The sequence below is a fragment of the Musa acuminata genome, chromosome BXJ1-9 (genome assembly GCF_036884655.1).
Source record: "Musa acuminata AAA Group cultivar baxijiao chromosome BXJ1-9, Cavendish_Baxijiao_AAA, whole genome shotgun sequence".
NCBI classification, from domain to species: domain Eukaryota; kingdom Viridiplantae; phylum Streptophyta; class Magnoliopsida; order Zingiberales; family Musaceae; genus Musa; species Musa acuminata.
This window is the reverse complement of record NC_088335.1, coordinates 812,004-915,766: the sequence shown is the minus strand read 5'-3', so window position 1 is coordinate 915,766 and position 103,763 is coordinate 812,004. Positions and strand designations below refer to the sequence as shown.

The window sequence follows — 103,763 nt, the reverse complement described above, 5'->3', positions numbered from 1 at the left end:
GTATTGTTCTGCCCACACAAATGCACTTACTAGATTGGGGCTCATCACCAATACAACCCTTGTTGCATCCCTTAAGGCCTAGCAACATGCTGAACTCGCTGCACACATCAACCTCCTACGGACATATCATTCTCATGCCGAAGAGAAAGTTTTAATGCTTCATGACATCGAGTTTCGATCGCCTTGGGATGGCCACAGACATTCCATCATCCGCATATAAGTCCTTACATGAGTATTGAATTCTTTGAGTAAATAATTCTCCTCACCTTATGAGCTTTGCACAACTCTTTCGGTCGCTGAACAACACATTCCACTTTGCACGGTTTCATCATTTACCAAGCGTCTCGCTTGCCTTGAGCACCATCAAGTATGGTTGCAAACGTCGAGCCGTAGCTCAAACTCAGCCATCCCAACCTTTGTGTGCAATACATTCTTCTCAAGTTGCTTGTTCTCGTAATGCCTTTTGCATGAAGGGTTGGTCATTCCTCTGAATATCAATCTCAGATGTTTACTCCTCTAAGCGACTCTTTTTCTTATACATCTCTATTCTTGTTTCCCTCAAACGATCGCGCGTGCTAGTTGCTCTCAACGCACCCTCACTAGATCCTCCACGTTTGCATGCAAAGTATTTATATATGTGTTTGTCCTGCTCTGATAACATATGTCACATACTTAGCTGGTTTTACTAAGTCATGCGGTACCCTTACGTGTTTATCCATAAAGATCAACCTTCTCAAAATCTCCTATAGTCTCTTAGGACTTACAAAATAGAAAATGGATTAAAGAAAACGTTTCACTCGGGATTCACAATCAATCATTTCAATAAATATTTCATATTCAATACAAATTAACTTCACAAGCTTTGAACGATCACATAATAAATGTTCCAAAATCGAAATCCTCACAAATGTCCACATGACAACCTATATTTGTAAATCTAGAACAACCACCAAAATCAAAGAAAACGAGACTTTTAAGCCTATTATCAATTTTTTACATACTATATAAATAAAGCAGGAACAAAAATCTAAAGATAACAACATACATAATCGTTATGTTAAAAAAAGGATAAATACAAAATCGTCGTCAAAGGGGACGCAATGGGACAGCTTAAAGTTACCTGGGTGGACGGCAAGATGAGAAGGTGAAGAGTCAATCCTTCGTTGTTTCCGAGACCTGCTCAAAGTTTTATCGATGGACGTAACGAGGTGGAGAAGAAGCTCCACAGTCTTCTTCGATGCAACAAAAATCCCTCTTTTCTCGTCCTTCACCCCCACCCACACATCGCTGCCACCTTAAGCTCGACTTCTCTTGCAATCCTATACTAATATATGCTGCAGCATTCTTCCACACAGAACACTGCCTGCCACACTCGGCATCAAATTGAATCATCTCTTGTCAATAAGTAAGAATAATAATAATTGCAACATCAGCAGCCCAAGTCATGGTGGTTGGCAAAAACTTACCTTTTGCATTTTGTTTATAAGCAAGGAAGTCAGTCATATCTATCATATAAATTCTGTTTCCTCAGTATTGTAGATTATGTCATGTTTGGACCCTCAAGTTGTTAGAGCCGCAATTGAGCCTTATGAAGATTCAATATGTAAGCCAATCGAGATAAGTAGAGTTGTGTCAGATGTTCACACAATTTAAGTCTAACCCATTAAGACCTCAACTCACTTACAATAAGTAAAAGGAGACAAAAACAATCGGCTAAACTATGACATATCCTATCAAGAATTAAAAAGTAAACCAGAAATACCTATTTAATTTAAACTTTATATCACATAATTCAATAATCTGTATTTCAAAAAGGAAACAAACGTATAGGAAACCAAGATCATACAAAATAGACAGTTGATATATCAAGCTTAGTTCATATACAAATGGTCTAACATGCATGGACATCATCATACTAACATGAACTAGAACATAGTGTTGATAAACAGAGAAAAAAGCATGCATCAAAGTTATCCAAAAAAGAACAAAACATGATAACTTTGACGTCGCAGAACAGTGGTCTACTTGTTGGTGACTCAGACCTTCGAGGAGGTTGATACGGATGATAGAAGCTCTTCGTCCTCAGCAAACAATTGGAGGTTTTTGGTCTTCAACAGAAACTCCACAGCATCTTCCTCAAAGTCTAACAAGCAGCCCAACCTAATCAGCTCAGAGAGTGCAGCAATCTGATCAGACATTTCAAACAACAGGCCCTGTGATATTACATCTGCAAAAAATGTGGCGAATTCGATGCTGCCTCTCTTTCTCTTTGAACCATCGATGCTCTGTACGAACAACTTAGCATTGTCCTTCTCCCAGAGAAACATTTTGCTAGCCTTCACAATCAAATTCTTGCCTGTGGCGAGTGACAACTTGTAGCTTACCGTAATGGGTTCATCCAGCTCCAAAACTTGTAAATTCCACAGGTTATTAACAATGCGATGCCTTTCAGCAGAACTTGTAGTTAAAGAAGCATCACAGAGAAATGCAAGAACGATCCTGAGCAACCCATCTTTCGACACCAGAGATCCTGGATCAACTTCCCTAACAATGGCGCCTTCTGCTGTGAAGGACTCATCTTTTTCTACAGCCTCCGAAATTGTTCTGACACCAATACTGATATAGATCTTGTTCAAATTTGCTCTAGACAGTGCAGGAGTGCTAGTTGAAGGATACCATATGAAAATTGCTTCATCAGAACACTTGTCGAACAGATCCTTCAGCAAGAGGTCATCGGGAATGAATACATCTTGCTTGTTGGACAGCATTATCTCATTATTCTTTTGCACTGGAAGCTTTGATATGCAGCCCAGTAGCAGCTTCTCTGTCTTAGCATTCCAGTGCTTTGCAATGAACTCCCAGAAAGCAGAACATTGCAAGACTGTCGGGTGGTGCAGTGAAGCTTCCCATGAGCACCAGAGTTTGCAGTAATCCTGAATATTTGGACCATGCCGAACCCCAAGAATCGTGGTAAAGAATCCAAGAAGTTTTGTCTCATAATACTTGTCCAAAACATAGAGTTGGGAGCCAAACATATGATTTTTATCGTAAAGTATGCAACTGCTAGAACTCACCCATTGGCCACCACCACTTCCACTTGGGATCCATATCCAATCTGCAGCTTCATTTTCTGGCTCCCATTTAAATTCACTCAAGTGCATGTAAACTCTGGAGACTGCCGTAATATCAGAATGAAATTTGATATGACGTGCAATTAACAAGCATCCGCCAGTGGCATCCACAATCACTCCAATTTCTTTAAGTTGATTCTTGTAGGATGTAATCTCTGAGCCATAAAATTCATTATCAATGAAGGGCCCATCTTCCCTTTGTAAACCCCACTTTGGATCAAAGAGGAGACACTCTCCTGGAGATTTGTAGCCCGTAGTGGTCTTTAGCCAACTCTTGCTTATTATGCTTTTCATGAACTCATTAGGAAGAACCTCCATTTTCCCTTTCAGATTGTGGATGCACTTCAGCAAGGAAAGAACATTTGCCCGGGTGATGACTGAAGGATTTTTGGGAATGCGAATACCCTTTATAACAAATTCTGCCCCCCTTTTGAAATCCACCACAACACCAAAATCCTTGAGCTCATTTTTGTAATTGTAAATTTCATTAGAGTGACCATAGAATGAAGAATTGCCATCAATGAGGGGAAGACTGGCTATCGATGAGATGGACTCCCACTCTGTATCTAGTAGGATCGAATCCTTGGGAGATCTGAAGCCCAGCCTGGTATGCAACCATTTCTCATGATGGGTAAAGGCCAAAAGATCAGTTGGAAATTTACTACCCATCTTTCTGTAACATGCTAGTAAAGCAAGAACATTTTTGCTTGTAACAGATGAAGAAGCTATGAGTTGTTTCAGTTGGGTAGCAATAACTTTGGATAGATCATCAATATCGACACCAACTCCTATTTTCTTCAGCTCTTCTTTATATGACCTGATTCTGCTGCCATAGAACCCCTCATCAATTATTGGCACACCATTGACCATGTTTAGAAGACACACTTCTGAAGTAACCAGAAAAGATTCACTTGGTGTTTTGTAGCCAAGATGGGTCTTCAACCATTTCATCTGCCTTGTCTTTTCTATGAGCTTATCAGGGGCACGAGCATGTTGAATACACTTGAGTATGAAAATAGTAGCATGAGAAGATGTAAGACTTGTAGGCATTTTAAAATTATCAACCACTAGCTGGTAATTTTTGTTAAACCCAACTAAAACTCCAAGTAAATCAAGTTCAGTCTTGTAATCAATAATTTCCTCACCATAAAAGTTAGTATCTATTAAGGGGAGACTACTAACTTGTGATGCAATTGTCCATTCTGAATCAAGCAGTATGGATTCTGATGGGGTCTTGTAACCATGGGAAGTCTGTAAACATCTACCGTCTTTGACGCTCTGAATCAAAGACTCAGGCGACAACTGCTTCTCTCTCAAGTATCTGATCAACCTCAGCAATGAATAAACATTTCCTCTGGTCAAGATGGAGTGAGCCGCTAAATCCGTGAGATGCTTGCCAATATATTTTGATGCCTGCTGAAATTCAAATCTGACACCGATTTCTTTAAGTTCTTCAGTGTAATCCCATATATTTTTTCCATAAAATTCTTGGTTGATTAATGGTATGTCAACGAGGACTGAGGAAATTTGTAGTAAATTTCCCCATTCTGAGCTCGGAAGGAATGACTCAGAAGGTGGCTTGTAACCAATAGATGTCTTCAACCAACTTCCAGTTCTAATGCAGTTCAGAAAGTTCTGCAGTTTGTTAATTCCTTTGGATCTTATATTTCGAATCCATTCAAGTAGCAAGAATGCATTTTCCTTTGTCAAAGGAGAGTAGACAGTAGTAAATGCAGCATCTGGAGGATAAACATAAGGGACATCTGAGGCCTTTACGTGACTTTGTAGGAAGTGCAAGATCTGTCCTTCAGATGTATAGGTGCCAGCAAACGCCCCTGGCGACAAGTACTCTGTGCACAATACAACGTAACGTTCTGCTCTCCATGGATTTGAACCCAATAATCCTGCCCACTTGCTCACTTTAGCTGGCATGAGCACCTGTGTCCTTTGAACAGTCACATGCCCATAGTCATCTACAATCGGCAGGGAAGAACACAACTGTCCGATGCACCAATCGGAAGCATAATCATTGATAAGAGAGTGATATAGGAAGTGAGTGAATGCAATTACAAGCCTTCTATCAGTCAGTGCTTTTACCACCTTTGATCCATAGTCTTCAACACTAACAAGCTGCAGATTCACAGACTCCTGAAGCCAATCAAGAACTCCTCTAGACACTCTTAGAGCTTTTTGTGTGCTTTGAGGCATAAAACATAGATTTGAGGCAGACATCAACTCTTGGTTCCACTTGATAAGCCAAGAGATGGAATCATCATCTTGTGCAATACATAATCTCTGGCAGCCATTTGTTGCCTTCCGTACGCTCAACAAAGAAACACAGCCACTGGCATCAAGAGATTTCAGGAGTGGCAAGTCAATAAAACAATTGTTCCAATTGTGAGCAATGAAATGCAGTAGGACCACATAAATATCATCAGGCACTTCCTTTGCAAGATTAGAACACTCAATAAACTTTCCATACCATGCTTTTTCAACGTACTCCACCCCCAGAAAGCCCAACACTTGATCATACTCTTCGTTATCAAAATAAGAGTTCACAATATACCTTCCATGCGAATGGAGGCTCCGTATATCTACCCCAAACTTCTGTGCTTTGATCAGCACATTCCAAAAGGCTGGAATCAGCCGGCTAACCTCACTGGGCTTACAAAATATCCTTTGAGAAGTGTAGGGTTCACATGGTATGATATGCTCAGCAGCCACCTTTTCTTTAATGGACAGCCTCACTGAATCCAGCTGTGGGATAGAGGAGCTCTTCACTGGAATGAAATTAAACAGGTAAGGAACAGAAAATGAGGGTGCATCATCTGCTCCTTTAACCAGTGTAACAAAAGCATTTATAAATGCAGATGGTACACAGCTAAGAATCCCTTGGTTCCATGGGCTATCTAAAAGTATGGACTCCCTTGATGAAACTAAAAGGAAATCAGCCTGAATTATGAATGAAAAACCAGTCACCATCTCGGTGGGAAGAAAGGAGAATATTCCAGACAATTTCATCCCTCGATTCAATCGTCTTCCAGAGGGAAAAGCCAGAGTAATTACACATTCCTCAACTTCCATCCTCTTCTTCACAATGCTTTCGGGCTTAACAGGGAACTTTTGCTTCCACATGTAGTAGGAGCATGCTTCTTCATCATTTTTGTCAACCTCATGAGCGGCAAGATGAAGGGTGTATGATTCGGCATTCAAGTTCTTTCTCATCTGGTAATTAGCTTCACTTGATATAGAGATTTGACTGACAGTGTTAAGCTTTGGATCATCATTGTCTTCCCTCACAGATAGTTGTCTAACTTTAGAAAGGAATAGTAGGACCTCTGGATGTAAACTTGACAATTGTTTTTTTACGGTCGACTCCTTCTCACTCTTCAAAGGCAAGATTATAGTAGTTGAAGGAAGGCTTTTTGAGGAACCATATATATTTTGTATGTCAGAGAGGTTTGGGTTCGACTCAACCCACTCAGGTACGATGTAACCTAGGTTGCAGTCGGGTGATGGTTCTTCATTGAACCTTATCTGATACCCATTGCTGAAGATGTGGGGTTTGCTGGAGATCAGAAACACACTTTTAAAGCCTATGCCTGTAAGTTCATTACAAAAACACTTTTAGAATCAATGTTTTCCTGAAAAAGATTATAGTCATCAAACTAATGTAGTTACAGTATCAAATTTAGTTTAGCACTAATTCTAATACACAGTGCCAAAACTGTCTAGCAGGAAAATAACCAGTATGAAGAATTGGTAAATGTACTTCATTAAGGCAATAAGGAGTACATTTATTTCATTTCACAGAAAGAAAATTTTATTCATTTCCAAATTAAACATGTTGAACGAAACAGGCTCCCATTAGCATGAAGAAAGACGATCTGATCTAAGTTAACTCACATTATAAACAACCAGATTCTTAAGTTTCAACACTGGATCTCATGCATGAATAAATTTCAGGCAGTTATCCAAATAAATGTGATGCAGAATCTAGCTTTAAGAGATCCTACAAATTCTTTACCCTTTGGTTTCAAAGTCACTTACCATCACCATAATTAATGGTATATCATAGGTTTAAATTGGTTAAGCTAATAATGAATGCCTTCCTAACATCTTGGTTCAAAAATTCTTGTTGTTCTGGAACTGAATTTTCCTAGGCATAATGGCTTTTATTTGTTATATCCTCAAATAAAAGGGTTTTGAGAACTATTTCTTTCACATACTTGCCCTTTGTCAGAAAGGAAACCCAGATAGATCAAATTAAATTTTGCCATATTACTATGTCAACTTTGTGTAGTGTATGCAAGATCAAAATTGACACTGAAGAACAATGACAAACATATCCAAGATTCTGTTTATTTCTGCAGATTAGCTTGAGAGGTGAATGTGGAACCAAGAAAAATAGCAAACTTTACTTCTAGTCTTCTACAGATGAGATGCTGAATAAAAATACTGGTTCAGCATTGTAATCAAGTGAGACATAGTTTTTTTCTGATTCCCCTTTCAATTTGATGCAATTCATAACTTTGCCTTCATGCAAATGATTAACCAAAATCACCTTTGAGGGGCACTTGGATGTGTATTATGGTTAACCATGAAATAACAGATACATAGTGCTGCCCAGATAACTGACCAGATCATGTCTTCTGCATATAGTTTTGTGAGCCCACCTTTCTACAACATAATAATCGATTGGCATGATAAAGTTGAAGATCATACCTTTCTCTCCTATGTAACCAAGGTGTCGCCTCCCTTTCTTTGTGGACTTACCAATCCTACAAATAGAATCTATGTTTGCTGGGGAGAATCCTATCTCATTGTTGAAGAGAAGAAGAGTTGAGCTGGCACCAGTCATTGTGATATCTTTGGATGTAATAACGAACTCCAGGGATGGAGTGACTCCCTCTTTGTACTTGTTATCCTCTGCATTCTGTTGAAACAAATTGATGCATAAAGTTAGATTGAACATGGTAAGTATGCATTTTTACAACAATAGAGAAGTAGTCATCTTGATGTTGATAATACCAGTCTTTAAGTATTCAGAACTTAAGAGAGAAAAAAAAAAGGTAAATATTCAAATTGTTATTGATAGAATGAAATAATTTTGATCTCTCAAACAATCACAGCAGACTGCTATATTTTCTGAAATGTCATCCAGGATTCGAATTCGATTACAAGATGCACCTTACAAGCTAATTTTGCAGCTTAAATATTTATAATAAAAAAGAATTTTAGCCAGCCTTTTTTCAACGATATTCTTTTACAAAAAGCTAGCAATGAGTGTTACAAATTGATAGTTAACTGTAGTTGCAATTTAATAAAATTAGTTTGTTTCATATGTTATACATGTGGTGATTCTTTAATTAGCATTTGTCTAAATCATCAAAGAAAAGTATGCATTTTAAATTAATTGAATTACGTTAAAAAGAAACTGTAGGTTTAAAAGAAGATTGACACAATTTTCTTAGCTATTCATGTATGAGAATGGCCAATTAGGTATCCATTATTTATTAGGTCATATGATGAAAAAATTTTATTTATTTTCTAAAACATCTATTTCAATAATTTTTGTTTTAACAGAAAAAAAATCCAGAATTGGTATTGACATTTAATATCTGAACTCTCTAAGTATTCCATAATAGTTCATTATTACCAATTTGAAATTTTCTTGGTTTACTTGGTTTTTGAAGATCATCCTTCTATTCTCTTTTTACTACGAACTCTTCTTAACAAATTTAAGCAACTTTGACCATAGAATAAATGAGATAAAAATGAGATATCAAAGCTTGACTACTTAAATAAATAGAAATTTCAAGAATTATTAAATTTGTAATTTATCCACAAATCATATGATATAAAATTATAAATAAGTTATGTACAAATTTTCTAAAAAGAGCCCAAGTTCTTAATTTTTCCCGTAGAGTGCCCTTTCTTGCTTTATAACTATATGTAGATAACCCCTTATTTTCTAAAAGATGATATTACCCCTACTATATGTCTCGTCGATCGTCACCTTCACCTACAAACCCTCTTCCTCGTCCCCCACAGTGTCACCATCGGGCAATGGCAAGGCCGAGGGTTCTAAGGAGGAGAGAAGGGACAACTGATGGAGAAGAAGCAAAGGTTCTTCTCAATGCCAAGGGAAGAAGTGGTCAGGAGGCCATCATCAACGAGGGCGATGTCAAAGAGCGCACAACAAGGCATGGCAATGCTATCACCAACTTGATGGGGAGTTGATGGTGCCACGATCCAATAAACTAGCTCTGCTAATAGAGGAGCTGAATCCCAGGATAGCATAGGGACAAGACGTATGAGGGTGGGGGCAGTGGGTGAAAGGCAAACTCTCATGAGCACGATCCGGCTCGACCCACTTCCTCATCCCCCACCTTGACAACGTCAGGCAATGAGGGGACTCATGGTGAAGTGGAGGCAGCCATGCAAAGGCGGTGGGCGACAACGAGGGTGGAGGCGACCACAACAAGGTGGCATGGCGACGAAGCAATGGGGTGGATAAGACCACAACATGTTGGAGGCCAAGGGTAATCTTATGTTTTAGCCAAAAAAAGAAGCAGTCTATGTGAAAAAGTAGAATCTTGGGACTTTTTTCAAGAATTTGCACATAAGTTATTTTATTTAATATCATTATTATTTAATTGATAAGCATATGCACTGTTTGCTTTATAGATAAAAACTTTAATGCGATTATAGATGCATATATTTTGACATCATAATTCCTATGATTGGAACAATACCAACATTACTTAGGGTGATACATTTGGATGAGTCAAGAAAATAATTAAAGAGCAAAAAAAATAATAATAGCAATTCATTAGAAATGAAATATTAGATTAAATTTTCAAAAAAAGTAAAGGTACTATATGTTAACCAACTCTTATCTTCATATTTCAATATATTATTACTTTAAAAATAAAATTAAAATATAAAAGGTCAATAAAATAATAGAGAATTATCCATCATAAGGGCACCACTCTCATACTAGGCCTTGGGGAGTATTTCTCGTTGCAACTCAATTGTAACTTATTCAAGCAGCAAGATTTGGCCTTAACCTTCTTTTTTCCCTTCGACTGAAAAGAAGTCATAAGGGCCTTAAGAACCTACCTCCACTATAAACACTCCATTTTCGGATGATGTCCATCATACAAAAGACATTTATTAGACTTCAAGATGTTCCTTCTAGATTTATATCCTACCTACCTGAGCCCCTTTCTTTATCGTGTCCTTCCACTCAAAAGATTTTGGAAAGCCCTTCTCTGCTTCGTACTTCTTCTCAAAAATCTCTATAAAGAAGTTTGTAAGCCATTCCATTGTTCTACCTCGATGATTGCACTTGCCAACTTGCAGACATTTCAACGGTGCAACTCTTGTCGAGCTCACACTTCAACTTGTCAAGGAAGCAAACAAGTTTGTCTAGAGAATGCTTCACACACTCCTGATCAATCAAGGTTTGGCGGAATTGCCTTAACTGTAGAGTAACGAATTCTCTATTCTATATCATGATCTAATTTTACAAAATCCTCATTACGAATTCCCAAGTATTAATGTGACTCATCAACCTTGTTGCAATTGTCTTAACTATAGCTTGAGAAAAGATTCGTTCAGTATCAAGCTAAGAGATACAAGTGGACAAGAATTATAGTTTATCATTGGAAATAGTAAAGATGCATAATTATATGCATGCATTAAAATATTACGAGCATCAACATCCATATAAAAAACCAAGGGTTGCCATTTCAGTTATCGGACCCATGTCCATCCATGGTTGGATCGTTACAATTCCCACCAATTTCAACGGTACCACCAGAACACATTGATACTGTGATACTATTGGATAGCGAGAGTGGCAAAGAAAGAAGGAAGAGGAAGAGGAAGAAGAAGGAAGAAGAGAAAAAAGAGGAGGAAACGGATATACCGAAGTGGGTGGCAAGCATGCGAGCTACACATGAGGGCACCAATAGGTGGTGGGTGTCTAGGAAGCGACGGGTGAAGATATCCCAAAATAAATTATATTACATTCGACCCAGGTTCATACTAGATTCAAAGAGAATAATGTGAATGACTAGACACCCTTATTCCGGCTCATATTCCCTAGGAGTGGCTTATCTTGGTGTAGAATCTGTAGATATCCCTATTTTGATTAAAGTTCTTACAAGGAGTGATCGTATTCTGTTTACATGAGCTGGTTGATAATTCAGTCCTCTTATTCTGAATTTTTTCCACCATGACTAAGATTGTTCTGCCCAACCCTTACAACAAGTAACATTGGGGCTGGACAGGAATGCAACTAAATTGCTTTATATTAACCCAAATTATGACATGATTGGACTGAAATTGAGCAATGCTGGACCAGACCGTATGCTAGCTGCCCAAGGTAATTTGGGTCTAGAACAGGATTGGGCTGGTTCAAATCTGACATAGTTTATTTTGCGATGATCTAAACATAACTAGTGATCATGCAGAAGCACTTGGCATGCTCACTGCTGATCTAAATTATATTGCACACTTGGAGCACATTGGAGTATGACAAGATGGTCTATTTTTATTTGACATGACTGACTGAACTAAATAAGCTGGTGGTTGAGCCTGACTCGAGTCCACTAAATTAAAGGAGAATATGAGTTGGTCAATATGAGAATAGTCTAGCCTAGCCAAGTTTAATTGAGTTTGGCATAGGTTTACCTGAACAAGATTGTTTGACCTTTGCTTTTGGTCTAAGCTGGAATTTGAATTTACTGGGTTTTATGATCAATCCAAGCTTGGTTAGATGGTTTTCCTGATCTAACTCAGTTAAGTTTGAGTTTAATCGGTCGAACCCACGGGACTAAAGATTTGGTTTAAGGACAGGCCCATCTGTAAATGTTTCTAGGTTAACTATTTATATTAGGATGATTAAGATTACTAAATGCTGACCATTGGTCACCTAATCAGAATGGAACTTATACCATTAGATTCCAATTCTGTTGGCTAAATATACATAATTGCTTATTAATCATGTAATTCAAATCATCAATATGAATCAATAAGAGTTCTCAAATCTTAACCAATGTGCTTGCATGTATTAGCTTCATATACTTATTACCGAAACTGCGTGATTCTACCACCTTTCTGGAGGAAGACTGGGGAATTGCCGATCAAATAATATCCATCTTAACTTTTGGCCTTCTGATACATGTTGGACTCTAACTAGAAAACATTTGACTTGCTTTTGGGGTTCCATCTTAATCTCCTACGTGACGTGATGAGTTAAATCTCAATCATCCTCTGGACATGACTGCAGTAAGTGGTTTAGAACTCGATCGATGCGATGAGACGGAGTCTTTGATTTGAGTTGAACAATCCACATGCAGTGGCCACAGCATGTGACCGAAGTCAGTGCAGCATATGCAATGGATCTCAACGTTTTATACCGAATTCATCCTATCCATTCTGAGCGCTGCTATGACAGCGAAAAGACTAAGCACCAAGAAAATGTTTAGCGCAACCTTAAAAAAGGAAAACAGAGGCAAAAAATTAAAGAACAGTCGAAATTTCTCTGAAAAAGGGGCAATATGTTGAAGCAAAGTTTGTTTCCATCAAGTAAAGCACACATATATGCAGCATCAAGAAGCAGTGGAGTATGAGAGAACAATTGTGCATAAGGACATCACAAGCATCACACACAGTGTGCATCGAGAGACAATACAAGGAAGGATATAAACACTGTAGGTATGAAGTCATATGTATATATGTGGATAGAGATATGTTCGAAGGATGAATACGACCTGAATAAGCTCCATGAGAAAGTGGACATCCTTGGAGTAGAGCTCCTCGGAGAGGTAGCTGACGGCCTGATGGATGTCTTCTGCCAAGGGGTTCTTCTCCTCTCTCCCGATGTAGTATCTCTCCCTCCTGATCCTCTCGATGTGGTCGCGGGGACCGGTCGACGCAGCAGCCATGGCGGAACTCGATGGCAGCTCCTTTCTCCGGCACAACCCACGACGGAAGAGTTAAGAAGAAGGAAAAAAGGCATGTACGGAAGCTTTGCTCAGATTCTTACTTACCGATCAAGAAAGGGAGGAGGAGAGGAAGAGACGGAGAGAGAGACAGAGGAAACAAAGGCGGGAGCCGAAAGGGCGAGCTTAAAGTTACCGTCGGTGGACGGAAAGATGCGAAAGCTCCTCTGCTGGACGTAAGGCGGAGGAGGGGTGCAACGAGTGCGCCATTTTCCATTATTCGCCCAAATTACATATATGTCCCTCCGAAGCTTAGTAATTTTCATATTTACCCCTCCATCCAAATAAAACATTTTTTTTCTAATTACAAAAGAGTAAAACGAAGATTTGTATATAAACATATATATATATATATATATATATATATATATATATATATATATATATTACCATTAATTTATTTACAAACCTTTGTTATGAGTATTAAATAACTCGTCGGCGATGATATGCTCAAACTTACCTCGATTAAGAACGTTCTCTTATTGATGGATGAAGCAAAAAAATGTTGAGTGCGAAAGAAGTCGATCGAAATATCACAATGCCAACGCTTAGAGGCGAAGTCATGCACTGTCTGTGAATCGCGGCAAGTACATCCGTGGAAATGCTTTATGAATGGAGAGGAGACAGAGAGGAATGGAAGATAAAGGATACCACAAAAGCTAATCGACAAACAGGAAGAAGAAAGAGCAAAGGAAGCTGCAATAGCAACGCACATTAGCGTGTTCTCATCTTTCTTCTTCTTCTTCTTCTTCTTTTCTTTTTTCTCCTTTTACATTACTTACAGATGATAAAAGCAAAGAGAAAGAAAAGTTAATTGTTTAACTTGGGGAGCATTTATTTTCTTTTAGCTTTGTTTTTGGAATTCCACACTATCTATCTTAATGGTCGATTACTTCTTTAAACGAATCATAAAAAGAATTACAAAAGTAAAAAACTAATATAGGAAATATAATCGAGACGACGAATAAGAGAGAAAAGATCGATCGACAAGTATGGACTTCATTGTTACATTTGTTACTAACTCATGCCTCCGATTAATATTGTTACCTTAAAGACTCTCATGCCTCGAAAATTCCTAGAAGAACAGAATTGATCATTAAGGAAGATATTTCTGCTTTTATTTAGTATTACTGATTTCCATATTCATTATTGTGAAGCTTATGATGATTATTAGTCACAATATTTTTTTCGTTAATATCTAGCTTCATTGTCAGTGATAGTTTTCGGGTAGTCATTGGTGATTTCACACCAACAATGAGTGTGATAACATCGGTGCAACACAAACACATTTCTTGTGATGTTGCAAAGATGTTCCGGCTGATGTCCATCAATTTTATGTGACAATTACATGCTCTAACTAATCGGTGAAAGAAAACTTGATCATTATGAATGAATGCGATGATAAGGTATATTTTCGGCTCAGGTCACGTCACGATCAATGTCACGCCGCGCTATAACCAAGTCACCAGGAGAAGCACCCCCACGCGTCGAGTCAGAATCCGTACAAAGGCATTGCTCGGTGCGTCCCATCCCGAAAAGCTCGGGGCGGCACCGTATGACATCGTTCTATGCATCTCGAGACGACGGTCTCATAAAGGTACTATCTCACCCCTCGAGGATCAGTCGCTATGCCAAACCCGCGTACGTTCGACCCTCGTATAGTAGTATAAAAGCCCCTGGCCGGCATCCGACCTAGGGGAGGTAAAAAAAAAAAATCAACCCACCACTGACCTGCTTGTTAGAGGGGTTAAAGTTGACAATCACCCGACGATGGCCATCCTTACAGGAAAGCGGCCACCCCCGAGCCACGAGCATTCCGACCAAGAGTCGTCAACCAGCATCCCGACGACGAGCCGCCAACCAATGTCGGGACTAAGAGACGCCAATCAACATTCCGATGCTAACACCCCGTTTCGAAGGCTTGACCGACCTCGGCAACCAGTTCAGTCAACCGATGACTCCCGACATCGACCCGTGAACCAGGTCGTGACTCATCAACCACGACGCATTAGTTCATCAACATGCGGCATAAGGATCCATGCTTTTCTAACGATAAAAATCAATGATTCATCCGAGATCTCTTAGCACACCTAATCAAGATCATCACATTTCAATTAGCTGATCCCTAAGTTGGTGGCCGATATGACAAGCAGCCCGAAGAGATCGGAATACAAGAAGCAACACTAACTAATGCTTTCGATCAGAGATGTAAAGAAACGATGGTATGGATTGCAGTCCAAGCAACACTAATGTTGTTATTTTACATGGACCGGTTCATGAGACAAGAAACGAACAAATCCAATTGTCTTTCGGAGTGGAAACATGAATGATTCAGCAAAATTTCACCATGAATTCATGATATATTATGCGTCAATTTAGAATTCATGATATATCACGCATTGAGTTCGTAACTGCGGACTCCATCTTTCTCTGCATGGAAATCATGTTTTCGTTTGATTCTGAAACATCCAGTAATGTACTTTCTTCATCGTGAGAAAATAGAGGAAGCTACTGCTCGAACGAATGCGAATAAATACAGGAAGGAATCATACATGCAGACGAGGGAGCATTCTGAAAGAAAGAGACTCCTCGGGCAGAGCTCGTCGTGGAGCACAATGCACGGTGCTAATCGTAGAAAGTATACTAAACGAGAGATAATCCACGAACGCCATTACCCCTTCCTCGTGTGAGGATGAGATGCATTCGATTCGAACGTAGAGTTAGGAAGAGTTGTATGTCTGACATGAGGGATAAGAGCCACTTAGATTAGCCAAGGAGACTGCCTGTAAACCACACAAAGACCTCCATCATGGTTGCTCAGAGTCGCATGCAAACCATCGAGAAGCTCTTCGAGAGGCCGTAGGCAAGTCATCCTTGGCTAACGAAGCACGATCTTATCCTCATGCAAGACATCTCATCCATCACTGCACTCTCTCATCTGTGCTTATGATGGTATGTTTCTTGCTCGGTTTGCCCTCTATTTATAACCCTAGATGGAGAAGAAGGTTGTTTCAGCCAGCCAATCTTTTTGCTTGCTTTCGACATTATTCTGCTCGTAGAACATATTCTTGTGGTCTCTTGGGACCTTTTTCTACAGTAACATGATTCCAGTTCATTTCTCGGTGTAATTCCACAATCCAGCAATATTCTTTCTCAACATTTCAGCCATAATGAGCCCTCTATTATCACACGAATCGCCCACCGGATACATGATCATGATATTGCTTGATCGAAACAAGGATACCAGCATGAGATCTGTGTGTCCTATATATGATGGAGCCCAGATTGAAGGTGTTCATGACCTCTAATTTCCTTCCCTGCTTTGTGGTCAGTAGTCCAATCCACATAGAAGTCAAATCCTCATACCACTGAGCAAAGCTCTTTTGTGGGTTTGGCTCCGTGTCTACTAGCAAACCAAGGTTGACAATTTCGACTGGTAGCAATTCAAGCCAAGAAATTACTCTTAGCTTCTCCAATCAAAAAGCACTTTTGGACACTATCATCTACTACTACTTGTTCTTAGATTGCTGGCCTAACAATGGAAGGGGAAGAGACGAGCATTAGATTCTTACAAAGGTGTGCCAAATTTGTTGTGAAGGCATATTCGAAAGGCGAGCTACCGACGTCTGGTTAAATATTGGCTGAATCTAACGCATGCATACTGGATTAGATCTCCTGTAATCTTGCGGTGATCTCCGTAAGTTCCATCCGGTTTGAAATGTCTCAACTTATCTATGCATTGAATTCTTGGTTCAGAGTACCGATACACATACATGTTCTTTTCATCCACAACCCGAAGGAAGAGTCCATGAACATTCATCCAAATTTACAGGTTGACGGATCCTAATCAGTCAGTCAGTCAGCAGCAGCAGTCTACCCACCGAGCTTTCAGCACTTATAGATTGTGCATCAGTTCACACCAAATATCTATATTCTATTGCATTCCTAGTCAAATTTCCCTCTCTTTTTTTTTTCTTTTTTTGTTTTGATAGATGCTAGCTAGTGAGTCGGCAGCAGTCTACTCAACAAAACTTTAAACTCTTTGTGCACTTACTACGATAACCCTCTTCACCACCCATTCCGTTGACAATTTTGGGGGTTGTGTTTTATGAGGCTGAGCATATCTACTTTTTGACTTGGCATTTATATTCCGGAGAATCTCATGTTGAAGAGCTAAAATGAGAATATATTCCTAGTGGGAAAAGGATGACTGTGATATCGATCTAATAAATTATCATTGCTTTTAATCATAGGAAAATGCCTTCGAGAATCAGTAGCAAACGTGACTGCTTTCAGCAATCACAGACTGTCGGAAGTGGGACAAAAACTTAAGCCACCACTCGGTCGGTCGAGCTTCATATGCATCGTATTAAGGCATTTAACCTCTATCATGTTGTGTCTGACGATCATGTTTGAGCAAGTATGGATGAACTATGACTTCCCTATTGGCTTCACGTAATCATGATGATGAGAGATCGCATTGTTCCTGCTGGTAATCGATCGTGTCATGAGTGATCAATTACTTCACATCTTAACTATTATAACTAGAGACATGCAAAAAGAAGTTATAGATTGAGCTGGATCAGACAGATGTGTTTGAACAAAGTAACCTGGATCGATCAAAATCCTTCTCACATCATTCAAATGGTAGCAGACAAGTGACTCAGTAACACATCTATAACGATTCACTTGGGACAGTTTGAAACTCTGTTTCCATGTAATAATTTACTTACAGACCCATTAATGAAGAACTACTTACTGTTCAAGGATGGTGAAGCAAGATGAACATCACACGACCAACTCATCATGCAGGGACAGCAAAGCTCTCCTCATGCCAACGTGGCATATCCACGACTAAACACGGGTCTGATTTCTTGAAGTCGGCCACCTGTGACATTGGAACTTCGTGAGCAGCAACACAAAGATAATAATAACAATAACAATAATAGTGACACATGCAAGAACAGTTTAATTAGAAAGATGTGAATTTAACCTTTTGTCCACAGCTAGGGCAGTAATGATATTTGTGCCATAGGCAGTCCATCGAGGGGCAAAGGAAGCAAACACCCAGCATAAAGGGCATCATGCAACCGACAACAGCTGCCAGACTCGGTTTTGATCTGTACCAGTGAAAGTTTTCACACAAGCATCAAAAGTGTCCTCAGTATGCGAAATGCCTTACAAATTATGCAAGTTTGTCAAAAAAACTCAACCGTTCTTAACTAAAACCAAATAGAGAATTGAGATTAGTCTTGATGAGATTTTTTCTTTTTTAGAAAATCAGATTTAATTATAAAAATACAACAAGTCCTTTGTTTTGTTCTCATATTTATTGCAGCCTAAATCTTCTAAAATTGTTCAAGCTTCTTGTTCCACATCAGTCTTGATGCTAGAGTCTCTAATTTAGTCAATATGTGCTATCATTGAGGATGATCCAAAGCCTACATTTCAATGAATATTCATTCTTGACATGTACTTTCTTTAGTGACAAGCAGGATTTGCATAAATCATATCAATATTAACTGCTCTGGATAGATACCTTAATTCATATCACATTAGTGACAACAAGAATCTGATTTATCAAGGCAAAGCTCCAAGGTGATGCAAGAAGATGAATGGAATGTATCAAAACTATTGAAAAAAATAACAGTGTGGCTTCTACAAAAGCATCAGAGAACAAGTTCCATGAATGGGTGCCCACACAAGTTTGCATAAATCATCTACAGCTTGTCTTGGCACCCAAACGAAGATCAAGAAATGAGTGCCCACACAAGTTTGTTGCTATTGAAGAAGCACCAGATCTAGATGCAAGTGATTACAAGTAAAATCTAACGGAAGAAAAGTGCTGTAAAGACATAACAGAAGTTCATAAAGACCTAAAGAGGATGATAGTGCCCGAGAGCCTTCAGGTGCGAAGATTTTTCACACCAGAGGGGTCCAAGTTGAAGAGAAAGATACAAAAACACTATTATACTTGCCAAATTTTCAGTTGAAGATGTTAAAATTGAGCAACAAAATCAAAGTTTCCACTATGTTCTAAAAATTTATTATTTTATGGCATACTCATAACCAATTGTTGGCAATCAAAGATCAAAGAATGAATTTTCAACTTCATCTACAAGAAATCGAGGCTACACATAGGAAGTGTTTGACATAGGCATCGACCAAACTAATCCCACTTTGGAGTTATAATTTAGATTAAAACTAGTGTAGTTTTGGGTCAAATCATATTTTATTTTTAATTTCTCTCTCTTTTATGGTTATTTTTCGTTCACAATAGTGTTTTCTATATCAGAAAGTGATGAGTCTTATTTTGACTTTTTTTCTACCTAGTTTTGAATCTTCATGTAGATAGGAATGAAAAAATTATTAAACTGATAGGAATTACTTTTCGACAATCTTAAACATCTAATTATGTTAACTTCATTTGAGTCTTCATTTAATCCTTGTATATCCATAAAAGACGTTTTCTTGATGTAATTGATAACATTGCCTATGTATTTAAGTTGTGAAGGAACTATTGAGGTCAATCTTGTTGTGTGAAGCATGAGATGGTGGTATGATGCTACCAAAATTCTGGGGGACTCCTAAGCAGCAAAGTGATTCCAAAATTATCTCCTAAGAAACAATTTTGATAAATTTTTTCAATGATTAAATCATGTTTTTTAGAAGAAGGATGTGTAGGTTAGTCACTAAACTTCACAGAAGTTTAAAAAAATATGATGTATCCTACAATACTATCTGTTTAGCATATTGATCATAGTTTCTGGACAAAATCATTACATTAACTATTGTTATTGCCATGTTCCTTGCCTTCATCTTAGAGAAGGTTCCTTACCACAACAAAGAGATACTGAAAAAGAGATCAATCGATTGAATAACTTCATGTTAAATGGCAGAGATCCAGGACAATACAAACTTTTGATGAATTATAGAGGTGCCGTCCTTTGTTGTTTCTAGCATCACCTGCCTCGAAATCACTAACTATTGCATAATAATGATGATGCCAGAGCATTGTGCATTTATCTTAACCATGTACGGTACTACTTCTCTAGATTATTCTTCACTTATAGAATGATACATTGTTCTTAAAAATTTTCTAATCTTTAGTGTACGACTATTCTAATATGTTTAAAAATTTATCATGCACAAGGGTGTATCATCTAATCTAATTAATCTGATACTCTTTTATAACTTCAAATCTACTAATCTGAAGCTAAATATTTTTATATACATTACATTGTGTCTATTGCTGTTTAAAACCTAAAAAATCAAAGTCAAAATCGCTTCGAAGGACAAATTTCAACTGTTAGAGGAAGAAGAGAAAATGTTTTTTGAGAGCAAACATCATAACAAGCGGTTTTTCTTATTATAGAATCACTATATAAGTTAAGCTACAGACTACGTAGAAGAGAATAATCAATGAATGCAATACCAAAAAGCGATAAGCATCAAAATGCAAGCTAGTCTATTCTTGTTGGGATCTGGTCCATCTTTTTCCTAAACAAAGAGAGTTCTCAAAGATGGCCCCAGTGGTGCTCGATCATATTGTTGGAACTAATCAAAGATTGAAGCAGGAAGTTCCTGAAATTCCACAAAGTTCTCCCCGTTCAGAGAGATATTAGCGTTGACCAACAAGAGACCTGGCCATTCAACATTGCTCAACACATCAAACACCAAATCTCAAGCATCGGCCGCAATCTTTAACCTCGTAGATGAGGATCCATGGACAATACACCATGAGAGAAAAAAACAACACAAATTAAAGCCAAGAAACCATCCCGATCGCCAAAAATAACCGACTAAATCGAGATTTTAAGAATTTGATCGTTCGTCTCAGCAATCGGAGTCAAGATCCAACACAAAACGATCCAAAACATACGGGGAGAGGAATTGGGGATGGAGAGAAAAGATCCAAACCTGACGGTGGTGATGCCGGAGGAGCCACAATAGACGCACTGGAAAGGGGCGGGCGTGTCTCGGAACATCGTCTGCTGCAACGGGATCCCCTTCGGATCGCCGAACACCGCGTTCGGCGGGATCATGCCCGCCTGGTACGGGTTCTGCCCCACGTAGTACATCTGCTGCTGCTGCGGCGGCGGAGGAGGCGGCGGCGCCGCCCCCTGACCGTAATAGCTCGCCGGTGCGTAGCCATAGGGCACCCCCAGCGCGGGCTCTTCTCCCATCCCTTTAGTCGCCATCGATATCCGGCTCTCTCTCTCTCTCTATCTCTCTCTTCGCGAGGGGGAGTCGTCAGAGGTATATAGCTATTTACTCTGTTATGTTGACAGGTTTGTCCCGACCAGAGTTCGAAATAACATATTTGTCCTTCAAGTATTTGATATTTAAATTGTTGTTCAATTATTACGCTATGAAGCAGATAGTATTTAATTTGATGTCTCAAAAAATAAAAACACTCGTAAGCGAGGTTTTGGTGCCATATGCTAAGCCTATTCTTGAAAGGGATATTTTGGTCTTTTGAAATGAAAGCTCCTTTTTAATGAATATTTGTTATTTTTCGATTTCTCAAAAAAAGTTATTTGTTATTTTTTAATGAATAATATTCGCTAAGGTCTAGCATGTCGGATCCGATGCAGAGGATGGGGGAAGTCGAACCTTATTCTGGGGGTTTGATGTGATCTCAAGAAACTTGGCACGCAATTCACAGATTGAGCTGGCGCGTGATGAGGACGAGAGGACTGGTTCGTTGTACTGCCTATGGACTATGGTGGGATTGGCGTTGTGGCTTTAGCGGGTCAAATTATACTTCATGAGAACGGTCTAGAAGCTTCCCGGACCTCGCACGATGCAACGGGATAACGAGCAGATATCTTCTTCGACAAGCAACGGCGATTCGATTATTTTATCGACACAAACGAGGGATCGTCTTCGACGAGCCTCGCCGGTCGTGCATTCAACTGCGACAGAGGAAACTTTCAACCCTCGCAGTCGAAAGTATGTGCTCGACTGCAAGGAAACTTCGCCCCTCGCCGCCGTCGTCATATACTTCGCTGAACTCGTCAAAAGTTCAACGCATGTGCAATACGCCCAGTCATTTCTATATGCCACATGCGAAACATTTCGAGTGTACCCAATAAAGAGGAAAACGATGCATGTATGAGGTCTTTTTATGGCGAGCTCGGTTGAACATCAAATTACAAGTGATGAATTAGTTAATCTGCGAGATAGTTACTTAAAATCATCGATTATTATTCGACCGTAGAGACATGCACATCTGAGAATGTTAGGATTGTAACACTATGGTTCATACTAATGTCGAGTGACCCGGATGATGTGTCCATCGATATGAATAGGCAATTCCTATTATGATTGACTTGCACCATACGGTAATATATCATCTAGTTGTCCATGTGTAGGCCGCCGATTGATGAGTCAATTTAGCTTAATTCAATGCCGAAGGTGCAGATTTTTGCCCGTGGCGGAGAGTTGATGTGTGGTGTCGGCATAGAGAGCTTCTCACACGTGGAGAGAGCAAACTGATATAGGATGATGGATAGAAGTCGTCTCATAACTCCTTTTCAATCACACCGGGGATCTTACGTGATAGATCGGGATATGAGGAGGTCTCGACATGAACCATCGATACTTATGTCATAGAGACGGGGAAGGAGTGAGTTAGATGTATTCAAAAAGTATAGTATTCACTCGCTTGTCCTTGCATGGCTTGGGATTTGATTTTTATACATGGGCGCCCGGTGACGAGGACATGAATCAATGAGGGTCTCTTCTACACTGTTCGTCATGTGTTATTAATGGAGATGGCTTATCGGCTTATCAATGCATTGTACTGAGGCTAGAGTCGACGATGGGGGCATTGGGATGGCATTCTCTCCTTTTGCCACTTTGAGCCAAGTAGGAAATAGTCTATTCTTCGATCATCCAAAAGGGGGTGCGGGGAAGGCAAACCATGCTGTCGACCATTAATGCATAGATGTGGCCCTTTCTTTAGTCGTGGTGTCAGGATTAATTTTTACAAGTTCTCTTTGGAAAGCCAGGATAGATATGGATCATAAGCTGATTCCCTATCGACGACGATCGTAGGGGGTTGGTGGGAGCTCTTCATATTTTTTCTTAGGTAGCCTGCTTGACTAGGTGATGTTAGTGTAAACAATCTTAAGCCGTGACTTCGGGGTCGATGCGGCTTGGTTCGGGTCCGGATGATGGGGGATCTCCTTGGGACGATCCTTGGGACCGTTGAGGTGGTCGGTCGTGATGGTCAGATCAGGATGGAATCGCCGCTTCCTCTGGGAGGGAACTCCTCGCCTAGACATGCAGAGGGAGGCACCTCGTCATTGTACCTGCACACAAGTCGGGTCGGGGGAGCTCGGCCCGACCCCTTCGACGATCAAGTTAGTGAAGAGTAGAAGGGGAGTTGTTTCTTCTCCCTTTTCTCATCTCTTTCTTCTCCTCTCTTTTCTTTTTTGTTCTCTCCCTCTTTTCTATTTTATTCTCTCCCCCTTTCTGTTTTGTTCTCTCCCTCCTTTCTGTTTTGTTCTCTCCCTCCCCATTTTTCTCAGAGCACAAGTGTTTTTATAGTGAGAATTAACATTGCCCGATGTAGCTGCACGCAGGGAGCAGGATCGTACTCCTGGTGGCGTCTGACATTGCCGTTGGCGTGGCGTGAGGGGTCGAGCCTGAGCGGGGTGTTAATGTGCCTTGGTAGGCGTTCCGGTCCGCGTTGACCAGGTGTCGTCAGCCCAACAGAGACGCGAGGCATCATCTAGGCCAGCTGGCGTCATCCCGAGTCTTATTGCATTTATTACCCTCATCATATCCCCCCCCCCCAAGGAAGCTATGTGTCGGTCGCCGTGAGGGGGGGTCCGAGGCATGGCTTTGGTTTTAAGGAACCATCTCTGTCGGGCGGTAGTTGGTACACTGCCATGGTGGTGGGAATCGTGGAGTTCAGCAATTGATGAGGGTTTGGATGTGCAGTGGTGGCCCTGGGTAGCGCGTGGTCGAGGAGCACGGCGCAGGCGAGCTGCGGCTGAGGGGCTGGACTCGGGCGGGCAAGCCGCGCAGGTGTGGTCTCGGGCAACACGCGGCCGAGGAGCACGGCGTAGGCAGGCTACGGTCGAGGAGCTGGGCTCAGGCGGGCAGGCCGCGCAGGCGTGGTCTCGGGCGACATGTGATCGAGGAGCACAACTCAGGTGGGTAAGCCGCGCAGGTGTGGTCTCGGGCAACATGTGGCCGAGGAGCACGGCGCAGGCGGTCTGCGGCCGAGGAGCTGGACTCAGGCGGGCAGGCCGCGTAGGCGTGGTCTCGGGCGACATGTGGCCAAGGAGCACGACTCAGGCGGACAAGCCGCGCATGTGTAGTCTCGGGCAACATGTGGCCGAGGAGAACAGCGCAGGCGATCTGCGGCCGAGGAGTTGGGCTCAGGCGGGCAGGCCGCGCAAGCGTAGTCTCGGGCAGCATGGGGCCGAGGAGCACGACTCAAGCGGGCAAGCCGCGCAGGCGTGGTCTCAGGCAACACGCGGTCGAGGAGCACGGCGCAGGCTGGCTGCGGTCGAGGAGCTGGACTCAGGCGGGCAACATGGGGCCGAGGAGCACGACTCAGGTGGGCAAGCTGCGCAGGCGTGGTCTCGGGCAACACGCGGCCGAGGAGCACGGCGCAGGCGGGATGCGGGTCGGGGGCGAGCTGGAGCGACCCGGGCAAGAGCTGACCCCGTGCGCCAAGTGGTTAAGCTCGGGCTCGGGCTCGGGCTTTGGTGTCGGCGGTTGCAAGTCGAGAGCGAGCTGGGCCGGCGCCTTGCCACGCTCCGAGGGTAGACCTCTTGCCCCAAGCGGTTGCTATAGTAGACCCCTTGATCGTTCCGCCCTTGGCCTTTTCCCATTCATGCGCTTTCCTACCACTAGAGCTTCAGTGACAATGTACCGATTGACGCGCTACAACATCTTGGGGATGGTCGCCGGCGGGTTCTTGACCAGCGACCAGAAGAATCTGGAAGGTCGCAGGCCTACCATAAACGCTTGGATCAACAGAGAGGGGTGAGCGTCCGATAACCCCCGGATTTGTGTTGCAAAGCGGTTCATAAAATGGGAGAGGGGCTCGTCCTCCCTCTGGTGTAGTCCGAGAAGCAGTGCAACGGACGGTTTTGGCCAGGCGTTGTCCAGGAAGTTGAGCTCAAAGTCTTTGACGAGCTGGTCGAATGAGGCGACTGTCCCGGTCTTCAGGCCGTTGTACCACGTGCGGGCTGGCCCTCTCAGAGTTGCGGGAAACGCCTTGCACATCAAAGCGTCAGAGGTTCCATACAGCACCATTTGGCGCGGAAGGTAGCTACATGGTCCGCTGGGTCGGTAGAGCCATCATATGCATCTAAAGAGGGGGGACGGAAGTTCGGGGGGACTGTCTGATCCTGTATTTCAGGGACGAATGGAGATCACTGGCGTGCGTCCTCCCCGAGCTCACCTTTTGACCTGCAGACCTCGTTCTGCACCTCGTCGAGCCGCTGACTGACGAGGTGCAACTGGGCTCGTAGGGAGTCCGTCGAATCCGAAGATAATGCCTCGGGTTCCGTGTGGCCTCTCCAGTTTGCCGCCACTCGATCCCTAAGTGGGGACGACTGGACCCGAGGTGAAGCGAGAAGCTCCTGGGGTGGCGTACGAGCCTGAACGGGAGGCTCCTGTTGCCACAGTGGTTGGGCGGCCGGCGGGTGCAGCGAACGAGAAACAAGTGGAATAATGGACTGCACCATATCGGTTAGAGCTCGGACTTAATGGGTGAGGTCGTGAAAGGCCTTAGGCGAAACGGGCGATGGGTTGACAGAAGGAGCGTCGGGCAGCGATAAGCCCAGGTCGTTGAATATCCGCGAATAGCGCTTTGAGGTCGTGGTGGGGTGTTCATTGCGAAGACCCCCATGCGGGGGATGTTCCTCCGGAGCTTCGATCGGGTGAGACCCTTCGGTTGCGGGTTCGACGGAGTCGATCTGGCAATCCCTCGACATTCGGACCCTCCTTTTAGCGCCAAAATGTTAGTATAAACAACTTTAAGCCGTGGCCTCGAGGCCGACGTGCCTTAGTTCGGGTCCGGATGATGGGGGATCTCCTTGGGACGTTCCTCGGGACCGTTGAGGTGGTCGACCGCGGTGGTCCAATCAAGACGGAATCGTCACTTCCTCCGGGAGGGAACTCCTCGCCTGGACGCACGGAGGGAGACGCCTCGTCCTTGTACCTGCACACAGGTCGGGTCGGGGGAGCTCGACCCGACCCCTCCGACGATCAAATTAGTGAAGAGTAGAGGGGGAGTTGTTTCTTCTCCCTTTTCTCGTCTCTTTCTTCTCCTCTCTTTTCTGTTTTGTTCTCTCCCTCTTTTCTGTTTTGTTCTGTCCCTCTTTTCTATTTTGTTCTCTCCCTCCTTTCTGTTTTGTTCTCTCCTCTCTTTTCTGTTTTGTTCTCTCCCTCCTTTTTGTTTTGTTCTCTCCCTCATTTCTGTTTTGATCTCTCCCTCTTTTCTGTTTTGATCTCTCCCTCCTTTCTGTTTTGTTCTCTCCCTCTTTTCCGTTTTGTTCTCTCCCTCTTTTCTGTTTTGTTCTCTCCCTCCATTCTGTTTTGATCTCTCCCTATTTTATGTTTTGTTCTCTCCCTCCTTTCTGTTTTGATCTCTCCCTCTTTTATGTTTTGTTCTCTCCCTCCTTTCTGTTTTGATCTCTCCCTCCTTTCTATTTTGTTCTGTCCCTCTTTTCTATTTTGTTCTCTCCTTTCTGTTTTGTTCTCTCCCCCCTTTCTGTTTTGTTCTCTTCCTCTTTTCTCTTTTATGTTTTGTTCTCTCTCTCTTTTTTGTTTTGTTCTCTCCCTCCTTTCTGTTTTGTTCTCTCCCTCTTTTCTGTTTTGTTCTGTCCCTCCTTTCTGTTTTGTTCTCTCCCTCTTTTCTGTTTTGTTCTCTCCCTCCTTTCTGTTTTGATCTCTCCCTCTTTTCTGTTTTGTTCTCTCCCTCCTTTCTGTTTTGATCTCTCCCTCTTTTCTGTTTTGTTCTCTCCCTCCTTTCTGTTTTGATCTCTCCCTCTTTTCTGTTTTGTTCTCTCCCTCCTTTCTGTTTTGATCTCTCTCTCTTGTTCTGTCCCTCTTTTCTGTTTTATTCTCTCCTCTCTTTTCTATTTTATTCTCTCCTTCTTTTCTCTTATGTTCTCTCCCTCTTTTCTATTTTGTTTTCTCCCTTCTTTCTGTTTTGTTCTCCCCCTCTTTTCTGTTTTGTTCTCTCCCTCTTTTTTGTTTTGTTCTCTCCTCTCTTTTCTGTTTTGTTCTCTCCCTCCTTTCTGTTTTGTTCTGTCCCTCTTTTCTATTTTGTTCTCTCCTCTCTTTTCTGTTTTGTTCTCTCCTTTTATGTTTTTATGTTTTGTTCTCTCCCTCTTTTCTGTTTTGTTCTCTCTCTCCTTTCTGTTTTGATCTCTCCCTCTTTTCTGTTTTGTTCTCTCCCTCCTTTCTGTTTTGATCTCTCCCTCTTTTCTGTTTTGTTCTCTCCCTCCTTTCTGTTTTGATCTCTCCCTCTTTTCTGTTTTGTTCTGTACCTCCTTTCTGTTTTGTTCTCTCCCTCCCCCTTTTTCTCAGAGCGCAAGGGTTTTTATAGTGTGAATTATCGTTGCCCGATGTGCTTGCATGCAGGGAGCAGGATCGTACTCCTGGTGGCATCTGATATCGCCGTTGGCGTGACGTGAGGGGTCGAGCCTGAGCGGGGTGTTAATGTGCCTTGGTAGGCGTTCCGGTCCGCGTTGACCAGGTGCCGTCAGCCCAACAGAGACGTGGGGCGTCATCTGGGCCAGTTGGCGTCACTCCGAGTCTTATCGCATTTATTACTCTCATCATATTCCCCCCCCCCCCCCAAAGGAAGCTATACGTCGATCGCCGTGAGGGGGGGTCCAAGGCATGGCTTTGGTTTTAAGGAACCATCTCTGTCGGGTGGTAGTCGATACGCAGCCATGGTGGTGGGAATCGTGGAGTTCAGTAATTGATGAGAGTTTGGATGTGCAGTGGTGGCCCTGGGTAGCGCGTGGCCGAGGAGCACGGCGCAGACGGGCTGTGGCCGAGGGGCTGGACTCTAGCGGGCAAGCCGCGCAGGCGTGGTCTCGGGCAACACGCGGCCGAGGAGCACGGCGCAGGCGAGCTACGGCCGAGGAGCTGGGCTCGGGCGGGCAGGCCGCGTGGGCGTGGTCTCGGCCGCGGTGGTCCGATCAGGACGAAATTGCTGATTCCTCCGGGAGGGAACTCCTTGCCTAGACGCGCGGAGGGAGGCGCCTCGTCCTTGTACCTGCACACAGGTCGGGTCGGGGGAGCTCGGCCCGACCCCTCCGACGATCAAGTTAGTGAAGAGTAAAAGGGGAGTTGTTTCTTCTCCCTTTTCTCGTCTCTTTCTTCTCCTCGCTTTTCTATTTTGTTCTCTCCCTCCTTTTTATTTTGTTCTCTCCCTCTTTTCTGTTTTGTTTACTCCCTCTTATCTGTTTTGTTCTATCCCTCCTTTCTGTTTTGTTCTCTCCCTCCCCCTTTTTCTCACAGCGCTAGGGTTTTTATAGTGAGAATTACCGTTGCCCGATGTGCTTGCACGCAGGGAACAAGATCGTACTCCTGGTGGCGTCTGATATCGCCGTTGGCATGGCATGATGGGTCGAGCCTGAGCGGGGTGTTAATGTGCCTTGGTAGGCGTTTCGATCTGCGTTGACCAGGTGTCGTCAGCCCAACAGAGACGCGGGGGTGTCATCTGGGCCAGTTGACGTCACCCCATGACTTTGGTTTTAAGGAACCATCTCTGTCGGGTGGTAGTCGGTACGTTGCCATGGTGATGGGAATCATAGAGTTCAGCAATTGATGAGGGTTTGGATGTGCAGTGGTGGCCCTGGGTAGCGCGTGGCCGAGGAGCACGGCACAGGCGGGCTGCGGCCGAGGGGCTGGACTCGGGCGAGCAAGCCGCGTAGGCGTGGTCTCGGGCAACACGCGGCCGAGGAGCACGGCGCAGGTGGGCTGCAGCCGAGGAGTTGGGCTTGGGCGGGCAGGCCGCGCGGGCGTGGTCTCGGCCGCGGTGGTCCGATCAGTACGGAATCGTCGCTTCCTCCAGGAGGGAACTCCTTGCCTGGACGCGCGGAGGGAGGCACCTCGTCCTTGTACCTGCACACAGGTCAGGTCTAGGGAGCTCAGCCCGACCCCTCCGACGATCAAGTTAGTGAAGAGTAGAAGGGGAGTTGTTTCTTCTCCCTTTTCTCGTCTCTTTCTTCTCCTCTCTTTTCTGTTTTGTTCTCTCCCTCTTTTCTGTTTTGTTCTCTCCCTCCCCCTTTTTCTTAGAGCGTAAGAGTTTTTATAGTGAGAATTATCATTGCCAGATGTGCCTGCACGCATGGAGTAGGATCGTACTCCTAGTGGCGTCTGACATCGTCGTTGGCGTGGCGTGTGGGATCGAGCCTGAGCGGGGTGTTAATGTGCCTTGGTAGGTGTTCCAGTCCGCGTTGACCAGGTGCCATCAGCCCAACAGAGACGCGGGGCGTCATCTGGGCCAGCTGGCATCACCCTGAGTCTTATCGCATTTATTACCCTCATCAGGTGATAGGATGAGTTGATGACACTAGTACTTTTCTTATTACCATGTGGTAGGACGGGTTGCGGGTTCTTTCTTTCTAATTAACGAGAGTCAAACATCATTACTAATTTTGCAACTAATATATTGAAAAAGAAATTATTATACTTATTTTATATGTTTGACTTATCAATTAAAAAAATTATAATTTTTTTAAAAAAAAAACATAATTAAAATTCATGGTCTATTAACAAATCAACAACACAACTATAACTATTAATAAATTAACTTATTTGGCTTCTTGTGGTCGAGTTACATTTTTTATTTCTTTTTTGAAGGATGGGATTTGATTCTTATATCTTGCTATCAAACAGTTAAGTATTTTGCCAATGTCTAATTAATCAAGAGAATTATGTACGTATCCTTTAAAAAAAAGAATAAAGAAGCGTTCAACCCCGGAAAGGAGAAAATAAAGGGATATCCCAAACCCATCATGTCTCCCTGTTTATGGACTCCGATCCAAAGTTAATGAGGAGTAAGTATGATTTGATTAGATTCTTCTAATTCAACGAGACGAGGCACGAGGCGTCACAATTCGACAGGAATGATTTGATACAACACCATTCCATTCACCTGCAACATCAGGAAGGCCCACTCGCTCGCGGTGCGGCCACACAGCTGACAAAGACTCCTCATTTGAACTTTCGAGACTACACGCCTCCTGCAAGAAGAAAAGAAGCACACACAAAAAAAAGAAAAAGAAAGAGCTGCCCAATTAGCATCGTGGTGTCGTCGTCCTTCTTCGGTACCACCTTCCTTTGCGCCTGTGGAGGATGATCGGGTGGCGCGATGTGGGCATGCATCGTTTCGTTTCGTTTCGGTGTGTGCGTGTGGGCGGATCGGAACGTCCACAAACGTTATCGTAGACGACTCCATCGATTGGAAGATCACTTTTTTGTTATTGTATATTTTGTTAATTCGAAGATAAAAAGTCTTCTCCTATTGCTTGGAGAGTTTGGGAAGCACGACATAATCCTTTCCGAGTGATCGCTCTCCCACAGACATCATTAGCCACAATCGATGCCTTTTGTCATCATCTTCTGATATTACATATAATATATAAATGTGTATTTGATAGAGAAAGTTTTGGAGGATATATTGGGAAGAAGATCGCGTTAAAACCGGCATTGCGGATTACTGCTTGCGTGGATAGATACTTCCTTCGTTCCCAAAACATCCCCCAAATGGCTTTTCCTTGATGCATCCTCGCCTTCCCAGCTCTCGCGCACCTCCGTTCGGACCGTGCTTCGGGCGATGACGGCGCCCAACATCGAGATGATCGCTGCTTTGCTCAGGAGCTGCAATCTGAGGAGAGGCGGAGACAGGGTGTCTCCGCCGTCGGCTGCGGCGCGTCGGGTCGAGGCGAGCGACGAGAGCGCGGGAGAGGTCACGGTGGAGCTCAACTCGGAGACGGCGCTCCCTTACCACTGGGAGCAGTGTCTTGACATGCGGGTATGCGGCTGCTCCTTAAATGCTTCTCTCCTTTCACCAATCATTGATCATAAATGCACCAAAAAATGCTGTTTTGGAATCATTTCCGGCCATCAAAATCCGCCCCACCCATTCGTGCCATTTCCTCATCGGAATCCTTCGTCGTTGTAGCTATCTGCCTTTGCTTCGCCAAATCTGCCTATATCCGAACGAGCGAGCGGAGAGTCATTCATCGCTTTTAGCTCTTCTCTTTTCGAACTAGTGCTATTTCTTTTGATCTGAGGAGCAGCAGAGAAGAAGAGGGAATCATTTCTGCAAAGCACTGGAAAAGCCAGGCAAAGAAGTTTCTGTTGATCCATGGACGACACATATCCCTTCTTCCTAAATCTCGAGAGGGCTACTCCTTTTTTTATTCTCTACGCCCATTTCCGTCCTGCTAAACTTCCCCTGTTTCCGTGGCAGACAGGGGAAGTCTACTACATCAACCGGGAGACGGGAACCAGGACGAGCAAGGACCCGAGAACCGCCGTCGCTGCCGCCACCTATTCATCGAGCTATCACTCCGAGGAAGACGTCTCCTCTGATGATGACAGCTGCTCCGGAGTCGGCGGCAGCGACGACCACGAGGACAGCGTCGACACCGCCAACTCGTGCCTCACCTCCCTCTCGTCCACCTCTACATCGGTTACTAGCGCGGAGCCCAGCGGTGGCCATATCCTCGTTTCCGCCGGATGCAGGTCCTGCTTCATGTACTTCATGGTTCCCAAGAGCATCGACGCCTGCCCCAAGTGCGGCGGCCGCCTCCTTAAGCTCGGCCGCGACGGCTGCGTCTGAACTCCCATGTATTTTGGATCAATCCAGCGAGAAAAGATCGAGCTTTTATGACCGAGTTCCAATTTTTTTTAGCTTCTCCTGCGTTATCTTCCTACTCTTAGTTAAGATTAGATGTGAATGACAAAGTGGCGATTGATTGAATTAGAAGCACACGCTCTCTGTCTCTCTCGCCGTGTTTAATTCTTCTTCTTCTTCTTCTTCTTCTTCTTCCTGTTCCGAGCAGCAGCAATCAATCTCTGTGCATGGTGGGATACGGCTTTTCCTCGCCACTCTTTATCCCAACATGGGCTTCAGAATAAAGGCTTTCGCTTCTGACACTCCTCCCATCACCTTTCCGTGACCGCGTCCGGTTTTAATGAATGCTAAACAACAACGACAACAGCTACTCCTTCTCATTTGCTTCCTACTTCGATACCATTAATCCTAAATCCAACTCTTAATCAAATAATATGACCTTGTCATCACGGTCGAAGGTGCTTCGGCTCGAACCATCATTGTGACCAATGTTTCTTTCGTTACTCTGCTTTGCAAGGACATGGAACCACGCACATACACATACCAAGTAGACATGTCGAGGTCTCGCCTTGGACTGAGAAGGGAATAAAGTGGGTGGGTGAGGGTTAACTGCTTCGGACAAGGAACCTTTCCTCGGGTTGGCAGAAAGGAATCTGTGACAGAGGAGGAAGACAGTGGGCGGGCACACACCACGCCCCTTTCTTTTACTCCCACCAGAGGAGAGGAACCAGAACCAGAAATCTTACACATTGTTCCCCAGCGACGAGCTAGTCTTGCCTCGTGAGAGCCCTACTAGCCTTTGCAGGCCACAACCAGAGAGCATTTATTGTGACGGACAGCCGTCGTCACAGTGCAACCGAACCGGGTTACCCACGCTTTGTGCTGTCATACCGTCTTCTCCTCGGGCCCAAACCTTATCGTTTCCCATCTCCTGGAATGGAGCTCTCCATCCATTTCGCTGACTCTACGTTGCAGCGAAGTTATCATGACCTGATGATGCAAATCCTACGCTTCTTTCGCATCTCATTTGAGGTCCAAAAGGAAATGCCAAATGTAAGCCATGACCACCCAATTCTGCAAATCAAATTAACAGGAAGAATCCATCTATCCATACCCCCACGCAGATTGTTTATTCGTATACGTAACATCAGACGCAAACACATGACGACACGAACGTAGGAAAGTCTGCACAAAAAAGAGGTAGTTCTCTGCATCTCGCTGGTTCTTCTAAGTGGTAACTCGACTAACCCCGTGCTCAGCTCCATGAGAGGCCGCTGCACAGTCCGACACGCCGTTCAGCAGATGCTCGGATGCCTTCTCGAAATGGACGAAGCCCATGAACCAGAAATCATGCCCATCCACCGTCGCAATCTGGATGTACTTGTGCGACGGATTCTCACCCAGTGTAACTGGATTCACGGTGGCTATCTTGATCAGAGGGATCATAACCTGCAAGATCATAATCCGGATTCAGAAGCTCTGGAGATGGACAAGTCTTGCGGTGCTGTGGTCTACCTTGTAGTAGCTCCAGGCTTGCTGACCGGAGGGTGCCGTGAAGGAGAGGGGCCGATCGCTGCAGAATGCGACGTTGGCGTTGGAGAGGTAGAGGGTTCCCGCGACCGGTCCGGTGGTGGTCGAGAGGTAGCAAGCAAACGTCTTCTTCAGCCTCTCGGTAGGATCGGTTTGGAAGGTCTGCTTGTAGAGAGACTCGAAGCCGCCCTCGGCGAAGGCTTTCGCTGTCAGGCTCAGCTTCCCCATTGCTGCCTCGGTTTTGGATGGTGCTGTCTTCACTGTCACAACATATCCATAGCATGCATCAGCCGACCACTACATCTACCGAGGGGAGAGGGAGAGAGAGAGAGGATGCTTACGGTTGTGCCAAATGTTGTGGGCGAGGTCCTCTGCTTTCTTAGCCCAGGAGTTGAAGAAGTCCAGTATGCTCTCCATGGGGCTGCCACCGGGGCCTCTGCTCACCGGCTCCCGCTCCAGTACGTAGGGCGGCCGTTCGTCGTCGCCTCGGGGGCTCCAAAGCGCCGCTCTCTGGTTCTCTGGGTGCGCCGATGGCGCAGCAGGTGGACCCATCAGCTTCGTTCCCCACTTGGCCTCCTCCGTGACATGAGCCGCTTCGTTCGCCTCCTTCTCCATGGCCTTTGCTTCCTTGAGGTGCTACGCGCACGGATCGTACCAAATCAACAAGATGGAGCAGTTGGAGGAAGAGAGAACGCCAGAAGATGAAAGACGAGTCGATGGACGATGGATTATATAGAGAGAGCAGAGCAGGTTTCGTGCCTTAGCGAGGAAGGTTTACGTCTGTCGGATGCCGCACGCGTGGGGACGAGTAGCTTCGCGACGGAGACGACGTGTCCACACAGAGAATAGTCATTGCTGCCGTGTCGAGTCGGTATTATCTAATACTGCTCATATTAATTATCTTTATTTATCCTGAAACCCTTTAAATTTTGGAAACGGGAATAATAATATATTATCATGAGATACAGAATAAATAAAAAATAGAGAAAATAAGAAAATGAAGGAAGGAGAGCAATCATGGTGAAGTAGAGTCAAATAATAATAATAATAATAATAATAATGAAACCAAATAATCATTATAGGCAATGTTTAGGATCCTCTTTTTAAGTCTTCCTTTATTTGATTTGGGATGGTTTTAATGGTCAACCAAATCCTATTTTAATCATTTCGTGCCTCCTTGCAAAAATAGAAATGCTTTCTATAATCTGAATAAAGTGCAATGAAACTGTATATAATTTCAAAAAATAATTAGCATCGATGTTAATTAATAATAATAATAATAATAATAATAATATTAATATTATTATTATTATTTGGATGCGCGACGACAACATATAATCTGCACAATCATCTCAGGAAACTTAATGTGTACTTAGGAAAAGAAGAATATTGGTTATCTATTACAGCTCGAAGTCCCAACCAAAATTTCAACTTGCTAACATTCATGCCAGACGAAAAGAAGAACCGAGCAGCCGGCATAGCCGACGTCGACCGGAGAGAGAAAAGCCGGTCGGCTCTGAGAAATAGTCACCGAGCAGAAAAGAAACGGCGGAGCAATCGTGACCAAGCAACGCAGAAATGAAAACAAAAAGAAAAAGGTGCGAGGGAAGAAATGATGATGAGTTTGGACACATCGCTCCCGCAGAGGACACAGACGTAGTCGCTACGTGATACGCAAAAGACGAGCTTATCCTGGCTGGCAGCACCGCTTGCATCTCCAACCCCCTTCCGACGATGCTACCGAGTGCTTGGACGACTGCATCACAGTCACAGGGGTCATCTGCAATGGCATGGTGAGTGTTTGTACATTGACTGTATGATGCCAACAAAATGATACGAACTGTCGCCGTTATTGTAATCCACCGACGGATAAAATCTGGTGGTAAAAACTGTTTAGAGCCTGCACTGAGAGAGCTTTTTCTACATGTTTGGCCATCTTGGTTCAGAACTCCATCAACACCCACAAGCAAAGCACATGAACACAAAAATCAATATGCTTTCCAATCTTGAATAGCTCGAAGTTCTTTCCATAAAAGAAAAAACATTAACCGATAATTATTCTAAACTTACCATTACAAACAAGAAGCCTCTTGTAGCAGAACCAAAATCTACAAACTGGGACTTTGTGTTCTGTCACCCTAACTTCAACCTACAAACATAACTAGGAAGGATCATGGTACCACTAAATGAAATGAAAAAAAAAATTACAATCTCAATTAAACTACCTTTTACGCATCTACCGACCATACAGCCATGCTAGCAGACTCTATAATGTCCAGACGAAATCCGGTGCTTCGTTCCTTGGTCCAGTCAGAGTTCGATACACGTACATTTTCTCCACCTTGTGTGTGTCGCTAGGATTTTCCTCCATCTCAACGCTTTCATCCCATTCATTTATGACCTCCACGTTTAATCTCGGCATCTTTGCTGCAAGTGCCTTACAACCCCCCAACGTAACATCACAGGATGACATCCAAAGGGATCGCATTGTTTCATACTTCCCGACATTCTCCAAAAGTGCGGCATCGCCAAACGGACTGTCCCTTATTTCTAGCTTCCGGAGATTCTTGCACCCGTTGAGTACGTAAATCATTCCCTTATCGCTATCACCGGCGAATGCAATCGAAAGCATCTCAAGACGTGCAGCATACTCGCCGATATACAAGAAAACCTTGTCGGTTAGAAGACCTGATAATGATAGTCTCCTAAGATCTTTACATGACTGCACAATAGCCCCAAAACCTTCATCCAGTGGCTGATTAGTGATGGGATCAGGCTTCCCTGGATCAAGGATGCACAGCCTGAACCGTATGAAACGGGGACAGTTCTTTGCGACGGTGATAAGTGCAGCATTTGTCATCTGGCGGCAGAAATACAGCAGAGAGTTCATCTTTGAGCAACCTGAAGATATAGCGACCAGGCCTTCTTCGGTCACGGCAGCAGTGCCAGTTCCATAGATATCAGAAGGAAATACCCTCAACTCCTGTAACTGTTTACAAGTGGATGCCACGACGGCTAGCCCTTTGTCTCCGATGCAATCTAGTACCTGCAAAATCACTCATGTTACAATGTAATTAAATCACAAGAAGAAAACAAGGCAATTACAAAGGGGAGCGGCGAGGCCTCACCCAAAGCTTCTGAAGTTTAAAACAGTGACGAATCAACTTTACTTGATCGGCACCCTGGATTGAGGGGGCATAGCTCAAGTTTAATACAGTAAGGTTTGGGCAGATTGGATATACAGACTGCAGGCAGAGTGGATCAACATCCCAGAAACCCGACAGATTCCTCAGCGACTTGCATTTATGGAAGGCATTTATCATCCTCCGGTAAGCTTCAGTGTGGCGGTCGACTGTTAACGAACCAGTTCCAAGTTCCACCAGATGCGGAGCTCGGTCAAGTATCCTGGTCAGCGATTCTACAGATACAGCACGGTTAAGCTTCAAGCCCCTGAGGCTCGGGCACCTAGCAACGAGTCTCTCGAGAGCACCAGCATTCACCTCTCCTTTGAGGCAAGAAAAATTCAGGGACACTAGGGAAGTACAGGAATCAGGGAAGCAACTAAGCCACTGCCGGCCATAATCCTCCACCTCATTTTCCTGTAAATCTAGCTCCCGAAGACTCCTAACGACGAGCAAGCAAAGCAAACAAACAAACACGAGAAATTTGCAATCAGTAATTTGGCACCTGAATCAAGTACAAAAAGTGAATGCTTCCCATATTGTGCAGCAAAATTGGCATGGTTAAGTATATTACATCAGCCGTGCATGACAATACCAGTTTGTTGTTCCTCCAACATAAGAAATAACTTCAGGAAATTTAATCTCTACCAAGAGAATATCACTATTCTCCATTAAGTAAGCATCATGCTCAATCCTTCTGCATCCCATGATTTTTATTCAATTGAAATCAGGCAAAACAGTCAACAGATATATCTACGTACAAAAATACAGTAACAACTTAAATTATAACACAATTCACCAGTCAGAATCTATAAAAGGAGCTACTCAAAGGCCAATATTTGTCACCAACAAAAAAACCCATGATTAAGAACTGCTTCCCTTAATAAAAAAAGATGCAACGGGGAACAAGAGATGCTCACCTGCAATGAGTGGCAATGGCAGCAAGTCCATCAGTGCTGAAGCCCTCGCAGCTGATAAGAACAAGGGCCTTGAAGTCGGGGAAGGAGCGTGCGAGGAGCTCAAGACTCTCATCAGACACCACCATCCTCTTCAGCCGAAGCTCCTCGAGACCAGGGCAACCGTGGGCAGCGGCCTCAATCCAAGGCAGCGCAAAGCCGCCCCAATCGTGGGGGACCAAGTTAAAATCGGCAAAATGGGGCTTCCCCTTGACGACGAGGCACTTCATTCCAGGGAACCTGGTCATTACTCGTTCCGGCAGCACCGCATAGCAGTTGCCGACAAATACGCTCCGGCGGCTGAGCCGCTCTACCTGATACCATGCCTTGCACACCGTCGACACGGCGTTACGGTCCCGGTGCGAGACGAGGAAGTCAAAGATGTGCTCCACCACTTCCTCCGGGAAGTAAGTCATGGCAAAATAAGACCTTCTTCTTCCCGAGCTTAGTGTCAGCAGCAAAAAGAGCACAACACCCACCCAGATCTGTAGCTAAGTTCCACTGAACACCACCAGAAATGCCATAAGAACCGAGCTAAAGATCCCACCTTTCATCTAGCTCTCGCCACCGACTCCACCAGAAATGCACCCGAACCCAGATCTACTCCCGACCTAGATAGAAAAGTAAAATCGCTGTTTTGGCGAATAAATCCAGGAAAGATCGGATATCGAAGCCGGTAAATCAAACCAAAACCCATCTTTTTGTACTCTGATCACATCGGGAAGACACCAGCGACTGATTTGGGGCAAAATGCACCCAAATCACACCAGGAAAAATCCAAGAAGATGAAAGGAAAGATTTTCCCCAAACTAGTTAGACCAATGCATCGAAAAAAACCCACTAAATCAAAGCAAACAACAGCAGGAGAGAAAAGAGTGAGCAAAAGGCGTGATCCAGAGAGCAAGAAGGGAAGGGGAGAGGAGGACCTCAGCTTCTGATGCCCTTCTCTCACCACTCCTTTTTGCTCGCTCCAACGCTCGTCCGTTCCTTGGACCAGAGCTAAGAGGGACCCGCGCGTGGTTCGTTTCCGGAACCCCCCGGTTCTATAATCCGACCGATCCGGCTCGGTTTGTCGGGTTCTCGTGAGCCAATCGGAACCGTCGATCTCCTTTCAGAGGTCCTCATCCGACGGTCGCCGGCGGAAGCCCAGCATGGGAAGAACCAAAGCCCTCGGGTTTGGCACTAAATGACGATTCTGACATCGCAAGCGGTCTGTATTATTAATCGTGAGATCACGGAGTCATCACCCCACAATGATTCGATGGAAAGTGTGACGTACAACCTGATGTCTTCTGATCCGCGAGTTAGTCCGTCGTTGTCATATATCGTATCGTAGTGGTTATTGTATTATCGTCCAACGCCATCAATCTTAATGATTAGTATATATTATTATTATTATTATTATTATTATTATTATTATTATTTTAGTGTCAAAATAAGAATGATTATTTTTATTGAGATATAATAGTGGTTAGTGGATTGTTATTCTATAATTAATGTGTCCCACGTTCCAATTTATATGAAAATATTTTATTTGGAGTTTAATATAATGAATACAAATTAATTTTAAAACAATAATAATAATTAAGTGACCTAATCTTATGGTTAGAACAAAATAGAAAATGACACTACAACAAATTATATTTGTAGCTATGGTTTTTATTTATATTTTCTATAAATTTTAACCGTAACAAAGGTCTATATAAGCTTAGTAATGGATTTTTTAATAAATATAAAAATATTAATTGTTCATATATCACCGTCAATCCATTATTAAGGTAATAGATAATTTTATCCTACGAATAAAAATCACAATATTAATTTAGTTATTGCTATGATTATTCAAGTGCAATAATATATACTTTTAACCTGAAAAAGACAACCATTTAATTGTTACTATAATTATTTAATTATAATAATTTCACATATTTTAGTATTATAATTATTATTTAATTATGTAAATAAGTATATTTATCCAATGAAGGACAACCCCACCCACAATAGTATACAAATTACTAATTTAAATAAGTATATTTAATCAAATCAATTTATGCAAAAATCATAGAACCAGTATTGAAGTTTATCCAATGTTATATACAGATGCAAACAAAGAACTTTTCTCTTGAAAGTTTTAAATAGCACAATATCAAAAAATAAAAATAACAAAAATCATAACATTGAATATATCTTGATTTCTCTGGTCCTAATATTTGAGAGATGATATCTATCTTCAGTTAATAGAATACTAACTGTTGCTAGTTTAGGATGTTGTGCCTTAATATTCTTCATTTATTCCTATAATAAAATCAAATACATTTTTAAATAAAAAAATTAAGGTTAAAAAATAATAAAAACACCATAATAATAATAATAATGAAAAGATCAAGTGTTACATACAATTACTCTCACTGCATCCTCATCCATTAGCATTTTTTTCTTTCATCACTAGTTAACTTCTAAAAGAGAATATTGTTACTAAATATAAAAACACATCAAATGTTTATGAAAAAATTAGTATATTGTATTTTTTTTTCACCCGTTGACTTTATTTATCTCGCTAAGATTATAAAAATATATCGTAAATGCCATAAAATTGACATAAAAAATAATAATACAAAAGTCAACATTTTCTTCTTCTTCTTCTTCTCTTTTACTCCCGACTAACCAGAACTGAGTCATGGCAGCCCCAACCTTCATGCATCTGCCTGAGAAGGAATACAGATTTGGATGGTGGTGGGTCAACTGATCCAGCTTCTCAACATCATCATAAATCATATCAAATGCTTGTCTATACTATGCACTAACAGTTTTTATGATGGACAGCTAAAGCTGAAGCTAAAGCTGTCATTTGATCAAGGCCTTTATATTTCAGAAATTTACTGATCTCAGAACATAAATCATCAATTCTGTTTCATGTTAATCACATTATTGTTATTATTATTATTACTATAATTTTAGGAGGAGAATCTTACTATAAGTTCCTAGATAAAACGTACTTGTTGCCAAAAACCCGACCAATCCGAGTAAACATTAAGATAAACAACAAGAGAATATGTTGGAAATATAAATCTTTTGTGTGTTGGATCAAAGAATCCCAATAAAAATGCTCATGTTCTGGTGGCATGATATTTGAATCTGTTGCAGATAAATAGCAACAGATTCAACCAAGTCAAACGTAAGATTAATGCATGTTTATCCTATTTGATACGACTCAGAACAAGCAAAAAGATGTCATGTATTTTGAGACTCTCCTCTTGAGAACCACCACCTGCTTTTCCTGCACAGTGCAATAAATACTTGTCTTATAACATGAGATATAAAGAGAGAGAGATGCCTTCTTAAGGATCCAATATACTCTTTCCCGGACTAGTTCTCCATTTCCATGAGCTCTTCGTCGATATCTATTTATGATAGAAAAAATAGAAAATAAAAAATAAAAGATAAAAAAATTATTGAAGAAGTTTTAGCTTTAATACATTAACATATCCTTCTCATATTTATATAGATTAGGAGAAAGAATTTCTCTTAACAAAATATAAAATTTTTCTCAACAGAATAGAAAGATTTTATCGTGTAATTGAAGAAATCTTATCTACTATCAATTTGGAGTTGGTAAGTCCCAACTCAAATAGTATTGAAAAGTTGAGAGTAGTGTCATGACCCCATAGTTGGGGTTCTTCTTGGTGGCGGCAGTGGGTGAACGGCTTCACGGCCTTCGGCGGCAGGGAGAAGGGGGCGGAGAGGACACTGGGAAGGAGTGAACGGCGGCATCTTGAGCATCATTCGATAGAATCGCAGCTCATGCAATGAGAAAAGAGAAAAAGGTGGAAGTGGGTGGCGGGATTAAGGTATCCAAAGGTGCAACAGACGAGGTCATTAAACTAAGGATTTCTAGACGACATGACACACGCTATGGGACATCAATCGGCCATCCTCTCACCAGCAGGAGTTAGAAAGAATAGTTTGAAGATTCCAATCCAATTACTTTATGTGTACAAACTACAAATAGTCAAAAGAATTATATTATAAAAAAAATGATCTCTCTCTCTCTCTCTGAATATACACCATTTTTATCTTTATTGAATATGGAAGAACCAATATTGAGTCGAAGCGACGATAATGTCAAGAATAGTTACATGAATTTTCCGAACATCGATGAGTCGATAAGATCATAAGTTAAATCATCGGAACTATGGTTATGAGGTAATAGCTTGTATAGATTTAACATCCAATATTGTCGACAAATGTTGTTAATAGGCTAAGTATCATATCGATATTAGAAGAACTCGATAGAGGTTGTGAATCTAATAAAGGAATTCCATGTATCCCATGCCATGACCTCTATTCGTTTTCCTAACCAATATATGCGCATATTGAAAGGAAATATCAGAGACTTACTCATATTTATGTCAACTAAAAAATTGCATATGAAATAAAAGAAAGAAACAATAGAAATTCAAGAACGAATGAATTGAGTTCTTTTTCTGCGTTACGAGATCATTTTTTTTATTAATATTAATATTTTATTTTATTTTATTATCTTTTAATTATTATTATTATTTATAACAAATCGTGCACTTCTCAATTCAGAATTCCAATCTATTCTGTGATATTATATCGGTCGATATCTCTATTATGTTGGCTTTTTATCACGTGGTCGGTCGTTGTTGTCGGTCTCATATAGGCTGAGTAGTCCACGTTAGATGCTGTCATCATGTATAGATATGTTTGTTGTATGGACAACGGTAGGCTTTAGCGACTTTGATGACGAATGGCACCTCCCAAGCTTTTCTTTTTCCTTGCGGACAGACAGAGATTTACTGGAAAGTGGCGACTTTCCATGGTTTCTTTGCGGCCAGTCAAAGGTCGGAAAAATGGGGACTCCTTTATTCGTCGGTAGGAGTCGATTGCTCTCATCTTTCACCGTACCAGTTGAAAGAAGAACGCGGTAGGAAAACGTGGCCATGTCATGCCGCTTTGGTTGCGACCTACCGTCCGTCGGTACCTCCACTTGCTTCCCACCTTCGTGGCCGCGATCGGCAGCTTCTCGCCACCTGCATCAGACGACTTATTTTTCTACTTCCCACGCGGAAGACGAGCTTCGATCGTGCGTCTTCCGAGCTCGAAAGCTTCGTACATGGTTCACCACCGCCCGTTGACTTCTGCTGTCTTTTCTGCGGTACTGCTGCAGTACATTAATGACCCTTTCCTGACGTCGCCGCTATACGCGTCCAATGCCCATTCCAACACGTACGTCCTCGCCACGCACGTTTCTCTGGTCGTCGGCATGACGCCCTGTCCCCTTCCGTCCCATCTCCAGTCCCATTTCAATTATAAAAGGGTACACGAAGTCCATTTCAATTATAAAAGGGTACACGAAGTCGATAAGGGCTTGTTTGTGGTCTATCCTCCTGCAGGCTGCAGCTTTCGTTCTGGTCTCGCTGTCAGAAGCATCGGCTTTAGCTTTTCCCACAGCAGGTCCGGCGGACAAGATATCGAAGACGGAGCGATGTCGAGAGCCAACACGATGTTCGATTTCTTCGCGATGGAGAAGACGAGATCCTGCGCCCGAGGTCAGCTGCCGTCTCCCCTTTCGCTTCATCTATGCGATCGATCGGCTCATGGCTTTGTCGGTTGGATTACGTTTCAGGCGCCAAGCTGAGCGCCATCTCGAGGATCGATCCGCAGCTCCTGCGTAGAGTGATCGCCTCCACCCTGCCGCCTCCGTCGAGCCAGCTGTTCCCCTCGCCGCCGCCGCCGCCGCTTCCGATTTTGGATCCGTCGTGCAGGTGAGCGTTAATTTTTTTGTTCTTTCTTTTAATGATCAAAGCGAGATTCGAACACATACATAATCTTATCATAGCATGTCAAAGACTTTGGGTTCTGAATTCGAACGAGGGCCTTATGACCTCTCTTCGAGTTGTAGATCCGTGTCATTTTATTACAAAGGATAAATGATCAAAGCGAGCGAGATTCGAAAAACATAGGATAATCTGTCAAAGTCTTTAGATATCATCTTCTCGCCGCCGCTAGCTTCGAATGCTACTTCTTTTACGCGCGTCCACCAACCTTCAAAAAGCTCGTGTGCTCTTCTTTTAGGTCAGTCGCTACGGCCGAGAGCGATTCTTCATCGGCGCCACTGACGATCTTCTACAACGGCACAGTCTCCGTTTTCGACCTCGCGGAGGATAAGGTTTTCTTACCCTCCCTCTCTTCCTTTTTATCCTCTACCGAAAAGAAACCTTGTTTTACGTACGGAATACGACGCAGGCGGAGGCAGTGATGAAGCTGGCGGAGAGGACCATGGATTACAGGCTGCTGGCGCAACTCAACGAAGGTAAATGGCCGACGGCGTGTACATCCCCGAGTAAGATTTCTGTGGGTGGACTCAAATCGAAGCCTTCTTTTTGTTCGCAGAGCTGCTGCCCATTCCCCGGAAGAAATCGCTGCAACGCTTCCTCGAGAAACGCCAACAGAGGTAATTATCGCTAACTATATAGTGTTTGGTGTTGTTTTTATTATTTTTGTGTGCTTAATTGCGTTGCGACTTTTGAGATACGATCATACCGCTTGCGTTCACATTACTCCGAAGGGTAAGCTGAAGTTGGCCAACCTTTCTCTCTCATGATTGAGGAGAAGATTTGGTCGGTAAACGTCGTCGGCTTGCGTGCACTTTGACAAAGGACTCCAGTGTCGACGTCAATCTGCGAGTCTTGATTGATGCTAAACGTGCAGGTTGACCGCGAAGGCGCCTTACACGGCGGACCACGAGGCGGCTTCGGCTAAGACGACGGCTTTGGACGCGTTGACCCATCCAACTTCTGATGCCTTTCCTCGTCTTGCTATTATTGGTGGGGCAAAAAACACAGTACAAAATACTAATTAAATCATTTTGTTTCCTTTTTTATTTATTTTCCGTTGCATGTATTATTTTTTTCTTTCTGAAAACATTGAAGTTAAAAAGTGTAATCGTCTGTTGATTTCTATGTTATCGATGAGCGATTCTACTCTTTCTTTAAATCCTTTAAAGCATCTCCGAATCTTACATAACATGAAAAGAAACACCGTGTTGTGATTTCTGAGTGTATGGATTATGACGAGAACAAAGAAGTTAGGAGTTCAAATACAATCAATTAATCGTATGTTATGTTTAAATTGATCTTAGAGCGAATTATTAAAAAAAACTCATCTTTTTGGGTTTTTCCTATTATTAAAATTGCCTAATCGGTGTCATTCTTTTATCTAATACATGTAATACATTTTTCCCTCAATCCATAGGGTCAATTACAATATTTTTAATAATACCAAAACAAACGTTATAATGTAGTAAAAAAAAAAACCATAACATAGTGTTCTGGTATAAATTTTGTAATATGTTTATAAAATTTTAGTTTTTTCAGGAATACTAAAAAAATATTACAACACAATACAAATACATTTGTATTATAATGTTTTTGTTTTGTGTTGTAATATTTTTCTAGTATTATCGAAAACATTTCAATGCAGTGACGAGGTTTTCTCAACTCATGCGTCTCACGCACATTTAGTCTTGTGTCTCGTAGTGGATTTATTTCGATGTCGATCGAGTTTTCTTGACTTATGCATTTCATATGCATTTGGTATTATTCATCTGTCATAACAAATTTTCCAACTCATGCATCTTGAGCGTATTCGACCTTACACTTTTGTCGCGACGAATTTATTTCAATGTCAATCGAGTTTTCTTAACTTACATGTTTCGTGTACATTTGGTCATAGCAAATTTATTTGAGTCCCGATCAGATTTTTCTAACTTACATATCTCGAACGTATTCGGCCTTGTACATCCATTGTATCGATCGGTTCACCTCATGTCCCAAGCCTATAGGAAAAGAAAGAAAAATTGAGGAAAAAAAATTGGGGCGGTAAGTGAGTGGAGGTATTTTTAGATATTAGACAAAAAAAAAAAAAAGGAGAGTGTTGTTAGAGATCATATGGAGTTAAAAATTGTATGAGTTATGATGAGAACAAATGAATTACATCAAAGAATAAAGTAAAAGTAAAAGTAAAGTAAGTAAGCAGCTGGCGGTAAAGGTAGAGTATCTTTTGGTGCCAGCGTTGCTTGAGAATGGAATTACTGAATTCACTATGCGCTTAAGTATCAAGTTACGTATCAACAATACTTTCTGCTCCAAGTCTAAGTCTGTTTGCCGTCCTAGCGAATACTATTCGATCGACTGGATTAGATAAAGAATATATCGAGCTATTGTTAATCAAATATACGAATCAGAGTGGCGCAGCGGAAGCGTGGTGGGCCCATAACCCACAGATCCCAGGATCGAAACCTGGCTCTGATAATATTTATCTTTCTCACTTACAGGTTTTTTTGGTTGGTGTTAAAAAAAAATTCATAAAATAGTATCAATAAAAACTTATTGCTAACGAAAACAAACAAATCAGAGTGGCGCAGCGGAAGCGTGGTGGGCCCATAACCCACAGGTCCCAGGATCGAAACCTGGCTCTGATAATATTAATCTTTCTCATTTACAGTTTTTTTTGGTTGGTGGTAAAAATTTGATATTATAATATCAATGCTAACAACTATAAACAAATCAGAGTGGCGCAGCGGAAGCGTGGTGGGCCCATAACCCACAGGTCCCAGGATCGAAACCTGGCTCTGATAGTTTTTCTCGTAACCCACAAGTCCCAGGATCAAAACCTGGCTCCTATATTTTAATATTTTCGAGCATAAGCAAAAAGTGTAAATAATGTCATAAATTTTTTTTTCAAGACGAACGGAGATTTGCATCACTGAAGAAAATCAAATTGACTCGCTGACAGTCAATTTGGGCCGGAGTCATTCCATCGTCATCTAAGAAAACAAAGGGCCATTATGCCCGGTCGTGAACGTCTACCCACTTTGAAGATGCCCAAAGGGCGAAAATATAGGGCACTATAACACCATGTTCAAAAATAACTGTCACGAACAGTGCTTAAGATGCTATATATGCATCATCTTCAACCTGATAAAATGCCAATGACATCCAAAAACACCACTCCCTTTCATATGTTTGTATGAGAAAGAAGCGGACATAAGGGCGTTTTAACAAAATGGAGCCTTTTCAAGCTCCACACCCATGATCACAAAGGGTCAACCTGAACATCATTACTTTCCCTTTCTAGCCCTCTTCGGTGCAGGGTTGCTCTGCTTGCGATAAGCAAAACCTTTGGCTTCACTGACTTGGCCAGGAACATGTTCCTTGATATCTTGCTCCATTTCAGAGTTTAAATTGTCAACCTTTACCTTTCCAACGGCATCAGATTTCTCAGCATTGAAGGACTCAGAGTCCATAGCAGTGGCCTCTTCGTTCTGTGCCTTCTTGACACCTGATGACCGAGAAACAGCATTTTTTCGTTTGCATGAAGACCGAGAGTTTGTTCCACTTGCCTCGTTAACTGCATTTGCATTGCTCAGACCTGCTTCCTCAGATTCAGAATTGGCAACATTAACATCTGAGTCACCATCTATAGATTCAAGATTGTTTTCTTCCACACTGTCCCTGCCTTCTGCGCTCCCAGTTGCTTTCTCTACATTGTTGCTCCCACCTTCGCTCGGAAACTTTTCCTCCATAGCATCAGATTCATCCTCGCTGGACTTCTCTACTATGTCACTGCTCTCCTCACTTTGCTGCTCTTCTGCAGTCTTCTTTTGAAGTGACTCTATTAGATCCATTAACTCCCTGTTGACCTGGAGCAAACATAATTTTCAGCAATTGAGATTCTTGCATAATTTTTATTATGCAGCAATACATAATTGCTTATGGTTGACTAAGTTACCTGGGGATTTTGTAAAAAGTCAGATATATCGATCGGACAAGATGGACATTTTTTAACAATTTTCTGTGCTCGAAGGGAACGACCGCCTTCACGGGTCCTTTCACGGACAAAGGACTTATCAGCATATGCTCCAAGCAAGCAAGACTTACAGAAATTGTGACCGCAAGGAGTAGTCAGTGGCAGAGTCATTACTTTCCGGCACACAAGACAGCTAAATTCTGCAAGTTCAAAGGAACTGCTCTAAGTACAATAAATGAGACCAATATATAAGCAACACTTTCTGAAATTTGCAGACCTTTCAAGAGCCTCTCCCTTACGGACATATTCTGGGCATGCTTTACAGCCCTCTTGGCAGATTTTCTTTCATCACCACTGAATATAGGCTTTCTACTAATTGGTGGAGGCTTCATCCATTTCCAGCCATGTTCCTCCTGTTAAGGCAGTAGGCACCATTGAGAATAAATTCAAGCAGCTCCATAATTTATACTTTAAGTAAAATACAAGAATTACTACTTGCTTTTTTTTTTAAGAAAACAAAAAAAAATTGACACATGCAAGTTAAAACACATCTCATGACTTATTCCTGAAATAGGAATTGAACGGGAGTGATAGGCAGGGAGTCAATAATCAATCAAACCAAATTCATTGCCAGAGAATGTAAAGGTGAAAAAGAGAACAAACTCATACATCATAATCCCATGCCGGAGTTTCCTTCCTTGCAGCAACATCCGTTGCATTTTTTAGCTCTTTAATGACTGGCAAAGGCCGAGGGCGATCACCATGTTCGTCACTAAATTCCAAATACAATGATTTTCAGTTTAAAGGAGAAAATTCTAGCACATGAAATTATGACACTGATAGTGCATGCGTAAAACAATGCAGAACCTGGTCCATGGTGCTGGCTCATTATCACATCGAACAAAAAGATATCTACAGACCTTGAAGCCCTGTGAAAACATGAACACTATCAACTGTAGAATAGTTGCCTCTACTAGCTCCACAAAACAAATACTAATGCTAAGAAAATACAGTGTACTAATATGAAGTAAACATATACTTGAATCCCAACTTTTCGCCAACATTTCTCAATCCTGTATATCCCATCATAACGTACACCAGTTTCAGGAGCATATGATGAGCGCTTCTCCTTGTGAGACCTTCCCAGAAAGAAAATATGGAGTCAATGAATAAATTGAGAATTGCAACTAGCAGACTAGTAGTACAATCTTATAGATTTAAATTAACTACCCTATTCTATGACCACATTCTTACACCACCCTGATCCAACCAAATATTTGGAAGTACAGAATTAACCAGTAAAAGTTCTTTCATTATAATTAAAGATGTGACATGCAAAACAAACCCATTAACAAAATAATCTATGTAAAACCAAATTCTTCGGAAATAATGCTCATGTGAATTCACAAAACATGAGCAACAGAAGAATACAAGAGGGCAATTTCCTGGACAACAACACTTACCTCACCACTCGTACAGGATATCCTTTCAAGCAACTAACTCTTAACGCTGCATTAAGTTTTTCAAACTTTTGATCAAAGGCCTGCTCCTTGTTTGTGCGCTTGTTTCCACTTAAATCTCTCCCACCACTGTCAACTTGCAACAAGAACGTCAAAAGAGCACATATATGGTATAAAGTTGCAAGTAAAAAAAGACAATTGAGAGTAAAATCAATGATGGATTTGTTCGTAAACTGAAACAATGCTTGTTCATATTTTACATCAAGTCATGGAGGAAAATCGAAAAGCACTTGCATATTAAGTTTAACTCATAGTTCACAATATGAGAATCAAGAACAAAATTGGTCAACAGTTTTATACAAAAAACTAATAATATCATTATGAATTTTCCTAATTACTTTTTCTTAATAGTTATATAGATGTTTTGACATGTATTATATGAAAGGCATTTGACACAAAAAATAATTCATATTGTTTGTTTATTGTTTGAATTATCCAAAAATTGTGACCACAGCATAGCGATAAGAAAATGCAGCAACTTAATAGCAGCAAGTGGAGAACACGGAGGGGGAACAAGTATTCTTTCTTTTTCTCTACTTCGGTTAACACCAAGTGAAATGAGTAACTTCTGAAAGTAAAATTTCCCAATCCAGAAAAACCAATGCCAATGTAAAATAGTCAAATTTGAAAACTATGTTTTGGACCAAGAATGTATTGCCAATTGAACACAGAGAAAGCACCTGCCAGTATAAAGGAACCATTCTCCGTGATCTTCATCATCCTCATATCCTCCGGAAAGTGCAACAGATTGAGCACCATAATCACACTGCCCAGAAATCCCTGCCACGTGTGGTAAATGAACACCCCATTGTCTGCACTCCATTCGATCTTCCCATGTTTCACCAACCAAAACACCTTGATGTCTTTTTGGGTCGTATTCAGAAAGTATGGGACCAAAATGGTCAGGAGGAATGGTAACAAAGATCTGCCCACTGCATGCATTTGCTTTGCCAGCCTTCTTAGCTCTCTCAGTAGTAAATGCCTTTTCAGGTCTGTTTTCATTTCGAATGAAATGATACACAGGTGAAGAGACACCACTGGTTGACTTTGCAGTCTTTGCCATACGAATAGCCACAACAAGTGCTGAGTTGATTCTTGGTTGCATTGCCATCTTAGATGGGATAGGAGAACGGCACTTTGCGCATGTGAGTTTACCTTGACCAACCCACTTTTGGAAGCATTTTAAACAGAAATTATGACCACATGGTGTCTGCAAGATCAGAAAAAGAAGAGAGAAAAGGTATGTTATGTTATGTAAAAAAACATTACAGTTAATAATATAGGATAAACAAGCTTAGACATGTACATTAGGGAGCAGTCAAAATTCCATGTGAGATCACTAATCATGAGACTTCTTGCCATCCCAGTCTTACTAGAATCTAATATTGCCAAAACATATATGGAAAGTATTTACTCTCATTACAGTGGCGATTAATTGAGGCAAATCAGCCTTTATCTTCACTGGCTATCAAGCAGTCCTTGAGAAGTAAACTTATTACAATGATGGACATTACGAACCTACAGATATCAGCACATTTCAAATTTCAAAAAGATTTAAAATCAACCATAATAATATAATTATAAGCTTTGTGAACAACACAAACAAATTCAAGGAAATTTCAAGACTTCTAATAACAAAATATTTATCAAGAAATACCAATGTGGTCTCTATTTTATTTACAGAAGCAACCAAATGAATTGCATAAATTCTTGAGCCAAAGTCAGGCTTTTCTCAGCTGAATTATAAGTATCATTGTTGTGAACATATTGCAAAAAGTTTACAAACTGAATAACAATAGCCAAATTAATCACATTATCCACTTGGAAGCACGTCAAATGCCACATAATAATACAATAAGTGGATCCCAAATTTACAATATTTGCAGTAACACATCTGGTCTGATGGAAAAAAAAAAAAAAACAGAGGCTCAAACCTTACCAAGAAGGGTTATTCAGTTTGAGATTCTTATCAGATACTTCAAACTAAATGAAGCAACATAATAATACAATATAAACTCAGAATTTACTATAACCATAGCCATCAGATGGCCAGAAGACTGCAAGAAATGGATGTAGTCTAATACACAATAGTGGCCTAAGCTCATTCCTTAGCCCTTCTTTATGAACATGATAATCAAAAGCACCTGCCAGATGCATAATTATTGATGTCATTCAATACATAACTCAGTCAAAATGACATAATAGGTTCCAAGACAATACTCCAAATTATGCAAGCATGCCATGCTTGTATAAATAAATATAGTTATTTTCATTATTATTTATCAAATATGAGAGAGACCATAACTCGCTTCCATAATACTAGTATCCTCGAATCAGTTTGAGCGATATAATTTGCACAACTGAAAAGAATATATGGTCATATCAATGCAAGGAAACCCAAGGAGAAGCATGAGGTCATGGTCAACTATTTGTTTGTTCCCATTACTCTTTTTTTTCTAGGTATTGGACTTCTTGTTTTGATAGCCACAAACTATGTTTTATCAGTATGTTTTTGCACATCAAACACACAGATGGGATACACCATGCCAAACATTGATTGACATAGCCGTTGCCGGGAAGAAAGCCATTAAGAAGACCTAATATGAAGGTCTACATCTATCCTACCCATTGAATATGGCTAAACCAAAAATTATACTCACGGACCAAACAAAACAATTATAAGAAATTAATTGAAAGAATTTCATTTACAGTAATCGAATAAAAAGGACAAATATACACATGGATCCCAGAATTCATTTATTTCAAATGAATCAGCAAAGATTACTATAAAGGATGAAGAACGTTTACACGAGGCTAGAACAAACTGAAAGGAGGGGGAAAACATAGAATCGAAAATCTTTAAATGTATTACTCCGTGAAAAAGAATAGTCAACATGTAGAGCAACAGCTTGACATCCCCATCTTTAACCAGGTCTTCAGCATTCATGAAGTCAACAAATTTGGCATGAAAATCACATAAACAGCAGAAGAAGTTTTCTCACAGTTACGGGGCGCTCCGGCAGCTGCATGCAGAAGGCGCAATTAAACTTCTCGTCGAGTAGCTCAAGAACATCGTCGGTCGCTTTTCCTTTCTTCTTCTTTGACTCCTCCTCATCGTCAACCTGCGCGGCAGCCACGCCGCCTCCAAGGAGCGCCTGCCTCCGCCTAGCCTTCTCCGCCTCCGTCAACAGTCCATCGGCCTCGATAGCCCGTATGCCGGCGATGAGTTCGGCGTTTCCGCCCGACGGAGCGGCAGCCGGGGCAGAAACGAAGCCCTCCTCGGGCGCGTCGCAGTCGGGACACTGCCACCGGGCAACGACGGCCATGGACTCAGGGGGCTTGGACAAGCACTGGGCGTGCCAGGGGGAGGCGCAGGTGCAGCAGTGCACCATTTCCGCCCCCGGCGGCGCCGCCTTGCAAACCATGCAGATGCCGTCGCCGTCGCAAGGGAGATCGATCGTCATCGGAGTGGTGGAGGTGGAATTGGGCGAGGTTAGGGTTTGGGGGGAAGGGGAGAGCGATATAAAGGGACGGAAATGGGGAAAGGAGATGAGAGGGGAGAGAGGAGGAGGACAGAAGGCGCGGGGTTTCGAAAAGACAGGAGGGATTTGAAAATTTTCCTTCGGCGGCTCGAGACTCGAGGCGGGTGAAGGCGGAAGGAAGGCCTTTTATCCGATGCCGAAGTGGGGCCCTGATGGGCTCCACATGATATCACCATTTATAAGCTTTGGCAAACGTAGAAACAAGTCTTGTGTGATTTACTAACAAAGCCATGCAGTGCTCGAAATGAGGATGGTTACGTGTAATAATAATTCTAGATGAATTAAACACAGAGTGATTTTATGTATTTATTATTATTTTTATTTAAATATCACATAACATATGCTGACTGACTGACACAAAATAAAATTACCACCATAATTCTTTTTTTGGTTCTTACGTAGTATAAATAAGTGATGTAAATTAAAATTGACGGTGACTCTCGTCAACGAATGTCATAATTGTCTCGTTAGTCATCGATAGAAAATTCTAAATAATGCATGGTTGCCTCTTTTAAATATTTTATAAAAGTTTCATTATCTGAAAATATACTGTGTTTTTTTTAGTAAATCTAAAAAGGTAAGAGAAAAGATGAAAAAATTATTTTGAAATTTGTATAAAATGATGTGCGTAGGATTTTTTCATGATTGAGTTTATAGTTAATTTGATTGAATGAAGAAAAGGAATGTCAAATCATATTGAATTGATTGTCAAGTCAATCGATATCATGAGTTGATCTCACGTTTGTAAAGAATTTATTTTTTATGGATATAAATAATTAATGTCAAATCATAGACTTTCGGATTTCTCAAATCATTAATCTCTCCCCAATAGCATCTAATTGTCGTGATTCATTAAGGCTTCATGTTTTCTAACTTTTGACATGGTAATTATCATTTTTTTAATTTTTTTAATTTTTATTGTAAGAAATTAAGCATCTTATTTACCGCCTTTGTGTATAATCAGAACGATAAGAAGTTTTATTAAGGAATAATTTTGGTTATCTTTGAATTTTTTTTATAGTTTTTATGTATATCTTCGATCTTTTTATTGCTTTATATCTGGACATTAGTGTAATTGTTGAGCGCTGACATCTATATCGCCATCTTCCTCATCTCATTTTGTTTCACCTCTTTTTATTGCTCTTCCTCCTCATCCTTCTCCTCCCTCCACGAGAAGTTATAAAAGTCTTTCTGTGTTATATTTAAAACATGTAAAATAGTTATAGCTAGTGATACCATCTAATATGGGAAGAAGTTATTGACGTCATGGTCAGCCTGACGTAGTCCGAACTCGTATGCATAGGGTTATCTGATGTGAAAACGGCGAGCTCACGAGGTACCACTTATACGAAGACTTAGGGTTACGAGAGGTTTCCTAATTCAGCTCATCCGACGCCTAAGTTATTAACTCCCGAAGTATATGAGTACGGACACAAATGATAAAAAAAAAATGATCCTCCCCATTTTATTGTGTTGAAGATGAGTTTTTTACCTGATTACAAATGATAAAATGTTATATGGAATATTCTACATGGAGGTAGCTTCTAATTGTCTTTAACAGCTTCCCCTTTGTCTCATATCTATAAGGCGACAAGAGAGAGATGATTCATAAGTGCTTGCCTTGGACCTTTATCTATATGGACAGACAAGTGGAGGGTGGCCTTTATCTTCTCCTTTTACCCTGAACATCATATGATAATCATGTTTGATGTCAATGTCAATGAGCTGATAATGTACTCACTATTAGTTATCCCCTCAAGGTATACTTCAAGGCTCTTGCAAGAGAGATTTAAAATATGGTGTTTAGTTTATTCGGCACATCAAACTTATACCTCTTTGATCCCTTGTCAATCTTGTGGCACATTTGGTACATCTAGTTTATCATGCGTGAGTGCTACTAGTGACGATCCATCGTCGACTTACCCCTCGTATCATTGAGGGATGCACCTTGTTGGACGTGGTTGGGTTTTTCGACCTCATTGAATCTTCCTAACATGGTCATGTTTGTTGACTACCATGGCTTCACAAAGGAGGGGATCAGGTTTTTTGACCTCCACACCTTAGGAGAAATGTTTAGGTGATGTTGAACTACGTTAAAGTCAATTTCTAACATGTCTCTCGATAACCTCACAAGCACCTCAACCTTTCTATCACATAAAAGGTGATGAGTTGCAATTGTCTCATTCCAAGAAGTGCTATCCTAATATAGACAACTTGATCAGCTTAGACCTTGGGCAGCATAACTCGAGTTATTCGTTTCTCCTTCGTCTCTTTTATGATCACTTTTGTTTTGGCCTCTTGTGTGATTCCTCACTCTCACTCGAGACCATTGTTTAGACGATAATATATTGATCGACCCTTTAAAGTACTTATGGTATAGTCATTGGTGATCTCTCTATCAATGACTGAAAAAGACAATAGAGCTTGAGCCCCATCATGAACGTCTATATTATGAATGATAAATAGGTATTTACTATGCCTTGGATTTTATTTGTGAACCGAGCGACGAAGTCTGTAAGTGGTTCCTCCTCCCCTTGGTTGAGTCCAATAAACATTATTACTGATGGCCTCAAATGCACGTTCCTGAGGAAGTAAAGTTTAAAATCCCTCATGAGTTGGGCAATATAACTGATGGAAAGTGACTTTAGGTACGCATACATTTCTTATGTCAGGACTGGCTGAGAAGGTGCGAGACATTAAGGCATTTAAAGTACTATACAATAATATTTGGGCACGAAAAGCTACAATATGCTTCGTCGGGTCGGCACTACCATCGATTGCTTCTAATAAAGGGAGGGGAAAGTTTGCCAGAATCAGTTCCTCCTATATTTTTTGAGTGAATAATGATCGACTCGTAGTGGGGTTGACCAATGCTTCCCCTTTTGATTGTTGGAACTCTTGTCGCATCTCCTACAAATGCTGGTTTGTTTATCATAGTTAGATTTGTAAAGAATCCTCTATCGAATCCATCAATCGGGTCTCAGATTCAAGCAAGGTAGAGTGATATTGTGGTTTATTGAATTCCATGGTTGAGAGCTGAAGTGCCCCCTCGGCCGGTAGTTAGATGAGTCTTGGGCACTCATAGGATGACGACACCATGTCAGGTGGGAGAACCTCGACGGGTGCCGATGCTAGTGGCGATTGAGCTAGTAATCATGGCTAAGCTTATGACATCTCTTGTTAATATAATTGGGGCAAAAGCAAAGCAACATCTGCACTTGCCGAGTGCAATTCAAGAATATCTCGATAAGGATAAGAAGGTAATTTGAGATAGTCCCTAGGGGTGAGAGACCCGGGTTATTGAATAAACACTAGTATCATATTAATGTTTATGCTGTGATGAATGCTTTTATGTGTGGAAAGGGTGGGTGAGGTGTAAAACTTCCTTGCTCGAGTGTTTGGTGAGAGTGTTAACAAGTGAGCATTCCTATAATATTAAACCCTCCTTTTAGTACCAAAGTGATACAAAAGAAGTCGTTGATGTCCTAGTTCACCGGATAAAATCCAAACCTGTATGCATAAGATTGTCTGAAGTGCTTATGAGGTGAAAATATCAATCTCTTGAGATACTACTTGTATGAAAATCGAAGTCGGGAGAGGGTTTTCGACCTAGTATCTCCGACACCGAAGTTAGTAATCCCAAAAGTATATGAGTATGGATGCGAGTAGTCACAAAGGTGATCCTCCCCTTTTCATTATGTTGAAAATAAGTTTTTATACCTAGTCATAAAGAGATATAATATTCTATAAAATATTTCACGGGGAAATAACATTTAATTACCTCAAACTATTTCTTCTTATTCTCTTATCCACACGAGCGATAAAGAGGAATGACCCATAATCACTTGCCTTGGATGCTTGCCAATATGGAAAGATGAATGGAGGGTGACTGCCTCATCTTTTTCTTCCACCCTAGGCATCATATGGTAATTATGTGTTGGATGACGACTGATTGACAATATACTCTATATCACTATCCGACATAAAAAATATTATATAAATTAAATATATCAAATAATTTTCAAAATGAGTAAAAATACACTGTAACCTCAAAAATTATATAACCATATTATAAAATAAAAATATATAAAAAATATCACAATCATATTAAAAAAACAATAACCAATGTTGTAACTCATATAGAAATCAAATAATTTAAATGTTTAAGTTCTTAAATGAACAACTATACTTAATTTGAAACTCAAGGAAGGTTCATAAGCCTTTTTTAATATATTTTGAATCATTTTCTCTCTGTTTTTCTAATTGAGTTATATAGTATTTTGAGTCTTTAGCCCTATGGACCGGTGGGTCGAAATAATCAGAGATAGGGATAGAAAAAAAGAGAATAATTTATCGGTTATCAAATCAAGAATATATTTAAAATAACAAAAATACTACTAACAAAATCTAAACACACACACACACACAAAAACGTTCATTTTTTCCGAGAAATCCCTCAATGAGAATTGGGCGAAGGAAAAAAAGAAAGATAAAAAAAACACGAAAGAAATGATCCCGACAGCAATCTCGTCGATCTCAGAATGGTGCCATTACGCCTCGATTGTTGCCACGTTCTGAGCTCGCAAGGTTGTCATTTGTAGCTTCCTTTGTGTTCGTCCAATCTAAATTGGCTTCATCGTCGGCGTTCGCCCCCTCTGTCACGGCACTGTTATCAGTCGACGGTCATATGAACCCTCGCCAATGGCTTATGTTGTATGGTTCTTTCGTCCACAATCTCCGCGTGTGCTCTGAAAAATATCTCATTTTTTGTTTCCTCGAAGCCCTACGTCGCCAAAGTAATTCCTGCTGCTGTCCCACCCCATCGAAAGCGATGGCGGATGATTCCAGGAACCAACCAACCATCCTTCATGGTTGGAGGCCATCAGCGGCGCCTATCTTTGCCATCTCCTTGACCCATTTTTACTGTCATTTATTGTTTCCGTCTCTGTCAGTTGGGAGACCGAATGCTTTTATGACCGTCCCATCACGTCGGCGCGACCCCCAAACCCTGTTCGAATAAAATCTGGAGGATTTCGCCGCCACCGCTATCCGGGTATGCCTTATTTTTGGGTAAAAGATCAGATCCTGAGGGTGTTCTGAGTGATGGGTTCTAAGGAGATCCTGTCACTGGAGTGTACTTCGGCAGGGTCGCCTGCGGATGAGCGGGTGGAATCAGTGGTGGGTCGGAATAATCTTCAGTTCCATTTCGCGCAGAGCGATGAGAGGAGGCCAGGGGGAATCAATAGGGACTCTGTGGTTAATGGGACGGCACCGGTGAATTTATGGGGGAAGCCGATCGACAATCTTTCAAAGACCGGAGGCTGGATTGCGGCTTTCTTCATCTTTGGTACGAGATTCCTACCATGAATGATTTAATTTTGTTAGCATGTCCGTCGGCCTAACTTTGTCGAAGTGCCTTATCTTTTATTTTTCTGGGTCAAATTGGAGCTAAGCAGTAAGGAAACTATGGCTCTTTTACTGTACTCTTGCATTATTCCAAGACAATTGCGCTTTAGTTTAGGTACTACTATCAAACTACTTCCGACACAACCTAGTATTAGGCCTCAAAGGGCGGCAAGTTTACTCCTTTATATATCTTCTTTAGAATCTAATTGCAGGAGTATGGATGGTGTTCTTCTTGAGTTCCTCTATGATGAAATTAACCACCAACGTAGATGCATTAGTTGTCAATTGAGACGGAATTAAACAAGCTGCTGGCATGCTGGATTTATAGGCAGCGCATGGATTTACAGCAGGAAGACAGATGGTTGAAAGATACTGTTACGAAAATCTGTTGAGGCAGAATATTTGGAGGTGTGTGTTGGCTGCTTCTGTAAATCAGATTTAGACTGGAACATAATTTATTTATCTATCCATAATTCTGATAAAATGGAGTTCTGCAGCAGATTATGCATACAGTGAGAGTTATATTAAAAAAAGTGTCTACTAGTGTTAGAATCAAAGAGCAGATTATGTATTCGCTAGTGGAATATTTGGAGGTGTGTGTTGGTTGCTTCTGTAGATCAGATTTAGACAGGAAGGAACAAAATTTATTTCTCTACCCATAATTCTGATAAAATGGAGTTCTGCAGCAGATTGTGCATACAGCCAGAGCTAGATTCAAAGAAGTGTCTGGTAGAGATAGATTCAAAGAGCAGATTATGTATACACTAGCAAGGGAAGTTAGTGTTGGAATTTGCCTATTACATATGTATAAGAGTTGCTAACGTTTGATGCATACAGTTAAAGAAATTTGTTGTTTATTATAAATGAGACAACATACTACATTTGCTTTTATTTGAAATAAAATTTTACTTGCCACAAGTTATTGATTTTACCTGCTTTCTTTAAAGAAAAGATTGGTACAGTGTCATGTTCTTTAAGGTTCTCCCAAATTTCAGTCTATATCATTTGTTGTCCTATATCTGATGGATAGTAATTTGGATGCTTACTTTGTGCAGGAAATGAGATGGCAGAAAGGATGGCCTACTTTGGGCTCTCGGTGAATATGGTAGTATTCATGTTTAATATCATGCACCGGCCATTTAGTAGTTCAGCTAATGCAGTAAACACTTTCCTAGGCATATCACAGATCTCTTCTGTGCTTGGTGGCTTTATTGCTGATGCTTATCTTGGTAGATATTGGACAATTGCAATCTTCACGACTATCTACCTTGTGGTGAGAACATTATTTAGCTGAGACTGTTCTTCCCACTCATTTTCTCCATCTCTATCACTTTGTTGCATGTTTTTTCCCTGACATTATGCTGATTTTCTCATGAGTGTTCCATAGAAACATGCTCCCAGTTGTGATGTCCAAGTACTAGGTGGTTGAGCCCATGATAAACACTTAGTAGTTAATGTTTTAAATGAAGTTACCATTCTATTAAACTATGTATTAGATGACTTTAGTAGGAAGTAGGAACTGATGCTAAGATAGCTGGCTCCCATAGGTAAATATCTGTTTGGCACTTGCGTATCATCCGATCAGCAACATTACATTGTTTTACTGATGATCACATCTTAGATAACTGTAATCTGGTGCTGATAATTTATTCATCTCCTGGAAGTATATATATATATATATATATATATATATACATATATATATATATATATATATATATATATATATACATATACATATATATATATATACATATACATACATATATACATATATATATACATATATCTGTTGACAGTGGTAACTTGGTGCACAAGGATCATGATGTCATTTTGAAGTATCTTGCTCTTAAGATGGCATGACAATTTCAACCATTTATAATGATGGTTGTCACCTTCTGTATGCCATATATGTGCCTTGAGTTCATGCTTATACTTATCCAAGAGTTTTTACCCTTTGAGTAACACAATTTGAAGTTCCATCAGAATCATCTAGGACTTCATGGTTTACTTGCCTATGATAGTAATGTATGTAGATGCTAATTTTTTTTTCTGAAATTTCTTACAATTTCTTCCGTTCTATAAGCAGGGATTGATAGGGATAACTTTATGTGCCACAATGAGTGTCTTCATACCAAATCAAGATCAGTGTTATCAGTTATCGAAACTCTTGGGCACATGTGAACCAGCGAAATCATGGCAGATGCTTTACCTTTACATTGTTCTTTACGTTACAGCTTTTGGGGCTGCAGGGATAAGGCCTTGTGTCTCATCTTTTGGAGCTGATCAGTTTGACGAGAGAAGTAAGGACTATAAGGCTCATTTAGACAGGTTTTTCAATTTCTTTTATCTTTCTGTCACCGTCGGAGCAATTATGGCCTTCACTATGGTTGTCTACATTCAAATGAAACATGGATGGGGTTCTGCTTTTGCTTCTCTAGCTATAGCAATGGCCATTTCAAATGTGGTTTTCTTTGTTGGAACGCCCTTGTACAGGCATAGGTTACCAGGTGGTAGCCCTCTTACGCGTGTTGCTCAGGTACTTGTTGCTGCTTTTCGGAAGAGAAATGTGCCCTTCTCCAGCAGTGACTCGATTGATCTCTATGAGCTTCCTGGTCAAAATTCTGCCATCAAGGGCAGTGGGAAGATAGATCACACTGATGACTTTAGGTACTTATTGTGCATACTACTATTTTTCCATACTATGGATGCATGATATTGCAATTGCTTTTCTATAATCCCCATGTTTTAGATCACCTTGTTACTATTATCATTGTTATCTTTTAGGTTTATGTCAACATAGTCATTTAAATGTTCTTCACTGGTTGAGCAAATACCTATTATAGTATTGTTATCAGTATATGATTGTCATTGATGACGGATCTGTATTCGGATGCTCAGGTGGCTGGATAAGGCAGCTCTGCACCTGAAAGAGGATGGTGTGGACCCTAACCCTTGGAGACTTTGCACAGTGACACAAGTTGAAGAGGTGAAGATACTACTGAAACTTCTGCCAATCCCAATGTGCACCATAATGCTTAGCGTAGTGTTGACGGAGTATCTGACTCTCTCAGTGCAACAAGCATACACCATGAACACGCATATGGGTCACCTTAAACTTCCAGTTATTTGCATGCCTGTATTCCCTGGCCTGAGCATCTTCCTCATCCTGGCCCTCTACTACTCCACATTTGCGCCCTTGTCCCGCCGCATCACTGGTCACCCACATGGTGCATCTCAGCTCCAAAGAGTAGGACTCGGGCTGGCAGTATCTATTCTATCGGTTGCATGGGCTGGTGTTTTCGAGAGGTACAGAAGAAACTATGCCATTAAACATGGTTATGAAGCCCTGTTCCTGTCTCCAATGCCAAATCTTAGTGCATACTGGCTGCTGATACAGTACTGCTTGATTGGAATAGCTGAAGTATTTTGCATTGTGGGTCTCCTGGAGTTTCTCTACCAGGAGGCACCTGATGCCATGAGAAGCATTGGGTCGGCCTATGCTGCTGTTGCTGGAGGTCTTGGCTGCTTTGTAGCTACCATCATAAACAATATTGTGAAGTCGATCACTGGTAACGAAGCTGAGGGGCGTCCATCATGGCTTTCTCAGAACATAAACACGGGGCGATTCGATTACTTTTACTGGTTGTTGACAGTGTTGAGTTTGATCAATTTCTGTGTGTTCCTGCTTTTAGCTCATAGATACAAATGTAGAGTTCGGAAGATGGTTGAGCTAGAAATAATGAGAGCAACTACGACATAGTTTCTACAGAAACCGCAGGTATCATGCTTGGTTCAGCATTCATCAGACCATGCTACTATGTACTCATTTTCTTAGTTGATCATTGATTATTGGATAATGTCGAATGACAACTGGATTTTAATTTCGCAAAGTGGAAAAATTACAAAAAATATTATTATATGTTCTCACAGCTATTATCAGCTCCAGTGATTTATTTATTTGTTTTTGTGATTTTTTTACAAGTCGATGCATTACAAAGTCTTGAGTTATATATTTGCCCCTTTAAATTTTAATATGTTACATATGTTCCTTGGGACATCAAGATCCTCTCTATACAGACGCCCTTGTTAGGAACCATCCCAACATACTATCTCATAGAAACCATGCTGATGCTTAGTTTGTTCATAAAAGAAAAACAACTTGTTGGAAATTTATAATATCTAAAATAATTTTCAAATTGTCAACATCATAGCTTTTTAGCACAGGATGGTTTTAGAAAGATGCTGATCTCAATTAGGGTTTTGCTAGTTGCATCTTAAACTAGTTTTGATCTTCCAGCTTGCAATGATAGCTAAATTTGACTTCATCATTTGGAATTAGAGAAAGCAACAATGTTGGATCAGCAGCATCATGTTCTCAGCGTTATTGTATCTCCTCTAATTCTCGCACAACAATCATCTAAGGCTCAAATATTATTCTTCAAATTTTGATCAATGTCATTACATCTGTAAGAATTTAAACCGATAGAATGATTTGGTAACTTGGAAGTTGATTGCACATAATTGAACTAAATTATCATCTGTAAGCTTATGCGCCGTTAACACCAAAATGTATCCAAGTCAATAAGTTTCGCATGAGCTACGATCGCGTAAATCGCATCAACACCAAAAGCGGACCGGTGCGTGTGCTTCCCCAATTGGTCGGACCGAACAATCGAGTCAGAGTCTCGAAAATATGGTCTGGGTCGGTCGAGACGAACCTATCCCGAACCGGAGATGAGACGGCTTACGCGGAGGAGGACCTGAACCGGATCAAGCCCCCTACGTCGGTCATCGATCAAGCCCGCCAACCGTGCCCTTTTGGCAATATTCTGTATCCATCGCAGCCTACGTTTCCCCCATCCGTCACGCCACTGGGGGATTGCAATTCGTTTCCCCTACGCCGTTTTATCATTTTCTTTATCTAAATATATTTATTTATTACGTCTAGGATGCTTGAAGAAATGAGAAGAAATAAGACACAGCGGTAGGGGAAGGTATCGCGGAGGAAAAGCCTTCTCTTGTTCGTTAGATCGACGCCCCGCGGTTCGTCGCACCACCGCCGTTGAGGCCGGGAATAAGGAGATGGAGGGCTCTGGCAGTTGGGAATCTCTCGTCGTCGAGTGGACTCCGGAAGAGGTATATGCGTAGGGTTGGCTCTCTGTTCTTCTTCGTGCCCTCATCGACCGAGTTACCAAATTGGGCGGTGTGCCGATGTTTTTGTAGTTGCGCCGGTCCGATTCACAATTGCATGGCATGACCGAATTCCTATTGGAAGCCGAGGACGTTATCGTACAGGTAGTTGGATTCAACCCTTTTCTTTATCTCATTCTGGACCAGAATAAATTATTTCTGGGTAATCTTTCGATCCATTGATTCATCATGACCGAATTCCATGGATTTCTTCGTGGCTGCTGGAACTCTTTTCGCTTCTGGAAAATTAACATATATAAAGCTTGCTCCTTTTCAGTAGTAGCTTTGCTTTGAGCATGTTGTGTGGCCAGGCCCTAGCGAGTTACATTTTAAGTACGATAAGCATAACATTGCTAGCCACTTCAATTCCGACCAACCAGATGCTAGTGAAATTTTTGGGACGCAAGGCACTTTTAAGATAATTTTTTCGACAAGGAAATATCTTGGGGAAAAAGTTAGGGTATAGTTTGACTAAGCTTTGATCATAGTTCAGAAATGGGAAACTTATGATTGTTGGTTTTTGCTGGATGATATACTGCTTGGGATTGAGGTGGTGGCAAGTATTCTGTAGAGTCTTGCAGAGGGTGACAACATCATATGACCTCTAGATAAAACAGGCTCTACGTACGAGAGAGTATACTGAACAGATTGATGTTTGTTTTTCAGATGCGTGAACTGTGACATGCATCAGAATTTAGTGTAAAATTATCATTACTCTACAAGAAAAAAATGAAATGAGTTACATTGTGAAACGAGAATTTAATGGTCTGACTCATTTATGCAGTCATCGTGAAGTTTGTTACACCAAGTCTTCTAGTGGATTTCCATTGTAGGCAGGCATCATATTAGGTTTTATATCCACGTGGTTGGCTGAGTATTAAATATGCAAGACTTGAACGCCTGTTCTTTAATTCCTGTAGCATATAGATGAAAGGAAGTTTGTCTTGTATTTGATAATCAGATCTTCTATTATCTATAAGGCTTGGTGATAGATAAATGCCGAAATGGCAAGGAAGGAACAGATCATGTAGCTATGATTCTTTGTTTGTTGATTTAGTTAAGTAGTTCATGTGAACCATGGACTGTTCAATAATGTGATAAATTGCTGAGCAGTTATGAGTGTGGTTAACACTCCTGGACATGAATACACCAAGATACACATACTAATACGGCAAGTCTGAAAAAGTGCAATGTGATCTGACATTACTGACCTAGTAAATATACACTTTTACTTTCAGCTATTATAAAATCTGTACAGATCATCATAGTAAATGGTAGAACATGACAATAGACATTTGTATACTTAAAAATAATTCTAACAGTTTATAAGAAAATTTAGAAGACAATTTCTTTATTAGGATTCATTTTGTACACTCATCTGAATTTTGCTAGTAAATAAACGGAAAAAAATAAAGAGGGGAAAAAAGTAAAAAATAGCTGAAGAAAAAAATCCTTTTCATTGTTTGCTTGAGAATTCAGTTTGTTGTATCACCATCATAGAAGAAAAGTTAAAGTGGAGCAAGATAGAGAGCTTCAGAAGCTGTGAGTGCCTTTGAGTCAAGTAGACCTGGAGGCTGTGCCCCACCTCTCTATATATGCTTAGGCTTTTTTGTTCCTTCTTTGATACCCTCATCCAGTATAATGCTCCAAAATTATCCTGGTGTGTCCATTTAATTGGAGTTGCATTAATTCGATTCACATTCACATGGCAGCACTGAATTGCTACGGAAAGCTAATTAGGCTACTGTGTGGGCAGGCAGATTCAACACACTTTTATTACTCCTCCTACTTTGGTTTCACAAAAGTTTCTGTACACTATGAATTCCAGCAATTCTTTTGGCAATTTTTGATCCATTGGAAAATGGTCAGTATCAACCCCTTGTCCTTGTGATTATACTTTTCTTTTTGATCCATTCATTATACTTATATATATGAAAATACTTCAGAGTTTGTGAACCTTATTGCTTCTGAAGTATTACATCTTTCGTAGCCTCTGGCTTGAATATTTTCAGTAATAGCTTTGTTTTCAGCATCTTATGCATTAAGGTTTTGTTGGGTTTCTAAGCACAAAATTGATAGGGTATGATCCTCTTTTTACTTCTTTTCCTAATTTGAGGAAGAGAAAGAGGCTTCCTCGAGGAAGCAAGTACGAGAAGAGATTGAACAACTCATCTAACTATTCCATATTTCTAATTTTCTACTAAAAATAATCAAGTCCTGCAATGTACCTTCAGGGTTTACATTATGACTATGCCATATGTAGGTTATTTCTGGCCTGTATCAACATAGGTCAACATAGGTTGAATAGAATCTCTATCGCTCGTGTGCAACAGTCGAATATGAGACTTCATACACCTTCAAGTTCGTAGGATGCCCCAGGAAATGTGGAAAGAAAGATGGGACGATTACTGGTGATTGGAAGGTCTGCCGGGTTGAGAACTCACTTTCTATGACATAAGTAAGAAACTACTGAGGGGGTCTTAATATATTGCTGAAGCCACTGCTGCCCTCTTGTTTCTAACTCTGGTTCAGCCCCTATCAGGGTTTCACAGGATAATTGATTGAACATAGGGCAATTGTGATAAGAGGTCATCAACCATTTTATTGATAAACTGTTTGTTATCTAGCTACTAAATGGAAAATATTGTATTTCTATGATGAGTGATTGTTTTTTATTTACTTTATTACAAACTTTGCCATATGTGTAAACCTTCATATAATGTTTTAGTTTTCTTTGATTTCTCTAACAATTTATCCTTTTGTTATTATTGGTAGGGGCATGGAGTTGTTCTAGTGAATACCGATGAGGCGGGTACGCTGGCAGTTACAAACTTTCGCATTCTATTTGTGGTAAGGTGCCTTAATTATTATATGGCTATTTTAGGTTAGAAAAAGATGATATATTGCTGCAAACTAAAGTAATTAGCTCTGACACCTGAGTTTGGACTTGTACCTGTTGTTTCAGCCATGGTTATTTGAGATGTTGATTACCGGTGTATTCTTTATGGATAATCACTGCTGTGAGTGGTTGACTTTAAAGATCAGAAACCTAATGGGTAATAGATTTTTATTAAACTATGTTAAGCATTGTTTTGCAACCATCGATAAAATTTATGGTACCTCATTTTTTCCTTTTAGTTCTAGGACAAGCGGACAACTACAGTTGACCGTCTACAAAAGACTGAACCAGCAAGATGTCACTTTGAATTTTCGTTAGATTAACTTGACCCAGAGCAACTATGCTTACCTTATAGTCTTGATTTCATCATTATTTGGTAGGTACTCTGCGGAGACTAAACTTCACATCTAGTGTCCATATCCTGATCATCATTGGGATATGATTGAGAATTGAATTTGACATTATTTTGGTATCTATTTGGGTAAAAATGTCACTGAAGACAATGACATTCTAGCTTTGGTTGAAAGTGAGGTCCACCTTTCTGTTCAATCGTATCTTTATGTATGCTCATATAGTTGGGAGATTTAGAAGCATTCAAAATTCAAGGGTCCTCCTAGAACAACTAGTGCCTCCAAGTTCCGAGGGCTAGACCTTCAATTTGTCTAGATTGATGGGCATGATTCTCCACAGATGGGCCATACTAGTTTACTTAAGATTTAGTCATTGGTGTGCTTGGGTTATTGTTAGAACACCATATTGAATTAACAGTTGCAGGTGGCACAAGGGTTTAGGGTTTAGGAGTGGCATAAGATAGATCTAGAAGCGTGGGAACAAGAGCAGAGTTTTTAACAATTATAGATGCCCATTCCATCTTCATTTTTAGGAAGGGTGATGGAGGCCCATCTAAAGGTGCATAATATCGAATATCCTAAAAGAAGAGGGATAATAGGTTGGCTGGAATTGTCATAGAGTTGATGAACACCGAGTGCTCAACATGATTAGGTTTTCTTTTTCCCATGAAGTCATGTTATTTCTAATCTTATTGAAAGTTATTAGGGGTATTGCTAGTGATTTTATCAAGCTGGTTCAGCCTAGGCTCCATATCTGAATCCATTAAGCTTATGAATGCATATGAGCATCGACACCCAAAATTTCTAGTTAGATTTGAGTCAAATACTGATTCATACGTGTTGTCAGGTATAAAATTAACGAGGATCTGTAACTGATCTGATGATGTTAATGTTTTCAAAATGAGGATCCATATTTGAAATTTCAAGCTTGGCTTTGTAATGGGTTTCAGGTTTTCGGGATGGGACATGGCTAAGTATTGCTTTGAGAGATCACAATCCATGTAATTTTTCTTGTTGCTTGAATAAAGTCTTCATCATATCAAAGGAAAGGCAACTATTAAAGCTTTTAAATTTTAATAATGAATAGGTTAGAAGTCATTAAGCTAGACATATTTCTGCATAATAATCATGTCCAGGGGTATCCTGACCACGAAATGAACATATATAGGCTATGTTGTATGATTGAAAGTAATTTAGTATTTCTTAGATCAATATCTCTCCCGAGTCCTATCAACTGCTAATTGAACCTTCAAAATCAAGCAAAAGCTTTAAATGAACATCCATGTAATTCTTCGTTTAAATGTGGACTTACATATCTTAAAGAATTTCCTATCATCTTGTGATTCTAGGTGTAGTTTCAATCTTCAAGCAATGCCTTGTAACTCCAAGATTTTCCAATACATAAAATGCCCACTTAGTGTTTCTCCACTCATCATTAATGATGCTTAATCATTTCATGTTTTTGGTGATGTGCTAATGTAAAACTAAACATAGCTGAAGTCTGCTACAATGTTTATTGTGATACCCACATTACTTTTAAGTTTTCACTGAGTGTGCTAGTCCATGCCGAGCTGCCTCATTCATGCAATTTTTTAATGTATATATCAGATTAGTCCAAGCCCCCATCTATTTGTAGGTATCTCACGCATGCAACATAACTCATTGACATGCTTACCTAGATTAATTCGCAAATCCATCCTATTATTTTATTCCATTATCATGCCTTTTTATGTGATTCAATCCATTTTGGTCTTCAAATATACATCAATCCTTGTGCCTTAGATGAATGTTTCGACCTACAAGCAAAAGCAAGGCTAGCCATTTAGTAAATTGCACATATGTTGATCAAAGCTTATTGAAATTGCACAAAATATCGACTATAGTATCATACGGAAAATGTGTCAATTTTTCTTAGGCTCATTCTTGACTAGCATATGTTGTTGTGTGATGTCATTTCCTTTGTACTGAAAAGCCATAACAAAGGAAAAATTGAAGATCTTTTTGGTTGCCCTACTTATTGTCATGAACGGTCGTCGCGCACCCGCAACAACTCCGTTCAACGAACCGTTCTGTAACGGACAAACTTCTAAACAAGATGTTGGATGTAATGCCGATGTCTGTCCGCTGTCTTTTGGCATGTTCATGCCTTGTATAGCAGGTAGAGGGGCGGCCGAAGGCTTATAAGTCCCATTTTAGTTGGGTTGGTGGCCTCTTTAGGCTTGTAAATAAAGGTTGTGTCATGTGGACACGTGCGAGAGCTTTTCGGTCTGTAATGGACCATTTTACCCTTTGTTGTGCAACTATTCAGAGCTTGTAAAGTCTGTTTGTAATTTGCATTGTCTATGAAGTGTTTTTCGGACATGTTTGCTTGTGGATCCCGATTGAGGCGTTCTCTTTAACCCGTTCTCTCTTTTGTTGGTCTTAAGGGACAATGGGAGGCTTCGGGGAGGCTGACCTTTGCGGACGGACGCGCGAGGGTGCCGCACGCCTTAGGCAAAACCAGCTAAGGTCGTGACAATATGGTATCAGAGCGGGACAAGCACTCATAGAAACACTTGACATGCAAACGTGGGGGACCTAGCGGGGCTGCGTTGAGGGCAGTCAGCACACGCGCGACCGTTTGAGGGAAAACGGGCATGGAGATGTAGGGAAAAGAGTCGCTCAGAGGAGCGAGCATCCGAGATTGGCATTCAGAGGAATGGCCAACCCTTCGCGCAAGAGGCACCACGAGAACAGGCAAGCTTGGTTGAATTTGGAGCGCACAAAGGTTGGGATGGCTGAGTTTGAGCTACGGCTCAACGTTGACAACTATACTTGATGGTGCTCTAGGCAGGCGAGGCGCTTGGCAAGAATGAGACCATCCAAGGTGGAATGAGTTGCTCAACGACCAAAAGAGTTATGCAAAGCTCACAGAGGTGAGGGGAATTGCTAACTCGAAGAATTTGGTACTCATGCATGGGCTTGTATGCGGACGATGGAATGTTCGTGGCCATCCCAAGGCGATCGAGACTCGGCGCCATGGAGCATTGAAACTTTCTCTTCGGCATGTGAAGGATACGTCCGTAGGAGGCTGAAGTGTGCAATGAGTTCAGCATGTTGCTAGGCCTTGAGGGGTGCAGCGGTGGCTGTATTGACGTGGAGGCGCAATCTAGCAAGTGCGTCTGCAAGAGGCAGAACAATGCACAGTTTGTTCAGCAGATCGGAGTAGTCCAAGGGGATGGTGGTCTCCGTAACGAAGAGAGATGTTGCTCCAACGGGATAGTTATCCAGGAGGGATAAGTCTCAGCACTCCAGAGGGAGAATCATGTGAGACGGACTTCACATATTGAGGATGAGTACCTCACAAACAACAACCCCACGAAGCTCAATGGACCGAGCAAGCAGCGAGGAGTTGCCGCATGATCTCGCTCGAGAGAATGCATTGGTGGATGCATTGCGAGATCAAGTGGGGGAGCGACCTGAAGCAACTTAAATGAAGGCACACTTAGAGTCGATATGGAGATCGGACTCAAGGGAGGGCTGACCCGTGGAATGGTGGGCGCGAGGGCCACCATCGACTCAATGCAAGAACGAGGAGCGGAGCAACTTGGGTGTAACTTGGCGAAGTACCCAAGCCGCATGAAGGGAGCCAGCAGTGAAGTTGGAACATGGAGCAGAAGCACAGTGCTTTCCTTAGACAGAGGTCAAAGACATGAACTCTTGCAGAGGCAAGGGTAGGATCATGTTGTTCCATGGGTCCTTCTTTCTGACGGAGCGGACTCATCTTGCATGGTGCCAAAGACGAAGGGAGCTTTGCGGCACATGCACCTTAACTCGGAGAAGCATTTGATGGAGGAACTAAGGCGACTCAATTTGCGGAGGCGAAGTTGGGTTCAGAAGGGCCTTAGCACGGGGCAAAAGGACGCAGAGGCGGGTACTCTTGAAGAATATGCCACAGTGTTGCCATTTGAGTTGCTATGAAGGAAGCAGTGCGCAGCGGAGATTGTGCTGGTAGGGGCAGAGGCCCAGGATCCAGACAATGGTGCACAAACTACAGTGAAGTCGGTGGACTTCGGGAGCTACTAGGCGACGGACTGCCCTAGAGTGGTGCTTCATCTAGGTGTGACCGAAGAGTGGGTGGATGAAGGTCGATTGCCAAAGGAGTGAACAAAATCGAAGGTGGAGGAGACCCTGCGATGTATTGGCAGAGGCCACACATGGAGGGTTCACAATTTGAGTTTATTCCACAAAGATCAGAATGCAATGGAGATGTCACCAGGAGGCGACATGGTGCAGCGGATCGTGGTGGAACAGTTCGTGGCAATGCGACACACACGACATTGTCCCGTGAGGGATGAGATCATATGGAGGTATGATCGGGAGCTACTGGGAGCTCCGCTTTGGTGAACAACACGACGACAGGAAGGGCTATGGATTCAAGGAGTTAAGGCCATGGTACCGCAGAGGCGGGTCTTCCGGGCGTGCACCGAATTTTGCATCGGATGAAAACCTTGGTCATCAGCATATGGGGGCTGGGTTCCACCAAGGGAAAAGTTCGAATGCAAGTACCAGTGAGTTCCATGGGAGGGACTTGATCATGCAGAGGTATGATCGAAGCAACTGGAGAGTTGGACTGCTCCAGAGCTCATATTCGCTTAAGGGAGCCCAACAAGTCAGAGGACAAGGTCGAGTAAGCGAACGTTGCTACCAAGGAAGCTAAGGAGAACAGAATCGGTGCAAACTCTACAACGTGATGGCAGAGGCCATGCATGGGAGTTGCAGTCTGTCTTTCCATCGACCAAACAGACTGCTTGGAGAACACAGAGGTGTTGAAGCAGGGGGTCGAAAGGGGCGAGGAAGCGACGACGAGTCCAGAGGGACTTAGCTACCCAAAATCAAGCATCAGTCAGAATGGAGGTGGACTCAGAGGAGTGCCACAGAGACATTTCTACTGATCATGTAGAAAAGGGATACAGAGGCGAGGCGACGGATAGTAGGGCCATGGGCATGGCAGCGCCATGGTACCGCAGAGGCGGGACTTCCGTGCAAGTCATTGATCCCTTGCTCTCATGGAGGGAGAGCGCTTGGTCGTGAAAGGGGCCGAGGAGGTGGAGCATGCAGAGGCAATCTCCAAGTACCGAGACAAGGCTGAAGGGCAGAGGCCAAGAAACTTCGTAAGACCGGTGTCAACAAGTTTCTCATCAAGATAGGCGTAAGTGAAGGACTTCGGGTCACGCAAGAGTGCACGACCAAGGAACGAAGCAGGCAGTACACGGTGCTGTACCTTTGCTACTCAGTGGAGTAGGCGGCAGGGTTGATGGAAAAGACGGTACAATCCCAGAGGCGACCTCATCTATCAGAGAATTACTCCAAGTTGGGGTGAAAACTTCCCGCATTCCAGAAGTTCGATGGCATTGAGAAGGTGAATCACAGTAGCCAACTTAACGCAAGGAGTGCAAACACTTCAAGTGCTTCAGAAGTGTGAGCAAAGAGCAGGCGAAGACTAGTAACCAGCTCGATGCATGAAGTACAACCTCGAGGAGGCGGGCGAAGTCAAAGTAACCTTTGCCTTCTCAACTCTTAAGAGAATGGGCGAAACCGAGTACCCCAGTTCTCTTATCTATCCAGCAGAGGAGCTCTGCACAAGTTCAAAGACCCTTCGAAGATAATGGAAGACAATAGTTGTCAAATCCTCACCAACGGTGATCAGTGCTACTGAGAGTAGATCGTCTGCTTCATTTCCCAACGAAATGCCAATCGAAAGCGGAAGTGATGCGAACCTACTTGGATGTGACAACTAACTGAAAGAAGAGTCAATGAGCAAATTTTGTGGAAGAAGGATCCAAAACTTCAGAAGTTTGCGAGGCGATGCTCGTTAAAGCTCCAACAAGCATCCACCCAGTTCAAGCAGCATGTGGAAATTTTGAGAGACTGGCGCAGAAAAGATGGTCTTTTCCTTCATTTGGTGGATCCGCAAGAATCGACAAGGATCAACACAACTCAGCCAACCCCCCCAATAGAGTCAGAGTCATTGGTGAGTTGTAGCAGCATGGCGGATTAAAGGTTCGACTACTCAGAAACAGCAGCGGAGAGCAGCTGGGAGCCGGGAGGCGCATTGCAGCTGGAGCAGAAGATTGAAGACTCAGCAAAGGCGAAGAGTTGCAGTGTTCACAAAGGCTTCGACGAGGACGTTGAAGGGATAAGTGGGGGAGAATGTAACGGACAAACTTCTAAACAAGATGTTGGATGTAATGCCGATGTCTGTCCGCTGTCTTTTGGCATGTTCATGCCTTGTATAGCAGGTAGAGGGGCGGCCGAAGGCTTATAAGTCCCATTTTAGTTGGGTTGGTGGCCTCTTTAGGCTTGTAAATAAAGGTTGTGTCATGTGGACACGTGCGAGAGCTTTTCGGTCTGTAATGGATCATTTTACCCTTTGTTGTGCAACTATTCAGAGCTTGTAAAGTCTGTTTGTAATTTGCATTGTCTATGAAGTGTTTTTCGGACATGTTTGCTTGTGGATCCCGATTGAGGCGTTCTCTTTACCCCGTTCTCTCTTTTGTTGGTCCTAAGGAACAATGGGAGGCTTCGGGGAGGCTGACCTTTGCGGACGGACGCGCGAGGGTGCCGCACGCCTTAGGCAAAACCAGCTAAGGTCGTGACAGTTCGTCGCTCACACCTGCATGTACAGCTACTTGACAACATGTTTTCTCTTGGTTTTGGGTCATTTTGCTTGTAATATGTAAGTTCGAACAAACTGCAGCGTTACAAAGCGATCGCTCACCGAACCGAGCAAAACAGCCCAAAACAGCTCCGTTTTCACGTGTCGCGGGAGGGTTGCGGAGAACTGCCTCCGCTCACCAAAACGTCAGCCATCTCTGCCCCTTTGAACCCCCCGGGTGGCACAGGGCTGGATGGGGCTTCGGTTATATACCGGGCGTTGAACTCTCTTTCGCAAGTTCGCACGTGGTCTTTACGGGAACTTGTCTTCGCGCCCGGGACCAGGTGAGCGGCTGTTTGTGGGCTTGCTGCTGTTCGTTCATCCTTCTAAAGCCTTGTTTTCTCCCTCTCCCTCTTTTCTCTTGTGCACACAAGGTGTTCGTCGAATTGCTTGTAAAGCTTCCCCTTTTCGCGAGACTTCGGGACTTGTCCGTTGCTCGTTCTTTCGAACTAACCAACTTTCTCTTTTACAGGTCCTTCGGGACCTGCGAGAGGTTACAAGTGGGCTGATCCTTGCGGAGCAATATCGCAAGGGCGAAGCGCGACTTAGGCAACGCAAGCTAAGTTCGCGTCTTTGGCCGCAAGGGTGCCTCACGCCTTAGGCAATTCCAGCTAAGGTCGTGACATTATGGCAATTTTTTTGAGTTTTAGCTTGAAATACATGACTAGGGAAAATTGTCCCTTGTTATGGTTATTTATTTTTGTGGAATTGAAAAGCTTTATGTTATCGTAATCTTAAACAGTCATGAAAAAGAGAAAGTGAATATGATATAAAATTGGTAGTAATGTGAAGAAAGACTCTATGCCATGCACTAGCATTTAAATCCCAGCCTGGATACAATATAGATACACTGAACGGTATATGTACCAGCCTATACCGCCTGATATTAAAGAAAAATATCAACTGACATTGTCCTATATGGTCCAACATTGGTCCTTAGTTGTTAGCTTTTGAGCCATTTAAGTTGTTTCCTTCCTCTATTGCAGTTTGCTAGATGCTAGGCGTTTTCTCTGTTTGCTCTCTTTACAGTAAACTACCTTTATGGCATTGAAGTCTGAATTTTGTTTGATGTAAAGAATAGAGCCATTTCAATTTGCCTATTCTAACCATTTGAGATGCAATTGCATCCTGTGTTGTGCCTCTCTTTTTACTTGTGGTTGCATGCTTTTTTGTGTATGATCTGCTCATTTTTCCCTTGGTAGAGTGAGGTCTCCCAGCAGGTGATTGAACTTGGTACCATTCCATTGGCAACAATTGAGAAGTTCAGTAAACATGTAAGTTGCAAGCATCTATATTTTTCTACCAAGCGCCATAAACTGCTCTATCTCTCAAACAATGCTCATTAGTTTAAAGCATGAGCACAAACCTTATTCAAAATGGCATACTTCTATTTAATCACATGTTTTGCCAAAAGTTAGATTAATTTGGTCTGTGATAGTTTGTAATTACTATAATCTGGAACAATTATAGAAATGGAGGAATCGTTTGGGTCTTTATTTAGTGCGGAAAGAATAAAGACCAATCCAAATCTTTTGGATTGGTAATGGACCTAGTTTTGCGTTTAATTCAACATGTTATTTATTATAGTCAACTTATTTTTTGTCAACCTACATTCTTTATTATAGTCAACATTTAGTACTTTAGAGATGGATTTTGCAAATATTTTAAGTTGCCACATAATGACATCTTTAATACTTATAATTTGCTTTTCTAAATTGTTCAAGGAGTAAAGGAAGTTGAATGAGAAACAAAAGAAGCGTTGGGTTTGATTGAAGAGTCCAAGTGCTTGATTGAGAATTTCATCCCTATAAGGAATTCAAAATTGATTGAAAAATCTAGAAATAAAAGATATAAATCAATTATCATGTTAAAAAACATATCTTTTTCCAAACATTGGAATTGTAGCATCCCTAAAAAAGAAGGTAGGTTGATGTGCCTTAATCAAAGCTATGTAATTGTTGATTGTAGTCTTATTCTTAATTTTTCTTCTTTTCTTGTAGCGGGGGGTATATATAAAAAAAAAGAAAGGGTTGTAATTTGGATCGATAGATAGATGAATGAACCAATGAAAATTCTTTTCCCTGCAATACATGTATGTTTTGTAAGGCTACAATCTTTTTCCTCAAAGCAAGTGTGGACGATTTGGAGCTAGTCTAACTAGTTTTGTTCTTCCTCTTTTCTCTTCCCTATACATTTTATTTTTCTTCTTTTACATAAGCCTTAGGGATTCTAAACTTTTATTATCTTATACTTTCCCTTGAGCTTACACTATTCACCAAAACCTAAACTGCTGTCATTTAAAAATTTGGTACTGAACTCTGTAGCGGTTGTTGTTCAGTCCAATATCGGTTCAGTATATACCAGTGTTCCAACACAGTCTGTCAGCACATTGATTTGTTTTCAGAAGGTGGGAGGAGGAGGCAGAGAAGAGGTGAGGAATAGGATAACAAATAGGAGGTGAAGGAGAAAGAGTAGGAGAGGAATTGGCCAGCGGCAGTGGGTGGCAGGTGGCATGATGATTGAGGTGTGGCGAGTGTCGATTGAGAAAAAGGATTTTAATTAAAAATTTATAATGAAAAACCTAAACTGGACCCTAACTGCTTGAAATGGGTTGGTCCGTGTCTTTATTCATCAAACCACTACCATCCTATTTGTACAGGTTTGGGTGGTTTTTCAGACCATGTTACTGAGAACTTGATTCTATTAGAGTTTTCAAAGATCAGAAAGTAGTGGTTCAACCTTAGTGATCAAATTAAGTTTTTTATGAAGGGTAATACTAACATCAAGACTGGTATGTGTCTGAAATTGTGCTACTTGAATTTTCATTATTGAATTAACCATTTTGTGAATCAAATGTGTTAATCCCCATCTGTTTTTTTTTTTTTTACTTGTCCTTTTACCCATTCAATTGCTAATCCTGTATGACTTAGCACCATTTCGGTTGTCCTCATCGAACATTTTTTTTAATATTCTTAAACATTATATAATATGGCAATGAAATTTAATAACTAAAGGTAAGCTAAGTTGAACATTGATTTTTTTTCCGAGGAAAATCTTGATGCCTACCATCAGGGTCTGCAGTACCGAACTGTACCACCCAGTACGGGCAGTACGTATCGGTCCGACAGGTTGCCGGTACGTGGACCGTCGGTTACCGGTCCAAGTGTACTGTAACACTGTAGCACTGCTACAGTACTCGACACATCTGAGTGTACCGCTCGGTATACCGTATCGTATCGATACCGAGCCCAGGTCGAAATACCGGTACGAACCTTGCCTACCATACATATTGATTGGGATTATTATTGTCATGATATATGCACTATTACAATGTAGAACTAAATTGGACTGTGATGTGCATTGCAGAAACCAAACCTATATCTTTCTAAAATCTAAACCATTTTCAACTTTTCTATTCAATCAAATGTGCCAATTTGAGGTCATCATGTAGTACTTAAAATAATGTCTTCATTTGGTTATAAAACAATTAACTGAACTAGAGAATAACATAATGTAATTGAAATGAATTGGCATGGCGAGCTAATGTTTTATTGTTTTAAGTTGCTTCATCAACCAGTCTTGTTTTAGTTCTGTTGAATTGAGCCATAATTTATGGTTATGGAAATTTTGTGGAGTAATATTATGGAGACTATATATTTTCTAGTATTTTATTTCTCTAACTTGTAATTTCAGGCCGTGAAGCTTTCTTCAGTTCCTCGTCAGTCTAGTAAGACACCATCACGTCGTCTTCTTCAAGTTGTTGGTATGTCCATGGAGACTTGTTTCTAGGCTTCTATTAAACTGTAGTTATCATTGCAGGAATCAACAGTGTATAACCATTAGCTGCTAGAAGTTTCCATTGATGCTGAACTGAAACATAATGATGATATGTGACATTATTGCATTTTCATTTGATGGGAAAGAAGCAATTGTTGGAAATTTGAAATTATGATTTCAGAATTTTTTTTTATCTTGATTAAATGATCACATAGAATTAACATCAGACGTACTAAGTGGCATAATTTTGATGTTTTGAGCCATTAATTTGCTCTTTATTGGCTCCTTCCACCGTAAAACTAATCTACACATTGGATACTCATATGGTTTTTCCGTGAAAGACCAAAGAGAAAATAAGTTTAATAGTAACTTTGATATTTGTTGTCAAGGTAATCATTTCAATAATTTGTTTAAACTGCAGACTACCAACTCCTTTTCTGGAAGGTGTTTATAATGGAGTTATAGGGATTTATTTCATATCAATAGCCTTTAGAGCAAGGTCTGTCATACCAAAACGTACCGCCCGTACCATGCGGTACGTACCGGTCTGATAGGTTACCGGTACGTGACCGCTACAGTGCTACAGTATTATACTATAGCACTGCTACAGTATAATAAGTATAAAATTGTTCGGTATACCCTGATGTACCGCCTGGTACATCGGTACCATACCATACCGAGCTCGGGTCGAAATACCGGTATGGTACGGTACGATGAACCTTACTTTAGAGGCATTATCACTATTTTACATTGGCATTTGCATGATAATAATCACTTTTTACAAACATTGGTCTGCAAGAAGCACAAAATATGGTTAGTTTTATATCGTAAGACAGCAGTTAGATCTGGTTATAGATAAAAATTTGAAGCATCTTGAACTATATCAAGCTTTCCATTAATAAGTAGGGTCTATAGTCGATTTCTTGTATGACACATTGACTTAATTAATTGAGTCAGTTGAAATTTCACTATTGTTCTGATTATATTGTATTTGCTAGGTGCATTAGGAGGACAGGAACAAAGATTGTTGGGGAAGCAGATGGAATACAATATGACCCCCCATTGCAAACTAAAATGTTTATAGTGTCTCATTAGTGACTTGAGATAAATGAGATCATTGATAAGCTTCCTTTGATTTTCTCTTAGGGATGAAGATGTTGAGTATCCATTGAGATGAAATATGGTGGTGGCTTGATAAATCTCTGACAATATTCATGAAATACAGTGATCTGTTGGGTTGTGGATGTGAACAGGAACCTTGCTTGGGAATACTTGGTCTTTAGTCCATAGTTGAAATAGGGTATTTTATCAGCCATTGAATCTGGTATTCTTCTTTTCAAGACTTTACTGTTGCTCCACACTAGATATTGGCTGACTGATTGGCCAGTATCGAAGGAAAAAGGAAAGGGATGTGATGTAGGATTAACTCTTGATATCAAATCTGATGTAGGATAAGTTTGCAACAAATAGTATGAAACACTAAAAACAACTGGTAAAAGCCAATGAGGTTTGACTAAGATCTAACCTAGTGTTTTAGGCGAATTAGTATTCCCTAAGTAGGATCTGTATTGCTTGGTGTCGGTGGTATGCCATAGTTCATGAATCGACAACTTTTGTAATGAATTATTGTGGGAAAAAAATTCTTTTTGGATTGTGATGACCTTATTGTGGCATAGGACAACCTATAAGGTGATAGGCTTAGGCTTTTGGAAAGAGAGTTGCTGATAAGAGAAAAAAAAAGGACAAGAGAGGGGTGGATTCAACTTGACACATTTGATTTGCAAAAATCACAATCCAAATAGCTAAATAATCAGAATTGTAGATTTAAATCCATACCAATTCTAAGGAGACAAACATTCATCTGCCTTCTTGACTAGGTTGACTTGATTATAAAGTTGATCCACAAGTCTCCAGTGATATGTATCTCCAATAATGTTAGCGTAGAATGAGTAATCTAACTCTTTCATTGATCATGATTTATGAATGAGTATATAGATTTGTACATTTTACATAGGAAAGATCTAAATTCAAAAGAACAAAGGAAAATACAACTATCTAACTGCATTATGAATAGTTGAATACAACTACAACTATCCTAATACATTAAGAATACTACTATTCATTTGATTCCATAAATCCTGGGCTGTTGCTAATATATTTTGCAATCCAAGCTTGTCTTCTAATTGATGGAACATTGGACCTGGTTTACCATTTGTCATAAGATCAACTAGTTGTTTTGTGGATGAAATATAAGGTATGCAAATTTGTCCATTGTCTAACTTTTCTTTGATGAAATGTCGGTCTATTTTGCCAAGGAGACTGGTTTGAGTAATGTCGCACGGCTATCTCTCACTGAAAGTGAGTTCTCACGAACTACAGGGCTATTAGGGGCTCAGGATGCCAAGGAGCTTGAAAATTTCATCAATACTTTGGAGCAACCTAATTCGAATTAAAAAATACCAAGGTGTTGGCAGCAACAATGTATCTCAGTGGTGATGCAAAACTATGATGGTGTACTTGTTGGGAAGAAATGCAGTATGGTCACTATCATGTTGATACTTAGGAAACCTTGAAGAGGGAATTGCCAATTTAGTTCATGCTCGAGAACATCGCGTGGTGAAAGTTGAGACAACTTTGCTAGATCTCGATAATTCGAGATTATGTGAAATAATTTTCTATGATAGATATACAAGACATATTTGAGAAAGACAAATTTTTTTGCTTTCTCAATGGCATGAGACCATGAGCTTAGTAGGAGTTGCATCATTGCAATGTCTGAGAATTAGCAGGGGCAATCGCTGAGGCGGAATGACCCATAAATTTCTCCATGGAGACAATGGAGAAAAAGAACATCTTTGTGGAGATGATGGAGAAAAGAACTACTCATCGGAGAATGGTTCTCCAGAAGCTAGATAGAATAACTCAGAGAAGAAAAGTGCTTCGACTAGATATGAATCCGGAAGGAACATATTGAAGTTGGGCAAATATATTTTGTGCAATGCAGAAGAAGAAAAAGGAACATTGATAGAATGCCGGCAACTAAAAGAGTGACTTGATGCACTTAGGCCCCTTATTGTTCCTTGAAATATTTTTTGACCTATTGCAATGTGTTGACAGAAGTAAAAAAACTATCTTATTTTTTCATGTAAAATATGCAAAATTTTGAACAAATAGAGATGATTAGATCTAAGAAATGAAGAATAATTTTGCTAAAAGAATAGGAAAAGAACTCTTCAATGGTCACTTCACATGTCTTGTCACATGTTAAGCAGTTCCCTAGATTAGAATATGTTATAATATCTAACGAAATAGTTTAAGATCCATCATAATAACTTACTAATGTAAATATAATATAAAAATGAAATTGTAGTGTCTAGATACATATAGCATCTAAGCAGGAGTTGATAAGTAGATATGCTAAAGAACATATATATTACTAATTGAGAATGTGAGGCAGTAGATAATCAATTTTACATAATTCCTTTTTGGGTCGGCATGTATGGATTGAGACCACAACCCCGAGTGATTTCGAAAGTCATCTATTCCTGTCTGGTTTAACCCAATTAATAACAGCCCACAAAAGCTGCTTTGTTCTTTGTTTCCACCCTAAACTAGATCTATTAACTGTATGTATGAATTGTGTCCCAGTTCCTAATCCTCATCTATTTCTTCATTATTATTCAACTTAACTGTCCGATATACGTGCTGTTAGATATTTCAAACCCGATATATCTCAAAGAGCAAACCAGGTCTCAATAACAGATGACTGCCTGGCTGGTTTTGTAAATGAATTGAGGCAATAAATAGAAATTCATTCATACAAAAATTGCTTGCATGATCCTTTACACAAAATAGTCCTCGGTTACAACTGAAATGTTGCATTTTCGGAAGATCAAGGTGCTCAGCTAATCTTGGATCTTGAGAGGTTAGAATTGCATTGATCACTTTGTGGTTCCTTTGAGCTTGCAATCTTGGTTGCATATCATTCTTGAATAATTATTTCTTTTCACTTTTTTTATTTCAGAATCATTAGTGAGCCCCATTAGGTTTATTACTATATTGATTTGTATTTTTTTGAGGTAAAAGCAGCAGCAATGTAACTTTATCACTTGTTAGACAAAAATATGAGAGTTCTATAATCACCAGATACCTCTAAGGGTTTGTAGCTTACCTTTTACGTTTCTGATCATTCTGTAATTATGTGAGGAAAAAAGCTGTAATGTCGTATGGTTCTGCTTCTATTAGCTAAATTGTTCCAAAAATTTGCATTGGCTAATTTGGTGATTGTAGGTATACTGTAAATACTTCTACTGAGTACTGAGTGGCAGTTTTTATTTTATTTTTGCTGTTTCAATTTTGTTTTTCCAATGAAATTGATCATCATTACTATCTTGTTCTGACCATCCTGTTACTTTTCCCTTTGCTAATGCATCATGATAGAATCTTTTTGTGGTTCTGTTCAATTATTTGGAAATATTATTTAATTTAGATTGGGGCAAATTTCTAACAAGCATTAATGACTACACGGTTGTACTTTTCCTATGTGACCCTTCTTACAAGTTGTCTGCTGCACTGTTTTTCTAAAACTTGAGTTCTCCCGTACATGAAAATGACAAAAAATCGAACTTGTATACATGAAGTACCCCAATCACCATCTTTGATTTATTTTCATGTTTTTGTTTTTTGTTTTTTTGTAGGTAAAGACATGAGAACCATCATGTTTGGATTTCGACCCAAAACCAAGCAGGTCAGTCCCAGTAAACCTTTTCTTGGTCGGCTCTGTAGCTTCTTATTTCTCATGTGATGGACAACTTACCTTTCTACTGGTCTTTCTTTCGAGGTTTGCTGAACTTTATGGTGATGTAGTACAGTAGTTTGATACTTCTTATATGACTGACAACTTAGCTAATGAGTGGAGTATCCAGAACAAGTTACATAGAACACACATTTGAGCATACCTATGATATAACAATGCCAAGTTAATCTATGTAATTTTTTGCAGTGTAATAAAATAAAATTTGGCATATGGAAGCACTGAAAATATCACCATGAGGGTATCAAGTTTACATGGATGTTTTTGATAAACTAAACAATCAACAAAGATATGAGGAGAATGGAACTATTTCATGCACAAAAGAAAGACGCCAAGCATGACCTATTCTCAGTTTGGTTTGGTCTAACTACTCTTATTTCATCTAAATGGTCTCTGCTAATATTTTGAGTTAGTCTTATGGTCCGTAAGGCCTACAAACCTCTCATTGTAGATCTATAGCTTTGAGCAAGTATTAAAATCTTGGTCCAGTTGACAAGATGGTATGGTACCATGCAATGGAACAAGTGTCGGTATCAGTTGATTTTGGAAGGATCACTTTGGAGGTGAAGAAACAGAGGAGGAGGCAAAGGTGGAGCGATAGTGCCATGTGATGGAGGAGAGGTGGTGACACAGAAGAGTGGCGGTGGCGTGGAGGCAGCAGTCTGGATGAGCAGAGGAAGGAGAACAGAAGAGAAGCATTAGGGAAAGAAGAGGAGGAAAGAAGTGAAAAATGGTTAAACAAGTATAGGTGTACCCAACATTGGGCACTAGGTTCATCACAACTTGGTACCAGTCAGCTTAAGACTCTGTAAGCTTGGTGCTGTAAGTTTACGTAGCAGTATGTGTACTTCTGGATTGGACCAGGTGAAATTGCAGAATCTATGTAGTAGTCACATGCAAGGTTCGCAATACCGTACCGTACCGGTATTTCGATCTGGGCTCGGTACCGGTACAGTATGGTGTACCAAGCTGTAACGGACAAACTTCTAAACAAGATGTTGGATGTAATGCTTATATCTGTCCGTTGTCTTTTGGCATGTTCATGCCTTGTACAGCAGGTAGAGGGGCGGCCGAAGGCTAAATAGTCCCATGTTAGTTGGGTTGGTGGCCTCTTTAGGCTTGTAAATAAAGGTTGTGTCATGTGGACACGTGCGAGAGCTTTTCGGTCTGTAATGGACCATTTTACCCTTTGTTGTGCAACTATTCAGAGCTTGTAAAGTCTGTTTGTAATTTGCATTGTCTATGAAGTGTTTTTCGGACATGTTTGCTTGTGGATCCCGATTGAGGCGTTCTCTTTAACCCGTTCTCTCTTTTGTTGGTCCTAAGGGACAATGGGAGGCTTCGGGGAGGCTGACCTTTGCGGACGGACGCGCGAGGGTGCCGCACGCCTTAGGCAAAACCAGCTAAGGTCGTGACAATATGGTATCAGAGCGGGACAAGCACTCATAGAAACATTTGACATGCAAACGTGGGGGACCTAGCGGGGCTGCGTCGAGGGCAGTCAGCACACGCGCGACCGTTTGAGGGAAAACGGGCATGGAGATGTAGGGAAAAGAGTCGCTCAGAGGAGCGGGCATCTAACATTGGCATTTTGAGGAATGACCAACCCTTCGCGCAAGAGGCACCACGAGAACAGGCAAGCTTGGAAGAATGCGGAGCGCACAAAGGTTGGGATGGCTGAGTTTGAGCTACGGCTCAACGTTGACAACTATACTTGATGGTGCTCTAGGCAAGCGAGGCGCTTGGCAAGAATGAGACCATCCAAGGTGGAATGAGTTGTTCAACGACCAAAAGAGTTATGCAAAGCTCACAGAGGTGAGGGGAATTGCTAACTCGAAGAATTTGGTACTCATGCATGGGCTTGTATGCGGACGATGGAATGTTCGTGGCCATCCCAAGGCGACCGAGACTCGGCGCCATGGAGCATTGAAACTTTCTCTTCGTCATGTGAAGGATACGTCCGGAGGAGGCTGAAGTGTGCAACGAGTTTAGCATGTTGCTAGGCCTTGAGGGGTGCGGCGGTGGCTGTATTGACGTGGAGGCGCAATCTAGCAAGTGCGTTTGCAAGAGGCAGAACAATGCACAGTTTGTTCAGCAGATCGGAGTAGTCCAAGGGGATGGGGGTCTCCGAAACGAAGAGAGATGTTGCTCCAACGAGACAGTTATCTAGGAGGGATAAGTCTCGGCACTCCAGAGGGAGAATCATGTGAGACGGACTTCACATGTTGAGGAGGAGTACCTCACAAACAACAACTTCACGAAGCTCGATGGACTGAGCAAGCGGCGAGGAGTTGTCGCATGATCTCGCTCGAGAGAATGCATTGGTGGATGCATTGCGAGATCAAGTGGGGGAGCGACCTGAAGCAACTTAAATGAAGGCACACTTAGAGTCGATATGGAGATCGGACTCAAGGGAGGGCTGACCCGTGGAATGGAGGGCGTGAGGGCCACCATCGACTCAATGCAAAAACGAGGAGCGGAGCAACTTGGGTGTAACTTGGCGAAGTACCCAAGCCGCATGAAGGAAGCCAGCAGAGAAGTTGGAACATGGAGCAGAAGCACAGTGCTTTCCTTAGACAGAGGTCAAAGACATGAACTCTTGCAGAGGCAAGGGTAGGATCATGTTGTTCCATGGGTCCTTCATTCTGACGAAGCAGACTCATCTTGCATGGTGCCAAAGATGAAGGGAGCTTCTGGGCACATGCACCTTATCTCGGAGGAGCATTTGATGGAGGAACTAAGGCGACTCAATTTGCGGAGGCTAAGTTGGGTTCAGAAGGTCTTAGCACGGGGCAAGAGGACGCAGAGGCGGGTACTCTTGAAGAATATGCCACAGTGTTGCCATTCAAGTTGCCATGAAGGAAGCAGTGCGCAGCGGAGATTGTGCTGGTAGGGGCAGAGGCCCAGGATCCAGACAATGGTGCACAAACTACAGTGAAGTCGGTGGACTTCGGGAGCTACTAGGCGACGGACTGCCCTAGAGTGGTGCTTCATCTAGGTGTGACCGAAGAGTGGGTGGATGAAGGTCGATTGCCAAAGGAGTGAACAAAATCGAAGGTGGAGGAGACCCTGCGATGTATTGGCAGAGGCCACACATGGAGGGTTCACAATTTGAGTTTATTCCACAAAGATCAGAATGCAATGGAGATGTCACCAGGAGGCGACATGGTGCAGCGGATCGTGGTGGAACAGTTCGTGGCAATGCGACACACACGACATTGTCCCGTGAGGGATGAGATCATATGGAGGTATGATCGGGAGCTACTGGGAGCTCCGCTTTGGTGAACAACACGACGACAGGAAGGGCTATGGATTCAAGGAGTTAAGGCCATGGTACCGCAGAGGCGGGTCTTCCGGGCGTGCACCGAATTTTGCATCGGATGAAAACCTTGGTCATCAGCATATGGGGGCTGGGTTCCACCAAGGGAAAAGTTCGAATGCAAGTACCAGTGAGTTCCATGGGAGGGACTTGATCATGCAGAGGTATGATCGAAGCAACTGGAGAGTTGGACTGCTCCAGAGCTCATATTCGCTTAAGGGAGCCCGACAAGTCAGAGGACAAGGTCGAGTAAGCGAACGTTGCTACCAAGGAAGCTAAGGAGAACAGAATCGGTGCAAACTCTACAACGTGATGGCAGAGGCCATGCATGGGAGTTGCAGTCTGTCTTTCCATCGACCAAACGGACTGCTTAGAGAACACAGAGGTGTTGAAGCAGGGGGGTCGAAAGGGGCGAGGAAGCGACGACGAGTCCAGAGGGACTTAGCTACCCGAAATCAAGCATCAGTCAGAATGGAGGTGAACTCAGAGGAGTGCCACAGAGACATTTCTACTGATCATGCAGAGGAGTGCCACAGAGGCGGGTACTCTTGAAGAATATGCCACAGTGTTGCCATTCAAGTTGCCATGAAGGAAGCAGTGCGCAGCGGAGATTGTGCTGGTAGGGGCAGAGGCCCAGGATCCAGACAATGGTGCACAAACTACAGTGAAGTCGGTGGACTTCGGGAGCTACTAGGCGACGGACTGCCCTAGAGTGGTGCTTCATCTGGGTGTGACCCAAGAGTGGGTGGATGAAGGTCGATTGCCAAAGGAGTGAACAAAATCGAAGGTGGAGGAGACCCTGCGATGTATTGGCAGAGGCCACACATGGAGGGTTCACAATTTGAGTTTATTCCACAAAGATCTGAATGCAATGGAGATGTCACCAGGAGGCGACATGGTGCAGCGGATCGTGGTGGAACAGTTCGTGGCAATGCGACACACACGACATTGTCCCGTGAGGGATGAGATCATATGGAGGTATGATCGGGAGCTACTGGGAGCTCCGCTTTGGTGAACAACACGACGGCAAGAAGGGCTATGGATTCAAGGAGTGAAGGCCATGGTACCGCAGAGGCGGGTCTTCCGGGCGTGCACCGAATTTTGCATCGGATGAAAACCTTGGTCATCAGCATATGGGGGCTGGGTTCCACCAAGGGAAAAGTTCTAATGCAAGTACCAGTGAGTTCCATGGGAGGGACTTGATCATGCAGAGGTATGATCGAAGCAACTGGAGAGTTGGACTGCTCCAAAGCTCATATTCGCTTAAGGGAGCCCGACAAGTCAGAGGACAAGGTCGAGTAAGCGAACGTTGCTACCAAGGAAGCTAAGGAGAACAGAATCGGTGCAAACTCTACAACGTGATGGCAGAGGCCATGCATGGGAGTTGCAGTCTGTCTTTCCATCGACCAAACGGACTGCTTGGAGAACACAGAGGTGTTGAAGCAGGGGGTCGAAAGGGGCGAGGAAGCGACGATGAGTCCAGAGGGACTTAGCTACCCAAAATCAAGCATCAGTTAGAATGGAGGTGGACTCAAAGGAGTGCCACGGAGACATCTCTACTGATTGTGAAGAAAAGGGATACAGAGGCGAGGCGACGGATAGTAGGGCCATGGGCATGGCAGCGCCATGGTACCGCAGAGGCGGGACTTCCGTGCAAGTCATTGATCCCTTGCTCTCATGGAGGGAGAGCGCTTGGTCGTGAAAGGGGCCGAGGAGGTGGAGCATGCAGTGGCAATCTCCAAGTACCGAGACAAGGCTGAAGGGCAGAGGCCAAGAAACTTCGTAAGACCAGTGTCAACAAGTTTCTCATCAAGATTGCCGTAAGTGAAGGACTTCGGGTCATGCAAGAGTGCACGACCAAGGAACGAAGCAGGCAGTACGCGGTGCTGTACCTTTGCTGCTTAGCGGAGTAGGCGGCAGGGTTGATGGAGAAGACGGTACAATCCCAGAGGCGACCTCATCTATTAGAGAATTACTCCAAGTTGGGGTGAAAACTTCCTGCATTCCAGAAGTTCAATGGCATTGAGAAGGTGAATCACAGTAGCTAACTCAACGCAAGGAGTGCAAACACTTCAAGTGCTTTAGAAGTGTGAGCAAAGAGCAGACGAAGACCAGTAACCAGCTCGATGCATGAAGTACAACCTCGAGGAGGCGGGCGAAGTCAAAGTAACCTTTGCCTTCTCAACTCTTAAGAGAATGGGCGAAACCGAGTACCCCAGTTCTCTTATCTATCCAGCAGAGGAGCTCTGCACAAGTTCAAAGACCCTTCGAAGATAATGGAAGAAAATAGTTGTCAAATCCTCACCAACGGTGATCAGTGCTACTGAGAGTAGATTGTTCGCTTCATTTCCCAACGAAATGCCAATCGAAAGCGGAAGTGATGCGAAACTACTTGGATGTGACAACTAACTAAAAGAAGAGTCAATGAGCAGATTTTGTGGAGGAAGGACCCAAAGCTTCAGAAGTTTGCGAGACGATGCTCGTTAAAGCTCCAACAAGCATCCACCTAGTTCAAGCAGCATTAGAAATTTTTAAGAGACTGGCACAGTAAGGATGGTCTTTTCCTTCATTTGGTGGATCCGCAGGAATCAACGAGGATCAATACAACTCAGCCAACCCCACACCAGAGTCAGAGTCATTGGCGAGTTGAAGCAGCATGGCGAATCAAAGGTTCGACTACTCAGAAACAACAGCGGAGAGCAGCTGGGAGCCAGGAGGCGCATTGCAGCTGGAGCAGAAGATTGAAGACTCAGCAAAGGCGAAGAGTTGCAGTGTTCACAAAGGCTTCGACGAGGACGTCGAAGGGATAAGTGGGGGAGAATGTAACGGACAAACTTCTAAACAAGATGTTGGATGTAATGCTTATGTTTGTCCGTTGTCTTTTGGCATGTTCATGCCTTGTATAGCAGGTAGAGGGGCGGCCGAAGGCTAAATAGTCCCATGTTAGTTGGGTTGGTGGCCTCTTTAGGCTTGTAAATAAAGGTTGTGTCATGTGGACACGTGCGAGAGCTTTTCGGTCTGTAATGGACCATTTTACCCTTTGTTGTGCAACTATTCAGAGCTTGTAAAGTCTGTTTGTAATTTGCATTGTCTATGAAGTGTTTTTCGGACATGTTTGCTTGTGGATCCCGATTGAGGCGTTCTCTTTAACCCGTTCTCTCTTTTGTTGGTCCTAAGGGACAATGTGAGGCTTCGGGGAGGCTGACCTTTGCGGACGGACGCGCGAGGGTGCCGCACGCCTTAGGCAAAACCAGCTAATGTCGTGACAAAGCGGTACACCTGGGTGTACCAAGTACTGTAGCAGTGCACTGCTACAGTGCTACAGTACTCTCGGACCGGTAACAGTCGGTCCACGTACCGACAACCTGTCGGACCGGTACGTACTCACATGTCGGATTATTAAAATCCTGTCCGTTCATACAGTCAATAGCTGGTAGAAAATTCATGGTAATTCACTATGAGTTAAATGAGTTTGGGTTCTCCTTTCTCAGTCATTAATTTGATAGGTGACAGTTTACGATGTTTGATTTTGACTTTACTCAAATATGTCGATAAGCTATTATAATCTTTTTAGATATAATTTCTACACATTTTGACCAGCATAATGAGACTTTTATGTGTGCTTAAAATACAAATGCACAGGGTCATTCTTGTGTGTATTAAGAGCTTGTGGTAATCTTGCATTTTGCAGAGACGTGCTGTGTTTGATGCCCTTTGTATGTGTACGAAACCAGAAAAACTGAAGGATCTTTACGTGTTTGTTTGTGGTCCTTCAACATTCAAGAATGACGATCCAAAATTGCGGTTACTTAAAGAGTATCATCGGCTTTTGGGTAAAGGTTCTTTCCATGCATCAAGTACTGGAATTGGAGATGGCCTCTCTCTGTCCAATAACTGGTGGAGAATTACTTCAATAAATTCCAGTTACACATTGTGCCCCACATACCCGTTTGCACTAATTGTGCCAAAGAGCATATGGTACTTCCTTGCTTATCACCAAGTACATAACTCTCAGAACTTTTTAGGTCCCATATCTGTTTATTAGATGTGCCACTTCAGTAATTATTTTTGCTTATTGAGACCTAGACCTTACAAGTCTATTTTTGCTTTTTTGACAATAGCGATGAAGAATTACTGCAAGTTTCTAGTTTCCGTGGTAGGTGTCGATTTCCGGTAATTTCATGGTGTAATCATGGTAAGTGTGGTACTGATGTATTTGTCGTGATTCTCTCTGTTACACAAGTGCTTGCACAGGCACACACACAATAGATGCTCACATGTTGAATGTCGAGATGTATGTCAGAAATTGTGTTAACTAACCCTGATACATTTTCTAGAGAATGGAGCTGTTCTTGCACGATCGTCACAGCCATTAGTTGGTCTTATGAGTCAGCGGAAGTAATATTCTTTTTGTATCACTTTCTCAATTTGTCTACTTCAGTTACTATTGCTCACTTGTTGAAGACAGGAGTGATTCACTTGCGTAGATTGATTGCAGTCCTGCAGATGAGAAGCTTGTTGCCGCACTTTGTGGAACTACTCATAGGGGTTCCCGGAGGTAATACCTTAGTTTGTGATTTAGATCTTTATTATTGTACACTTTGCTTCAAAAGCTTCTTTCTTAGCTGCTGTCTAAGCTCTGCTGTGGTTGAGTATGTGCATCTATATCTTTGTCACAATAATACTATCTTAGTTTATTATAACTGATCCTATGGTTTGCTCATGCAAGAATATATTTGCTATTCACCACAGTTTGAAAAATTATTTGGTTTTCACAATGCAGTTATACTAAAGCATGTAACCATATTTTCTCAGGAAACTCTATATTGCTGATGCAAGGCCTAGGAAGAATGCCCTTGCAAATGGCGCTATGGGAGGAGGTTCTGAGTCCTCATCCAATTATTTCCAATCTGAGGTTTGTATCTAGAGTGCTCTCAATAACTGGGATCAATATGTAGTCGTGAGTGGAGGAAATTGGACATGCATAATCAGCTGAAAGGTTTCTTGTTGGTTGGACAAGTCTGTAACAACTGGTGTTTACCAATTTGACTGACTGAAGTACCAGAATTAGAATGTACAACTTGGTACCTATTCAATAACATTAATTTTATTTTATTTTATTCCATTCACTGATATCTGATAATGTAGGTTAGTGTACCTCCCAGTATAGTGGTACCGTACTAGTCCCACAGTTTACTGAAACCAGCATCAGATTGGTGTTCACATTGCTTCAGGCAATTTTTTCAAAGGGCTATTTCATGCCTTCTGTACTAACTTTTGTTTATTTGATCCTTTTGAGGTTGTTTTCTTTGGTATTGAGAACATCCATACCATGAGGGAGAGTCTTGCTCGCCTTAGAGATTATTTGGATACCCATGGCACAACATCATCAGATGGAATGTCATCTTTCTTGGTGAGTCACTGATCCTTTTTATTATCTTCTTGACCAGCATTTTTTTGCTTTATTGGTCTATTTATGTTGCAATAGTATGCTGAAAGGTACATTTGATTATTTGATCTTGTTTATGTAAAGCATAAAACATAGGTCTGATTTGATTTTACCTAGATCATCTTCCTTAGTCTGGATTATGCTGTTCTACATGTCCAAGGATTGGTCAATAAGGAACTTGCTCTTAAGACAAATTTTTGCTGGATATGCACCTTCATGGGTCCTTGAATTTAAGAGTAGAAAGGCACTTCGTTGGATCTTGGAAGAGTGATATTATAGAAGTATAATAAGGAGAGAGTTAGCTCATAGAATTGGTTTTTGGTTTGCAATTTTTTCTAATCTCGGGATTAAGTTCTAGCCAAGAGATAATATATGGGTGAAGTTGAGGTCAAAGCTTAAATGATCTCCTCTCATTTGCCTTCTCACCTTGTCTAATTGTCTCCCTTTATCCTCTTCCAAATGAAATTCATGGATAAAATTAGATATAGCAACTCTGCCAGCATTCTTATCATGCATTTCAAGCATTTACTTCCTTTTCTTGTAAGTGCTGTTTCTTGATATATCACATCTTTATCATACAGAGAAATGGTGGGTGGTCATGGGGTGGTGGCAACCTAAGCAGTATGTCTGCATCTGTTTCAACCCTTGGTGATACTGGCTGGTTAATCCATGTACAAAGCTTGCTGGCTGGTTCTGCTTGGATTGCTGCACGTGTTGCCCTGGAATCTGCTTCAGTTCTTGTGCACTGCAGGTTACATGTCTCTTTTGACTCTGCTTTTGTGTTTTTGTTATGGATATTTTTCTTTAGACTTCAATGGTAATTACAAATCAGTTGTTAGCCACACTTTCCAAATTTGTTAGATGTTAATTAGAGAATTGGAATTACAGTAAACTCCATGCTGATGGTTTCGGAAGCTGAAAATCTAGATGAGAATCAGCATAGTGAATTCCTTGAATATCTGAATGATATAAGTTTGAACTGAATTGCCAGAACCAGTTGAAGATGGATATGCACAATTTTCTTTTGTGGATTCTTTTATAGTTTGTTGTCGAATGGAAAATACAATTTGTATTTATGCAATAGTTTCAGAATCCATGATAGAGGCAACTGTTTGCTTTTAGGTAAGCTAATTATCTTGGGCATTTATATACTTTATTCATTTTATCATTACTAAATATGAGTAATGACACTAATCATCCCTGTACTGTATTGAAGTTAGTTCTGCAACAAATTGTTTTTGGTCAATTTTGTAGCACTTTTAGTTCCTCCAACTTTAGCCCTCCAACTTTTTGGTCAATTGTGGCAAATGTTCTCCCTATGTCGAATTAAAATTGAACCATTTAAACATAGGTGGCTGGACACTCGATTATCTGGCACTAACAGAGACCAGTCAAGTTATGTGCTGTTTAATGAATCCATCATCCTTACCCCCAACATCGCCAAGATTCTGTTGATTTGTGTCAAGTCTAAACACACACATCCTATCCACTCCTTCCCTCCAGGCCCTAAATCTGCTCCAAGAGAAGGAGATGGGGGCATCATCTACAAGATCTTTTGTCTAGGTAACAATTAGAATGAGAAGATGAGGAAGGTAAGGAGGAAAAAAATAGTTTTTTAAATCAGGATTGACAGCTTTTGATCCTAGAATTTCAGATTTCTTGGAATAATTACCAAATGATCTAGAATTGGCCAGGAGAGATCTGGGAACCAGTCAAATTCGTTGGAATGGACAGATACAGATTCTGGTTAATTTTGATAGAGAATCTACTTCCAGTATGGTCTAAATGTTTAAAAAAGGAAAAAATGGAAAGAGAAAAGAGAACAGAAGAAGAAAGAGGGGGATAATCGAAGGAGTGGGGTGACAGAGGATGGTAGAAAAACAGGAAAACTGCCATGCAATAACTACTGTGCTGGCCGCCAACTCTGTTTATGACTGCCTGAGTGCCTACCTACCCATGCTTCTGTTCTTAGTGTTAAGAAGCCCAAAAGGGGTCCCTCCAAAACCATCCATCCCATTCCCTCTTTGAATTACTTGAACTGTTGGTCTGTTTTTGTCAATTCAACTTATGAGATCTTTTTTTTATTTTAATTGGCTGATAGTTGAGATCTAAAGAGACTTTTGGTGGTTTTGAAGGGACCATTCATAACATTTCTATGTAGGAATAAACAATTGAAAAATAAATATCAGTTGACATTTAACTAAAACAACAAAATTTAATAAGTAAAAATATTTTTTTATTAATTAGTACACCATTACTTAGTTTATATGCTTAATTTTAGGATTGATCTGTCTTTTACCAATTCCTTTATTGGTTTTAGGGATTAGACTCAAGTGGGATACCACTACACAATCAGCTAGATGGATGGGTATTGGATAAGCCGTAGATGACATACCTTATATTTATAAGTTGACTAAAATATTATAATTTTTCGTAGAAAATATATAATTAAAAATAACCAAAATAATTAAACATAGATTATTAGCAAATATTAAATTAAGGGAATAAAAAAACAATATATGATATTCAGTAGATTATACTTAATATTCTAATTTATAAAATTATAAAGAATTTAGAATATACATAATTATTTATGACTAACTTATCTTTTAACAGTATCAGCTTAAAATGATATCAACAAGTGATTTTAAAAGCTTAAAATGAATGATTCCATGTAAAATAAAATGAAAACATATTCTGTGCTTTTTTTTTTGTAAATTCCACTTTTTTTAATTTAATCCAGCCGGTACTAGCATTTCACTGCTAGTTGGTCCTGATTCCAATTTCTGATTTAACAACCTATGAAAAAAAAAGTGTGGAGAAATAAAAGGTGGAGAAGGAAGAAGAGGAAGATGGGTCATATGACATGACAATTAACCTAGCTACATTGCCGTGTTTTATGGCCAAGTCGTATATAAATTTTTTTCATCTAGTTCTAGGTATTGGCATTCAACCACATAAGTAGTCCTGATGCCCCAGTGATCAATGTTGCCAAAATTTTAGAAGTACAGTGACAATTTAAGTGTTCTTCACATAGCATTCTCACGTTTCATTACTCCTTGAAAATTTGTGCAAGATTGCCTTCTGCTTTTTAAATTCTTACTTTATTTTGGTTCTTGTGAGTGTTGAAATCTATCGAGCATGGATATAGAAATGAGATACCAGTACACCATGTTGCAATTATGCTTAGACATCAATCCTTGAAGATATGATAAAAAATAGATATAATTCTTAAAGAAAGATATGATAAAAGATAGATATACAATTTAATATATGTTAGATATATAATATCATATATGACAAATATTGACATTATTTACCATGTTATAATAGGTAGTTATATATCGTGACAAATAATAATAAGCAATTTTAGCATTCATAATCTGGTCTTTATAAAATATACTTTCGGTGACATAGTATTAGATAAAAAAAAAAAGATAGCAAGAACATATTGTAATGAACTTATAATTTGAGGCATAATACAATTATGTAGATGTTCTATCTAATAATGATCCATCTCTATAATAATAGAAAACAATAAAATCAAAGTTCTATAAAAAATCTATAAATATCCTAAAAATATCTGATCTTTTTATAATTATATAAAAGAGTTTGATGAAATATCTAACTGGTACTCCTCAAGTATCATACTGTGTTGTATCAAACAGATACGAGGATGCAGATGTCAGAAGCAATTCAAACCTTCATGTTTTGTTGGTCTGAATTATGCTTAAAGGTCTCTAGACAAACAAGAAGCAAAATGCCCTTCTATTCAGCATACCTTGTTTCTAATTATTAGCACTAAAAACAAATTAGTATTAGAAACTTATGAGTAGTTATGGCCATCAATGTCTATCATGGATATAAAATAAAAAAGATAGGAAAAGATAAACTCTAAAATCACAATTGGCTTTAAGTAAAATTGATAGGAAAAATATCATTTAACAGTTGTTCCTGTTCATAATCATTGTTTATTCTTTGCAAGGAACTCAATTTTGCTCAGAACGGTTTGTACTGACTTTTTGTCTCATTCGGACATGAATAAAGATATGGGCCTCCACTTTTCAGCTGTATGGTCTAGCTTTTATTTTTTCTGAACCCTGATGCCTAAGAGCTTGCACACATACGTGGAGTTGCAAGGCAACATAGGCCTGCTTCTCCTCTGTTGTTGGACCTCCCAGTACTTCTTTTCTTCTTACCTTCCCCCGGGTATCATGGTATATATTGGCATACTGTATGTTAGTCCGTCAGCATGGACTAGACCAATACTGGTCTGGCCATGGACGAGTATGAGTCTGGGACCTGAAACTGGAATCCTTAGTTCTTTGTTTATCCTTATGAGTTTTGAAATCTATATCTGAGGATTCTCAATAATAATGGTTTTTAATCGTGAGTTCATGTAATAAAGGAATAATATTCTTAGCCTAATATATCTGTTGTGTGCCCTTATTTTCACTCTATGCGTATGTCAAAGAAGGAAAAGTATAGCAGGTCACTGACATAAATTTGTTCTTTGATACTTCTACATGTATGAAGTCCTTTACGTTTGCTGTCTATTGCCTTTCATAAATTTTTAGATATTAGTATCTGAAAGATGATGATGTTTATTTTCTAGCGATGGATGGGATAGAACAACTCAATTGGTCTCACTTGCTAGTGTGTTGCTTGATCCATTCTATCGGACGATTGAAGGATTCCAGGTACCTTACTGTTTATATGAAGATTTTTGTTGTGTATTCTACAATTGCCTTTCTTTAGCTTTTTGTCTGTATTGTCATTTTTTTGGCAATAATGCTAAATAAAATACTTGACAAAAATTCCAATATCAAGCTTTGAATATTCCATGGTTAGCTGCTCTTTTAAGTTGAATTTAATGATTGTATAGTGTCACTCTGACACTTTTCAGTGTTGAGTTTTTACTGAGATACCATGAGAATTTGTTGAATTTTGTTCCTCTATCCTGTTTTTTTAATCCTAATTTGTCAGCATGAATATTGATGTCGGACACTGTTATATTTTGGTTGACAGTTATTGAGCTAACCAAGACAGTGCAAGCTTAGTCTTCTATATTTTCGTCTTATAGGCACTCGTGGAAAAGGATTGGCTTGCATTTGGGCATCCATTTTCAGACCGCATGGGATTTCCAACAGTGTCTGGAATTAACAACACACCTTCAGAGTTATCAAGGCAATCTTCTGTTGGGAGTTTGTCATCGTCACCATTGCGAATGCCTTCAGGGTCAGGGTTCACATCCTCAGCTGGTAACACAACACATGGACAAACGTCAAATAATTGTTCTCCCATTTTTCTGCAGGTACTTTGGCTTTTCTTTTTCTTCTGTTCTATTAAAGATGGACAAATGAGGTCATTGGGCCATAAAAACACAAAGCAAAGTGTTTTTTCTTTTAACTTTGATCCAAGGTTGTCAAACTCACAATTAGGGCCATAGGATCATGCAATCTTAGGGCCTGGATCAGACCTGGTGAGTCAGGTTGGTAGCTGAAATATAAAAATGGTGGCATTGGCCTAACTCGCGAGTTGATTCAGTAAGAATGATCGACTCAAACGAGTCAACTCAAGTTCATCGAGTCGCCTTGATTGAGTTTATATTAAAGAAAAAAGCTCGCCTCGAAGACAAGGCTTCATGTGCTGCTGCAGCATAAGAGCGACGAGGATTGAGAGCTCTAGATTGCTCATGACAAGGAGACGAGGCTGCTGCCCACGATGAGAGGGTGCTGCCAACCTGGCCAGCAGTTCAAGGTGATGCTGATCATCACTTCCTCTCTCTTTACTTAGAAGTTAGAATAAGGTGGATGGTTTTTCTGGGTTTTGTTTTTGGTTGAATGAGGCTTGAGTTAGTTGAAATGGATCGAGCTGGTCCACATTTTAATAGTGAGGGGTTGCTTTTTGACTCAAAGTCTGGTGACGATTCCACCATGCTTACCATGTGTTGCTCCATGCTCTAATGGGAGGTTGTAACTTAGAAGATAAATGTGATACATTGGTTTAATCTCACATCAGAAGCAGGAGATGACTTGAATGGAGGCTAGATGGGTCTACCACCATTAGCTTGGGTTTACGCATCTTGGGCCAATAGTTGAGGCTCAACAAGTTAATGGATCAGTTATCATTGGGTCGGGTCGTGATAAAATGGTATTAGAGCTGATTCTACTACCATAATACCATTAGTTTGGGTTTAAATAGTTTGGACTAATAGTTCATGGTCAAGTTAATGGATCACTTATCACATCAGGTCGAATCATGATAAAATAATATCTGAGCCAAGTTTAACCATTTTGGGCTAATAATTCAGGCTCAACAATTTAATGAATCAATTATCACCTTGGGTTGGGTCATGATAAAATGGTATCAGGATCGAGAGTATTATTACGGTGAGAGACTGAAGTAGGAAAATGATTATTTATGGACAAGGTTAGAGGGCACACCATAATACGGATCGACTATTGGGCTAGATCTCTTCTGCACCATGTTAGGATTCGATTATGAACTATGTTGATTCAGATTCAACAAGTTAATGAATCAATTATCACATCGGGCCTGGGTTGTGATAAGAATACACTGATCACTTTGAGCTTTCTACTCTTAGCCATACATTCTTAGCTGCTTTTACAACTGTATAGTTGTTACTTGCTTAATGCTTGCAATGAGTTACTTTTATTGATACAAGCTAGTTGCAAAGTCATTGTTATAATTCAGTTATATATTCAAAATGACTATCCTTATTTATATTATTAATAAAAAGATTATTTAAACTTTGCTTTTGCGAGGCCATATACATTTACAACCTCTGATTAGCCCTATCAAAAGAGTGCTCCTTCATCAATTTAGACTGACAAATTTTTCTCTCTTCTGAACTTTAATTATGGCTGAATTTTTTAGTAATCTAAAAGCTAATTGATGAGAGAATATGTGAACTCATACAGTGGATTGACATCTGAACCATTTTCTTTCTGTGGGATCTCCTGGCAGTGGATTGATTGTGTCTCACAGCTATTACGGATGTACCCATGTGCTTTTCAGTTTTCTTCAGTAAGTCTCCCTCTATCATAATATATATTTCTGTCTAAACTGGATAATCTGAGTTAAAACAATGGAGATCCAGCTGGAAGTCTAATGTATTATTATATTTGTTTGATAGGTTTTTCTGGTTGACTTTCTGGACTGTGTGCTGTCTTATCGTTTTGGAAACTTCTTATTCAACAGGTATTTACTTCAGAAAAAACAATGTTAAGGGCATACAATTTGCATTCAGGGGCTCCAATAAGTTTGACTGATGTAATGGGAGATGGCATCATACTGTTTTATCTGATGGAATTTAGTTACTAATTTTTTGACAATGTATCCGAAAATACTGTGACATGTTTTTTCTCAAAGTTTGTGGTGCACGTAAATGCTTGCTTATAGTTTGGCATAAAATGTCATGTTTTTGCATGAAACCATAATTTCTTCGGTTAGTTTTGTTTTTTTCCCTGAGGCCATCAGTCTGTTTTTCACAATATAGCCCAAAACTTGAAGTGGATCTTTCAATTACCTGCAAGTCCGAAGCTATTAACTTTGTCTAAGTTTTTTTTATTTCTTATTTTACATTTAGAGGCAATAGGTGGTCTTGTCTGATGTATCGAGAGATAATATGTGACCATCAGCATTTAATTATAGTTTTAACTTGTAAATGATGGCGATTTACGTGTAGATAATTGTTTGTTCCATTTCTTTTACTGAAATCTTGAACATGCTGATTATGAAGTGAGAAGGAGAGGCAGCAAAATGGTGTTGCAGATGCTTGTGGGTGCATATGGATGTACTTAGCACGGTTACATGCTCCTGAAGATGGCTCTCATGTCCACTATAACCCTTTCTATGATCCAGTGAAATATGATGGTCCATTATTACCTCCAGCAGCAGCATTAGCCCCCACACTATGGCCTGAATTCCATCTGCGCTGGGCTTGCCCTTCTGAAGCAGGAGCTGGTGAGGTTCAATCTCAGTGGCGCACCATGACTAAGAAATTTTCTGAAATTGCTAAGGTATTCTTTTACACTTGCTCAGTTTCATCAGTGATACCTTACTCCATTGCATCTACATGACACACAGTGACCATGAAGTTTTTTGTCTCCGATCTTGAGCGATCCCTTACTTGAATAAGTTAACATCTTTGTGTGTTTTAGGCAAAGGAGATTGCAGAATCGAAGGTTAATGAGCTCCAATTAAGTCTGGATTTGCTAACAGCAGAATTGCAGAAAGAAAAACAGTTCCGTAATTCGGCTTTAGCCATGGCTAAAAGAGCCAGCAGGGAAAGTCTGGCTATAAAACGTGCAGTACAGTCGCTTGGATGTAAAGTGCATTTCTTAAGAGGTGAGAGTGATGCGGTGAGTATAGGAAGCTCATGGTCAGAAACAAGAGAAGGGTTGACATATTCTGGCAGAAGTGACTCTGATGCTAGAGGACAGCCTGATGAAAAGGCTGATCTGTCTGTTTCGATTTCAGCCACAGAGGATAGCATGGTCGCCAACTGTGAAATCAGCCCAGAATGTGAGAACATATGCCCCTTCCGCACAAAAGAGGGTTGCAAGTGGCCAGATGCTGCATGCGCACAATTCGGTAGTCAGTTTGTTGGTTTGAAGGCCAACTTCGATGCATTTGATAGGCTTTCCATTTATGATGGCTATTTCGGAGCAGATTAATGTTCCACAATCTATTATGCCTGTTATGGAATTCTGTTTTTTGGTGTCTTCCATCCGGTGATCTGAAGAACGGAACCCCCCAGCAACTGAAGGCAGGAACGTTAGGTCAAAAGCACTCCACAATGGATACACTAGGTCAGATTGATACCTACTGAGTTGCCGGAGGAATATGAGACTCCAATGCATCTCGGCAAGTGCATGTGTCCGTCTGTCTTTCGCTTAACCATGTTGGGTGGTCCCGAAAGGAACCGCAGATTTAGGGACATTGTAAATTTCTCGTCGTATGTGCATAGGTTCTCCAAAAGAATATATACCCCCCTGGGTGTAGCATCGTTGACAGTTCTTTGATAGAATCATATGTGCTACATTTGCTAATATGATATTGTTCTCAAATAAAATCAATAAGATGTACAAGTTACAAAATGGTGCATGAGACTTTTAAGACTGCGTGGAGATGTACAAGTTACAAAACATGTTCTCCAACATTGGGAAGAATTCAGTTGAATTCATTCACGTAGGTGATTATTTTGGTTAGCAAAGTTAAATGTAGAACAACTGAAGGTTTTATAGTCAGTGCATTAGTTCTTGGTTTTATTAGAAACAATGTCTATCAATGGCGCATCCACAACCAAAGGTAGAATTTACACAGTCAAAACTCTTCCAAGAATCCGATTCATATTTCAAATTTGTTCAAGACTGTTGGACCTTTGAATGGTGTATCTTATATCGATATGATGTTCTATGGTTGTTTAGGACGAAAGCAAATGTTATGTTTGTGATATCTAGATGGGCTTAGCATACACACATTGGTATTATCAAAAGCCAATATCATCTATCCTTACCTCAAATTGGCAGTACTCGATTCACATAAAGATCCTAATTGCATCGACCGTGGCCTTCCAATCTAAATTTCAATTTGCCCCTAGTTCTTAATATGTAAATGGTATTTTACCTGGTTCTACTATTATTATTTTTGTTTAATTTTGCATCCCAATTCTCAAAATTTTGTTTGATTATTGTTTCTCCTAAAACGTTGTCTTGAGATGTGCTATGCAATGTTGTCTTTCTATTTCACTAATTTTCTGAATAAAACACAACCTGTGCCAAATCATTCCTTCAATGTTGTTGGAGTCTCAAGAGAATTGTGTGTCGGGAGAGATTAAATTGAATATTATATCAGAGTCCTCCTCTGCAACATTCACAAGTTGATCCACAAACCAAATCATTTCTTACGAGGAAAATGACATTACACATCAACTCGGTACACTTTCAAGTACACAAATCAATTTCGAGCTTTTCCTTGATAAACATGATAGTCCATTCCTCTACACAATGCATCGATTTTAGAACTGAGAAAGATTACAATTTTAGAAGCAACGATTGCCGGTCGCCATTAATATGTCGCGATATGTTCATGAGACAATCACCTCACAGAAAGCTGGTAGCTGACCAAGAACACAAATTCTTGTGCTCCTTCACGCTACTTCTCAAACTCAAAGTTTCAGAAGAACCAAGTTGATGAATGCTAAACTCTCATGTAATTACATAAGACACACAAGCCTTGTTCTCAGCTTCTTGTCAGGGAAACCCCGAGAACGTCTCTGGTAGTGGTCTGCCTTGTAGGAAAGATCTGAAGAGCACAAGGGAACGCTCGGGCTGCGAGAACGGAGCTTCATGAGAAGCTCCTCTGATTGTCGCAAAAGAAAGCATATCGCCGTACACCTGAGTCCATCCGCCAACCTGTCAAAGTCATCAAGGGGAATTAAGAACCGATATGAGCTTCACGGAAACGGACCATATCACTTCGATAAACAGCTACATGGATTCCGCGTTCACCTGTTTCCCCTCAAACCAAACCCTGTAAGGAACTGTCGTCTTCAGTCCCATTTCATTCGCCAACTTCTGAACAAGAGTTCGACTCCCAGTCAAAGGTATGACAGAATCTTGATCACCACTGGTGAAGAAAAAGAAACATAAGTTCTCTTCCACTTGGAAAGGCCCATTAAATAGATGTAGCATCAGTGAAATGAATATTTAGTTACCTGTACACTAACACTGGGATTCTGGCCTTCAAAAGGGAGCCGACAAGAGTTATTGTGGGTATTTCCAGGTTAAGCAGCTCATATTGAAGGACACTGCATTGAAACATCAAGTTATGCACTCCAAGATGCAAGCTAAAGTGCTCAAGACTACGGACGATGAATAAGAGCTGACAACTCATGTTATACTTCACATGACATTTCAAGTAAAATCACGAAACTTCATATTATGTTGTTCGATAGGCCAAGTGACCATCGATACCTGCTGCAGACTGTCCATTTTGTCACTCCAGTCAGGCGGGCATGGAGAGCATCCTGCACATCTTTCCGGTTGAGATAATTCACTGTTTCATCCTCGATACACACATCAATATTCTCCGGAACTTGCTGCAGCACAGACAAAATCTAGCTCAGAAACAGGTATCAAGGTGAAAGTAGGCCATGGGCCGGCAAACAGATATAAACCTACTTGAGGACTGAGGACCAGGGACTGTGAAAGAACCGATGATATGCACACGTCTAGGGTAACATCATATTTGTCAACAAATCTACTTGTTTCCCTTGTCACTTGGCTCATGACTCTTGCACAAACCGGGCTAAGCGAGCCTCTATAGTACTCGCTCACGTAGCGCGAGTAGTTGCAAGCAGAAGTGAATATTCTGTAAGTCGAGTCTGATATCAATCCATGGGACCAGAAAAATTCTGCTCTCGAATTGAAGTCGGTTGCGAATTCAAGAACAGGATTACCCATCTGTGGCAGGCAGCAATTAGTTTATGCCCGCAATACAGTCGAGTAAGATCGAAACAAACTGTCAAAAAACTTACAGCAATTCCTTTGAGATTGAATATTTTGGCCTTCTTGTTGAATTCAACCATGAGTTGGGCCAGCTGCGGGACGTAATGACCTGATAAAAGGAATTTCGAGATATTGAGACCCAAAAGAAAGCTCTTGGTTATGTAGGAAAGGAAGAACAATTGTCACCTGCATAGCTTTCTCCTGTTATGTACAAGTCCCTGTTCTTGTACCCTGGGAACTTATTGAACCACCGTTGCAGGAACACCAAATTATCCCAGGCTTGACAAACCCAAAACATAGAAAAGAAGAAGAAGAAGAAGTCACTAACAACAACATCACAATGTTGTCTGTGAGAATAACATGCAAAGGTAGTCCAAATCAAATAATATTTTCCTATAAGGACTGCTAAGAAGCAAGTTGCAGACATTATCATCGGATACTTGCTGAAAGCCAGAGATTTATTCCGATGATATCTCTCGACCGTGAACACACATTTGCTTTAGATGACAGGAAACCTACCTGTCTTCTTATCATTCACCCCATCATAGAAGGAAGAGTCCCCAGAATAAGAGAATCCAACTCCTGCCGGAGCCTCCAAATACAACATATTTGCCTCTGCAAATCACAGCAAATGTGTTACCGCACGTCTCCCTGAATCAAAACCCAACAAAAATATTGCAACGATTCAAAGAAGCAACTCTCACAAGAAAAAAGATCCAAGGGAGAAATTTCAGGTCGGTGCAGCCTTTTACCTTTGTTCCAGCTATACTCATTTCTAACCAGCACTTGTCCGCTTGGTCTAAAAGGTCCGTTTTCAGAGAATGCCCCGACCCCCAGGGAAGAACAACCAGGCCCTGCACAGATAAACCGATCACATTAGCCGTCGGAAAGGTAGGAACTTCTTTCCCTTTTCCCATTAGCTTTGTGGCAGTCATATTTCGAAAAACCGGAAGGGAAAATTTTCATCTTTTCATATTTCTTATGGAAATCCATCCTATGCTCCATTCCAAAATTCTCTTTAAATCCCGCAGAAGCTAAAGTTGCTTTTTTAGAGAAGCATGTCAACTACAGGAACACCGCAATGAAAATGATGTTGCATTACCTCCGTTCAACCAGAGAACAAGGGGCTTTGAGGATGGATCCATCTCTGCTTCCACAAAGTAGTAGAAAAGAGCCCTCTTCCGCAACTCATCCACCGTAATATAACCTGAGAATTGCTGGAAGGTAACCTGGGGTTGCCCAGGCAGCTTGGTGATTCTATCTGGGACGGCTGGATTGGGCTGCAACCCCCTGGAGAAGCAAACCTGAACAAGAATTGCAGCCATTATGATGGCCTCCCACGCTGGAGAATGCATGTTTGCAGAGCCCGAGAGAGGAGGCTGAGGAAGAGGAGGTGTTTTGGGCAAGCGGTGGTGGCTAAGGGGAGATGGTGTGTAAATATATATAGGCAAGATGTCCTCTGGGACTGGTTTCCTTTTCCTTTTTCTCCATCTACACTGTGCTATTTTTCCCTCCCTAGTTTGCTGTTGACCAAAGCCCAGCTAAGTGATAAGAGAGGCAGTGGCGTGATGCAGACTAAATGCATTCTTGTCACTGTGCTTGATGTTGAAAATGGCACACCCAGCATCATAAACAACACCAGTGTTAGCTACAAACCTTATGACAGATTCACTGCTCCATGGTCCAACAAAAAACCAATTTAAGGTCACATGATTGACCACCAGGCTTTGAGATGGAGGGTGGAAAGTTGGCTTTC

The 103,763-nt window shown here is 41.2% G+C and overlaps 10 protein-coding genes across 16 annotated transcripts; 4 read left to right on the top strand and 6 right to left on the bottom strand.

Annotated features, from left to right (window-relative positions):
* Window positions 1-1,843: 1,843 nt before the first annotated feature.
* On the bottom strand, window positions 1,844-13,413 carry LOC135592292 (uncharacterized). Its single transcript, XM_065081671.1, has 3 exons — window positions 12,917-13,413; window positions 7,857-8,067; window positions 1,844-6,733 (listed from the first exon to the last, which is right to left on the bottom strand). Exons 1-3 carry the CDS (start codon window positions 13,088-13,090, stop codon window positions 2,037-2,039), a joined length of 5,082 nt encoding a protein of 1,693 aa, XP_064937743.1. The 5' UTR covers window positions 13,091-13,413; the 3' UTR covers window positions 1,844-2,036.
* A 4,327-nt stretch (window positions 13,414-17,740) lies between these two features.
* LOC135592291 (GSH-induced LITAF domain protein-like) lies at window positions 17,741-21,392 on the bottom strand. Its single transcript, XM_065081670.1, has 3 exons — window positions 21,068-21,392; window positions 18,141-18,267; window positions 17,741-18,035 (listed from the first exon to the last, which is right to left on the bottom strand). Exons 1-3 carry the CDS (start codon window positions 21,346-21,348, stop codon window positions 17,952-17,954), a joined length of 492 nt encoding a protein of 163 aa, XP_064937742.1. The 5' UTR covers window positions 21,349-21,392; the 3' UTR covers window positions 17,741-17,951.
* An 8,922-nt stretch (window positions 21,393-30,314) lies between these two features.
* LOC135592290 (protein CURLY FLAG LEAF 1-like) lies at window positions 30,315-32,059 on the top strand. The gene is made up of 2 exons (XM_065081668.1): window positions 30,315-31,175; window positions 31,617-32,059. The coding sequence occupies exons 1-2, from the start codon at window positions 30,978-30,980 to the stop codon at window positions 31,986-31,988; spliced, it is 570 nt and encodes a 189-aa protein (XP_064937740.1). The 5' UTR covers window positions 30,315-30,977; the 3' UTR covers window positions 31,989-32,059.
* Window positions 32,060-33,089: 1,030 nt separating this feature from the next.
* On the bottom strand, window positions 33,090-34,247 carry LOC103996640 (GEM-like protein 5). The gene is made up of 3 exons (XM_009417592.3): window positions 33,875-34,247; window positions 33,519-33,793; window positions 33,090-33,452 (listed from the first exon to the last, which is right to left on the bottom strand). The coding sequence occupies exons 1-3, from the start codon at window positions 34,146-34,148 to the stop codon at window positions 33,231-33,233; spliced, it is 771 nt and encodes a 256-aa protein (XP_009415867.2). The 5' UTR covers window positions 34,149-34,247; the 3' UTR covers window positions 33,090-33,230.
* Window positions 34,248-34,885: 638 nt separating this feature from the next.
* On the bottom strand, window positions 34,886-38,658 carry LOC135583111 (transport inhibitor response 1-like protein Os04g0395600). 5 transcript variants are annotated; one of them, XR_010478983.1, is made up of 5 exons: window positions 37,636-38,658; window positions 36,662-37,157; window positions 35,759-36,579; window positions 35,604-35,682; window positions 34,886-35,481 (listed from the first exon to the last, which is right to left on the bottom strand). XR_010478983.1 is itself a non-coding variant. In XM_065081667.1 (4 exons), the coding sequence occupies exons 1-3, from the start codon at window positions 38,085-38,087 to the stop codon at window positions 35,800-35,802; spliced, it is 1,728 nt and encodes a 575-aa protein (XP_064937739.1). In that variant the 5' UTR covers window positions 38,088-38,658; the 3' UTR covers window positions 35,510-35,682; window positions 35,759-35,799. The 5 variants fall into 5 exon arrangements, 2 of the variants coding, with proteins under 2 accessions (XP_064937739.1, XP_064937738.1); XR_010478982.1 differs by having other exon boundaries at window positions 34,886-35,289; window positions 35,375-35,481; window positions 35,604-36,579; window positions 37,636-38,657; XR_010478981.1 differs by having other exon boundaries at window positions 35,604-36,579; window positions 37,636-38,657.
* A 4,390-nt stretch (window positions 38,659-43,048) lies between these two features.
* On the top strand, window positions 43,049-44,691 carry LOC135592288 (protein TIFY 9-like). The gene is made up of 6 exons (XM_065081665.1): window positions 43,049-43,244; window positions 43,322-43,460; window positions 43,771-43,864; window positions 43,942-44,008; window positions 44,089-44,149; window positions 44,407-44,691. The coding sequence occupies exons 1-6, from the start codon at window positions 43,181-43,183 to the stop codon at window positions 44,555-44,557; spliced, it is 576 nt and encodes a 191-aa protein (XP_064937737.1). The 5' UTR covers window positions 43,049-43,180; the 3' UTR covers window positions 44,558-44,691.
* Window positions 44,692-46,513: 1,822 nt separating this feature from the next.
* Window positions 46,514-52,633, bottom strand: LOC135592287 (E3 ubiquitin-protein ligase ORTHRUS 2-like). Its single transcript, XM_065081664.1, has 9 exons — window positions 52,028-52,633; window positions 49,706-50,235; window positions 48,969-49,094; window positions 48,545-48,644; window positions 48,373-48,434; window positions 48,175-48,277; window positions 47,783-47,918; window positions 47,488-47,705; window positions 46,514-47,398 (listed from the first exon to the last, which is right to left on the bottom strand). The coding sequence occupies exons 1-9, from the start codon at window positions 52,487-52,489 to the stop codon at window positions 46,817-46,819; spliced, it is 2,319 nt and encodes a 772-aa protein (XP_064937736.1). The 5' UTR covers window positions 52,490-52,633; the 3' UTR covers window positions 46,514-46,816.
* A 4,680-nt stretch (window positions 52,634-57,313) lies between these two features.
* On the top strand, window positions 57,314-61,895 carry LOC103996634 (protein NRT1/ PTR FAMILY 6.1). 3 transcript variants are annotated; one of them, XM_065081662.1, is made up of 5 exons: window positions 57,317-57,914; window positions 59,029-59,078; window positions 59,160-59,246; window positions 60,063-60,643; window positions 60,875-61,895. In XM_065081662.1, exons 1-5 carry the CDS (start codon window positions 57,671-57,673, stop codon window positions 61,734-61,736), a joined length of 1,824 nt encoding a protein of 607 aa, XP_064937734.1. In that variant the 5' UTR covers window positions 57,317-57,670; the 3' UTR covers window positions 61,737-61,895. The 3 variants fall into 3 exon arrangements, with proteins under 3 accessions (XP_064937735.1, XP_064937734.1, XP_009415857.2); XM_065081663.1 differs by lacking the exon at window positions 59,160-59,246 and having other exon boundaries at window positions 57,314-57,914; XM_009417582.2 differs by having other exon boundaries at window positions 57,332-57,914; window positions 59,029-59,246.
* A 1,024-nt stretch (window positions 61,896-62,919) lies between these two features.
* LOC135592286 (phosphatidylinositol-3-phosphatase myotubularin-1-like) lies at window positions 62,920-99,595 on the top strand. The gene is made up of 19 exons (XM_065081661.1): window positions 62,920-63,112; window positions 63,200-63,271; window positions 65,942-66,016; window positions 74,315-74,386; window positions 76,806-76,875; window positions 81,587-81,636; window positions 88,713-88,999; window positions 89,143-89,216; window positions 89,359-89,419; window positions 89,520-89,579; window positions 89,837-89,936; window positions 90,321-90,434; window positions 91,052-91,221; window positions 95,086-95,170; window positions 95,554-95,784; window positions 97,461-97,520; window positions 97,630-97,694; window positions 98,236-98,515; window positions 98,657-99,595. The coding sequence occupies exons 1-19, from the start codon at window positions 63,059-63,061 to the stop codon at window positions 99,170-99,172; spliced, it is 2,496 nt and encodes an 831-aa protein (XP_064937733.1). The 5' UTR covers window positions 62,920-63,058; the 3' UTR covers window positions 99,173-99,595.
* An 851-nt stretch (window positions 99,596-100,446) lies between these two features.
* Window positions 100,447-103,515, bottom strand: LOC103996632 (serine carboxypeptidase-like 45). The gene is made up of 10 exons (XM_009417580.3): window positions 103,110-103,515; window positions 102,760-102,861; window positions 102,527-102,622; window positions 102,194-102,286; window positions 102,037-102,116; window positions 101,681-101,962; window positions 101,474-101,598; window positions 101,215-101,307; window positions 101,009-101,126; window positions 100,447-100,912 (listed from the first exon to the last, which is right to left on the bottom strand). Exons 1-10 carry the CDS (start codon window positions 103,360-103,362, stop codon window positions 100,751-100,753), a joined length of 1,404 nt encoding a protein of 467 aa, XP_009415855.2. The 5' UTR covers window positions 103,363-103,515; the 3' UTR covers window positions 100,447-100,750.
* Window positions 103,516-103,763: the final 248 nt, after the last annotated feature.

What these genes read in the sequence shown, in the direction of transcription:
- LOC135592292 (XM_065081671.1), bottom strand. Translation starts at nt 13,090, where the DNA reads ATGGCTGCTGCGTCGACCGGTCCCCGCGACCACATCGAGAGGATCAGG. An exon ending in TTCTCATGGAGCTTATTCAG is followed by an intron (nt 8,068 to 12,916) that starts GTCGTATTCATC and finishes TTGTTTCAACAG; the next exon opens with AATGCAGAGGATAACAAGTA. An exon ending in TGGTTACATAGGAGAGAAAG is followed by an intron (nt 6,734 to 7,856) that starts GTATGATCTTCA and finishes ATGAACTTACAG; the next exon opens with GCATAGGCTTTAAAAGTGTG.
- LOC135592291 (XM_065081670.1), bottom strand. Translation starts at nt 21,348, where the DNA reads ATGGCGACTAAAGGGATGGGAGAAGAGCCCGCGCTGGGGGTGCCCTAT. An exon ending in TCCGGCATCACCACCGTCAG is followed by an intron (nt 18,268 to 21,067) that starts GTTTGGATCTTT and finishes TCACTGGTACAG; the next exon opens with ATCAAAACCGAGTCTGGCAG. An exon ending in GCCCTAGCTGTGGACAAAAG is followed by an intron (nt 18,036 to 18,140) that starts GTTAAATTCACA and finishes CCAATGTCACAG; the next exon opens with GTGGCCGACTTCAAGAAATC.
- LOC135592290 (XM_065081668.1), top strand. Translation starts at nt 30,978, where the DNA reads ATGACGGCGCCCAACATCGAGATGATCGCTGCTTTGCTCAGGAGCTGC. An exon ending in AGCAGTGTCTTGACATGCGG is followed by an intron (nt 31,176 to 31,616) that starts GTATGCGGCTGC and finishes TTTCCGTGGCAG; the next exon opens with ACAGGGGAAGTCTACTACAT.
- LOC103996640 (XM_009417592.3), bottom strand. Translation starts at nt 34,148, where the DNA reads ATGGAGAAGGAGGCGAACGAAGCGGCTCATGTCACGGAGGAGGCCAAG. An exon ending in CCACAACATTTGGCACAACC is followed by an intron (nt 33,794 to 33,874) that starts GTAAGCATCCTC and finishes ATGTTGTGACAG; the next exon opens with TGAAGACAGCACCATCCAAA. An exon ending in AAGCCTGGAGCTACTACAAG is followed by an intron (nt 33,453 to 33,518) that starts GTAGACCACAGC and finishes ATGATCTTGCAG; the next exon opens with GTTATGATCCCTCTGATCAA.
- LOC135583111 (XM_065081667.1), bottom strand. Translation starts at nt 38,087, where the DNA reads ATGACTTACTTCCCGGAGGAAGTGGTGGAGCACATCTTTGACTTCCTC. An exon ending in GCCATTGCCACTCATTGCAG is followed by an intron (nt 37,158 to 37,635) that starts GTGAGCATCTCT and finishes GCTCGTCGTTAG; the next exon opens with GAGTCTTCGGGAGCTAGATT. An exon ending in TTAAACTTCAGAAGCTTTGG is followed by an intron (nt 36,580 to 36,661) that starts GTGAGGCCTCGC and finishes GTGATTTTGCAG; the next exon opens with GTACTAGATTGCATCGGAGA.
- LOC135592288 (XM_065081665.1), top strand. Translation starts at nt 43,181, where the DNA reads ATGTCGAGAGCCAACACGATGTTCGATTTCTTCGCGATGGAGAAGACG. An exon ending in TCGACCTCGCGGAGGATAAG is followed by an intron (nt 43,865 to 43,941) that starts GTTTTCTTACCC and finishes AATACGACGCAG; the next exon opens with GCGGAGGCAGTGATGAAGCT. An exon ending in CTCGAGAAACGCCAACAGAG is followed by an intron (nt 44,150 to 44,406) that starts GTAATTATCGCT and finishes CTAAACGTGCAG; the next exon opens with GTTGACCGCGAAGGCGCCTT.
- LOC135592287 (XM_065081664.1), bottom strand. Translation starts at nt 52,489, where the DNA reads ATGACGATCGATCTCCCTTGCGACGGCGACGGCATCTGCATGGTTTGC. An exon ending in TATCCTGTACGAGTGGTGAG is followed by an intron (nt 48,645 to 48,968) that starts GTAAGTGTTGTT and finishes CTTTCTGGGAAG; the next exon opens with GTCTCACAAGGAGAAGCGCT. An exon ending in GGCGAAAAGTTGGGATTCAA is followed by an intron (nt 48,435 to 48,544) that starts GTATATGTTTAC and finishes ATGTTTTCACAG; the next exon opens with GGCTTCAAGGTCTGTAGATA.
- LOC103996634 (XM_009417582.2), top strand. Translation starts at nt 57,671, where the DNA reads ATGGGTTCTAAGGAGATCCTGTCACTGGAGTGTACTTCGGCAGGGTCG. An exon ending in TCACGACTATCTACCTTGTG is followed by an intron (nt 59,247 to 60,062) that starts GTGAGAACATTA and finishes TTCTATAAGCAG; the next exon opens with GGATTGATAGGGATAACTTT. An exon ending in GATCACACTGATGACTTTAG is followed by an intron (nt 60,644 to 60,874) that starts GTACTTATTGTG and finishes TCGGATGCTCAG; the next exon opens with GTGGCTGGATAAGGCAGCTC.
- LOC135592286 (XM_065081661.1), top strand. Translation starts at nt 63,059, where the DNA reads ATGGAGGGCTCTGGCAGTTGGGAATCTCTCGTCGTCGAGTGGACTCCG. An exon ending in CCGAGGACGTTATCGTACAG is followed by an intron (nt 63,272 to 65,941) that starts GTAGTTGGATTC and finishes TATTATTGGTAG; the next exon opens with GGGCATGGAGTTGTTCTAGT. An exon ending in ACTTTCGCATTCTATTTGTG is followed by an intron (nt 66,017 to 74,314) that starts GTAAGGTGCCTT and finishes TTCCCTTGGTAG; the next exon opens with AGTGAGGTCTCCCAGCAGGT.
- LOC103996632 (XM_009417580.3), bottom strand. Translation starts at nt 103,362, where the DNA reads ATGCATTCTCCAGCGTGGGAGGCCATCATAATGGCTGCAATTCTTGTT. An exon ending in AACAGGAGAAAGCTATGCAG is followed by an intron (nt 102,117 to 102,193) that starts GTGACAATTGTT and finishes TCCTTTTATCAG; the next exon opens with GTCATTACGTCCCGCAGCTG. An exon ending in AAATGGACAGTCTGCAGCAG is followed by an intron (nt 101,308 to 101,473) that starts GTATCGATGGTC and finishes GTTTCAATGCAG; the next exon opens with TGTCCTTCAATATGAGCTGC.